Source organism: Taudactylus pleione, unplaced genomic scaffold (genome assembly GCF_031769625.1).
Source record: "Taudactylus pleione unplaced genomic scaffold, aTauple2 ptg000529l, whole genome shotgun sequence".
Taxonomy (NCBI): domain Eukaryota; kingdom Metazoa; phylum Chordata; class Amphibia; order Anura; family Myobatrachidae; genus Taudactylus; species Taudactylus pleione.
In genome coordinates, this window is record NW_028284931.1 from 158562 (window position 1) to 302740 (window position 144179).

Consider the following 144179-nt stretch of genomic DNA (forward strand, 5'->3'; position numbering starts at 1 on the left):
AATTATATCTCCAATAACAATACCAATAACAACTACTGTCTCTGAATCTACAACAGAAGTTACACCTTCAGCAACAGAAACAACGTCCTTAACAGAAACATCAACTACAACAGTTTTACCAACAACCAAAAACATTATAATAACAAAGTCTCTTACAACAAACGCACTAACTTCCACTGTTTCTGAAACTACCACAGCAAAAGTAACAACTTTAACAACAGATACAACTTCCACACCAGTAACAACATCAACTACAACAGATCTACACACAACCACAGACAGTTTAACATTAACTACTGAAACAATTGCATCTCAAACAACAAGCCCACTCAAAACTGCAGTCACAGAATCTACTAATGAATTGACAAGTTTAACAACAGCAACAGATATAATTACCACACAGGAAACAACAAGTCTACCGATAACATCCAACACCTTAGCAACAACAACAGAAACAACTACATCTCCAACAACAATACCAATAACAACTACTGTCTCTGAATCTAAAACAGAAGTTACAACTTCAGCAACAGATACAACTTCCACACCATTAACAACTTCAACTACAACAGATCTACCAACAACCGCAGACATAACATCAACAACTGAAACAACTGCATCTCAAACAGCAAGCCCACTGTCAACTACAATCTCAGAATCTACAACAGAATTGACAACTTTAACAAAAGCAACAGATTCTACTTCCACACCACAAACAACAGGTCTACCAATAACATCAAACACCTTAGCAACAATAACAGAAACAATTATATCTCCAACAGCAATACCAATAACAACTACTGTCTCTAAATCTACAACAGAAGTTACAACCTCAACAACAGAAACAACGTCCACACCAGAAACATCACCTACAACAGTTTTACCAAAAACCACAAACATTATAACATCAAAGTCTCTTACAACAAGCGCACTAACTTCCACTGTTTCTAAAACTACCACAGCAGAAGTAACAACTTTAAAAACAACAGATACAACTTCCACTCCAGTAACAACATCAACTACAACAGATCTACCAACACCCACAGACATTATAACATCAACAACTGAAACAACTTCATTTCAAACAACAAGCAAACTGACAACTACAATCTCAGACTCTACAACAGAATTGACAACTTTAACAACAGCAAATGATACAACTGCCACAAAAGAAACAAAAAGTCTGCCAATAACATCCAACACCTTAGCAGAAACAACAGAAACAACTACATCTCCAACAACAATAACAATTACTGTCTCTGAATATACAACAGAAGTAAAAAATTCAGCAACAGATAAAATTTCCACACCAGTAACAATTTCAACTACAAAAGATCTTCCAACAACCACAGACATTATAACATCAAGTAGTGAAACAACTGCATCTCAAACAGCAAGCCCACTGACAACTACAATCTCAGAATCTACAACAGAATTGACAAATTTAACAAAAGCAACAGATTCAACTACCACACATGAAACAACAAGTCTACCAATAACATCAAACACCCTAGCAACAATAACAGAAACAACTACATCTCCAACAATACCAAAAACATCTACTGTCTCTGAATCTACAACAGAAGTTACAACTTCACCAACAGATATAACTTCCAAACCAGTATCAATATCAACTACAACAGATCTACCAACAACCACAGACATTGTGAAATCAACAACTGATACTGCATCTCAAACAACAAGCCCACTGACAACTACAATCTCTGAATCTACAACAGAATGGACATCATTAAAATCAGCAACAGATATAACTACCACACAAGAAACAACAAGTCTACCAATAACATCCAACACCTTAGCAACAACAACAGAAACAACTGCATTTCCAAAAACAAAACCAATAACAACTACTGTCTCTGAAGCTACAACAGAAGATACAACTTCAGCAAAAGATACAACTTCAAGACTAGTAACAACTTCAACTACAACAGATCTACAAACAGCCACAAACATTATAACATCAACTGAAACAACTGCAACTCAAACAACAGTCCTACTGACAATGACAATCTCAGAATCTCCAACAGAATTCACAAATTTAACAAAAGCAACAGATACAACTACCACACCACATACACCAAGTCTACCAATAACATCAAACACCTTAGCAGCAACAAAAGAAACTATTATATCGCCAACAACAATACCAATAACAACTACTGTCTCTATATTTACATCAGAAGTTACAACTTCAGCAGCAGAAACAACGTCAACACCAGAAACATCAACTACAACAGTTTTACCAAAAACCACAAACATTATAATGTCAAAGTCTCTTACGACAAGTGCACTATCTTCCACTCTTTCTGAAACTACCACAGCAGAAGTAACAACTTTAACAACAACAGATACATCTTCCACACCTGTAACAACTTCAACTACAACACCAACAACCACAAACATTATAAGATCAACAACTGAAACAACTGCATATCAAACAACAAACCCACTGAATACTGCAATCTCAGAATCTATAACAGAATTGACAAGTTTCACAACAGCAACAGATATAACTACCACACAAGAAACAACAAGTCAACCAATAATATCCAACACCTTAGCAACAACAGAAACATCTACATCTCCAACAACAATATCAATAACAACTACTGTCTCTGAATCTACAACAGAAGTTACAACTTCAGAAACAGATACAACTTCCACACCAGTAACAACATCAGCTACAACAGATCTACCAACAACCACGTACATTGTAACATCAACAACTGAAACAACTGCATCTCAAACAACAAACCCACTGACAACTACAATCTTAGAATCTACAGCAGAATTGACAACTTTAACAAAAGCAACAGATATAACTACCACACCAAAAACAACAAGTCTACCAATAACATCAAACACCTTATCAACAACAACAGAAACAATTACATCTCCAACAACAACACCAATAACAACTACTGTCTCTGAATCTGCAACAGAAATTACAACTTCAGAAACAGAAGCAACGTCCACATCAGAAACATCAACTACAACAGTTTTACCAACAACCACAAACATTATAACTACAACGTCTCTCACAACAAGTGCTTTAACTTCCACTGTTTCTGAAATTACCACAGCAGAAATAACAACTTTAACAACAACAGATACAACTTCCACACCAGTAATAATATCAACTACAAAAGATCTACCAACAACCACAGACATTATAACATTAACAAGTGAAACAACTGCATCTCAAACAACAAGCTCACTGGCAACTACAATCTCAGAATCTACAACAGAATTGACATCTTTATCTACAGCAACAGATACAACTACCATACAAGAAACAACAAGTCTACCAATAACATCCAACACCTTAGCAACAACAACAGATACAACTATATCACCTACAACAATACCAATAACAACTACTATGTCTGAATCTACAACAGCAGTTACAACTTACACTCCAGTAGCAACATCAACTACCACAGATCTACCAACAACCACAGACATTATAACATCAACAACTGAAACAACTGCATCTCAAACAATAAGCTCACTGACAACTACAATCTCAGAATCTACAACAAGAGAATTGACAACATTAACAACAGCAAGAGATACAACCACCACATTAGAAACAAGTCTATCTATAACATCCAACCCTATAGCAACAACAACAGCAGCAACAACTACATATCCAACAACAATACCAATAACAACTACTGTCTCTGAATCTACAACAGAAGTTACAACATCAGCAATAGATACAACTTCCAAACTAAAAACATCAAATACAACAGTTCCACCAACAATCTCAGACATAATAACAACAACAACAGAATCAACTGCATCTCAAACAACAAGCCCACTAACAACTACAATCTCAGAATCTACAACGACAGAATTGAAAACTTTAACAGCAACAGATACATCCACCACATCAGAAAAAAGTCTATCAATAACATCCAACCCTATAGCAACAACAACAGCAGCAACAACTACATATTCAACAACAATACCAATAACAACTACTATCTCTGAATCTACAATAACAGAAGTTACAACATCAGCAATAGATACAACTTCCAAACTAGAAACATCAACTACAACAGTTCTACCAACAACCACAGACATTATAACATCAACAACTGAAACAACTGCATCTCAAACAAGAAGCCCACTAACAACTACAATCTCAGAATCTACAACAAAAGGAGTAAACATTTTATCAACAGCAGATACTACTATCCCACCAGAAACAACAGCAACAAAAAAGGACACCATTACAACAACTACATCTCTATCATCAAGCTCAAAATCAACTAAATTCTCAGAATCAACAACAGCAAAACCTACAACTTTAACAGCCATAGGTAAAACCACAAGCATACCAGGAACAAGTAAGTCCACATGCCTATTACGGAATACAAAATATAAGAATTTGCTTTATTTTAATTTCAGTTTTAAATAGTTTAAATAAATAGAAGTCAAATAAATGCCTTTCTCCAGCATCGAAATCTATGTACTTAAACAAGTAACAATGGGCCTGATTCAGTGATAGATGTATTGCTAATATTTACGCAGTTGGGCGAAGTTTTGCTATTAAGCAAAAGTCCAGGAATCCCTTACTAAGCACATGCCAACTCAAGTGTCTGATGGCATTTGCAATTGTGTACGGTTTGCGATCCCTGTATGTTTCAAGTTAGAGACTGGGAAGTGACCTAAAGTGATAACAAAAAGGGGCCATTTCATGGGCATGTTATGGGAGTGTCACGGGTGTGTCTGGGAGCGTTGGTACATTCCCAATCGCATATTCAACTCTTTAGAGCCCATGTTTATTTGGATTTGTGGAGATTAGCTAGGGTTGACCCCGCGGCTACTGCAAATGTTGATATTGTGACCAATGTTGCATCGATTTGGGAGTATTTACAATCTTCATTGCAAATGTATATACTACATATCCTGAAAATGGGCATCTAACAGCTCATACACTCCATTGCAGCATGGAAAATGTTTCAAATTAAATTGCATTTTTCTCTCGCTCACTCTCACTCTCTCATGATAAAGATGGCACACACTTCAGCACATACATCCAGAGTGGATAATAAAGCTTTAAATCTACTCTTACCAATGTCAGCAAGTATTGTCAGCAGCGTGTTCTTGTGTCAGTAACTACATTCAGGGGCAGAACTATGGCAGACAATGGAGGCGCCTGCCGCCAGGCTCCAGCTCTGAAAGGGCACCTCCTCCATTGTCCATAATATATTCACCAAACTTATGGCTGTAACTATGTACCCGGAGTGTACCATCACGGACGCCCAATACATGGCTCCCCTTCCCGGCACCTGAGAAGCCACCATACACTAGTGGAGAGCTCCATGTCAGACCATCAGCTGCTGCCTTTGTCTATCTACAGCCTGTCTGGATGCAAATTTCTACATTACAGTGTCAGTGGCTGTGATAGGGGGCACTAAATTTTAACTTTCCTCCGGGCATCTGGGATGAACTTACACCACTGACTACATTTCGATTACAGCAACGGAAGTTTTGTACAGTGTGCAACATGCATCTTTTCCCTGCAGCAATTCCAGCTATAGTAGTTATGGGTAGCCTCTAAAGATATATAGTAATATGACATACAACTTATAAGAACAATTTTTCCAAATCACAAAAAAAAACAAATGCAATACAAATGTTCATATACTGTACCGCTTAAAGCAATTCCATTTAGGAGTGAATTTAGTAGCAAAATAAGATAAAAAAAGTTGATGCTAAGTTTGCAGCTGAATTAAGAACTCCTATTCAAATGCTTGTTATAGAAGGAGAAATCTGATTTGCAATTAATTTTACTACTATTTTTCTTCCATTAAATGCAAACACGTCAGCTATAATACCAGAGTCTGAAAGTACCAAATTGCTTCCATCGGCATCATCATTAGTTACAACAAGGAAGACAACAGCTGCATCATCACCCTCTGCCACTGGAACATCACTATCATCAAACACACCGGGTAAGTTTGTGCTGATTTGTTTTACTCAGTGCTACAGTCTGCATGCTGTGCATCATCTGTGTAAAGAAATCCACCATATGGAAGACTGATCTACTATTTGTAACTCTTGTGCTGTATATGTATATTTTGTAGTCCTTCTTTATATTGAGTTGATTGCTGAAATATAAACAGGTTTATTTAAATGGAAAATATATACATGTACCATGTGGTATTATAAAGGGAAGAAAGGTCATTTGTAATGTTGATAGTGTGACATTGCTGCAGAATAGCTGTTTACTTTCTAACTTCTGACATCATGGTCCTATCTTTGTATCTTATTTGGAGTAGGATATAGATTGATATGCAGGCCTACAGTAGCCAGACAGAGATTTTGTAGATAGTTAAAACAGGCTAAAACATGACTGAATGGCGCTTATCAATCACAGGCTACTACTGCTAATATGCTGTCTTTTGGACAGTTTAAAGCTGGGTGCACAGCTATACAATCATCGGGCTGTTCATCCAATATCGAGAGAATGGGTGTTGGCTTTTAACGCTCCTGCAATGGTCGGGATCGGGAGTTCACATCTTATGTACGGTTTAATAAATATCTGTGCGACCTCCCGATCACATAGAAGCCCGTACACACTGTGCTATGTCTGCACAGTGTGTAAGCGGCTGACAGGGGGGTCACACTGGGGACAGACTGCATGGCTGATCGGGACAGTTTTACCTGATCAGTCTGCAATTGTAAAAGTGTATACCCAGCTTAAGTGCATTTGTAATGTTCCTTATTGACATATTGTATGTATTATATGATTACATAAAACAAAGTGAGGATTAAATGATGATTATTCTTGCATTAAAATAAATTTTCAATTAATCAAGGAGTTAAATCAATGTTATCGTAAGAATAACTTTAAGATACAATGAACACTTCATCTATATTAAAAAAAAAATCCAATACAAATACAGAAGGTTTAAACTAGAGATGTGCGTGGACCCCTGTGTTTTGGTTTTGGATCTGGATATATCTTCGTGTTTTTTTTTTTTTTGCAAAAACCACCCTGATGTGTTTTGGATTCAGATGAAATCGATTAAAAATCTATGAAATCGTGTAGCAAAAGTGAATTGAACCTTGACCTGGTTCCACTCTGAACCACTATTTTAGAAATCCTAGATAGCAAAGAGTTGATAATTGCTTTTACTTGGTGATTTGATCATAAACATAGACCAGAAATACGATACAACTAGAATTTTGGAAGCCACATTGTGAAGGTTTGAAGGGGCCCCGTAAGTTAGCTTCCCCCTCACTTACATGCTGGGTACAGACCACTCACCAGCATTACTCTGCACTTGCTGCTTAGAGAGGAAAGCACACAAATTTCCTCCACTCACAGCAGGAATGTTAGGTTTCAGTTCCCTTGTGGTGTAAGCAGTCATTGAGCTTAGGGGGCATGTAGAAATCAGGTAATTTGGCTTCAAGGGTTTTAAGTACACAAGCAAAACAATGAATGCATAACTACAAATCTAATCTCCACCTCTTAAAGATCATTACAATATCTTCCCCAGAACATTGTGTGCTTAATACTAGTCACTAGCTCACAGGGCCGTAGCTAGGGTAGTGCGGCCGGTGCCATCGCACAGGGCACCACAGGTCAGGGGACGCTGTTTGGGCCTGTCATATTTCTGTTTATTATCATTCTTGCTTGCAGCCTCCTCTTATTTTATCCCCAGCATCTCCTGGCCTCCCCTATCTCTTCCCTGGTCCTTCACCATGAGGCCAAGGCCCTTTTTTGGGTCCATTATGTCCCTTTGAAAAATGAGGGGGGCGCCAATGCTCTTTCTGGCACAGGGCACCAAAAAGTATAGTTACAGCTCTGCTAGCTCATATTCAGCACAGAGAGCCCTAATCCACACATACAGTACCTAATCAGATCTCCCCATCAGAAAAAGCTAACCTTTGATTCCTTGCACTAGGCACACCTAGCACACCTAACATGCTAACTCCTGAGCATTCCACAAAAACAACAGGGAGAGAATCTTGATATGAGGTTTGATGAGTTTAAAAGAATAGTGTTGTTGAAGGCTTTGTACATATAGACAGGCTGCTTAATTAATTTTGGGTTCTGAATGACACAGAGAAACCAGTGTAGGGATTGACATAATGGTGTGGTAGATGTGAAGCTGCAAGAATGGAATATCAGATTTGCAGCAGCTGTAAATGGATTGCAGCACTTGTACACTCCATGGATTGATGGAGCTCAAAGGGAAGGCTGAGATCAGCATTTGCGAGAGTAGCTGCGATCATGGCTACATTATCTTTAAATCAGGCCTATTATACTGACAAGTAAAAGAAATTGTACTGTACGTCATTTGATGTAAGCAATGTTAGTACTGTAGTGTATAGTTTTACACAATGGAACATAGATACCCAAAGTTAAGCCTAGATTTAAGGATAAATATTATTATTATTATTATTATTATTATTTATTTCTTTACTTGGTGTCATAAAGTGTCCATAGCATAGTACAATGAAAAATTACATTGAAACACAACCAATTCAATATAAAATGTACAAGCAGACCAATCAAAGCGATAAATTAAACATTGAAATAATAAGATGACAAAGTGAGTGACAGTATCACTCAATGGTCCAGCACTGTGGGAATGGCAAAAAGAAAGGATTATAGGCTTAGACTGTGAGTGGGAGTATCCTGGAGAAAGGGACAGTGCAGGGACAGAACAGAACATGACAGACAAAGGGATGATTGAAACAATAACGATCAAAGGATCTATGGGTCTGACTCGGCGTTGTACATTATTGTACAGAGCCTTTGTACGCACCTGCTGTGCAATAATATGCTAATACTGCTGGAGGCATCTTGTGTAAATAGATGCATCTTGCCAGTTTCTGTGATCTGCTGCTGCGTCCAAGGATGCAGACTTGTGTGAACATCGATCATCTGAGAAACCCTCAGTTTACTCAGGATGGCTGTGAAATACACACTTTTGGGGCCAGTGAAACTGCGTCAGAAGCTTCAGACACTGGCCTTGGCACGCATAGAAACTGAGGCTGATACGCCCTGAATTTCTGGCCATTGCCACCCCTTCCCTGCCTCTAAACAGCCGCAGCATGTCAATCATGTTGCAGCTTAGGGGGCACTGCGACCATTGTCACAGATGCTGATCAGCACATGCACTGTACAGATTGTGTTTGCATACAACTCTGAACCAAGCCCTATGAAAGCTTACTATTGACACTTCTATACACTGCTAAATGAATGTTTAACAAAAATAAACTTAAGAAAGCAAAATTTTAAATCTAAAACATTTTCTAACATAGATAAAATGTACTGCTAGGATATCCTGAAATTCAAAATATGCGGAGAATTTGGAGTTTACATGTCATAAACATGTAAACATTTGAAAAATAAATGAAGTTGAATGATATTAATTTTTAAAGCCTGATATTGTGACATTGGAAACATTTCAAATACTGTCAATTTAATCATTTATTCTGCATAAAAAGTATTTATAATTTGGATAACCACCGTGGACCATCAGGTAGAAAATACCACTGTTTTGATCCGTATTTTCAAGTTTGCGTGCTATTTTTTCTCATCTATCATTGAAGAACTGACCAGCTCGTCTCTGGATTCAGTGACAACATTTGGATTCTTCACAACATCTGCAGCAAGTACTACTGGATCCCCTGCAACAGCAACATCAAACACTTATGGAGGAGTAACAAGTTCAGCTGTACCAATAAATAAATATACAAACATAAGCCTACTATTAACAGAATCAGTTTCACAAGAAAGCACAATAAGTCCAAGTACAACTACTAACTTCAAAACAACATCATCAACCAGTACAAATGGAAATTTAAGTACAAGTGAATATAGTACAAGTAGATTAGTAACAGCAAGGCCGCAACTAGGGGGAGGGCTAAGGGTGCACGTGCACCGGGTGCCGGATCTGAGGGGGTGACGAGATGAAAGTCTCTCCAGACAAGGAAGCAGTGCAGTGTGCGCAGAACACAAACAGAGCGGCATGACGGCCGCTGCTGTGACCGGGATGATGAGCGCTCTGAGGACTGTTGGTGGCTCTGCCTCAGCAGCACGAAGGTGATGTGCGGGATGTGAGCGGGTGATGTGGGGCCTCGAACGCACCGGCAGCAGTGGCGTATCTAGAGTTTCTGCAGCCCCCGCAGTGGCTTGGGGGTGGCGCCGAATGAGGGCTGTGCTGGCCTCATTGAAGTGAGGAGAGAGCAGCACTATTGACTGTGCTGCCGCTGGAGTGACTGTCAGGCGGACCGCGGGAGCGTGGGATCCGGTGAATCACCGGCCGGGGATGATACAGGGCTGGATAGCGGCTGTGTGATCTATTCAGCGAGCACTGGGCTGCCATGAGGTGAGGACTGCGTGTGGCCTGCAGGGACAGGCAGGCGGTGCTGGGCTCAGTGAAAAGTCAGTGGGCTGCAGTGCTGGCACATGAAGGGAAAGAGAGGTGCCAGGTAGAGAAAGATGCGGGGTGGTAGGGATAAGACAGGAGAAGGGGGAGCGAGATGGCAAGAGGGCAGAAGAAAGGAGGGGAGAAAAAACTGCTTGGTACAAGCTAGTACCCACTGCCCTGGCAAGTGAAAGGTCCTCAAAACTAGTATAGTAATATTTTCTAAACAAGGTGCTTATAAGGTAGAAAATAACATGCTAAATATATAACATTAGGCTGGTCGGTGTTCCCTAAAGTTTTGCCCTAAATAATATGATTAGCGTTCACCTTTGTAAATTGCAATAAGTCGTTCCATTTCTCATGCAACCAAATGCATATCATACTGCTTAAAACTGTAGCTTCCTCAAACTTTACATTTTCATGGTGGATTCTTTATATCTCTGGTCGATATCATATCATGTTTGAGTGTGTATTAAAACTTGCTCCCTAAGACATTTTAAACATTATCACCTGAGAGGGTGGGTGGGGGGGCACTCCAAATTACTGTCTTGCCCCGGGTGACAAAAATCCTAGTTTCGGCTCTGGTAACAGACATATCAAGAAATACACTAACATCAGAACTAACAAGCAATCCACTTCCAACAGTTTCCACCAAAATAACCCAAATATCGTTGCATATCCCAGTCACATCTGTTGCACTAAGTGCTAGTTATAAAGTTACAAAACCTCCACCAACTGCATCGGGATCACACTTCAAGTCAAGTACACCTGCAGCAGAAACAAACACAACTACTAAATTAGGTACATCAGTACCCAGTATTTCTTCCATAATGACAAAATCTTCAAATACAAGTTCACAAGTAGCCACAGTCACTCCAACAATAGCTACATCAGTCACATCTACTGAACTGAAAACAACATTAGCAACAACTGCAAATATACCATCAAGCACACATCAACAATTAACAGAGTCAACAACAAGTATAAATGAACCAGTCTCAATGTCTGCAGCACAAATCACAAGTTCTACAACTGCACATTGTCACCAAACATCCCATATCAAACACCATCAATAACAGCAATCTCAACAAAACTCACAACATCTGTACCAACTGCAACTAAGTCACCCATAACAACACAATCAAGGACATTGTCAGCAGAAACAATAGCTAAATTAGGTACATCAGCACCCAGTACTATTCGGATGGGGACGCAATATTCAAGTACAAGTTCAGTAGTAGAAACAGTTGCTCTAACAACAACTGCATTAATAACAACTTCTGAATTAAACACATACGCAACAAGCACAATAGAACCAATAACTATGGTAGAATCAAGTACAAGCCAACAGCTACCAACAAGTACAACTGAACCATTTTCAACTGAAGCACCATCACCTGTTTCAACCACAGCATCAATAACAATTTTTGATTGTATGACATATTAGTGCATGCACTAATGATGAACTTAACATCATATATTGGGAACATTGGGGGATATTTTGATCACATATGGAGATATAGATCTACAGTGTTGACCAAAAATAAAATGGTGTTCTCATCTAGCAATATAACAGATGTATAAATTACCTGTGTAAGAAACGTGATGACAGTGTCAGAACTTCTGCTTTGTTATGTGGTTTGTGGTATGGTGTGCAGATTTGCCTTTAATAAATCACATTGTTTACAAGCTGCACATAACACTGCAATGCATAGTTTGGGATGTCAATTAGTGCTTTTGTAGCAGTGCAAGGTATAAACCAAATGACAGAGGAGCAGAAGACATGATTTTTAGATTCATTTGCATACCTAGGACTGTACAGTGCACTTTGCATGTGTGCCTTGAAAGTAAATACTAAGTAAAATATACAAATGTTAAATACAAATAAACAGAAAATACAGACAGTAAAATAATATTAGTCAACAGCAGGTATAGAAATAGAAATAGAGAAATAGAGTATAGAAATAGATTAATTAAGGGTGTGTCAAACTGATAGGTAGATAGATAGATAGATAGATAGAGAGACAACATTCTAGTTTTACTGAGTTGCTCAATAAGGAAGATAGTTTCCACCTCCTTCTGTTGTCACTCAAAGAGGTCCTTGAGCTACCCAGATATCATAGGGTTAGGGGGGGACTAATTTAGAACTACATGGCAACTGACTATAATGTCCATTCCCATAGGGTTTCTAAACATAACATCTACTCCAAATAAACTGCAAGGTAGCCTCATCACCTGATCTTTAGTACAGAACATGCAGTAAGATTAGGTGATGTGGCTAAAGATCCCATGCAGCGCTATGCAGGGGAGGTCGGCATATTGGGCGATTGGGCACCAGATCACCCAGTGTGTACAGACCGCCCGATATTTCAGCCCAACATCGCTGTGATTGTGGGTGGCATCGCTGGGTACACAATCGTTTAGTTTATACCTAGCTTTAGACATGCATATCTGATTCTCAGCTGCTGGATTTGTCCATGCTTTGAAGCAAAAATAATAACATTATAAAAATATGTTTCAACTATTTATCTGTTCTCTCTCATAATTTACTAGAAGGAATAGCAGCTATCTCCAGCAACTGTTATTTTAGCTAAATGCCTCAATTTAGATTTCCAACTATTACAGCTCTCTCCTGATTGGCAAGTATCCTTTGTAAAGATAACACAGACTTACCATGGCAAGTGATCATATTCCTAGCCAGAGCTGTGTTCACTAATCATGGTAATCTATTTTATTATGGGTTATTTTTTTAGTTAATATTAAACCTTATTGACATGTTTTGTTTTACATTAATGTGTCTATGATGATTCTAATAAGGTTGTCTTGCAGGTCATATATAAATTAATTCTATCAAAATTTATTTTTACTAATGTATATTTATAAACATGAGCACATTAAGGGGTCTATTTACTAAGCAGTGTTAGGACACAGAGTGAAAAGTGATAAGTTGCCAGACAATCAGCTCCCAACTGTTATCTCACAGGCTGTGTTTGAAAAATGACAGTTGGAAGCTGATTGTCTGGCAACTTATCACTTTTCACTCTGTCTCCTAACACTGCTTAGTAAATAGACCCTATATAACTAATAGCCAGACACAAACAGAAGAGCATGGAAAAAATGGTTTGGCTTTATTATGTATATTAAGAAAAGTAAACGCCAGATAACGTCATTTTTAGATATTAAAATGTGTTTACACTTGGATATTTATAGAGGTTAGGATGTGGTGTGTCTATGTTATATTCCTATGGGAAATCATAATGATATCTAATATTTCAAATACACATATAGCAAATGTTTTATTTTCTTCTCTAATAGCCAGTTGCTACACTCAGGTATGTCAATACTATTGATTTGAATGATTTCAACAATAAAGATTACTAATAATAGTGATGGCCAATATGGAGGTTTAAAAATATATAGTATATACAGTATATAGTAACTAATATGCACAGTATGTAGTACATGTTAACTATTGATGGATATGAATTTTTTGGGGGGAAGTTTTTGCTTTCCCTAAATTAGTGTATGTAACTGCGATGCTGCAAAATGCTAACATGATAATGTATTGTTTATACTGCTTACTAATCATCACTTTATTGTTACAGTAACCGAACCACCTATCCAACCAGTTACTGAAAAACCCATAAACCAGTCTCCAAGAAACACAACCACATTACACACAACATCGAGCTCCACAGGTGAGAAACCTCTATACAACAGTAACAGTATTTCTACTACTTTAGCACACAAGATGGACCTACCTAAAGTAAAAGGAAGCACAGGAGCAGGAGTCATTTTAATTTATCTTAGCATCAATGGCTTGTTTAATGGCAACAAGCCAGTGCTCCTACAACAAATCATGAAATTATAGAAACTCAGGCACTTCATAGCAATTGTGACACTGTTATAAAGGAATCCAAAGAATGTGTAAGATATGGAGGATTTATATAAGAAACCCTTATATGCCAGAGGACTAGTAATGTAAAAAGCTTGGAATTTGCCCATGACTAACATAAAGCTGCCTGCAGATGTTGGCATGGCTGGCATGGAATGAAATAATAAATTATAGGTAAAAATAGAGACACTCATTCTGTGTCACAATAAGTGATAATATATATTCTTTTTTTAAAAATGTAATCGTTAATACATGAGTCAAAATGACTCATTCATGTACACCTTTACCCACTACTTCATCTACGTCAGTTAGAACAGTTATATCAAGTGCATCTACATCAATGATATCAAGTTTACAAGTGCTAGTACATTTGTGGTTATAATAACAGATATGATTTATTTATTAACATTTGTTTATATAGCGACAGAATGTTCTGTAGCACTTTACAATGGGGAACAAGCATGGATGGTAATTAAACAAGATTCATTAGCGTCCTACACTGCAGGAAGTACTGCTAGTCAGCACTTGTAGTTTCATCAGTGACCCCACTGATAACAAATGCAAATGCAACAGCCACAATGAGAAAATAAAAAAGAAAAATCATAGTCATTACTACTTTCATTACAGTTTATTTATAAGGGCATTGTACATTGAAGGGATTGCGATACAAACAAGTTACATGAAAAAGAAGGCAAAGATGACACTGTTGCAAGGAGTTTACAATCTAAGAGATGGGTGAAGCACTTGATATATGAGGAAGCAGAATAATAATAATTGTCATGATTATACTTTATTTATATGGCACCACAAAGGGACCCCATAGTACATGAATAGAATCAGTGCAAACAAAACAAGAAAAATTGCAAAAATCTTACAGTACAAACCATTGCAAAACCTGAACTACTATCTATATAAACATTGCTGCACATGCGGTTTTTGTACAGCCAGATGCAGCATCAGCTAAAGCCAAAGGTTCTGCAGAGTTGTTGGCAGTTGGGAGATAATATAAGTTGATAATGATAATACAGTAGTTATAACTGTGATCATTTTCATCTCGAGGCAGTTGGCAGATACAAGTATTGTACCAGTTCCATGTTCTGACAGTGATGTCATAGATCTCTTGTAACGTTTAACATCTCTATGACAGTAACAGAACCACCCAGTATACCAGCTACTACAACCCCAGCAAATCAGTCTCCAGTAAATGCAACCACATTACAGACCACCATGCCCTCCACAGGTAAGTTCAGGTTATTTATCTTGTCTAAGAAATTATTAACTAACACAGAAAGAAATATGTGTACAGTTTACATGATACTGTATGTAACATAAGGTAAAAATGACTCTGTTGGAATGAGGTTACAATCTGAGAGAGGATGTAGTTAGTTTTCCGCCACATGAGATGATGGCAGTCAAAATACCGGGGCCTTAACCCGACTTGTAGGCAGAACACAGGCACTGGAAACCCGACATCAGTTGAGATGCCGATGCCAGAATCCCAACTACCGACATCCCAGACCATAAGTATAGCGGGTCTGGTTAGCTTCTAGCCTCAGTGGGTGGAGGGTTCGGTTTAGGCTCCATGGGTGGGTTAGGGTTAGGCTGCAGGAGGGGGAGGTTAGTTAGGCTGTGGGCAGGTGTGGTTAGGTTTAGGCACCACTGGGTGAAGGGTAAGGGTTCAGCACTAAAGGGAGAGGGTTAAATTTAGGCACTACCGGGGAGGTTTAGGGTTAAGATGTGGGGGCAGGGAGGGTTGGTTATGATGCAAGCAGAAAAATTACAGATAGGGAGTGAAGGGGTAGGGTTAGTATACTTACTGAGACCCTGTTGGGAATCACAGCATTGAAAAGCTGCTGTTGGTCTTTTGACAGGCAGCATCCTGACTGCAAGTCTTCTATACCCAACCATCTAAAAGATGGGTGAAGCACTTGATATATAATAAAGCAGAATAATAATAATTGTTATGATTATCCATTATTTATATGGTACCACAATTGGACCGCATAGTTCATGAATAGAATCAGTGCAAACAAAACAAGATAAAAATGCAAAAATCTTACAAACCATTGCAGAACCCGAACTACTATCTATATAAACATTGGTGCACATGCATTATTTATACAGCCAGATGCAGCGTCAGCTAAACCCAAAGGTTCCTCTGAGTTGTTGTCAGTTGGGAGATAATATAAGTTGACAATGATAATACAGTAATTGTAACTGTGATCATTTTCATCTCGAGGCAGTTGGCAGATACAAGTATTGTACCAGTTCCATGTTCTGACAGTGATGTCATAGATCTCTTGTAACTTTTTACATCTCTATGACAGTAACAGAACCACCCAGTATACCAGCTACTACAAGCCCAGCAAACCAGTCTCCAGTAAATGCAACCACATTACAGACCACCATGCTCTCCACAGGTAAGTTCAGGTTATTTATCTTGTCTAAGAAATTTTTAACTAACACAGAGCAAAAGTTTTACAGCACAAACCATTGCAGAACCTGATGCTGCTGTCGGTTTTTTGACGGCCGGCATTCCGACTGCCAGTCTTCCATACCCAACCATCTAAGAGATGGGTGAAGCACTTGATATATAAGGAAGCAGAATAATAATAATTGTCATGATTATACTTTATTTATATGGCACCACAAAGGGACCCCATAGTACATGAATAGAATCAGTGCAAACAAAACAAGAAAAATTTCAAAAATCTTACAGTACAAACCATTGCAAAACCTGAACTACTATCTACATAAATATTGCTGCACATGCGGTTTTTATCCAGCCAGATGCAGCGTCAGCTAAACCCAAAGGTACTGCAGAGTTGTTGGCAGTTGGGAGATAATATAAGTTGATAATGATAATACAATAATTGTAACTGTGATCATTTTCATCTCGAGGCAGTTGGCAGATACAAGTATTGTACCAGTTCCATGTTCTGACAGTGCTGTAATAGATCTCTCGTATCTTTTAATATCTCTATGATAGTAACAGAACCACCCAGTATACCAGCTACTACAACCCCAGCAAACCAGTCTCCAGTAAATGCAACCACATTACAGACCACCATGCCCTCCACAGGTATGTTCAGGTTATATATCTTGTCTAAGAAAATATTAACTAAAACAGAAAGAAATATGTGCACAGTTTAGATGATACTGTATGTAACATAAGGTAAAAATGATTTTGTTGGAATGAGGTTACAATCTGAGAGGGGATGTAGTTAGTTTACCGCTGCACGAGATGCCGGCGGTCAAAATACCGGGGCCTATACCCGACTCGCAGGCAGAACACCGGCACCGGAACCAAACATCAGTTGAGATGCTGATGCCAGAATCCCAACAACCGGCTTCCCAGAACGTAAGTATAGCGGGCCTGGTTAGCTTCTAGCCGCAGGGGATGGAGGATTAGGTTTAGGCACCATGGGTAGTTTAGGGTTACGCTGCAGGAGAGGGAGGTTAGTTAGGCTGCAGGCAGGTGTGGTTAGGTTTAGGCACCACTGGGGGTAGGGGTTAGGGTTAAGCACTAATGGCAGGGTTAAGTTTAGGCACTATCAGGGAGGTTTATGATTAAGGTACGGGGGTAGGTAGGGTTGGTTAAGATGCAGGCAGGAAGGATTAGGGATAAGAATCGAAGGGGGGAGGGTTAGTATACTTACTGAGTCCCTATTGGGATTCTCAGCATCGGGAAGCCGCTGTCGGTCTTTTGACAAGCAGCATCCTGAATGCCAGTCTTCCATACCCAACCATCTAAGAGATGGGTGAAGCACTTGACATATAAGGAAGCAGAATAATAATAATTGTCATGATTATCCATTATTTATATGGCACCACAAAGGGACCCCATAGTACATGAATAGAATCAGTGCAAACAAAACAAGAAAAAATTGCAAAAATCTTACAGTACAAACCATTGTAGCACCCGAACTACTATCTATATAAACATTGTTGCACATGCGGTTTTTATACAGCCAGATGCATCATCAACTAAACCCAAAAGTTCTGCAGAGTTGTTGGCAGTTGGGAGATAATATAAGTTGATAATGATAATACAGTAGTTGTAACTGTGATCATTTTCATCTTGAGGCAGTTGACAGATACAAGTATTGTACCAGTTCCATGTTCTGACAGTGATGTAATAGATCTCTTGTAACTTTTAACATCTCTATGACAGTAACAGAACCACCCAGTATACCAGCTACTACAACCCCAGCAAATCAGTCTCCAGTAAATGCAACCACATTACAGACCACCATGCCCTCCACAGGTAAGTTCAGGTTATTTATCTTGTCTAAGAAATTATTAACTAACACAGTAAAGAAATATGTGTACAGTTTACATGATACTGTATGTAACATAAGGTAAAAATTTCTCTGTTGGAATGAGGTTACAATCTGAGAGAGGATGTAGTTAGTTTTCCGCCACATGAGATGATGGCAGTCAAAATACCGGGGCCTTAACCCGACTTGTAGGCAGAACACAGGCACTGGAAACCCGACATCAGTTGAGATGCCGATGCCAGAATCCCAACTACCGGCATCCCAGAACGTAAGTATAGCGGGTCTGGTTAGCTTCTAGCCTCAGTGGGTGGAGGGTTCGGTTTAGGCTCCATGGGTGGGTTAGGGTTAGGCTGCAGGAGGGGGAGGTTAGTTAGGCTGTGGGCAGGTGTGGTTAGGTTTAGGCACCACTGGTGGGAAGGGTAAGGGTTCAGCACTAAGGGGAGAGGGTTAAATTTTGGCACTACCGGGGAGGTTTAGGGTTAAGATGTGGGGGCAGGGAGGGTTGGTTATGATGCAAGCAGAAAAATTACAGATAGGGAGTGAAGGGGAGGGTTAGTATACTTACTGAGACCCTGTTGGGATTCACAGCATTGGAAAGCTGCTGTTGGTCTTTTGACGGGCAGCATCCCGACTGCCAGTCTTCTATACCCAACCATCTAAAAGATGGGTGAGCACTTGATATATAATGAAGCAGAATAATAATAATTGTTATGATTATCCATTATTTATATGGTACCACAATTGGACCGCATAATTCATGAATAAAATCAGTGCAAACAAAACAAGATAAAAATGCAAAAATCTTACAAACCATTGCAGAAACCGAACTACTATCTATATAAACATTGGTGCACATGCATTATTTATACAGCCAGATGCAGCATCAACTAAACCCAAAGGTTCCTCAGAGTTGTTGTCAGTTGGGAGATAATATAAGTTGATAATGATAATACAGTAATTGTAACTATGATCATTTTTATCTCGAGGCAGTTGGCAGATACAAGTATTGTACCAGTTCCATGTTCTGACAGTGATGTCATAGATCTCTTGTACCAAACCATTGCAGAACCATAACTAATAGATATATAAACATTGCTGCACATGCGGTTTTTATACAGCCAGATGCAGCGATGTTGGCAGTTGGGAGATAATATAATTTGATAATGTTAATACCGTAATTGTAACTGTGATAATTTTAAGCTCGAAGCAGTTGGCAGATACAGGTATTGTGCTATTTCCTTGTTCTGGTAGTGCTGTCATAGATCACTTGTAACTTTTAACATCTCTATGACAGTAACAGAACCACCCAGTATACCAGCTACTACAACCCCAGCAAACCAGTCTCCAGTAAATGCAACCACTTTACAGACCACCATGCCCTCCACAGGTAAGTTGTCTAAGAAATTATTAACTAACACAGAAAGAAATATGTGTACAGTTTATATGATACATTATGTAACATAAGGTAAAAATGACTCTGTTGGAATGAGGTTACAACCTGAGAGGGGATGTAGTTAATTTACCGATGCACGATATGCCGGCGGTCAAAATACAGGGTTCTACACCTGACTCGCAGGCAGAACACTGGCACCGGAAACCCGACATTAGTGGAGATGCCGATGCCAGAATCCCAACAACCAGCTTCCTTTAACGTAAGTATTACGTGCCTGGTTAGCTTCTAGCCGCAGGGGGTGGAGGATTAGGCTTAGGCACCAACGATAGGTTAGGGTTAGGCTGCAGGAGGGGAAGGATAGTTAGGTTGCGGGCAGGGGTGGTTAAGTTTAGGCACCACTGGGGGGAGTTGTTAGGGTTAAGCACTAAGGGGTGAGGGTTAAATTTAGGTACTACCGTGGAGGTTTAAGGGTAAGGTACGGGTGCAGGTAGAGTTGGTTAAAATGCAGGCAGGAAGGATTAGGGATAGGAAGTGAAGGGGGAGGGTAAGTATACTTACTGAGTCCCTGTTGGGATTCTCAGCATCGGGAAGCCGCTGTCGGTCTTTGGACAGGCAGCATCACGACTGCCAGTCTTCCATACCCAACCCTCTAAGAGATGGGTGAAGCACTATATATATAAGGATGCAGAATAATAATAATTGTCATTATTATCCTTTATTTATATGGCACCAAAAAGGGACCCCATAGTATATGAATAGAATCAGTGCAAACAAAACAAGAAAAAAATGCAAAAGTCTTACAGTAACTTTTAACATCTCTACTACAGTAACAGAACCACCCAGTATACCAGCTACTACAACCCCAGCAAACCAGTCTCCAGTAAATACAACCACATTACAGACCACCATGCCCTCCACAGGTAAGTTCAGGTTATTTATCTTGTCTAAGAAATTATTAATGAAAACTGAAATAAAAATTTGTACAGTTTGTATAATAATGTATGTAACAAAATGTAAAGATACATTTGCTGGCATGAGATTACAATCTGAGACATGGGTGAGGCACTTGATATATAAGGAAGGAGAATAATATTAGTTGTTATGATTATCGTTTATTTATATTGCACCACAAGTGGACCGTATAGTACATAAACAGAATCAGTTCAAACAAAACAAGAAAAAAATTTAAGTCTTATAGTTCAAACCATTGTAGAACTTAAACTACTGCAGTAGCTATATAACCATTCCTGCACATGCGGTTTTTATACAGCCAGATGCAGAATCAGCTAAAACCAAAGGTTCTACAGAGTTGTTGGCAGTTGGGAGGTAATATAAGTTGATAATGATAATTCCGTAATTTTAAATGTGATAAGCAGTTATAAAATAATAGTATTGTACTAGTTCCTTCTACAGGCAGTGCTTTCATAGATCACTTGTAACTTTTAACATCTCTATAACAGTAACCGAACCACCAAATATACCCACTACTACCAACCCTGCAAACCAGTCTCTAGCAAATAATACCACATTACAGAGCACCCAGCCCTCCATAGGTAAGCCCAGGATATTTATCTTGTCTAAGAAATTATTAACTAAAACAGAAAGAAATATGTGTACAGTTTACATGATACTGTATGTAACATAAGGTAAAAATTACACTGTTGGAATGAGGTTACAATCTGAGAGGGGTTGTAGTTAGTTTACCGCAACACGGGATACACGGAATACCGGCGGTCAAAATACCGGGGCCTAAACACGACTCGCAGGTAGAACACCGGCACCGGATGCCTGACATCAGTTGAGATGCTGATGCCAGAATCCTGCCAGAATCCTGACAGCCGCCATCCTGAACATAAATATAGCGGGCCTTGTTAGCTTCTAGGCACAGGGTGTGGAAGGTTACGCTAAGGCACCATGTGTGGGTTAGACTTAGACTGCAATTGGGGGAGGTTAGTTAGGCTGCAGGCAGGGGTGTCTAAGTTTAGGCACCACCTGGGACAGTTAGGGTTAAGCACTAAAGGGGGAGGGTTAAGTTCAGGCACTAATGGGGAGGTTTAGGGTTAAGGTGCGGGGCAGGGAGGGTTGGTTAAGATGCAAGCTGGAAGGATTAGTAATAGGTAGTGAAGTAGGGAGGGTTAGTATACTTATTGAGACCCTGTTGGGATTTTTAGCATCTGGATGTAGCTGTCGGCATTATGATGGGTGGCATCCCGATTGCCATACTTCCATACCGAACCCTCTAAGAGATGGGTGAAGCAGTTGAAATATAAAGAAGCAGAATAATAATAATTGTCATGATTATCCTTTATTTATATGGCACCACAAATGTACAGCATAGTACATAAACATATTCAATGCAAACATAACAAGAAAAAAAATGCTAAAGTACAAACTATTGCACAACCTGAAGTACTAGCTATATTAACATTGCTGCACATGCGGATTTTATGCAGCCAGATGCAACGTTAGCTGAACCCAAAGGTTCTGCAGAGTTCTTGGCAGCTGGGAGATAATATAAGGTGATAATGATAATTATAAAGTAATTATAAGTGTGATAATTTTCATCTCAAGGCAGGTGGCAGATACAGGTATTGTGCTAGTTCCATTTTCTGACAGTGCTGTAATAGATCACTTATAATTTTTAACATCTCTATGACAGTAACAGAACCACCCATTATACCAGCTACTGCCAACCCAGCAAACCAGTCTCCAGTAAATGCAACCACATTACAGACCACCATGCCCTCCATAGGTAAGTTCAGGTTATTTATCTTGTCTAAGAAATTTTTAACTAACACAGAAAGAAATATGTGTACAGTTTACATGATACTGTATGTAACATAAGGTAAAAATGACTCTGTTGGAATGAGGTTACAATCTGAGAGGGGATGTAGTTAGTTTACCGCCGCATGAGATGCCGGCGGTCAAAATACTGAGGTGTAAACCCGACTCGCAGGCAGAACTCAGGCACCAGAATTCCAACATCAGTTGAGATGCTGATGCAAGAATCCCAACAACCGGCATCCAAGAACGTAAGTATAGCTGGCCTGGATAGCTTCTAGCCGCAGGGGGTGGAGGGTTAGTATTAGGCACCATGGGAGGGTTAGGGTTAGGCTGCAGGAGGGGGAAGTTAGTTAGGCTGCGGGCAGGGGTGGTTAGGTTTAGGCACCACTGGGGGAAGGTTTAGGGTTCAGCACTAAGGGGAGAGGGTTAAGTTTAGGTACTACTGGGGAGGTTGAGTGTTAAGATGCGTGGGCAGGGAGGGTTGGTTATGATGCAAGCAGAAAAAAATTACAGATAGGGAGTGAAGGGGGAGGGTTAGCATACTTACTGAGACCCTGTTGGGAATCTCAGCATCGGGAAGCCTCTGTCAGTCTTTTGACGGGCAGCATCCCGACTGCAGTCTACCATACCCAAACCACTAAGAGATGGGTGAAGCACTTGATATATAAGGGAGCAGAATAATAATAATTGTTATGGATATCCATTATTTATATGGCAAAACAATTGGACCGCATAGTTCATGAATAGAATCAGTGTAAAATAACAAGATAAAAATGCAAAAATCTTACAAACCATTGCAAAACCCGAACTACTATCTATATAAACATTGGTGCACATGCAGTTTTTATACAGCCAGATGCAGCGTCAGCTAAACCCAAAAGTTCCTCAGAGTTGTTGTCAGTTGGGAGATAATATAAGTTGATAATGATAATGCAGTAATTGTAACTATGATCATTTTCATCTCGAGGCAGTTGGCAGATACAAGTATTGTACCAGTTCCATGTTCTGACAGTGATGTAATAGATCTCTTGCAACTTTTAACATCTCTATGACAGTAACAGAACCACCCAGTATACCAGCTACTACAACCCCAGCAAATCAGTCTCCAGTAAATGCAACCACATTACAGACCACCATGCTCTCCACAGGTAAGTTCAGGTTATTTATCTTGTCTAACAAATTTTTAACTAATACAGAGCAAAAGTTTTACAGCACAAACCATTGCAGAACCTGATGCCACTGTCGGCTTTTTGATGGCCGGCATTCCGACTGCCAGTCTTCCATACCCAACCCTCTAAGAGATGGGTGAAGCACTTGATATATAAGGAAGCAGAATAATAATAATTGTCATGATTATACTTTATTTATATGGCACCACAATGGGACCCCATAGTACATGAATAGAATCAGTGCAAACAAAACAAGAAAAATTGCAAAAATCTTACAGTACAAACCATTGCAAAACCTGAACTATTACCTATATAAACATTGCTGCACATGCGGTTTTTGTACAGCCAGAAGCAGCGTCAGCTAAACCCAAACGTTCTGCAGAGTTGTTGGCAGTTGGGAGATAATATAAGTTGATAATGATAATACAGTAATTGTAACTGTGATCATTTTCATCTCGAGGCAGTTGGCAGATACAAGTATTGTACCAGTTCCATGTTCTGACAGTGATGTCATAGATCTCTTGTAACTTTTAACATCTCTATGACTAACAGAACCACCCAGTATACCAGCTACTACAACCCCAGCAAATCAGTCTCCTGTAAATGCAACCACATTACAGACCACCATGCCCTCCACAGGTAAGTTCAGGTTATTTATCTTGTCTAAGAAATTATTAACTAACACAGAAAGAAATATGTGTACAGTTTACATGATACTGTATGTAACATAAGGTAAAAATTACTCTGTTGGAATGAGGTTACAATCTGAGAGAGGATGTAGTTAGTTTTCCACCACATGAGATGATGGCTGTCAAAATACCGGGGCCTTAACCCGACTTGTAGGCAGAACACAGGCACTGGAAACCCGACATCAGTTGAGATGCCGATGCCAGAATCCCAACTACCGACATCCCAGACCGTAAGTATAGCGGGTCTGGTTAGCTTCTAGCCTCAGTGGGTGGAGGGTTCGGTTTTGGCTCCATGGGTGGGTTAGGGTTAGGCTGCAGGAGGGGGAGGTTAGTTAGGCTGTGGGCAGGTGTGGTTAGGTTTAGGCACCACTGGGGGGAAGGGTTAGGGTTTAGCACTAAGGGGACAGGTTTAAATTTAGGCACTACCGGGGAGGTTTAGGGTTAAGATGTGGGGGCAGGGAGGGTTGGTTATGATGCAAGCAGAAAAATTACAGATAGGGAGTGAAGGGGTAGGGTTAGTATACTTACTGAGACCCTGTTGGGATTCACAGCATTGAAAAGCTGCTGTTGGTCTTTTGACGGGCAGCATCCCGACTGCCAGTCTTCTATACCCAACCATCTAAGAGATGGGTGAAGCACTTGATATATAATGAAGCAGAATAATAATAATTGTTATGATTATCCATTATTTATATGGTATCACAATTGGACCGCATAGTTCATGAATAGAATCAGTGCAAACAAAACAAGATAAAAACGCAAAAATCTTACAAACCATTGCAAAACCCGAACTACTATCTATGTAAACATTGGTGCACATCCATTATTTATACAGCCAGATGCAGCGTCAGCTAAAGCCAAAGGTTCCTCAGAGTTGTTGTCAGTTGGGAGATAATATAAGTTGATAATGATAATACAGTAATTGTAACTATGATCATTTTCATCTCGAGGCAGTTGGCAGATACAAGTATTGTACCAGTTCCATGTTCTGACAGTGATGTCATAGATCTCTTGTAACTTTTAACATCTCTATGACAGTAACAGAACCACCCAGTATACCAGCTACTACAACCCCAGCAAACCAGTCTACAGTAAATGCAACCACATTACAGACCACCATGCTCTCCACAGGTAAGATCAGGTTATTTATCTTGTCTAAGAAATTTTTAACTAACACAGAGCAAAAGTTTTACAGCACAAACCATTGCAGAACCTGATGCCACTGTCGGTTTTTTGACGGCCGGCATTCCGACTGCCAGTATTCCATACCCAACCCTCTAAGAGATGGGTGAAGCACTTGATATATAAGGAAGCAGAATACTAATAATTGTCATGATTATACTTTATTTATATGGCACCACAAAGGGACCCCATAGTACATGAATAGAATCAGTGCAAACAAAACAAGAAAAAATTGCAAAAATCTTACAGTACAAACTATTGCAAAACCTGAACTACTATCTATATAAACATTGCTGCACATGCGGTTTTTATACAGCCAGATGCAGCGTCAGCTAAACCCAAAGGTTCTGCAGAGTTGTTGGCAGTTGGGGGAAAATATAAGTTGATAATGATAATACAGTAATTGTAACTGTGATCATTTTCGTCTCGAGGCAGTTGGCAGATACAAGTGTTGTACCAGTTCCATGTTCTGACAGTGATGTAATAGATCTCTTGTAACTTTTAACATCTCTATGACAGTAACAGAACCACCCAGTATACCAGCTACTGCCAACCCAGCAAACCAGTCTCAAGTAAATGCAACCACATTACAGACCACCATGCCCTCCACAGGTAAGTTGTCTAAGAAATTATTAACTAACACAGAAAGAAATATGTGTACAGTTTATATGATACATTATGTAACATAAGGTAAAAATTACTCTGTTGGAATGAGGTTACAACCTGAGAGGGGATGTAGTTAATTTACCGCCGCACGAGATGCCGGCGGTCAAAATACCGGGTTCTACACCTGATTCGCAGGCAGAACAGTGGCACCGGAAACCCGACATTAGTTGAGATGCCGATGCCAGAATCCCAACAACCAGCATCCCATAACATAAGTATTACGTGCCTGGTTAGCTTCTAGCCGCAGGGGGTGGAGGATTAGGCTTAGGCACCAACGATAGGTTAGGGTTAGGCTGCAGGAGGGGAAGGTTAGTTAGGTTGCGGGCAGGGGTGGTTAAGTTTAGGCACCAATGGGGGGAGGGGTTAGGGTTAAGCACTAAGGGGTGAGGGTTAAATTTAGGTACTACCGTGGAGGTTTAAGGATAAGGTACGGGTGCAGGTAGAGTTGGTTAAAATGCAGGCAGGAAGGATTAGGGATAGGAAGTGAAGGGGGAGGGTAAGTATACTTACTGAGTCCCTGTTGGGATTCTCAGCATCGGGAAGCCGCTGTCAGTCTTTTGACAGGCAGCATCACGACTGCCAGTCTTCCATACCCAACCCTCTAAGAGATGGGTGAAGCACTATATATATAAGGATGCAGAATAATAATAATTGTCATTATTATCCTTTATTTATATGGCACCAAAAAAGGGACCCCATAGTATATGAATAGAATAAGTGCAAACAAAACAAAAAAAAAATGCAAAAGTCTTACAGTAACTTTTAACATCTCTACTACGGTAACAGAACCACCCAGTATACCAGCTACTACAACCCCAGCAAACCAGTCTCCAGTAAATACAACCACATTACAGACCACCATGCCCTCCACAGGTAAGTTCAGGTTATTTATCTTGTCTAAGAAATTATTAAAGAAAACTGAAATAAAAATTTGTACAGTTTGTATAATAATGTATGTAACAAAATGTAAAGATACATTTGCTGGCATGAGATTACAATCTGAGACATGGGTGAGGCACTTGATATATAAGGAAGGAGAATAATATTAGTTGTTATGATTATCGTTTATTTATATTGCACCACAAGTGGACCGTATAGTACATAAACAGAATCAGTTCAAACAAAACAAGAAAAAAATGTAAGTCTTATAGTTCAAACCATTGTAGAACTTAAACTACTACAGTAGCTATATAACCATTCCTGCACATGCGGTTTTTATACAGCCAGATGCAGAATCAGCTAAAACCAAAGGTTCTACAGAGTTGTTGGCAGTTGGGAGGTAATATAAGTTGATAATGATAATTCCGTAATTTTAAATGTGATAAGCAGTTATAAAATAATAGTATTGTACTAGTTCCTTCTACAGGCAGTGCTTTCATAGATCACTTGTAACTTTTAACATCTCTATAACAGTAACCGAACCACCAAATATACCCACTACTACCAACCCTGCAAACCAGTCTCTAGCAAATAATACCACAATACAGAGCACCCAGCCCTCCATAGGTAAGCCCAGGATATTTATCTTGTCTAAGAAATTATTAACTAAAACAGAAAGAAATAAGTGTACAGTTTACATGATACTGTATGTAACATAAGGTAAAAATTACACTGTTGGAATGAGGTTACAATCTGAGAGGGGTTGTAGTTAGTTTACCGCAACACGGGATACACGGAATACCGGCGGTCAAAATACCGGGGCCTAAACACGACTCGCAGGTAGAACACCGGCACCGGATGCCTGACATCAGTTGAGATGCTGATGCCAGAATCCTGCGAGAATCCTGACAGCCGCCATCCTGAACATAAATATAGCGGGCCTTGTTAGCTTCTAGGCGCAGGGTGTGGAGGGTTACGCTAAGGCACCATGTGTGGGTTAGAATTAGACTGCAATTGGGGGAGGTTAGTTAGGCTGCAGGCAGGGGTGTCTAAGTTTAGGCACCACCTGGAGCAGTTAGGGTTAAGCACTAAAGGGGGAGGGTTAAGTTCAGGCACTAATGGGGAGGTTTAGGGTTAAGGTGCGGGGCAGGGAGGGTTGGTTAAGATGCAAGCAGGAAGGATTAGTAATAGGTAGTGAAGTAGGGAGGGTTAGTATACTTATTGAGACCCTGTCGGGATTTTTAGCATCTGGATGTAGCTGTCGGCATTATGATGGGTGAAGCAGTTGAAATATAAAGAAGCAGAATAATAATAATTGTCATGATTATCCTTTATTTATATGGCACCACAAATGTACAGCATAGTACATAAACATATTCAATGGAAACATAACTAGAAAAAAAATGCTAAAGTACAAACTATTGCACAACCTGAAGTACTAGCTATATTAACATTGCTGCACATGCGGTTTTTATGCAGCCAGATGCAACGTTAGCTGAACCCAAAGGTTCTGCAGAGTTCTTGGCAGCTGGGAGATAATATAAGGTGATAATGATAATTATAAAGTAATTATAAGTGTGATAATTTTCATCTCAAGGCAGGTGGCAGATACAGGTATTGTGCTAGTTCCATGTTCTGACAGTGCTGTAATAGATCACTTATAATTTTTAACATCTCTATGACAGTAACAGAACCACCCATTATACCAACTACTGCCAACCCAGCAAACCAGTCTCCAGTAAATGCAACCACATTACAGACCACCATGCCCTCCACAGGTAAGTTCAGGTTATTTATCTTGTCTAAGAAATTATTAACTAACACAGAAAGAAATATGTGTACAGTTTACATGATACTGTATGTAACATAAGGTAAAAATGACTCTGTTGGAATGAGGTTACAATCTGAGAGGGGATGTAGTTAGTTTACCGCCGCATGAGATGCCGGCGGTCAAAATACCGGGGTGTAAACCCGACTCGCAGGCAGAACTCTGGTACCAGAATTCCAATATCAGTTGAGATGCTGATGCCAGAATCCCAACAACCGGCATCCCAGAACGTAAGTATAGCTGGCCTGGTTAGCTTCTAGCCACAGGGGGTAGAGGGTTAGGTTTAGGCACCATGGGTGGGTTAGGGTTATGCTGCAGGAGGGGGAAGTTAGTTAGGCTGCGGGCAGGGGTGGTTAGGTTTAGGCACCACTGGGGGGAAGGTTTAGGGTTCAGCACTAAGGGGAGAGGGTTAAGTTTAGGTACTACTGGGGAGGTTGAGTGTTAAGATGCGTGGGCAGGGAGGGTTGGTTATGATGCAAGCAGAAAAAAATTACAGATAGGGAGTGAAGGGGGAGGGTTAGTATACTTACTGAGACCCTGTTGGGAATCTCAGCATCGGGAAGCCTCTGTCAGTCTTTTGACGGGCAGCATCCCGACTGCAGTCTACCATACCCAAACCACTAAGAGTTGGGTGAAGCACTTGATATATAAGGGAGCAGAATAATAATAATTGTTATGGATATCCATTATTTATATGGCAAAACAATTGGACCGCATAGTTCATGAATAGAATCAGTGTAAAATAACAAGATAAAAATGCAAAAATCTTACAAACCATTGCAGAACCCGAACTACTATCTATATAAACATTGGTGCACATGCAGTTTTTATACAGCCAGATGCAGCGTCAGCTAAACCCAAAAGTTCCTCAGAGTTGTTGTCAGTTGGGAGATAATATAAGTTGATAATGATAATACAGTAATTGTAACTATGATCATTTTCATCTCGAGGCAGTTGGCAGATACAAGTATTGTACCAGTTCCATGTTCTGACAGTGATGTCATAGATTTCTTGTAACTTTTAACATCTCTATGACAGTAACAGAACCACCCAGTATACCAGCTACTACAACCCCAGCAAATCAGTCTCCAGTAAATGCAACCACATTACAGAGCACCATGTCCTCCACAGGTAAGTTCAGGTTATTTATCTTGTCTAAGAAATTATTAACTAACACAGTAGGGAAATTGCAGGAAAAATTGCTCCCGCACCATTTTCCCAGTGTCCTGTGCGGGATGCCGGCGGTCAAAATTCCGGGGCCTAAACATGACCAGCAGGCAGAACACCGGCACCGGAATCCCGACATCAGTTGAGATGCCGATGCCAGAATCCTGACAACCGCCATCCCGAACATAAGTATAGCGGGCCTTGTTAGCTTCTAGCCACAGGGGGTGGAGGGTTAGGTTTAGGCACCATGTGTGGGTTAGAATAAGAGTGCAATTTGGGGAGGTTAGTTAGGCTGCAGGCAGGGGTGTCTAAGTTTAGGCACCACCTGGGGCAGTTAGGGTTAAGCACTAAAGGGGGAGGGTTAAGTTCAGGCACTAATGGGGAGGTTTAGGGTTAAGGTACGGGGGCATGTAGGGTTGGTTAAGATGAAGACAGGAAGGATTAGGGATAGGGAGAGAACGGGGGAGGGTTAGTATACTTATTGAGACCCTGTTGGGATTTTTAGCATCTGGATGTAGCTGTCGGCATTATGATGGGTGGCATCCCGATTGCCAGTCTTCCATACCCAACCCTCTAAGAGATGGGTGAAGCAGTTGAAATATAAAGAAGCAGAATAATAATAATTGTCATGATTATCCTTTATTTATATGGCACCACAAATGTACAGCATAGTACATAAACATATTCAATGCAAACATAACAAGAAAAAAAATGCTAAAGTACAAACTATTGCACAACCTGAAGTACTAGCTATATTAACATTGCTGCACATGCGGTTTTTATGCAGCCAGATGCAACGTTAGCTGAACCCAAAGGTTCTGCAGAGTTCTTGGCAGCTGGGAGATAATATAAGGTGATAATGATAATTATAAAGTAATTATAAGTGTGATAATTTTCATCTCAAGGCAGGTGGCAGATACAGGTATTGTGCTAGTTCCATGTTCTGACAGTGCTGTAATAGGTCACTTATAATTTTTAACATCTCTATGACAGTAACAGAACCACCCATTATACCAGCTACTGCCAACCCAGCAAACCAGTCTCCAGTAAATGCAACCACATTACAGACCACCATGCCCTCCACAGGTAAATTCAGGTTATTTATCTTGTCTAAGAAATTATTAACTAACACAGAAAGAAATATGTGTACAGTTTACATGATACTGTATGAAACATAAGGTAAAAATGACTCTGTTGGAATGAGGTTACAATCTGAGAGGGGATGTAGTTAGTTTACCGCCGCATGAGATGCCGGCGGTCAAAATACCGGGGTGTAAACCCGACTCGCAGGCAGAACTCTGGTACCAGAATTCCAATATCAGTTGAGATGCTGATGCCAGAATCCCAACAACCGGCATCCCAGAACGTAAGTATAGCTGGCCTGGTTAGCTTCTAGCCACAGGGGGTAGAAGGTTAGGTTTAGGCACCATGGGTGGGTTAGGGTTATGCTGCAGGAGGGGGAAGTTAGTTAGGCTGCGGGCAGGGGTGGTTAGGTTTAGGCACCACTGGGGGGAAGGTTTAGGGTTCAGCACTAAGGGGAGAGGGTTAAGTTTAGGTACTACTGGGGAGGTTGAGTGTTAAGATGCGTGGGCAGGGAGGGTTGGTTATGATGCAAGCAGAAAAAAATTACAGATAGGGAGTGAAGGGGGAGGGTTAGTATACTTACTGAGACCCTGTAGGGAATCTCAGCATTGGGAAGCCTCTGTCAGTCTTTTGACGGGCAGCATCCCGACTGCAGTCTACCATACCCAAACCACTAAGAGATGGGTGAAGCACTTGATATATAAGGGAGCAGAATAATAATAATTGTTATGGATATCCATTATTTATATGGCAAAACAATTGGACCGCATAGTTCATGAATAGATTCAGTGTAAAATAACAAGATAAAAATGCAAAAATCTTACAAACCATTGCAGAACCCGAACTACTATCTATATAAACATTGGTGCACATGCAGTTTTTATACAGCCAGATGCAGCGTCAGCTAAACCCAAAAGTTCCTCAGAGTTGTTGTCAGTTGGGAGATAATATAAGTTGATAATGATAATACAGTAATTGTAACTATGATCATTTTCATCTCGAGGCAGTTGGCAGATACAAGTATTGTACCAGTTCCATGTTCTGACAGTGATGTCATAGATTTCTTGTAACTTTTAACATCTCTATGACAGTAACAGAACCACCCAGTATACCAGCTACTACAACCCCAGTAAATCAGTCTCCAGTAAATGCAACCACATTACAGAGCACCATGTCCTCCACAGGTAAGTTCAGGTTATTTATCTTGTCTAAGAAATTATTAACTAACACAGTAGGGAAATTGCAGGAAAAATTGCTCCCGCACCATTTTCCCAGTGTCCTGTGCGGGATGCCGGCGGTCAAAAATACGGGGCCTAAACATGACCTGCAGGCAGAACACCGGCACCGGAATCCCGACATCAGTTGAGATGCCGATGCCAGAATCCTGACAACCGCCATCCCGAACATAAGTATAGCGGGCCTTGTTAGCTTCTAGCCACAGGGGGTGGAGGGTTAGGTTTAGGCACTATGTGTGGGTTAGAATAAGAGTGCAATTTGGGGAGGTTAGTTACTCTGTGGGCAGGGCTGTTTAAGTTCAGACACCACCTGGGGGTTTAGGGTTAAGCACTAAAGGGGGAGGGTTAAGTTTAGGCACTAATGGGGAGGTTTAGGGTTAACGTGCGGGGGCATGTAGGGTTGGTTAAGATGAAGACAGGAAGGATTAGGGATAGGGAGAGAACGGGGGAGGGTTAGTATACTTACTGAGACCCTGTTGGGATTTTCAGCCTCTGAAAGCAGCTGTCGGGATTATGATGGGTGGCATCCCAACTGCCAGTCTTCCATACCCAACACTCTAAGAGATGGGTGAAGCAGTTGAAATATAAAGAAGCAGAATAATAATAATTGTCATGATTATCCTTTATTTATATGGCACCACAAAGGTACAGCATAGTACATAAACATATTCAGTGCAAACATAACAAGAAAAAATGCTAAAGTCTTATAGTACAAACCAGTGGCGGGCTGGGCCGGGGGGCAGGGTGCCTTGTGCCCCCTGGGCCGCAGCGACATGCGGGCCGTGGGCAGTCTGTGTCTCTGTGACACAGGCTGCACCGTGTGTGTAGCGCTGACAGGATGGAGTTCAGTAAGGCTACACTGACTAACACACAGCCACCGGCTCTGGAAGCTGTGTGTTTGTGTCAGACTCTCATTAGCTGCTGCTGCGCCCACTGCAGGAGCCGCTCCATCTTCCGGCTCCCGCAGTGGGTAATGGGAGAGGAGCCATGACGTCATGATGTCTCTACCATAATGCAGAGCAGCCTGGCTGGACAGACGGAGGAGCGGATGGCGGGGATGCAGGTAAGTGTTTTTTTAATTACGTGTGTACTAGGGGGGGGCTGGCACTACAAGGACGGGACTACTACTGGGGGCACTACAAGGGGAGGGGACTACACTACTAGGGGCACTACAAGGGGGGGACTACAACTACTGGGGATTACTACTACTGGGGGCACTACAAGGGGGGGTGTATTACTACTGGGGGCACTACAAGGGGGGACTACTACTACTGGGGGCACTACAACGGGGGTACTACTACTACTGGGGACTACTACTACTGTGGTCACTACAAGGAGGGGAACTACTGCTCAGGGCACTACAAGGGGAGGGGACTACTACTACTGGGGGCACTACAAGGGGGGGACTACTACTAACTACTACTAGGGGCACTACATGGGGAAGGGACAACTACTAGGGGCACTGCATATGGGGGAGGGGACTACTACTAGGGGCACTACATAGGGGGAGGGGACTACCACTGGGGGCACTGCATCAAGGGACGACTGCTGGGGGCTCTATATAAAGGGCAACACTGGGGTACTGCATAGGGGGAGACTACAACTGGGGCCACTATTTAAGGGGCACTGCATAAGGGTAACCACTATTGGGGGCACTGCATGGGGGGTGGACTGCTACTGCGGGTACAATATAAGGGGCATAGGGGTACCACTATTGGGGCACTATATAAGGGGCTTACTACTGGGGGCACAAGGGGCACTGCACAGGGGGGGACAAATACTGGGGGCACTATATAAGGGGCTTACTACTGGGGGCACAAGGGGCACTGCACAAGGGGGACCACTACTGGAGGCACTGTATAAGGGGCACTGCATAGGGGGGATCACTACTGGGTGCACTACTGGAGGCCTGCATAACGGGGTCCTGTCCTGGGGCACATGGGCACTATGAGAGGGGGCTGCCCCTAATCTTTGTTTTTACTTTACATTAATCCACATGGACCTGCCTACTCCCTGGAACACTTGAGGGGGGTGCGCCATAGCACGCACGTTCTTCGGGCACCCTGGCTACACGCTAGTCCTCTGCCAGGGCCGACTGCATGCATTTGCCCCCCAGGCTAAAAGTTGCCAGCCAGCTCCTTGTACAAACTATTGCACAACCTGAAGTACTAGCTATATTAACATTACTGCACATGCGCTTTTTATACAGCCAGATGCAACGTCAGCTAAACACAAAGGTTCTGCAGAGTTCTTGGCAGCTATGAGATAATACAAGTTTCTAATGATAAATCTAAAGTAGTTATAACTGTGATCATTTTCATCTCGAGGCAGTTGGCAGATACAGGTATTGTGCTAGTTCCATGTTCTGACAGTGCTGTCATAGATCACTTATAATTTTTAACATCTCTATGACAGTAACAGAACCACCCAGTATACCAGCTACTGCCAACCCAGCAAACCAGTCTCAAGTAAATGCAACCACATTACAGACCACCATGCCCTCCACAGGTAAGATCAGGTTATTTATCTTGTCTAATAAATTATTAACTAACACAGAAAGAAATATGTGTACAGTTTACATGATGCTGTATGTAACATAAGGTAAAAATGACTCTGTTGGAATGAGGTTACAATCTGACAGGGGATGTAGTTAGTTTACACTACAGACACACGGGATGCTGGCAGTCAAAATACCGGGGCCTAAACCTGACTCGCAGGCAGAACACCGGCACCAGAATCCCGACATCAGTTGAGATGCCGATGCCAGAATCCCGACAGCCGGAATTCTGAATGTAAATATAGCGAGCCTGGTTACCTTCTAGCCACAGGGGGTGGAGGGTTAGGTTTAGGTACCATGGGTGGGTTAGGGTTAGGCTGCAGGAGGGGGAGGTTAGTTAGGCTGCGGGCAGGGGTGGTTAGGTTTAGGCACTGTCTGGGGGGAGGTGTTAGGGTTAATCACTAATGGGGAGGGTTAAGTTTAGGCACTGACAGGTTTAGGATTAAGATGCGGGGGCAGGGAAAGTTTACTATGATGCAAGCAGAAAAAATTAGGGATAGGGAGTTAAGGGGGAGGATCAGTATACTTACTGAGCCCCTGTTGGGATTCTCTGCATCGGGAAGCCGCTGTCGGTCTTTTGACAGGCAGCATCCCGACTGCCAGTCTTCCATACCTAACCCTCTAAGAGATGGGATAATAATAATTGTCATGATTATCCTTTATTTATATGGAACCACAAGAGGATTCCATAGTAAATGAATAGAATCAGTGCAAACAAAACAAGAAAAAATGCAAAAATTTTACAGTACAAACCATTGCAAAATCCAAACTACTATCTATATAAACATTGCTGCACATGCGGTTTTTATACAGCCAGATGCAGCATCAGCTAAACCCAAATGTTCTGCAGAGTTGTTGGCAGTTGGGAGATAATATAAGTTGATAATGATAATAAAGTAATTGTAACTATGATCATTTTCATCTCGAGGCAGTTGGCAGATACAAGTATTGTACCAGTTCCATGTTCTAACAGTGTTGTCATAGATCTCATGTAACTTTTAACATCTCTGTGACAGTAACAGAACCACCCAGCAGGCCCGCTGAGAGCCGAGGCGGGCTCGGGTAATAGGGGGCGTGGCCTAATAGCGGGAGGCGTGGCCACGCCCCCTTCCCGGAAAAAAAAAAGAATTGCAGATTTGCGCTCTGGGCCCTATCAGCCCTGCTCATAGCCAGGGGGGTGCGATCAGTGTGATCGCTCCCCCCCACAGGCATAGGAGACTGCTGTGGCACGAGTTTGTATAATACTGTATCTAAAAAAATACCTTGTTGGAATGTGATTACAATCTGAGAGATGGGTGAAGCACTTGCTATATAAGGAAGCAGAATAATAATAATTGTCATGATTATCCTTTATTTATATGGCACCACAAAGGGACCCCATAGTACATGAATAGAATAAGTGCAAACAAAACAAGAAAAAATTGCAAAAATCTTACAGTACAAACCATTGCAGAACCCGAACTACTATCTATATAAACATTGCTGCACATGCGGTTTTTATACAGCCAGATGCAGCATCAGCTAAACCCAAAGGTTCTGCAGAGTTCTTGGCAGTTGGGAGATAATATAAGTTGATAATGTAATTGTAAATGTGATCATTTTCGACTCAAGGCAGTTATTTCCAGCTTCTAACAGTGCTGTTATAGATCTCTTGTAACTTTTAACATCTCTATGACAGAACCACCCAGAATACCAGCTGCTACAATCCCAGCAAACCAGTCTCCAGTAAATACAACCACATCACAGACCAGCATGCCCTCCATAGGTAGATCAAGGTTATTTATTTTGTCTAAGTAATTATTAAAGAAAACAGAATGAAATATGTGTACAGTTTGCATAATACTGTATGTAATATAAGGTAAAGATGAACTTGTTGGAATGAGATTACAATCTAAAAGATGGGTGAAGCACTTGATATATAAGGAAGTAGAATAATAATAATTGTTATGATATGATTATCCTTTATTTACTGAATATGGCACCATAACGGGACCTCATAGTACATGAATAGAATCAGTGCAAACAAAACAAGAAAAGAGTGCAAAAGTCTTATAGTACAAACTATTGCACAAGCTAAACTACTAGCTATATAAACCTTTATGGGAAGCAGCCGGGAAGCCGATGGATGGAATCCCAACCGGCTGCTTCCCCACTGTTAAATGACCGGCAGCAAAATCCCGACACCTGTCACTTTCCCTATGCCGGGATCCGACACTCGGCTTACTGATCAAAGGTAAGCCGGGCGCCGGGCGCGGACAGCCACCGGGATGAGGGTTAGGTTTAGGGTTCCCGGGGAGGAATTAGGGTAGGCACCCCCCTGTGAGGTTAGGTTTAGGCTAGGAGGGGTTAGGGTTAAGCACCCCTGGTGGGGAGGATAGGTTTAGACACCCTGCCGGGGGACTTATGTGTAAGCGGCAGGGAAGGGGAGGTTAGGTTTAGGCACTTAGGGAGGGGATTAGGGTTAGAAACTTGGGGGGAGGTTAGGGTTAGGTACCCCTAAGGGAGGGATAGGTTTAGGTGGTAGAATAGGTTAGTCAATACTTACCTCTCTACTATCGGGATTTTCAATGCTGCAGGGATGCCGCTGTCGGGATTTGAACTGCCAGCCATGCCACATATACTGCACATGCGGTTTTTATACAGCCAGATGCAGCGTCAGCTTAACCCAAATGTTCTGCAGAGTTGTTGACATTTGGGAAATAATATAAGTTGATAATGATAATAGAAGTAATTGTAATTGTGATCATTTTCGGCTTGAGGCAGTTGGCAGATACAGGCAGAGGCTTATCTATAATGGTTGCAGGGTGTGCATGCAAACATAGGCCCTCATTCAGAGCCGTACGCTCTGAGCAGAGCGCACGCTCTGAATGAGGGCCGGCCTCCATGAAAATGGAGCGTCCTTCTGGACGCTCGTATAGCTGTGGGTCACCACCCACAGGCTATACGAGCGTGCATTTTGATGGCCGCGATGGTCGAGACCATCGCGACCATCAAATTTGCGAGCCGGAGCCTACGGTTGAGGTTTTCAACCGCAAGCTCCGGAGTGATTTTGGCTCTATTAGAGCCAAAATCACTCCCACTGACATCACTAGTGATGTAAGGGGGCGGCTTCTGACGGGAGGCGTTCCCGTTGGAACGCCCCCGTCAGGGAGGCACGCCCCCGGCACGCCTACCAAAGGGGGCGTGCTGTCAATCAACATTGACAGCACGTCCCCTTTGATCGGACACAACGAGTAAAGGACTTTCCTTCGCTCGTCGCGTCTGGCGCATGTGCACGACGGAGCTCCCTCCGTCGTGCGCATGCTCAGTCCAGAACATCGACCCACTTGCGAGCGGACCGCCGCTCGCGAGTGGGTCTGAATCAGGCCCATGGTTCCCTGGGTCCAGGGGGGCACAAACCACTCACACTGCACCCATAATTTCTAATACTTAACTCTCCAAAATCACACATCAGCTGACGAGGTGCTACACAAAACACCTGGAAAATTGCTGCCACTTCCATTTTCAAGGCGTTGTGCGCATGCGCAGTAGGGAAATTGCCGGAAATATTGCTCCTGCACCATTTTCGCAGTGTCCTATGCATGCGCAGTAGACTCCGGGCACAGACTAGTGCCTGGATTCTACTGAAAATGTCAGTGCACCGCAGCTGCCGGAGAGAGCAGAGGGGGCCCCAGACGGTGAGTGAACACGGGCCCCATCCTCTCTTAATATGCCCCTGGATATAGGTTTTGTACCAGTTCCATGTTCTGACAGTGATGTCAAAAATCACTTATAACTTTTAACATCTCTGTGACAGTAACAGAACCACCCAGTATACCAGCTACTACAACCCCAGCAAACCAGTCTCCAGTAAATACAACCACATTACAGACCACCATGCCCTCCACAGGTAAGTTCAGGTTATTTATCTTGTCTAAGAAATTGTTATAGAAATCAGAAAGATAAATTTGTACAGTTTGCATAATACTGTATATAACATAAGGTAAAGGTGAATTTGTTGGCATGACATTACAACTTGAGAGATGGGTGAAGCACTTGATATATAAGGAAGCAGAATAATAATAATTGTTATGATTATCCTTTATTTATATGGCACCACAAGGGGAATGCATAGTATATAAACAGAATCAGTGCAAACAAAATAAGAAAAAAATGCAAAAGTCTTACAGTACAAACCATTGCAGAAACTGAACTTCTATAGTAGCTATATAACCATTCCTGCACATGCTGTTTCTTTACAGCCAGATGCAGAATCAGCTGATCTCTGAGTTCTGCAGAGTTGTTGGCAGTTGGGAGATAATATAAGTTGATAATGATATTACCGTAATTGTAACTTTGATCATTTTCGGCTCGAGGCAGTTGTAAAATAATAGTATTGTACAAGTTACATGTACAGGCAGTGCTTTCATAGATCACTTGTAACTTTTAACATCTCTATGACAGTAACCGAACCACCCATTATACCAGCTACTACAACCCCAGCAATCCAGTCTCCAGTAAATACAACCACATTACAGACCACCCAGCCCTCCATAGGTAAGTTCATGTTATTTATCTTGTCTAAGTAATTATTAACTAAAACATAAACAAATACATGTACAGTCTACATGATACCGTACGTAACATAAGGTAAAAATGACACTGTTGGAATGAGGTTACAACCTAAGAGGGGATGTAGTTAGTTTACCGCCGCACGGGATGCCGGTGGTCAAAATACCGGGGCCTAAACCCAACCCGCAGGCAGAACAACGGCACCAGAATCCCGACATCAGTTGAGATGACGATGCCAGAATCCTGACAGCCGCCATTCCGAACATAAGTATAGCGGGCCTTGTTAGCTTCTAGCCGCAGGGAATTCTAATGTCTTACAGTACAAACCATTGCAGTACAGTACATCTCTGTTACAGTAACAGAACCACCCATTATACCAGCTACTGCCATCCCAGCAAACAAGTCACTAGTAAATACAACCACATTACAGACCACCATGCCCTCCACAGGTAAGTCCAGGTTATTTATCTTGTCTAAGAAATTATTAACTGAAATAGAAAGAAATATGTTACAATTTGCATAATACATATTAAATGGAAAGTATAGATGACCCTGTTGGAATGAGATTACAATCTAAGAGGGCATGTAGTTAGGTTACAGCCACACGGGATGCCCGCGGTTGAATTCCCAGTGCCGGAGTCCATACCTGCAGGCTGATTACCAGCGCTGGAATCTGGAGGTCAGTTGAGATGCCAATGACAGCATTCCAACAGCCGGCATCCCAAACTTATATATAGCGGTCTGGGTTATCTTCTAGCTGTGGGGGGGGTGGAGGGTTATGTTTAGTTACCATGGGGGAGTTAGGGATACACTGCAGGAGTGGGAGGATAGTTAAACTGTGAGATGGGGGGATTAGGTTTAGGCACAACTGGAGGGGGGGTTAGGGTTAAGCACTAAGGGGGAGGGTTAGTTTTAGGCACTAAGAGGGAGGGTTAGGTTTAGGCTCTAAAATTGAGGGTTAGGGTGCAGTGTCTGGGAGGATTAGGGTTAGGATGCAGGAAGGAAGAAATAGGGTTAGGGGCAAAGGGGGGAGGGTTAGTATACTTACTTAGCCCCTGTTGAGAGTCATAGCATCGGGTTGCCGCTGTCGGTCTTTTGACGGCCGGCACCCTGACTGCCAGTCTTCCATACCCATCCCTCTAAGACAGGGATGGGGAATCTCAGGCCTGGGGGCTGTATAAGGCCCCCGGAATCATTTGGTCTGGTCCTCTGAGCTTTTTCCTGCTAGCCTCATCTGGCTAGCAGGGTGCCTAGGCTGTCACCCTGCAGTCAGATCCTATGCAGCAGTGTCACTGGGAACGTCCTTAGGATGCTTCAGCCAGTCACGCCACTGCCCTTATAGCTCCCCGGAACATCCTCATGATGCACTGGGCATTGCTGTAATCACCGGCAATTGTAGCCCCGCCCACGTGTGATGTCATTCGGAGGGGCGTGGCCTGCACAAGCCCTGCAATAATGTTATATATATCAAAATGGCCCTCGCCAGAAAAAAGGTTCCCCACCCCTGCTCTAAGAGATTGGTAAAGCATTAGATATATAAGGAAGCAGAATAATAATAATTGTTATGATTATCCTTTAATTATATGGCACCAGAAGGGTACTGCATAGTACATGAATAGAATCAGTGCAAACAAAATAAGAAAACAATGCAAAAGTATTTTTGTTCAAACCATTGCAAAACCTGAACTAATAGCTATATTAACATTGCTGCACATGCGGTTTATATACAGCCAGATGCAGCATCAGCTGAATCCAAAGGTTCTGCAGAGTTGTTGGCAGTTGGGAGATAATATAATTTGATAATGATAATACAGTAATTGTAAATGTGATCATTTTCGGCTCGAGGCAGTTGGCAGATACAGGTAATATGCTAGTTCCATGTTCTGACAGTGATGTAATAGATCTCTTGTAACTTTTAACATCTTTTTGACAGTAACAGAACCACCCATTAAACCAGTTACTGCCAACCCAGCAAACGAGTCTCCAGTAAATACAACCACATTACAGACCACCATGCCCTCCACAGGTAAGTTCAGGTTATTTATCTTGTCTAAGAAATTATTAACTAAAACAGAAAGAAATATGTGTACAGTTTGCATAATACTATATTATTATTATTATCCTTTATTTATATGGCGCCACAAAGGTTCCGCAGCGCCTTACACAGTACATAAATGAGCACACAAGAAAAACAGTTATTAGCTGTACAATACAAGGCAGGACAAGGACATGGTTTATAGACATAGCTGCATAACACAAGCAGCAGGGCTTCAGCAACCAAGTGTTAGGTGCTGTTGTGGGGAGTTAGGAGTATATTATACTATACGTACAGGGAGGAGAAGCACATGAGGGACAAGGGCCCTGCTCGTGAGAGCTTACATTCTAAAGGGGAGGGGCAGACAGACAGGCATGACACAGATGGGGTAGATAGTGAGGAAGGAGCATGGAGCAGTGGTATAGGATATGTGCTGCGGAATGTGTGTGTACAAGATAACCTGATGTTATGTCAAAATTAAGTCCTTTATTCATCTATCTCTATGTCAACAAATAGATTTTGATTATGTGTTATTTGCATGAGAGATGTACAAAATAAAGTTGTAGCACCTTAATTATTGTGTGTTACATTGTAGCATCTAAATACAGTACATCCAGATAAAAATCCAGCTATTATGGGACTGTCCTGCCATCCTAATACAGTAGTGACTACTTTAATCCCAGCTGCTGGGTGCTATGCCATGCTCCTATCAGTGGGTGCATCTCACATGCTAGACCCACCCACAAATGGGAGCAGCCATGCCCAACATGTTGTTGTCCCACAGGTTGTTGTTGTGCCTGGGCCCAGAATTTATCTTGGCAGCCCTGGAGGTGACAGGCAGAACCAGGAAGGCATAGGGCTTAGTGGTGGGGTAACAAGACCAGGGAGAGCGGGAGGTGGCTGAGAGTGGAGGGACAGTAATGGCGGGGAAAGGAGCAGAGGGGTGGAAGGCAGAGTGATGAGAGAAAAAAGGGGGAACGACAAGTGGAGGAGACAAGAGGGGGAAGATAGAGATGGATAAAGCAGAGGATTATGTGGGCACTGAATATTCGGGGTGTATGAAGTAAGCGTGTTCATGCTGTGGACGAGGTAATAAGTGAGATGAAAACTGGAGTTAAATGTTCAGAAATAGAGGTAAAAGAACAGTGCTGCTAATGTATTAGTGCAGCTACAAAAGTGATATATAAAGAGAGGTGTGTGAGTAGTGGGTGCAGGAATTAGTTTTTAAAAGAATGATTAAGGTGAACATATGTGACGCAAAGGAAAAAGGCAATACAAACGAGATTTTCTGTAGTATGAGGGGTAAAATTACAATGTACAGAGACCATCCAGTCAGAAATTTTATGAACAACAAAGATCAATCAATAGGAGCAGCACGCAGATAGGGGGGGTACTTGCAATGTCCAAGCAGTGAGTGCAGTAAGGAGAGTCCTAGGTATTCATACAACGGCAGATGATGATTTTGGAAACTCACATAAATATGTTGCTTGATGTCGGTCAGAAGGTGTTCTGGCTTTGAGGCTTTGTCCCGTCCACTCCTTTCTTATTGGCTTCTATATGTAAAAAAGGCAAAGATGACCTTGTTGGAAATGGAATAGGATTACAATCTTAGAGATGGATGAAGCACTTTTGTTATGGTTATCCTTTATTTATATGGCAACACAAGGGACCGCATAGTATATGAATAAAATCAGCGTAAACAAAACAAGAAAACATTGCAAAAGTATTTTTGTTCAAACCATTTCAGAACCTGAACTACTATCTATATAAACATTGCTGCACATGCGGTTTTTATACAGCCAGATGCAGCGTCAGCTAAACCCAAAGGTTCTGCAGAGTTGTTGGCAGTTGGGAGATAATATAATTTGATAATGATAATACAGTAATTGTAACTGTGATCATTTTCGGCTCGAGGCAGTTGGCAGATACAAGTATTGTACCAGTTCCATGTTCTGACAGTGATGTCATAGATCTCTTGTAACTTGTAACATCTCTTTGACAGTAACAGAACCACCCATTATACCAGCTACTACAACCCCAGCAAACCAGTCTCCAGTAAATACAACCACATTACAGACCACCATGCCCTCTATTGGTAAGACCAGGTTATTTATTTTGTCTAAGAAGTTATTACTATAACTAAAACTAAAGTTGTGGAGAATTAAATATGTTTACAGTTTGCATAATATGTGTTTTTATGGAAAAAATATATTCTATTGGATTGTTACCTGCAAGTTTTTTTTTTAAATTCTTAACATCTTTATGAAGATGTTAAGAATAATCCTGACAATTCAGGTTAAATGGAACAAAAGCATCCATTATAGGCCCCTTGTGACATACTATTTTATCAATTAAACAGCAGCCAAGGTTAGAATGAGACGGTCTAAGAGGAGCCAAAGTGTACAGCACTGCAAATAATACACAGGAAATGCATTGTTAAAACAGAACATGTATTTTCTGACATTTATATACCAATGTAGTCGTTATCAGGGCCACCTGATAGAGATTATCATTATCAAGGCCACCTGGAGATCTTTCAGCCCAGTACTGGGAGATTTGGTCTGTCATGTGAGGGCAAGATCTTGCCCAATTGTAAATATTTGGGCCAGCTTCATGTCCTGCACTGCTGGCTGTTTAGTATGGCTGCTCTCCTCAGCAGCCCGGCCCATGGACTGACTCAAGTACTTTGCATCTGCCCCCCTCTCTCAGTATTCATGGACCTTATTTGAATTATTGTTGGCACAGAAAATGTAATAGGTCGCCTGAATATAGAAATATGTAATAAGTTACTGAAGCTAAGTGCATTCACCACAGTAGTTGTTGGCAAGTAGACATGAGATTACAGGGGTCCAAAATCCCCTCAGTAGATCACACTTACTGTGTAAAATATGAAACAATCTGTTGCACTTTAATTTTTAGAACTGCACATGTGTTTCCACCAATATCTGTGTTGAATAGAAGTCATATATGCAGGTGCTTAGCACTTTTTGATATATCCCAATTAAATGCAGTGCATTCATAGGGGAAAGGCTTTGGGGTATGATTACTAAACCTCTGTTTTGGCGGTTTTGCCACTGGATATAAAGCAACATTTTTTACAAAGTAATAAATGTCATGTATTGCCTTTAACATTTTTTTTCATTTTACATCCTGTAAAAATGGAAGAAAAAAACATCATAAAAATGGTCATGTTGTAAACCAACGATTACGAAATATACTCCAGTGACTCATTATTCTTTGCCAAAATAAAAGCCAGGCAAATTATTTTATTTTATTTATTTTCTGTAACTAATGTAGACTTGTTTTGACACTTGCACAACAGCATTTATGAAATTGCAAGTTTACATATCTTAACAGTAACTGAAGAAGCTGTTAAACCAGTCACTGTTGAAGCAATCTAGTCCCAACTAAACATAACCACATTTCTGGCAACTCCAAGCACTGCAAATTGTAGCATGGATAATATAGACCAAAGTATTATATTTCAGGATGGACATTTTATAACAAAATTATAAAAAAATATCAGTATTTAAAATAAACAAAGGGACTGATTCAGGTGATTTACAATTGATCTCAAGACCAAAGATGACCTATACAATGTTTCCAGGGTTTCTACGTCCTGTTTGTGACCAGGCAATAGGACATTTGTTATGTGGTAGGAGCGGCAGCTCAGAATGTACAAGACATAAGAATTGCTGTAAGGCACACAACACCACCCTTGCTTTGAGCAAGTAAAAACACTGTGTCATACAAAGTCAGGAATGTAAATTGTGTTGTGTGCTAAAAATAAAAACTTTTTTTTACATTTTGACTTATGAGATCTAGATGGTGATTGACAATAAGGGGTAAATTTACTAAAGTGAGAGTTTTAGAAGAGAGTTTTAAAAGTGATGTTGCCCATAGCAACCAATCAGATTCTACTTAACAAATAAATAGCACCTTCTAGAAGATAATAGCTAGAATCTGATTGGTTGCTATGGGCAACATCACTTTTAAAACTCTAAAAAAACTCATTTTAGTAAATTTACCCCTAACATCTTGCATCGGCGTGAATGCATACATTGTACTGAAAAAGTAGCATATTGTACACCCTACTCTAAATGAGCCCCCCCAAAATTAACAATCAGTGCTACTGATACAGAGCTGGAAACAACCTAGCAACGTTCCAGTCACTAAAATACTAGGCACCAGTTTCACTGTGCTGGCCTCTGTTGTTGGTATGGCAGTTTTCACTTTCCTTTCTAATGGCGTAACTAGCATTTGTAGGAAAGCAAAATATTTTTGAACCTCATTATAGACTACAAAACTTCACAGGTGTCTTTAAATAAACATACTCATATCAGCAATAAAGTCATATTAACCCATGCTTGCCGGATCGGTATGAATTACCGCCGTCCCAAGGTAAGTATTAACTAACCTAACCTCCCCCCCTAACCCTAACTCTCCTTAGGGGTGCCTAACCTTCCCCCCAGTGCCTAACCCTAATCCCCCATCTAAGTGCCTAAACCTAACCCCCCCTTCCCTGCCACCTAAACCTAAGTCCCCCAGGGGGGTGCCTAACCCTAAGTCCCCCCCGGGAGCCCTAAACCTAACCCTCCCCCCCGTGGTTGTCTGCAGCGGCGCCTGGCATCACTTCGATCGGGATGTCGGGCGCCGGTCTCCCGGCGTCGGTAAAATGACAGGCGTCTAGATTTAGACGCCTGTCATTTAACCCTCGCCGGGATCAGCAGTCGGGAAGCTGGCTGTCGGGATTATGTCCGCCGGCTTCCCGACTGCATACCTGCTTGCCTACTTTTGAAAAAGCATTTCAGGGAGATTGTGAAAACAACATCTATGAGCGTGGCGGTAAAGAGGACGTGTACTGCTACATCTGAGGCATGCCATAAAATTGATTTACATCCATATGTATATGAGCCCCAAAGCAGTGAGTAAGAACTATTTGTTCATGAAGACACACTGATACATTTCAGAAAATGCATGTAGCCATAGGGATCATTGTGCCTTGTAACCAATGCAGGGAAATCGTAAAAATGATCCAATTTCAATGTATATATCTCTGGTTTTTTTTAATATAACAGCTTCATAATCGGGGTAAGGTGCAATCAGGGAGATTGCTGGAGTCTTCAGGGAGACAGGGAGATTGCTACTATTTCAGGGAGTCTCCTTGACAATAAGGGAAAGTTGGCAAGTATGTATTAACCCAGGGGCAGTTTAAGATAGGAGGGGGCCTGTATACAGCCTCCGTGTAGGCCCTCTTCTCTCTGGTAGTGCAGCAGACTCTGGCTTTGTGCTAGAGTGTACTGTACATGTGCAGGTCTCTGGGAACATGATGTCTGTGCTATATTCCTGGAGAAACCTCTACTGCATATGCGCAAATCATCAGGAAAATGGCCAGCACCATTTTCCCAATGATATCTGTCTGCAGCACCAGCTGACATGAGACTCCGGAGAGTTAAGTAGAATTATATGGGTGTAGGGTGTGTGGTGGACTCAGGGGCCGTGTGCACCGCATGTCCTGCACCCATAGATACGCCAATGTATTAACCCCTTTAAACATTGGAAACGGTGTATAATAATATATTTGCGACATTTACCAGCATTTAAAATAAGAGCTACCATAGTGCATCTTTCAATGATGCAGTAACTAAATTACTCAGAAATAACACTGCATCAGTGTTAAAATGGACAGGAAAACAAAGATCCTGAAAATGTTTGTCAGTACTGATTGACAAATGAATAGCTTTAATTAAGTAGGCAGCACATACATTCCATGATAAAGTAAATACAGGGTATATTATACAGTATATGTATGAAATATTAGTCCTAATAAACCCCTTTTCAATTGTTCCTTTAGCTACTGTGCTGACAACAGAGACTGCAGTGCTGGTGGACTTCACTGTCAACTTGACTTTATTGAATGTGGTTTATAACCCCCAATTTGAAGATCAATCCACAGAACTCTACCGCATCATGTCAGCTATCCTAATATCTCGGGTAAGATACGACTGATATGAATATTATTTGGTTCATGTGTTATTTATTTATTTTGCATCAATCTATACAATTATTGCATAGTTATATTTATGAGATTTATTTGCTATTGCCTCAACAGATTGACCTAGTATTTCAAAACACCAGCATAAGTGCTGCATTTAAAGGTTGCAGAGATCTCTCATTCAGGTATTGTCTTAGACTAAATTCACATTTATTTTAATGCTAAGAATATAATTTTAGTCCTCTGACAATTGCTTACTAAGTATGAAATATTGTGAGGGGGATATAATAGCCTGTTTATAACATGTTAAGTTGTAAATGTAAAATTATCAAGTTGTAACACATAACACATTAATTATATGATAATAAAGTGTATGGCACAATGCTTATCTGGTGTTAAATGAACACAGTTTGAACTATTATTATACTGTATTTATGGCGCCACAAGGGGTCTGAAGTGCCTTACAAAGTACATAAAAGAACAATATGAACAAAAGAAGATAAAGTGACTTACAGTATAAAACATTGCAGGACATGGACATGGTTTCCAAACATTGCTGCATCAGCAGTCATAAAACCCAAATAAGTAGCAGGGCGGCACAGCCCAAAGATTTGGTGCCATTATAGGCAGTGGGGATAAGATGATGGTATAATGAAGGAATCTCATGGAAAGCTTGTGAAAGTTTGTGAAAGATCAAACAATTATCAATCTATTAATTCAAATATAATCTGCCATTCGTTGCTACCCTACACAAGTATATTGTTTTTTAACATGATAATTTCCAATCTTATGGATTTTTTTAGTTGGGACAAACTGCATCAATGGATGAATTGTTTTTAATTTGAAACAAATAAACATACAAACATGTTTTAACACTAAGGGGTATATTTATTAAAGTATGGGTTTATAGAAGTGGAGATGTTGCCAGATAAATGATAAGTAGAATCTGATTGGTTGCTAGGGGCAACAACTCCACTTCTAAAAACCTGCACTTTAAATATACCCCTAAGCATTTATGCAAGTAATATTATTATAACCTTGTGATGTTGGAACATCTCATTGTTTCACCTTATTCACATATGCATGCATATGACTATATTTGTAGGCATGGAAATGTGTCCGACTCTTTCAGCATTGACTTGGTGTGCTCATACGTAAACAACACAGTTGGGCAGAAGTTCAACCGGCAGGTTGTTTATAAAGAGTTCAGCGTCATCACAAATGGCATCAAAAATCTGGATAAATATCATCTGGATAGTTCCAGTCTCTATATTGATGGTAATATGATTTTTCATACATGCAAAGGACATAAAGAAATATACATGTAACAAAATGATGTAAAAGTCGGGTAACATGTTGTAGTAGCAAAGACCAATCAGATCTTGGCTTTTTTCAGGTTACAACGAGCCACAACCATCAACAAGTAAGTAAACATTTATTATTACTCTGAAATAATAAAATGTGGATATGATGCTTGGAATAATTTATATATGTATTCTTCTTAATCCATTGCAGCCTCCAGGCCCTCAACAGTATCACCTATAACTGCGTATCTGCCAAACTCCTTTGTTACTGTGAACTTCACTTTGACCAACCTGAAATACAGTGATGAGTTTCTTGACCCAAACTCGACCAGAACCAATAGCACAAAGCTTATTATGGCTACTCTGGTATGCAATCTAGTATCAGTTATGAATCAATATTAAATTGTGATCCAATATTGTAGTGGGTTTCTTTATTTTGTGTGCTTTTAGCATATATACTGCTGTATTATATGGGTGTTTAGAAAATCTTGGATAACTGAGTTCCAGTAACTTCCGGATTATATTATTGATCCATTGGTGATAGTTACTGTACAGTAAATAAATAAATGTTGAGTGTCATAGAAACATATGAAGTAAACTATTCTTCAAATGAAAAATGTTTCTTTTCAGTTGAATGCAATGATGAAGAACACCAGTCTGAAATCTTCTTTCTCATTATGCCAAATAGTCAGGTAAGGGATACAGTTTATGTTCTTTGCTGTTTTATATTATACATTTTACAGTTTTTTTGATAGTTAACACATTAATGATGTAACATTTACTTTTGAGGATGAAAACTGTTTTATCTATAAGCTAGTCTGGAGATTGTTTATTAGTCTAGGCTTTCATTACATTTAAATATACATATTATGGAAAAGATCACCACATTTAGAGGTCTGTTCATTAACAATTTATACAAAAGCAGATGAAAATTAACATTTTTACCTACTTTTATATAAATTAAGTATTGGAGCCATTCATTATACAGTAAAGGTAAAGCAGGAGAGATCACTGATATACCTTTCAGCCCCGATCTGGCCCGCTGTCCCCATATACTAGTATTAGGACCTAAATTCATCAATCTTCGAAAATAGTACATTTACGGAGCTTGACTGTGGGAGCATTCGCCATTTTCAGATGGTGTTTGTTCCCATACCCTGCTCCTTCCCAATGAGAAGCAGTCCTGGATTTCAAAGAGAGATTCATTCGGATCCCTCTGCGACTGCCAGACTCTGCAGTGGTAACTTTTACTGCTACTACTAGCAGTAGCGGTGAAGGTATTCACAGGGACAGTTGATCTTTGAATCAGCTGTTTCCACGCTGGAGCAATGTTGAATTGCTCAGGCGCTCGCGACGAGACAGAGTGTTAATTAACGGGGGCTGCACGGACTCCGAAAATTAACACAATGAATAGGTCCCATAGATAAATATTCAATTGCATTTTATTAAAGTGAGAATCTGAGTTCTTTGCAATACTCCAATTTGCCACTCATCTGTGAATCTATTAAATACATATACAGTTCTATTACAACCAGAATAATATGTCTCCATCCTTATGACATTTCCTATCATAACCATTTTATCTCTTATTAATACTGACCTTACTGATGAATCTAGTGTTGAACTAGTGATATATAGGCAATGCACACCATTCAGCTGCTTGCTCCCAGCATGCTTGAAAATCCCTTCAACAAGTCTAAATTACAGCCAGCACTTCAGCTCCTTAAAAATATATTATAGTATAATAAATTATGTTTGATAGCACATTATAGTATAATCAAAAAAATGTGAGTCACATCCATCAGATTGTTTCAATGGCACAAAAATGAGCGAGGTATAGTGCATGTGCTCAATCATCATTTGTTACGATTGCGCAGAGAGTATGAAAGTAAAGATAATGACCTCTAATGGATGGGGTTGTTATGACGGTTCGGCACAGCATATATTATTCTGGAGAACCCATTTAAACTGGAAAAAAGTTTACAAAAATATTAGTAGAAAGTGATATGTGCTTTTATTACTGTATGTTACTCATTTCTAATTAACATGGTAAAGATTCTTATGTTTGCTCGACAGTTTGGCAAACAGTGACGGTAACACCAAAGTTGACGCTGTCTGCAGCTACAACAACAAATCAACAACTCCGTCATTTGATTCAATTAAATTTTACCAAGAGCTGAAAAATCAAACTTATAATGTCACTAAGTTGGGAATTTACACACTGGATCCAAACAGCCTTTACGTCAATGGTAATTAGTCTTATTATTATGTTGCACAGTACTGCATAAACAGAGGATATTATTCAGGAATATCAGTATTTCTTTTTATTATCCAGCATAGATGGGCATAAAAAATGGTTATTTTCCTTTTTAAACTTCAAATAAAGATAATAATTATTGTTCTCACCTGTTCTATACTCGTTCTTTGTAGAGATTTTGCTCCTGCTTTGTTTCACAAAAGTCTGGCTAACAATTTGTTCTATAATGTATTACAGTAGATGACTGAGTGAGAAACAAAGTTAGAAGATCACCACAAAACAATAACTTTTTATGTTGTCTACCTAATTTACGTTTTGTGTTGAAAAATATCTTTCATAAATTAGGATGTTACGTCTGTGGAAAATAGTGAATATTCCAGTAACCTATGGACTGAGAAATGGAAAGTCAGAAATTTGTTATCGTTAGGCTCAAATTTATATTTTTCTTTCTTTTTATTAAGGATACAATGAAAAACTGCCAATTACACCAACCACAAGTGAGTTCACATTAATGAAAATGATTTGCAGTTTATTTTTTATTATTATTTGCGTTTTTTATGGTACAAAAAAAAGTGACATAATACTATAAAATATGTATATTATTAAAACTGCTACAGAATAGAAAACAAAAGATTTGGACACATTATTTTAGTAATTTAGATTTTTGTTTTCCATTATAAAATTATAAGTACAATACTTCATTTTTATTTATTTGCATTTCAGGTCCAATCTCAACCACATCAATAACAACAATCAACACCTTGACTCTGAATTTCACAATAACTAATCTCCCATATACTTCAGATATGGGTACACCATACTCCTCCACATTCAATAGCACTCAGCTCATCATAGATACTTTGGTAAGTGTAATAAAGCTTTGTGCAAGCTCATTTTATGGTATAACATCAGTACATTATTGCTGTGAAACCCTGAGTGCTAATGTTAAGTTTTTATTTACATTAGTTCTGGTACCATATGCCATAGTATGTGAATACACCCAAACCAAATAACCTGAAGTCACAGTACACAGGATATATTTTCTTATATGTGAAATATTAATCAACAGTTTAGCAAAGTGTGTGCCTAAAATAAGTTGTTACATTTCAGTACCTGGATACATATGAAGAACACATGAGCAATACATCGTCTAAATTAAAATAATATAGATTAGTTAGTGCCTTTTATATTACTTGTTATTACTCGTTTTGTTAGAAATGTGTTACTAAAAACTATAAATATTCATCTTTTTCAGCTGGACACTGTGGTAAATAAAACCAGCCTGAAGGACACTTCTTACTATTGTAAAGTTGTGAGATTGATGTAAGACATTTACTTCTCTAGTGTGCAATTACATTTCCATATAATTTAATTTAGCCACTACTAGTAAAATAAATACAAATAAAATTAACTTATATTCTGTGTATGTCAATTGTGAGAACTTCAGAGGTTAAATTGATGAAGGCTATTCAGTTATAAATAATTGAACATCCAAATTGGATAATTAATGATATTGTTGCCATTTTATTCTAGGTTGGCCAATTCCAAAGACACTAAAGTTGATGCCATATGCACATACACCAACAACTCAGCACTGCCCCCATTTGATACAGTGACCTACTACAAGGAGCTGAAAAGCCAGACAAACAACTCCACCAAACTGGGGATCTATAACCTGGATCCAAATAGTGTTTATGTCAATGGTAAGGTCAAAGTTTCACTTCCCACAGTGTCTCATTGCCTAAATCATATTTTGACCTTTACGTTTGGTATTTGGCAGAATAAAGTGTTTTGTGTTAGAAAACATCTGAACTAATTTAAAATAATGATATTTAAGTGAAAAATAGTGGATAGACCCTTAGACTATTACCTGCGCCATGGAAAGGCCACAAGTGCTATTAGTTTGGCTTACATTATCATTTGTCTTTCATTTTTTGTCAAGGATACAACGAGAAGCAGTCAATTACACCAACCCCAAGTAAGTCATATCAATGAAACTGATTTGTAGTTTATTGGTTTTGGTACAAACAAAAAGTGACACCTTAAAACATAATGGAGAGTTATTAAAAATATGTTTAGATGTTTTCTATTGTAGTAGATATGTACAGTACAGTAATTTATTGTGACTTATTTGCATTTCAGGTCCAAGCCCAACCACACCAATAACAACAATCAACACCTTGACCTTGAATTTCACAATAACTAATCTCCCATACACGTCAGATATGGGGACACCATACACCTCCACATTCAATAGTACTCAGATCATCATAGATACTTTGGTAAGTGTAATAGATTGTGGGCAAGCTCATCTTATGGTATAACATCAATACATTATTGCTGTGAAACCATGAGTGCTAACATATATCTTATATAATGTTTGAAATACGGAACACACTCATTTCATCCTGAGCAGCAGTTACATAATCTATTAGTTGTGCCCAACAGTAACGTTACGTTTTTATTTACATTAGTCCTGGTTCCATATGCCATAGTATGTGAATACATCCAAACCAAATAACCTGAAAGTCACAGTACACAGGATATATTTTCTTATATATGAAATATTAAACAACAGTGTGTGCCTAAAATAAGTTGTTACATTTCAGTACCTGGATACATATGAAGAACACATGAGCAATACATCATCTAAGTTAAAATAATATAGATTAGTTAGTGCCTTTTATATTACTTGTTATTACTCGTTTTGTTAGAAATGTGTTACTAAAAACTATAAATATTCATCTTTTTCAGCTGGACACTGTGGTAAATAAAACCAGCCTGAAGGACACTTCTTACCATTGTAAAGTTGTGAGATTGACGTAAGACATTTGCTTCTCTAGTGTGCAATTTAATTTCCATATTATTTAATTTAGCCACTACTAGTAAAATAAATACAAATAAAATTAACTTGTATTCTGTGTATGTCAATTGTGAGAACTTCAGAGGTTAAATTGATGAAGACTATTCAGTTATAAATAGTTGAACATCCGAATTGGATAATAAATGATATTGTTGCCATTGTGTTCTAGGTTGGCCAATTCCAAAGACACTAAAGTTGATGCCATATGCACATACACCAACAACTCAGCACTGCCCCCATTTGATACAGTGACCTACTACAAGGAGCTGAAAAGCCAGACAAACAACTCCACCAAACTGGGGATCTATAACCTGGATCCAAATAGTGTTTATGTCAATGGTAAGGTCAAAGTTTCACTTCCCACAGTGTCTCATTGCCTAAATCATATATTGACCTTTACAGTTGGTATTTGGCAGAATAAAGTGTTTTGTGTTAGAAAACATCTCAACTAATTTAAAATAATGATATTTAAGTGAAAAATAGTGGGTAGACCTGTAGACTATGACCTGCGCCATGGAAAGGCCACAAAGACTACTAGTTTGGCTTACATTATCATTTATCTTTCTTTTTTTGTCAAGGATACAACGAGAAGCTGTCAATTACACCAACCCCAAGTAAGTCATATCAATGAAACTGATATGTAGATTATTGGTTTTGGTACAAACAAAAAGTGACACCTTAAAACATAATGGAGAGTTCTTAAAAATATGTTTAGATGTTTTCTATTGTAGCAGATATGTACAGTACAGTAATTTATTGTGACTTATTTGCATTTCAGGTCCAAGCCCAACCACACCAATAACAACAATCAACACCTTGACCTTGAATTTCTCAATAACTAATCTCCCATACAAGTCAGATATGGGGACACCATACACCTCCACATTCAATAGTACTCAGCTCATTATAGATACTTTGGTAAGTGTAATAGATTGTGGGCAAGCTCATCTTATGGTATAACATCAATACATTATTACTGTGAAACCCTGAGTGCTAACATATATCTTATATCATTTTTGAAATACGGAACACCCTCATTTCATCCTGAGCAGCAGTTACATAATCTATTGGTTGTGCCCAACAGTAACGTTACGTTTTTATTTACATTAGTCCTGGTTCCATATGCCATAGTATGTGAATACATCCAAACCAAATAACCTGAAAGTCAAAGTACACAGGATATATTTTCTTATATGTGAAATATTAATCAACAGTTTAGCAAAGTGTGTGCCTAAAATAAGTTGTTACATTTCAGTACCTGGATACATATGAAGAACACATGAGCAATACATCGTCTAAATTAAAATAATATAGATTAGTTAGTGCCTTTTATATTACTTGTTATTACTCGTTTTGTTAGAAATGTGTTACTAAAAACTATAAATATTCATCTTTTTCAGCTGGACACTGTGGTAAATAAAACCAGCCTGAAGGACACTTCTTACTATTGTAAAGTTGTGAGATTGATGTAAGACATTTACTTCTCTAGTGTGCAATTACATTTCCATATAATTTAATTTAGCCACTACTAGTAAAATAAATACAAATAAAATTAACTTATATTCTGTGTATGTCAATTGTGAGAACTTCAGAGGTTAAATTGATGAAGGCTATTCAGTTATAAATAATTGAACATCCAAATTGGATAATTAATGATATTGTTGCCATTTTATTCTAGGTTGGCCAATTCCAAAGACACTAAAGTTGATGCCATATGCACATACACCAACAACTCAGCACTGCCCCCATTTGATACAGTGACCTACTACAAGGAGCTGAAAAGCCAGACAAACAACTCCACCAAACTGGGGATCTATAACCTGGATCCAAATAGTGTTTATGTCAATGGTAAGGTCAAAGTTTCACTTCCCACAGTGTCTCATTGCCTAAATCATATTTTGACCTTTACGTTTGGTATTTGGCAGAATAAAGTGTTTTGTGTTAGAAAACATCTGAACTAATTTAAAATAATGATATTTAAGTGAAAAATAGTGGATAGACCCTTAGACTATTACCTGCGCCATGGAAAGGCCACAAGTGCTATTAGTTTGGCTTACATTATCATTTGTCTTTCATTTTTTGTCAAGGATACAACGAGAAGCAGTCAATTACACCAACCCCAAGTAAGTCATATCAATGAAACTGATTTGTAGTTTATTGGTTTTGGTACAAACAAAAAGTGACACCTTAAAACATAATGGAGAGTTATTAAAAATATGTTTAGATGTTTTCTATTGTAGTAGATATGTACAGTACAGTAATTTATTGTGACTTATTTGCATTTCAGGTCCAAGCCCAACCACACCAATAACAACAATCAACACCTTGACCTTGAATTTCACAATAACTAATCTCCCATACACGTCAGATATGGGGACACCATACACCTCCACATTCAATAGTACTCAGATCATCATAGATACTTTGGTAAGTGTAATAGATTGTGGGCAAGCTCATCTTATGGTATAACATCAATACATTATTGCTGTGAAACCATGAGTGCTAACATATATCTTATATAATGTTTGAAATACGGAACACACTCATTTCATCCTGAGCAGCAGTTACATAATCTATTAGTTGTGCCCAACAGTAACGTTACGTTTTTATTTACATTAGTCCTGGTTCCATATGCCATAGTATGTGAATACATCCAAACCAAATAACCTGAAAGTCACAGTACACAGGATATATTTTCTTATATATGAAATATTAAACAACAGTGTGTGCCTAAAATAAGTTGTTACATTTCAGTACCTGGATACATATGAAGAACACATGAGCAATACATCATCTAAGTTAAAATAATATAGATTAGTTAGTGCCTTTTATATTACTTGTTATTACTCGTTTTGTTAGAAATGTGTTACTAAAAACTATAAATATTCATCTTTTTCAGCTGGACACTGTGGTAAATAAAACCAGCCTGAAGGACACTTCTTACCATTGTAAAGTTGTGAGATTGACGTAAGACATTTGCTTCTCTAGTGTGCAATTTAATTTCCATATTATTTAATTTAGCCACTACTAGTAAAATAAATACAAATAAAATTAACTTGTATTCTGTGTATGTCAATTGTGAGAACTTCAGAGGTTAAATTGATGAAGACTATTCAGTTATAAATAGTTGAACATCCGAATTGGATAATAAATGATATTGTTGCCATTGTGTTCTAGGTTGGCCAATTCCAAAGACACTAAAGTTGATGCCATATGCACATACACCAACAACTCAGCACTGCCCCCATTTGATACAGTGACCTACTACAAGGAGCTGAAAAGCCAGACAAACAACTCCACCAAACTGGGGATCTATAACCTGGATCCAAATAGTGTTTATGTCAATGGTAAGGTCAAAGTTTCACTTCCCACAGTGTCTCATTGCCTAAATCATATATTGACCTTTACAGTTGGTATTTGGCAGAATAAAGTGTTTTGTGTTAGAAAACATCTCAACTAATTTAAAATAATGATATTTAAGTGAAAAATAGTGGGTAGACCTGTAGACTATGACCTGCGCCATGGAAAGGCCACAAAGACTACTAGTTTGGCTTACATTATCATTTATCTTTCTTTTTTTGTCAAGGATACAACGAGAAGCTGTCAATTACACCAACCCCAAGTAAGTCATATCAATGAAACTGATATGTAGATTATTGGTTTTGGTACAAACAAAAAGTGACACCTTAAAACATAATGGAGAGTTCTTAAAAATATGTTGAGATGTTTTCTATTGTAGCAGATATGTACAGTACAGTAATTTATTGTGACTTATTTGCATTTCAGGTCCAAGCCCAACCACACCAATAACAACAATCAACACCTTGACCTTGAATTTCTCAATAACTAATCTCCCATACAAGTCAGATATGGGGACACCATACACCTCCACATTCAATAGTACTCAGCTCATTATAGATACTTTGGTAAGTGTAATAGATTGTGGGCAAGCTCATCTTATGGTATAACATCAATACATTATTACTGTGAAACCCTGAGTGCTAACATATATCTTATATCATTTTTGAAATACGGAACACCCTCATTTCATCCTGAGCAGCAGTTACATAATCTATTGGTTGTGCCCAACAGTAACGTTACGTTTTTATTTACATTAGTCCTGGTTCCATATGCCATAGTATGTGAATACATCCAAACCAAATAACCTGAAAGTCAAAGTACACAGGATATATTTTCTTATATATGAAATATTAAACAACAGTTTAGCAAAGTGTGTGCCTAAAATAAGTTGTTACATTCAGTACCTGGATACATATGAAGAATACATGAGCAATACATCGTCTAAATTAAAATAATATAGATTAGTTAGTGCCTTTTATATTACTTGTTATTACTCCTTTTGTTAGAGTTGTGTTACTAAAAACTCTAAATACTCATATTTTTCAGCTGGACACTGTGGTAAATAAAACCAGCCTGAAGGACACTTCTTACCACTGTAAAGTTGTGAGATTGACGTAAGACATTTACTTCTCTAGTGTGCAATTTCATTTCCATATTATTTAATTTATCCACTACTAGTAAAATATATACAATTCAAATTTGTTCTGTGTATGTCATTTGTGAGAACTTCAGAGGTTAAATTGATGAAGGCTATTTAGTTATAAATAATTGAACATCAGAATTGGATAGTTTATGAAATTGTTGGCATTGTGTTCTAGGTTGGCCAATTCCAAAGACACTAAAGTTGATGCCATATGCACATACACGAACAACTCGGCACTGCCCCCATTTGATACAGTGACCTACTACAAGGAGCTGAAAAGCCAGACAAACAACTCCACCAAACTGGGGATCTATAACCTGGATCCAAATAGTGTTTATGTCAATGGTAAGGTCAAAGTTTCACCTCCCACAGTGTCTCTTTGTCTAAATCATATCTTTCCCTTTACAGTTTGTGTTTGGCAGAATGAAGTGTTTTGTGTTAGAAAACATCTCAACTAATTTAAAATACTGTTATTTAAGTGAAAAATAGTGGATAGATCTGTAGACTACGAGCTGCGCTATGGAAAGGCCACAAGTGCTATTAGTTTGGCTTACATTTTCATTTGTCTTTCTTTTTTTGTCAAGGATACAATGAGAAGTTGTCAATTACACCAACCCCAAGTAAGTTCATATTAATGAAACTGATTTGTAGTTTATTGGTTTTGGTACAAACAAAAAGTGACACATTAAAACATAATGGAGAGTTATTATAAAGACTTTTAGATGTTTTTTATTGTAGTAGATATGTACAGTACTGTAATTTATTTTTACTTATTTACATTTCAGGTCCAAGCCCAACCACACCAACAACAACAATCAACACCTTGACCCTGAATTTCACAATAACTAATCTCCCATACACTTCAGATATGGGGACACCATACACCTCCACATTCAATAGTACTCAGCTCATCATAAGTACTTTGGTAAGTGTAATAGATTGTGGGCAAGATGATATGTTATGACATCAATACATTATTGTTGTTGTGAACCCTAAATACTAACTTCTCATATCTTGTGTCATTACTGTGATATGGAACACACTCAATTTATCCTTAGCCCCAGATTGCATAATCTATTAGTTGTGTCCATGATAATGTTAAGTTTTCATTTTTTTTGTCCCAGAATGTAGTCAAAAGGTTGACAACGACAATGCCTCCAATCATATTGCCGACACCACAATGTCAACAGTTATGATTTTGACATTATCAAAATGCCATCAGGCAATGTGTCTACATGCTCACAATACCGACATGTGAAATTTCCACATTGACAGAGTGTTGACATTTGAGTTAGGCTATGTGCGGGAGGGTTATGGATAGGTTACAGGGGGAAAGGATAGGGTTAGGCTATGGGTGGGAGGGTTAGGGTTAGCATTAAGTTGCGGGGGTTGAGGTTAGGGTTATGCACTAGAGGGAGGGTTATGGGTAGGGATTGTGGTTAGGTATAGCAGAAAAATACTTACCCAGGTGCCGAAGGTCTGCACTGGAAGTGATGGTCACATGACCGCCAGCATGCAAAGGCTGCTCTGGAGCTGCTGCAGCCATCGGGAGCATATAAGTCACTGCTGGACCACCAGGAACGATATGTTGACATTCTAACATGTTGATAGTCTACCATGGTCTACATGGTGAATGCTGACATGTCAATGTTGAAGTTATGACTGTCAACATATCATACCACACCCCTTTAGCCCGGTTACATATGTTATGTGAATACACTCAAACTAAATAACCTGAAATACACAGTACACATGGTATCTTTTCCTATATATGAAGTATTAAACAACCATTAAGCAAAGTGCATACCAAAATAAAGTGTTACATTTTAATAACTGAAGAAGTGAAGAATAAATATGTGATCCATAAATCTTCTAAATTAACATTAGTTAGTACTTTAAAAATGTATGTTTATTACCCATTTTATTAGATATTTGTGACTAAAAACTATAAATACTTGTCTTTTTCAGCTGGACACTGTGGTAAATAAAACAAGTCTGAAGGACACTTCTTCCCACTGTAAAGTTGTGAGACTAACGTAAGACATATTTACTATAATACAGTAGTCTGCAATTTCTGTTCTATATAAATTTATATACTAGTAATAAAAAAATAGTTAAAAAAGTAACTTATTCTCCGTGCAAATCATTGTCTGAACTTTAGAGTTTCGATTAAAATAAGTTTACTGAGTTCTAATTATTTCAACATCAGTATTGGATAGTTTATGATATTGTTGGCATTGTGTTCTAGGTTGGCCAATTCCAAAGACACTAAAGTTGATGCCATATGCACATACACCAACAAGTCAGCACTGCCCTCATTTGATACAGTGACATATTACAAGGAGTTGAAAAGCCAGACAAACAACTCCACCAAACTGGGGATCTATAATCTGGATACAAATAGTGTTTATGTCAATGGTAAGGTCAAGGATTCATCTACCCTTTACAATTTTGTTTTTGTTATTAAATGGCTTTATATTAGAAAACATCACAAATAATTTAAGATGATATAAAGTCTATTAAAAATAGTAGATATTTCTGTAAACAATGTACTGATCTATGGAAATGCAGCAAGTGATTATTGTTTGGCTCACCTTTTGAATTGTTTTTCTTTTATCAAGGATACAACGAGAAACTGTTAATTACACCAACAAGTAAGTTCACATCAATGAAATTTATGTTATTTATTGTTATTTAAATTGACATTGACCAGATAACAAAAAATATTGGCAAGCTGTTTAGTTGTTTTTCTAAGTTGACCTTTTGTTTTTTATTAAGTACAGTAGATTTTTTTTGTTATAATCTACTTTATTTTATGTTTCATTGTTTGCATTTCAGGTACAATTCCAACCACACCAATAACAACAGTCAGCACCTTGACCCTGAATTTGACAGTAACTAATCTCCCATACACTGCAGATATGGGGACACCAAACACCTCCACATTCAATAGCACTCAACTCATCATGAATACCTTGGTGAGTGCAGTTGATTACTAGGTCTTTTTTTTTAATTATGCATTTTATTTAAACACAATTAGACATACAGCATTATGTATTATAACACGAGCATGTGCTTTTCCTTCCCTTACTATTACCCTCGGTGCCTAACTCTTAACTTCTGCCACTGTTCTACTTATTTGAGGGTTATGACCACTGTTGCAGTAATGTTCATATACAACGTACTTGTTCTGCATTGTCTTGTACTGTAAGTCACTGTTCTCTTGTACAGCTCAATTGTTTATGTACTTTGCAAGGCACTGTGGAATCCTTGGGGCACCATAGAAATAAAGGATAATAATAATAATGATAATAATAATAATAATAATAATAATAATAATAATAATAATAATAATAATAATAATAATAATAATAAGGTGACAATAGCAAAATAGCAACAAAATAATGTGAACAGAATCAAACAAGTTCACTGTATAACTGATTGCAAATAACCATTGACTTGACCTTTAATTTGTGTACATGCACTTATAATAATGACAAGCATGGCTTATTATTACTGATATGAATATGGTCTGCTAAATAATACCCAGTAGTATAATGTAGGTAACTAAATAAAAATAATGAAAATTTGATTTTTCTTGCAAAAAGGTTAAGAGAACCCATCATTGTACAGAATATGTTTGTAACAACACAATTCACTCACATTCATGTTTAATTTTGAACTAATATATTATTTCCTGTAAAAATTGCTGTTTCTATAAAAGTAGATGTATAAGCAAATGTTATCTAAGTGCTATTTTAGTGGATTATTATGAATATTCTTCTCCCTTTTCAGTTGAACTCTGTGATGAAAAAAACCACGCTGAATACTTCCTCCCCAGCATGTCAAACGATCAGATTTATGTAAGAGATAACCATTGCGCTACAATTACTATAACATCTACAATTTATACAGCACATAAATATATTGTCAAAATTAGTAATTTTTTTACTTTATTTAATAAATCACAAGGATTACATTTTTCAAGGGTAATGCCAGTCAAAATACACTATAAGATTTCTATATAATCCACCTCCCAATAAGTAATAAACCATTTCACAGCTTGCTCAGTCAGTAGCATTTCCACAGCAAGTGTTAAGTACTGACTCAATGAATTTATAGAAACTCTACATTTTGAATACAGTATACATAATTAAATAAACAAGTAAAATGTAGAAAAAATAATTTTTGCTAAACAATTAATGATCAAAGCAGCATTTTCACAATTCAATTACTCTCTATACTACAGCAATGTTTATATATTTAAATTGTATCTTATATTCAAGATTTTCTTTTCTGAATTATTTTAAAGGTTGACAAATTCTAAAGACACTAAAGTTGATGCCATATGCACATACACCAGCCAGTTGGCATCTCCCCCATTGGATCCAGTGGCTTTCTACAGAGAGATGAAAAACCAAACAAGCAATGTCACCAAGTTAGGGATTTACAATTTGGATCCAAACAGCCTTTATGTCAATGGTAATCTGAAAATCAGACTTTAAATACAATAATTTCAAATACAGTTGCAAAACCCATTTAATAGTATATTTACCAGGTTTGCTTTTTTCAAGTGGCTATTCTTCTTTTTGTTTTGTTTTTTCAGGATATAATGAAAAGGCACCACCCATACCGACTACTTGTAAGTATTTACAGTAACAAACAGCTAAATCAATATTTTTGTTTTGGTGTCGCAATATATAAAAGATTGCCTTACTAGAGCACACTTTCTGAACCTATGGGTTGGGACTTAAAACATAGGTCACCTTACAATATAGTGCAGGTACCCATAATTGTTTATTTGCAACTTAGTTGTGAGCTACCAAGTAATAAACATATTATTCATCATGTATTGATTGCATTTTTGAACAATATACAGTACTTAATCACAACATACTGTATGTGTATAATATAGAAAAATGGGTTAAGAACATTTTCACTACAGTACAGTATTTATACCTATCCTTTGCATCTTCTAGATTTTTCTACAGGTTCAGGTATTTGTGTATTTAATGTTTAACTGACAAGCTCTGCTTGTCGCATTACTGAGTATTCACTAATTTTATGTAGAGAGACAGTGCATTGTGATATTCATTTATCTTTTTATTTGTTTTATTCAAATGTGTCATCAGCTGGTCCAGTCATGAATAGTTTCACCTTGAACTTCACAATGACCAACTTAAAATACACTTCAGATCTTGGTGTCCAGAACGCCTTGAAATTCAACAGCACTGCAACAATTATAACTACCCTGGTGAGTTTGTTTGTCCATTAATTCTTATATCTGCTACTTTCTTCTATTTCCCAGGTAATTCCATCCAGTTTTATCATTAATCAATATGAAAGTAATACAAACATGGTCAACTACTGTATGAAAAGGGACTATGGGGCCTATTTATAATTGGAGGCCGTATGGCCTCCGATGATTTAGTATTGAACTCGTTGCAAGGGATACTTAAGTATCCAACTCGCAGCGGGGTATAGATTACACCGGAGCAATTCATTATTGCCCTGGTGAGGGGACAGCTGCTCCGAAAAGCAGCTGTCCCCTCAGATTAGTATCGCAGCTACAGAAGAAGCTGTGTTACTTAACTCCTCCCCGTTGGCCCGGCTACGCATTTGTGAGAAAACTCTGAAATCTTTTAGTTTTCGGAGTATGCTGAATATCAGTGGGTCCTATCGGACCCCCGATGATGAATGGCCAGGTAAGTAAAATATGCGGAAACTAGTGTTTCCGCATGGTTACCAGGCCATTTATCAATGATGAATAGGCCCCTATGCCAGGTCACCACAGCCCACCCACACTCTACCCTGTCCCCTCTCCATCCCATCCTCTCCCTGCCATACTTGCCGGTTCCCCTGTCCTTAGATTGGAAACACAAACAGAAAGCAAGTGAAGAACAGATATAGATATAGCATTAAGATAAAGCAGGCTGACGAGAGAGGGCCTCACAATTATCTCTGGGGCCTGCTGGAAGTTAGCTATCTCAGTACAGTATACGGGTGAATTTCCATGATATGCTTTCTGCCTATGTTATCTTTTCAACAGTACTGTAGTACAAAAAAAGCAATTAGGAGCATAACATTGGCTATTTGTAATGTGTATTCTGTTTGGTAATACTAATTATCTCCTTTAGCTGTCAAGCCTTATCAAGAATACAAGTCTGGGGTCCTCTTACAATGGCTGCCAAATAATTTTATTTCGGTAAGAGATGCCAACTAAGTTGTTTGCCTATCAGAATCTATAGCATCTTATAACATCTATAGCATCTTATCTTATCTTATGTTATGCTTGGCATTAGACTTATACTATATATCACTTAGCAGAGGTTCCCAAAACATCACCATTACAGTCCAGGTTTTAAGAAAATCCATGCTTGAGTCCAGATGGTTAAATCAAATTGACTGAGCTACTAATTAATTCACCTTGATAAAACCTGGACTGTAATGGCAGAGTTTGGGAACCTCTGACTAAGAGTGTGTGGACTGTGTATACTAATTACTGTCAGTTATAGAGATATCAATGTTTAGTAGAGTAAAAAAATAAATAATAATACAACAGATAGATGTTTTACCATTCAAATAAATATTATATATTGTCACTTCGGCCTCTGTAGAGAATCAATAGAACTATGTGTCCTGCACATCAACATCCACACTGCCAAGAATAGCATTCTCCATTCACACTGTCAGTAAGGTTGGAGGAATGAGCACACTGTAATTATTTAATAACTGTATACTTAAAATTATAGCATAGTACAGTATGTAGATTATATGTAGTTTATTAAAGCTGTACAAGAAAAAAATGTTATCCACATACTTTACTGTTTAATCTTTTTCTTAGCTCAGCAAACAGTGTAAGTGACACCAAAGTTGATGCTGTCTGCACCTACACTAATAACTCTGCATCTAATGGATTTGACCGAGTTACATATTTCAAAGAGTTGGCCAGCAAAACAAATGGTGTAACCCATCTCGGCATGTATTCCCTAGACCCAGGCAGTCTCTATGTTAATGGTAAGATATAAATTGTGAATTCTATTTGTTAAAGTATAAGGGAGGGGGAAGGGGAATGATATGAACAAGGGAACAGGAAAAGAAACAGTACTCTGGGATAGGGCACACTCAAAGCCTTTACAGTACCAAGTTGGAGTTAAATGGTTAAAAATTAACTTTTAATAGAAATAGTTAAAAAAAAAGTAGCACTATGATAAAAAGATAACCGGAACAAGATTCACATATATGGTATGTGCAGTCAAAGGTCAAATATATAAATCAACAGTAGTCCTCCAAACAATTTGCAATATAATGTTTACTAATAAACAACTGGAGGAGAAAATTAAAGATGTGAGGCAAGAACCTCAAAACAAATTGTAAAAAGACAGATACAGGTGTGAGTGTGATAGACTTTGAAGTGTATTCACTAATAAAGATGAGAGATGTTATGTGGTGATGCAAAGTTTTTGAAAAAATCAAAGAAATACTAACAAAAAGAAAAATTATAGAGTGTTAAATAGTGGACCCACAGACCTCTCACATGTTTATACATATATGCAGAATACAATAGGATAATGGTAACCATGGAAATTATTAAAACATTTTTATATTAGCATGAAGGGATTATTTCATAGATAATGTACAGTTGTATAATTGGTCACCAGGGTAAAGCTGGGTACACATTAGCCAATGTGTACCTAGCGCTATATCGCCGGCGACGGGACCCAGCACGCGGCAAGTGCATACACACTTGCTGATGCCGTGTCTGATGGGGGGAGGGACATGTCATGCTGCATTCTGCAGCATGACCTCATTAGCAATATACCCCATTGGCCCTGCAGCAGGGAGCGCGCATATCATGGGTACACACTAGACGGTGTACCTGATATGTCGCTCCGATCTACAGGACTGGACGACATATCGTCAAGTGTGTATCCTCCTTAAGTGAAACAGTAAAATGCAATCAGATGAAGGTCACAACCTGGGAAACAATAAAGCAAAAAGCAGGTCCCCACAAGTGAGGAACAGCACAATGTAATCTGATAACGGTCACACTCTGGGAAACAAAAATGGCATTTCATAGTGACATATAAATTCAATATCATAGGTGATTCACATATGATGATTCCCTGCAGATAGAAAAATTTAGAGGAAAAGATAGAGTCTGTGCATTTAAGATGGTTGTAATCTGCTGTCTATCATTTCACATGAAGCAATGAACAGGGGATGAGAGTTATGCTGGGTACACACTGACAGATACATTGGCCAATCAATTGATCGGCCAATGTATCTGCTTCCCATCAGCCAGTGTGTACCCACGATATGTCAGTGAACGTCACAGTTCACCAACATATCGCATTGGCTGTGCTGCATAGCCGATCGACAGATATGTCTTGACAGACCGCCCGTACACACACAGCGGCAGCCGCGAGGAGGGGGACGGGACAAGCCCCCGACATGCCCACCGGCCGCCGGGTCCCGAGAGCACAAGCAGATGATGGGCGTTCAGTGTGTATGAATGACCATCATCTGCAGATATATCTGGAGATCACTCGATCTGCAGATATATCTGTCAGTTGTGTACCCACCTTTACAACACCACAAGCACAGTAGAAAGAAGATTAGGTAGTTCTCCCTGATATGTAACTATTTAAATCTAACTTGGTATATGCTTAGAGTGTGTCCCTATCCTGGAGTACTGGTTCTTTTCCTGTTCCTGACTAGTCTGTATAGCAAGCCACTGCTTGGTCAATAACATTTCTATACATGTAAAACTTGGGAAACAGTTGGGAAGCCGATGGACGGAATCCCGACCGCCGGCTTCCCGACTGTATAATCCCGGCAAGGATTAAATGACAGGCGTTGGGATTGTGACGGCCACGGACAGCCGCGGGGGGGTTAGGTTTAGGGTTCCCGGGGGGGGGGACTTAGGGATAGGCACCCCCCACCAGGAGGTTAGGTTTAGGCTTGGGGAAGGTGTGGTTAGGGTTAGGTATCCCCGGGTGGAGGTTAGGGTAGGCACCCCCCCGCGGGACTTAGGTTCAGGCGGTGGGGAAGGGGGGTTAGGTTTAGGCACTTAGAGGGGGGATTAGGGTTAGGCACTTAGGGGGGAGGTTAGGGTTAGGCACCCCTAAGGGAGGATTAGGGTTAGGGGGTAGAATAGGTTAGTGAATACTTACCTTGGGACGATCGGCATTTTCATCCTTGTTGGGCTGCCGCTGTCGGGATTTGAACCGCCGGCCTTGGTAAATCATACTGAATCCGTAAAACTTATAGTGCATTTTTTACGTTTAAAGGCTTCTGAATATATTTGATTAATGATTTATGTACATATGTAAAGTTGTATACTATTAAATCATTTATTTTGTTGTTAATATTACAGTAACCAACAAAATTTGTAAAGGAAAAAAAAATCTCCAGCTATCTTAAATCTTGAGTAACAGGTTCAGCAGGTTTATATGAGACAAAAGGTGTGAAGCATATAACACATAGTGGGAGGTGGTACATTTCCTACACACTGCTATGGTGGTCCGCATGTCTGAATAACATCCATGCATCTGTAACTGTATGTTATGCAAGATAATCTATTCAATTATTTTCTTACTATTTTTCAGAATACAATGAAAAGAATTCACCAACTACAGCAATAAGTAAGTTACATTAGTTTCCTCAACTTTTCTTCATATTTAATGCCTCAGACAAATGAGCTTAGAAAAAGTCTAATTAAAACATTGTTAGTCATCTGAAAGTGAATATATCTTATTTTGTTTACCATAGCTATAGCGCCACAAACAAGTGTCAGCTTCAACTTGAGCTTCATTCTGACAAATCTTCAGTTCACCACAGACCTTGCAAGTAAAAACACAACAAAATTCAACAGCACCCAAGACATTATCTATGCTTTGGTGAGTCATTAGTTGTTATCACATTTCATATATTTGTGAAACTCCTTTACATTCCTTAAGTAGTTATTTATCTTTCCACATATCTCGTTATATTTTGTTTGTAACCTTTCCCATAAGTCTTTCGTCTATAATCCTGGTTTCATATTTGTGCAATTGCTGTTTTAGCTTTGAGTCTCGGTATGAAATGCACAAGGGGAGTCAGCGTTGACTCACAATGTTATCACCAATTTAAGTATGCTTCATAATGTAATTTTGTTCTCAACCACACAGCTGAATCCTCTCATGAAGAACACCAGTATAGGAAGTTCATATTCTGGGTGTGAAAGCATTAGCTTCAGGTAGGTTTTAATTTGTTAAGTGCTATATTACTAGTCTATATTATACACCATATTCCATGATATACTAAACATATCAGTCGTTTTGTGGCAGACTCTAACTATGATCTTCCAATTTGATGTACAGCTCAGCAGACAGTGTAGGACACACTAAAGTTGACGCCATCTGCAAATATGTCAGTAATTCCAGTTCTTCAACATTTAATAAAGTGACTTTATACAAGGAGATAAGCAATCGGACAAGCAGCATTACCAAACTAGGAATATATACTATGGATCCTAGCAGTCTATTTGTTAATGGTAAGAGTTCATTGAAGAACATTATATAATTGTACAGTAGCTGATTAACAAAGCACATTACAAAACACCAGTATGATTTTATTGGATTGCTCTAAACTAGAGGCTTATTACACTTTTTATAAATAAGATTTAGCCACTCACTTATATGGTTGTGGTTCCACTTCTGGAACACCCATTACATACCCCAAATGGACTTTGGCATCCACAAAAGAGAATCTGATTTGCAGAGCATGCCCTCATGACAACACTTGCATTTCAATAGAAATATTTGCTGTGCTGGGACTTTAAAATGTAATCACATCAGTGGGCAGAAACAGTGATTGATGGGTCTAACATTTCAGTCCAGTAATGCCTACTATGTAAATTAGGAAACCCCCTCCCCTTGTGGAGGCCAAAATCTATCAGTGGTCCTCTGGCAAAGATATAGGTTCTTAGAGGGAAAAACCTCACTACATCATGTACAGAGTAGGTGGTAAAATCCCTTTTATATTACTTTATTACATATGCCATTATCTTCGAACAAATAATTATGCCCTTTAAAATACATTTCATTGGGATACTTCTATTTAACAATAATTCTTCGGTTATAACTAGAGCAATGTGAGCCGTACCTTCACACAGAGCGCAGGACTCTTTGGGCAGCACGCTGCCCCACGGACCCTGCATCTGGCTAGCAGGGTGCCTGGAACATCCATTGGATGCTCCAGATATGCAACTGGCAGCCTGTACAGCACACTGGAACATCCTGAGGAAGCTCCGGTGGTGCTGATGTCCATACTGCCACTGGCAGCCCCACCTCCACAACATGACATCACGATGTCTTGTGGTTGGGGGCATAGCTGGCACAGGGTACCGTGAAGCCCTGCTACGGCTCTGCATTCACTGACATAATCATTTGCAAAAAATGTTTTACCTCCTTATACAGCACTGTGGAGAGAGCGCAACAGAAATCAATTTATTAATATTTTTTTTTACTTGTCTTGTCTGATTTGCAGTGTAAGTTATAGAAACCATAGTGTGCTGTCAGTGGTAAAAGAAAAACAATCTGAAATCTATATCGGCATCTATTATCCGGAAACTTCCCTTGTCAGTCATATCACAAAGTGCCTCTCACTACGGTTATTGTTATAGTGTTAGAAATACTGTTACAAGAAAAAAGAAGTGGGATGAGAGTTGGGAATACTAGGGGTTGTGTGGATGAAGATTAGGTGATTTTAAAATGTGCCTTAGTGATAGTCCTCCAGACTGCCAAAAAACCTTCTCTTCTTTAAAACTGTTCATCCCAAGAATTCTGGAAAATAGATTACACACTTGCACTGTTTTTTTTATAGTGTATACATATGATTCAATCTCTGGTTGTAGAATTGATTAGAATTTATGAAACATCAAAAAATACTGTTTAGGATATATATATTTATTTTTGCAAAACTTAAATGTCTTTCTTGTTTTTCTCTTTTTTTCCCCACAGGATACAATGAAGCAGCAAGTAAGTAGCAGCTATAATCTATCAAAGACATATTCTTCTCGACATTTCCCATCAATGTTTTTTCACAAACACTGCAAATGCCTAGTTGGATTTAATTGTTACATGAATTTGATATTTTATTTTATTTTTATCTTTAGCTGTGGAGCCCCCCATTCAGGTGGTTACTAGAACCCCAGTAGAATCAACCAGTTATGAAGACATCACCCTTAACTTCACAATCACTAACCTGATTTACACATCTGACCTTGGGATAAAAAACTCTGCAAAGTACAACACCACTGCTGAAAATGTCCTTTACTTGGTAAGTACCCACATGGAGCTAATATAATTTTTTAATGACTTTAAAAGACTTGGGGGGGGGATGTACTAAGCCTTGGAGAGATAACGTGGAGAGAGATAAAATACCATCGAATCAGCTTCTTAAGGTGGGTACACATTAGAGGTTATGTCGCCCTATCCAGCGATCGGGCTGTAATATCATCCACATTAGCAAATGTGTACCCACTATGTCAGACCCTGTGCATGTATGCTCAATCTTTCAAGTTGATGAATTACCCCATGCTACTAGATGTGGATGTTGAACAACATAATGTGCGGTTGTTCACCAGATCATGTGGTGTGTACAGACCACACAATATGTCATTCGTCGCATCGTGGGTTGGCTGAGTACACATGTTCTGTAATGTGTACCCAGCTTTACAGTCACTTTACAAGCTGTGTTTGAAAAATGACAGTGAAGCTTGGAAAAAATTTGTAAAACTAGTTACTTTAGGAAGCAAAGCTGAACATAGTATGTCTTTTGCAGAGTATATCTTCCATCATTTCTTGCTGCACATGTTCAGTAACTGAGCATGGGCAAGTATAGGTGATGCAGAATTATATGCATTTCAGTGATATCTTCATTTGGGAATAAGTCAGTGTAACTAGAATGTAACGTGTTGTTCTTATGTAGGAATTGTACAGTGAGGGCGTGCCAATGCAACTGCAACATTGGACAGAAGTGTAAATACCCATGATTCCAGACGTATCTTTTGCACAAAGTACAGGCTGGTGCAAATGCACCCTAATTGTAATGATGGTAATCAAACTATGGTACAATTAGGGTGCTGTCTTGTTGCAAATATGGGTACTACTCTGCGTAGAGACAAATATACGCATTCATTATCATGAACACAATGAGGGAGCAATTATGACCAATATGAGTAGAGCTCTTCATCAGGACCTTGATCTCTGCTGTTTGGAGTGAGCAAACACAGTGACATGTTTGAGCTATTCAGCAGCTTTCTCTCTTTTTTTAGGTGAACAATTTAATGAAAAATAGCACAGTCAGCAGCAAATTAATTGGCTGTAATGTGGATGGCTTTGCGTGAGTATCTGACAGTAAGGGATAAATTGTAAATAATAATAATATGTGATGCCCCTAAAAGTGATTTTGAAATCAGAATTGTTTTAAAATTGCTGCAATTGTAGTCCTGTATACATTACAGAGTACCTTGCATGTACCTTTAGTTTCTTAAACACTCCTGACACTTCTCTCTTCTTTCTTTTTTGCATCAAAAGCCTACAGCTTTCTTATATATTTTGAAAGATAACATTTATGTACTCTGCAAAATTTATATATGGTTATGGCAGAGTGTTTCCTACTATATGCATTTTGAATTCTCCAAAATGCAGTATTGCCTTATATACAGAATAGTAAACTTGTTAATTTTGGTATTGACACATGCCATTATTATCTTGTGTGTTTACCAGCAATTTTATACCTCTGAATCTAAAATATTTACATAGGTAATAGTAATTTTATTTTCAAAATAGTTTTAACAAATTGTTATATTGGATAAATCCATGTCTTTATAACAGAAATAATCTGAATAAATTAACAACTTTGTTCATGGCTTTATTGAATACATGGCTGTATTGTGAATAAAGTATATTAACCTTTGGATTAAGTACCTGGCAACTTCTCCCTTAGCAGCCAGCAGAGGTTTATTGTGCGGTCAGTGAGCTTTCAGAGCCAAACCACAGGATTTACTATTCTGCGGTTTAGAGATTGAAATCTGAAACCAAAGTTGTATAGCGGTTTGTAAACCTCTAAACCACATGTGGCACAGACCAAACCGGACGTGAAACATCTGTTTTTACTTTGCTATATGGCTATATATGGAAACCCTGGTCAAGTATATTGTGCCAAAATGTAGTGCAAGCACTTGTGGCACTACATGTATCAACATGTACTGACAACCTATAAGTTATTATAAGTGCCAGTATGCACATGGGTGCCAATGCATACTTGCACTTGTAGTGCCTTGTGTGCGCTACAAGTTTTGCCCCCATTCTATTATTCATAATTATTGATTCTGTCTTAATTATAAAGGTTACCCTCATTTTAAAAGTAAAGATTACCCACATCCTAATGATAATCGTGAATGCTCCAGTAATAATAAAATAGTAGATTACCCAATTTTAATAACAAACTGGATCGTCCATGTACTGTATTATTAAAATAGATGACCTATGTTTTAACAATAATCCACTGATAACAAAATTAATAATGTTTCCATCTTAATACAATTGACTTTTGCCCCCATAAAGATGTATCGAATGGTTTCCTCATAATTAAAAGGTGTATATATATATATATATATATATAAAACTGTTGCCATAATTTGTGGTGCTGTTAAATAAGCTTGCTACATTTTATATCCAACAGATCTGTTGCAACCGGCACCAAGGTGAACTCCATTTGCAGAATCAAAAAGGTTGTAAATCAACCACCATTTGATAAAGTGGCCTTTTACAATGAATTTTCAGACATCACTTCAAGTATTACTAAGCTGGGAATTTATAAGTTGGACAAAAACAGTCTTTATGTTAATGGTAAGGCTATGTTCATCTGGAAAGACAAATCTCAATTACATACTATAAACATAATGTACCACATTTACAAAGTGCAAAGTGGCCAAAGCCCAAAAATCCACTATTTGCCCAATTCCCTTCAAAGCACAATAAAAGGAATTGGGAAAAGTGATGGTGTTTTATTAGTAAAGTACAGATCACACACACTGGTTTGCATAGTTTTCAAAAGGTTAACCCAGCGCATTTCATAAATGAGATACAGTGTTTTATACAAGTGACAAATGAATGTACAGAAAATTTTCTAAAATATTTTATCCTGGTTTTTTTTTAGGTTACAATAAGGCTACCGCTACAACAAGTAAGTTATTGTACTTCTACTGTACTCTATGAATCATACTTAGGCTATTGTGGATAGCTGGGGATGAAACTTAAAAAAAGATGTAAATAAATCTCTATCTCTATCATATCAGTTTGACTATTTGTTGTCTTTTGTCTCTCAATCATTTCTTCACTTACAAACGTCATTTCTGACCTTTCCCTATACTTATAACATTTTTCAACATAAAGTAAGCGCATTTATAAGTTTTCATTCACTGTGTCATCTTGACAGCTGAGATAACAATATACTGAAATACTTACTTAAAACTGTCCTGAACTCTATTTCCCTTGTGTTGTTAAATTTGCACGGTCTAATCTGTAGATGTTTTTAGTAGATTTTACTAATATGTATCATGCAGAAGTTAGCTTATATATTGTGCAAAAACTAAGATGCAAATCCATTTCACTAAGCTACAAAGTAGCAGCTACAAAACAAGCTGTGTGTCTCATTTCTGCTAATTTAAAGAGGGTTAAAGCATCACTGTTTTGCCGTACACTGGAATAGAAACAGACCACAGATACTGTACCTTGATCTTTATACACTGAGTGGTTACCCAGCAGATAACCAAAATAATCTATACTGAATAAGGACAAAGCCACACATTTAAGATGGATTCCTTACTTGGTAGAAATTATATGAATGCTCATTGTTTTTCTGTTGTTTTTCTTAGCTACACCCAAAACCATGACAACAATTCAGATGTTTGGGCTAAAGAGTTTCTTCATTAATTTCACCATAACCAACCTTCAATATAACAGCACCCTAGCAAACAAGAGCTCTAACCACTACACAAATACCAAAAGTCGTCTTGACCAGCTGGTAAGTGGAGTTGTTGCTGAGCATTAAATTAAAGAATATGACAGAAAATGTGATGGATTTATTTTTGTGAATTACCTCAAAAACAACACTAAAAAGTGATCTAGTAAATAAATGTATGCTTAAATATATCAAAATGCTATCACTCATTGACCAGTTTCTCCTGGGACAAAAGTAAGCATGGAAGTGCTATAATAGAAGCTGTGTGCAATTTGCTTAACCAAACTTCTGTAATTTTAGTCCTGAAACTAAAATACAGCTCAAGTACATACACCTTTAAATCATGATACTGCACTTCTGTCAATTTAAACTTAACATAGGCACAAGGAGCTAATATGGCAAATTTTAGATAGCTTATCAATCTTTAGTTTGTTTACTTATTCACGTTTCTTCTATATATGGTTGTGTGCTTGTGCCTTACAACAGGTTGAAAGTACAGGTGCGGGATCAAAAAACACCAATATAAAATTATTTAATAGGATGTTGAGCCACCAAATGGGGCCAGTGTGACCTAAATACCATGTCATACATTTAACCAAGTTCTAGAATTATGCAGGAGGAATGCACCAGCGTTATTCCACAAGAAAGTCAGGCAAATTTTTCTGTTGATGGAAAAGTCTCTCTTTGGAGCCATTCCAAAGTATTTCATAAATGCTCAAATGGGATAGGATCACGGGTCAAGAAGACAATGTTGAATGGATAATATCACTGTAATGCTCATTAAGCCAATGGGTGATCATACATGCTCTGTGGATTGTCACCTTGGATACTACCCTCCCAATAGGAATGAAATGTTGCAATCTGAAGCATTGATTGGCATTAACCTTGCCTAGGGTGTGATTATATGCACACCATGCCAGAAAATGTAAACCGCAGCACAACCAGAACACTTCACTGTTAGAAACAAGAACTCTGGTTGGTCGACTTTTTAGGTTGGTGCCAAATGTGCACTCATTGAAAACATGATAAAGAATGGTTTACCTGACGATATCACTTTACGCTATTGTGTTTTGCTAGTTGTAATAAGTAGTTTATGCACTGTAACACTTTAATGCTAATATTTTTCACTCCGAGTTCCATGCTGACATTACCTTACACAATGTTGCTCATGAAATAGGAACAAGTACATCTGTCCTGGTTACTGAAGCGCAAATAAAACGTACCCAGACAATCACCCCTCTGTTAAAGTTATTGAGGTCTCTTCTTGCAGACATAATACCCATAATTATAGTCAACCATTGCTGTCCATAATTTTTATACATGCCTCTGACTATGCCATGGTGATATTTGCTTAATTATCACATAAGCCACACCTGTGGAATCTCTTGCTATCAATATGTTTTTGCCCCTCGTGCATTCAGGTGTTTCCATTTTTTCTCCACTAGCTGTACCAAGACCATTGTTAATGAAAGCAGTCTCCTCTGCTAAAATGTAACAGTGTTTCCCATAACCAGGAAATGTATTGCTGTCATGACTTTATTGTCTGCTTTAACTAAAGGAATGTGTGTGTGTTTTTTCATTGTTACTCAGTTGAATTATGGTTTCAAGAAAAACTCAATAACAAAGAACAACTTCATAAGCTGTGCCATTACTGAATTTCGGTATGTATTCTTTAGCCACACATCTGCGGAATAAGTAAATAAAACACAACCTTCGGTTAAGTCTATTAAAGCTTAGCCAGATCAAAAGTTCATCAGCCAGCAAATCTAATAAAATAAGAAAACATAAGCACATTTATACATGTTCCTGTGAACACACCCAATGACATTATTACCTGTGTATAAATAAATGCATTCTTTATGTCCTAAAGAAATCATAAAACTGTATTACTGTCAACAAGACCTCAAATATATTTTATTGCATAAAGACATAACTGTCAATACCTTAGGGAATTGTTGAAGTTATTAGATATATAAAAGAGAGTATATATCTTTTCTCATAGGTCAACTCCCCACAGTGTGGATGCCACTGCAGAATCTGTCTGCACCTTTAATGTGAACCTAATGGCCAGAGACTTCACAGACAATGATGTCAAACAGTTTTTCTATGACATAAGTCAAAATGGCACCGTGTTGGGCAACTTTACGTTGTTACACTCAAGCATCCATGTTAACAGTAAGTGTTTTTTCTTAAACAACAATAATATATTAGTACTTAGTCTGGTATGACAAAGTAAAGATGGAAGCTTATTTTTCTTCTCTTTTATGTGATACCATTACCAGGTTAGCAGATTTGGGCCTAATGCTGCTAATGGGCCCAGCAATAGGGAAGCATTCAAGGAAGTGCATGCCATGATTTCAGGCTGTCACCAGCTCTTTATCAAGCTCACTGAGCATATTTAGCAAATGTATGTTCTCAGCTTAGAACTATGAAAATGTAAGGCAGCCATCAATTGGGTCAATGGACCATATAAAATCAGTTGATGTACATCAGATTATACCCACAAGTAAAATAACTTCTCTAATAAACAAAGCTCAAAATGTCCATGTCTATGATAAAGAGGTCTTCAGATAACATTTACTTTCTCAAGATTAGAAATACAAATTGCAAATGGCTCACTGACTACGATATGAGAACATGTATGTGTTGCTAGTAAATGCTAAAAGTTTCTCATGTTACAGTTTACAGAACAGATGAGTTAACAACTGTGAGTAACAGCATTAGCACAACAGCCAGTGTCACCACAGTAACTGTCCCTTCTGCAAAGTTGCTCGGCTTTGCCATCAATTTCACCATCAGCAACAATTCTGTGCCTGCTGACCCCGAGAAGAGGAAAATACTAGAGGAACAGATATTGACAAAGGTAACGATCTGCAATACTTTTATTTTGTTGTTTAGTTCCAAAGGTAGTTATTTACTACTGTACGTTTCATGAAAATCAATACTGAACCGTCAAATATTCAACTGTACAATATGCTTGCCTAGAGATGACTGTATATCCTTGGTGCTAAGCATTTCAAACGTATTTGCAGTAAATAGCTGGATATAGTTAACAACACTACGGCAATAAGTGTACATCACCGATTCAATTTGCTATTATGTGTTTACTGAAAGCTATGGCTTTCATATGTGATACTTCCATCAGAGTAATCTGCAAGTTGTGGCTACAGTACAGAATATAGCTGCTGTCCAACTAAAAATACAACCTGCCAACTAATGTGATAATCGTGATTCGTTTACAATGTTTTTTATGTTTTTACAATGAATACATCTGTCTTATAACTGAATGCAACTTCTTTATAATTGGTCTGTGTGGCCCTTTTATAAACTATCATACTGACTCAAACATTTCCAAAATGTGAGGTGCTGTATTACTATAGTACAGTATATCTCCATGTTGCATAGCAACACATCTGATTGCTACACAAAATATATCTGCTTATATTATATAGGATCTGCCTTTTCATTAATTATGCAACTAAATATATTATAAACTATTTATGAATACTTGTAAAAGTCACTATAACTTTTAAATATTGTCTCTTATTTATAGATGAATGCGTTATATGGGAACAGTACGCTGGGCAAAAAGTTTAAATACTGCCTGCTAGCAGCAGTAAGGTACAGTATGTTGTAAAGCAAAGTTCAGTGGGATAATAGAGAGGGTGGATGCAGCATATTTACAGGATAAAGCCCTGAAGGAAAGTAGAATGTTTAAAAGTAAAATCTATTTTAACTGTGTAAGGCTTTAAGATATTGCTTGCTCTGATAAGATAAAGCTGCAGGGGGTAGAACTAGCTATAAATAAAACATGGGAGTACTGTAGGTGTTTTATTGTTAGTTCTATCAGGGGATCCAATAGCAAAGGGGGCTGGTACAAAGCCATAGCAGTATTTATAGTCCTACCCAGAGCAGTACAATCTACTTTGGGCAGTAATATATAATCATCCAATGCTGCAGGCCTCCAAATGCACAGTTTGTAAAGAGAAGGGATAAAAAACAGGGGCAGAAGGGATAAAAAACTGCATTGGCCTACAGCAGCCAGGCTGTGCAGATGCACTCCATGACCATGTAAGAAGAGTTCTAGGAGCCACCAAAGCACAAAAAACCTTGGTTAAGATAAATAAATGGTCATTTACACAATGCAGTACATAATGCTTACTTGTGTGTATAGACATGTTTGCTGCTGTATTTCTGAATATAATGTGGCTATGTATGCTTGATAGAAGGTGCCAGCCTAATATACTACAGCCTTGGCCTACATGTATAGCAGTGATAAGTATTCATGAGTTGAATGTTATGTGCTGTACTACAGTAGTTAAACATTGAAATTAGACTTCCACTTTGGTTTTAATAGTGATGTTAGATTTTTTTAAAACTGCATGACAGTCACATAGCTTATTTATAACTTTTTACAGAGTTATTCACTATAATTTGTAAAGGAAAAAAGGGAAAATAATAAATAGTTCATGTATTATTAGCCCCCACTCACAATCCTTCTACTGTATGTTTTCAACTTTAGGAATGGATCTATTATAGCATCATGTAATTGCTACTTTGAAGATGACCCCATTGTATATAAGCAGAGTGTGGAGAATGAATTTTACAGTGGGACAACCAATGGGAAACTGCTGGGATCAACATTTCCCTTAAAGGAAGTTTCTGTTACAGGTAAGGAACATATGATATCTAATGTTTTATACGGACATTTTTCTCTTTAAAAAATGTAAAAGATGTCCACCCAATTAAAATCTGATTATATTCCTCAATTATTGATAAAAAGACTTTGTAAATCACTGGTAAAACCTTTTCTGCTGACTTTGAGTTGAAACGCAACTTTTGAATTGAGAAGCATCTATACACTACTGTGGGGTAACTTTTGTGGGGAGCTGCAACATTATTCCAGAGAGATAAAGTGGAGAAGTTGCCCAAAGCAACCAATCAGCTTCTAACAGTCATCTCATAGACTGTGCTAGATAAATGACAGAAGCTGATTGGTTGCTTCGGGCAACTTCACCACTTTATCACTCTCCGAGGCTTGATACATCTCCTGCATAAAAATGTTTTTATTCATAGACAAGAAGGCTATAGACATAGTGCATCACACTGTTTAATGGCGTATATATATATATATATATATATATACAGTGTTGGACTGGGGCATAAAGGGCCCACAAGGTGAATGCAGTAGTAGGGGCCCATGCTTACAGGGTGTGGCCAGCCACCACAGTTGGCTAATCATTAGGCAAATATTGACTTAGTTTCTATAGGAGAAAGCGAAGAACCAATGTTTTTCAGTGGTCCTGCTCCACAAGATAACTGATCCTCCAATAGAGTAACAGTGTACAATTCAGTGCACAGTCTAAAACATGACCCTTAGAGGAGGGGGTGGGGCCCTCAGGTAGTAGGGCCCACCGGGGATTTCCCCTGTACCCCTGTGGGCCAGTCCGACCCTGTATATATATATATATATATATATATATATACATTTTCTCCAACTTTTGTAGAGATTAAGGATCAGGGCTACTCATTCTCTGATATCGCTGTCCCCATATACTAGTATGGGGATCTAAATTCATCAAGCTCCGAAAATATATTTTCGGAGCTTGACGGCGTGAGCATTCGCCATCATCAGATGACGTTTGCTCCTGCACCCTGCTCTTTCCCTATAATCCTGGATTATTTCAGATCCCTCCACCCCTGACCGGGTCTATTTGCACCTGTGTGAAGTACTGTTCATGCATACGCACTAGCACTGACTAACTATAGAAGTAGCAGTTAAAGAGGTTGCAGAGATAGCTAATTTTTGGATCAGCTATCTCTGCACCAGAGCAATGTTGAATTGCTCCGGTGAATATGTATCCACCACGACTTGGATACTTAATTATCGGGGGTCGCCCAGCCCCCGATAATTAACATAATGAATGGACCCCTTAGTCCTTTACTGATGAGCTATCCAAACATTTAGTCTTCCCCTAGTAGCAGAATTATAGAATTATAGATTGTAAGCTTGCGATCAGGGCCCTCTTACCCTTATGTATGTCTTTTATGTATGTATGTATGTCTTTTACAACCTAGTATAATATTAATGTTGATTCAAATTGTAAAGCGCGACGGAATTTGCTGCGCTATATAAGAAACTGTTAATAAATAAATAATAAATAAAGAATGCTGTATGTGAGTGTGCTTTGGCAGTTTCTGTTTTTATTACTATTTTAATTAAGGAAAACTGTTTTGCATTTATACTTTCTGTATGTCTGTATGAAAATTTCTCATAAGTGTTTAAGTGTGGTGCATAAATTTGGAAGCTCTCCAGCTGCATAATTAAAATAAAAATCTAATTTTACAGATGCTAAAGCACTTTGTTCATATATCATGTTTTAATGTATTCATCTATTTATACTGCAAAATAATAACACAAAATGAACTTGAATTCTTTATTCATCTATATCACAGAATTATCCAGAGATACTGACTTACCATTTTGGGCCATCATTCTGATTTGTCTGGCTGTTATTTTTGCCTTAGTATTGCTCTTCCTGTTAATCTTTTTGGTAAGTGAATTTGAATTCATAATCATTAAATTTAAACGTTCACAGAACTGTGATCTATTTATCTATTTGACATACTATCTACTTTTGTATGGAATTATTTTTAGACTGCCAGAAACACTGCATTTTATTATAATTATTTTTTGCAGTCTCGCTGTCTCTATTTTTTTAATAATTTATTTAGAAAAATTAGGTTGCTTATAAAACACCAGTTGTTCCAGATAACTACATATGTTTTGCATTCACTGACAGGTATTGATTTAATAATGACCATTGAATATGTTAGATATATGCCTCAGTACTGTATTTCAGAAAAAAATCATAAGGGTGCTACTCCATCCTTCCCGCCTCATAAATCAGTAGCGCTGCTTCAGTCAGTAGCTACAAGATATAAAGTATGACAACAGAATTTCACATATTGTACCTTCACTAGATTTCTTTTAACTCTTTTAATTATGCATTTGCTCTTCACTTACAGCAGCCTTAGAAATGAGTGACAGTTTGTCAAATCCTTACATTGCATGACCCTTTGATTTCTAGTGCTGTTGCATTCCTTTGCCTTGTTCTGTACTGCTCCACCCCAACAACAATATCATGTTTTGGGATTAGACCAACCATAAATACCAATCCTTTTAAACATACGTAAGCACTGCAAAGGTGACAACATGTTTTGTAAATATGAAAGCTACATTTCCATAAAAAAATTATTCTGGGCTTTAAAGCCTGACATTGTACATAGGGTATGTTTGTCTTCTACTAAAGTCACACCCAACATTTTCTGTTTTTAGATCAATCACAGTGCTGAAGTCTATGTCTAAACATTTGTGTATATATTAACAAGTCAAGTCCGCAAGATCATTCAATTAATTAATTTCTGTTTCTTTCACAGCTTATGTTTTGCTTAAGAAAAAGAAAAGGCTCGTATCAAGTTCAACAGAGCATTTATGGAACCTACTTTCCACATATGGACTTGAGAAAGTTATACTGAGAAGCACACATACTGTACTTAGATACCACTGAAAAATATTCCAGAATTAGCTCATGTCATTGTACATTGGACACAACAAAGATATTATGCTTATTTGCACATGCAAGATGCATGAGTGGATAGTAATGGACTATGTTATCAGATGACGATAATATGAGAAAGACTTTGCTAGATTAAACTCAGGACCTTGAGACGTGAACATGCAACTTTCCCAAACATCAGGTCCGCTGGCCGGCCTGACGAAGACAATTAGTCAGTTGTTTTTAGAAATAATTGCACTATTACATTTTCTAACAACATGTTATTACATATAATATTAAGTATGCTATAAGTAAAAAAGGATATATTAAAAATGGTATAAATACCTCATATATTTATGCTTCTCAGTTTGACGTTTCCCTGCCTTCTATAAACCAAAAACTGATCATAATTTTTCGTCACATTTGCCTAATTTAAAATTGTACATCTAGTTTATAATACTCAAGTTCTATCAGCGTGTAGCCATTGTTGCATATATTCTTGATTATTGCATTCCTGTCCCTTGCTGCTCATAAACTAAATAAAGTCTTTAAACCCCAGTCAAACCTTTAATTTACATCTTCTGGCTTTGCACTTTCCAATACTGTATACTTTTTTGCAGGATCGCTCAATCTTCCGTTGTCTAATTCCCTTATTTCGCACTACTTTTCCCCATATTTTACCCAACAGCATTCCCAGATAAAGTACAGTATTTTGTGCCTTAGTTTCACAATACAATATAGTTGCTCATGTTTTAGTAATTCAAAAGTTCAGAGATACAGTACATAAAATTAACAGAATTATGTTTTCTCAAATTAGGATAATTTTAGTTTTTTTTTTAATCACGTATTTATTTTATCATGGCAAATCCACCATGTCAAGACCACTTACATGCTAGAACAAATTTTTAACACAATAAACCATGGTGGTTAATTTTAATTCACCTGCTGTTGTTTTTCCTTATTCTACCTTTATACTTGATTTGGGGCTTGACTGTTCATAAAATGTGTATTTTTGTATCAAAGTATATGTTTACATGTATATTATTTATATGAAAATTGCAACCTTTGTGCAAGAATGAAATGAATGTGCATATGTAAAAATATAACAGTACCTATTGCATTAAATTATTACTTAAAACAATCTTTGTCTTCGTTAATACTGTCAGACTTTTAAATTCTAATTGGGAATGAGTGGGTTTGGATTTCCGAAATCCAAACCCCCCCGAGTCCGACTCGGGCTTTCCCACCAGACTCGGTTCCTGGAATGAGGCAAAATGTCATCATCCCGCTGTTGGATTCTCGTGGGTTTTGGATTCTATAAAAGTCACGCCATCGCCGCCATTTTTCATTCCGGCTGTGGAGCGTGCATGCAGAGGGAGGGAGCTGGGAGCTGTTAGCTACTACTGTGTTGTGTGATAATAAATAATACTTATATATACATTACATATTGGGCTGGCTGGCTACTGTGAAGAGGGATGGATCTGTTGCTGATGCTGGCTGGCTACTGTTATCCATATACATAGGGGCTGGCTGGCTACTGTTGTCCATATACTGTAGGGGCTGGCTGTTGTCCTGTCCATAGGGGCTGGCTGGCTGTAGTACTGTGTTCAGGGGGTGTTTGTCCTTCAGGGGTGCTCTCTTCACCTACCACCAGTGTAAAAAAAATATATATTTTTTTCTGTGTGCATGCCATGTTAGCCACACCTGTCATTGGCATAGGTAGGTTTGCAGGGGTGCTATGCTCTTGTCAAGGGGCTGCAGCCCAAAAATAAAATAATTTTTACAGGGGCTGCCCTGTGTGGTGTAGGTAGGGGTACATTGCCCTTCATCAAGCTACAGGGGCTGTCCTGTGTGGTGTATGCTGCCCTTCATCAAACTAATTTTTACAGGGGTTGTCCTGTGTGGTGTACACTGCCCTTCATCATCAAACTAATTTTTACAGGGGCTGTCCTGTGTGGCGTACACTGCCCTTCATCATCAAACTAATTTTTATAGGGGTTGTCTTGTGTGATGTATGCTGCCCTTCATCATCAATAATTTTTACAGGGGCTGTCCTGTGGGTTTTACGATGCCCTTCATCAAATGACTATTCAGGGTGGTCAATCTGTTGCAATCAGACCACTACATTTGGCCACCATGCTCGATCCTAGGTTTAAAGCCTATATGGTGTCTCTCTTTCCTGGCGGACACAAGCCTGCAGAGGTGCAAAGACCTGCTGGTGAAAACACTGTCAGCTGAATCGGAACGTGACACGTCAACTGCTCCTTCTTCATTTTCTCCACAACTGGGGCTGCCAGGAAACAACTTAGATACCCTAAGCAACCCGCTGGTGGTGATGCAGGGCAGGCAGGACCAAGTTTTGACATCTGGTCCATACTGAAGGACCTTCCAACAATTTCTGACATGTCTACTGTCACTGCATATGATGCTGCCCCCATTGAAAGAATAGTGGAGGACTACATTGATGACAGCATCTAAGTAGGCATATCAGACAGTCTGTACCTGTACTTGCAGGAAACAGAGGCAATTTGGAGGCCCCTGTACAAACTGGCTCAATTTTACCAAAGTTGCCCCCTCTCCTGTGTACTCCAAAAGAGTTTTTAGTGCAGCCGGGAACCTTGTCAGCGAAAGTCGTACCTTTTCAGCAAAATGTGGAGAAGATGTTGTTCATCAAAATGAATTATCAATTCTTCCAGGAAGAACGTCCTCCAGAAAGTACAGAGGGACCTGTGGTGGTGGATTCCAGCGGGAATGAATTAATACTCTGTGAGGATGAGGATGTACACAACACTGAAGAGGGTGAGGAATCGGTGAATGAGGATGAGGACAACATATTGTCTCTGTAGAGAGAGTTTGTGCAGGGATAGATTAATTGCCAGCATGTTTTGTGGGGGCCCAAACGACACTGTCGCTGAAATGATTGGTTTGTTATGTCCTATGCATGTCCTGTTTATACAACATGGGTGGGTGAGAGGGCCCAAGGACAATTCCATCTTGCACCTCTTTTTTTTCTTTGCATTATGTTCTCTTTGGAGCCTAGTTTTTCAAACTGCCATCCTGTCTGCCACTGCAGTGTCACTTCTAGATAGGCCAAGTGTTTGTGCCGCCCACTTGTGTCACTTAGTAAAGTCAATTAGCTACCTCGGTGCAACCTTTTGGCCTAAAAACAATATTGTGAGGTGTGGGGTGTTCAGAATACAGTGTAAATTAGTGGAAATGAATGTTATTGAGATTAATAAAAGCGTAGGAACAAAAAAAAAAATTCTGTGATTTTAGCTGATTTTATGCTTTTTTCCCAAAAAATACAGATCCAAAATCAAAACACAAAACACAAAACCTGGAAGGGGAGTTTTGGCAAAACCAATCCAGATCCAAAACATGAAGCAGATCCAGATCCATAACACAAAACACAAAAAGTAGCCGGTGCACACCCCTAATATATATATATATATATATATATATCTATATATATATATATATATATATATATATATATATAGGTATATACAGTATATGTAGGTATATGTATACATATATATATATATATATATATAATATACATATACCTACATATACATATGCACTGTATATATATCTATATATATATATATATATATGTATATATGCATATATACACACATATACATATACATACATACATAAATACATACATACATACATACATACATGTTGAGTTTTCCATATCCAAAATGCTCGGACCAGGAGCATTTTGGATATGTTTTTTTTCAGTATTTACAATACGTGGGGGTCCGGCTTGCATTGCGGGAGTTCAGTGGCATCCATGGCAGGGTGTGGGGGTCCAGTGGCATCCGTGGCAGGGTGTGAAGTGGTCCAGCAGGGGTGTGGGACCATCAATGGTTTGCAAATCGATATTAAGGAAATATCGGTGGCTGTGGCCTCAAACAATCAATGGTTTCTATAGATAGTTGAACATATCGGATAAAATTGCAATTTTTATGGAATACAGTGTTTTAAAAAAAGATTTTTTTAAATAAAATTGTGTTGGATACGTTTTAAAAAGATGTTCTTGACCTAATTCAGTAATAAAAAAACGACAATTTCTGAGCGGTTTTCGGAATTTTTTTTTTCAGTTAAGAGGTTAATTTGACATGTAATTTTTGGGTTAAAAAAGTGAAAAGTGCAGGAAAATAGGTTAATTAATGTGAACAGGTATATGGGAGTGCTAAATGAGTGGGACAGGTGTTTTAAATAGAGATGTGTGCTGACCCTCGTGTTTTGGTTTTGGATCTGTATCTCCTCTGATTTTGGAATGGATTGGTTTTGCCAAAACCGCCCTTCCGTGTTTTATTTTTTGGTTCTGGTTTTGGATCTGTATTTGTTCTACAAAAACATAAGAACAGCTAAATTCACATAATTTGGGCCTGTTTTTGTTCCTAAAGTATTTTTAACCTCAATAACATTTATTTCCACTCATTTCCAGTCCATTTTGACCACCTCACAGCTCATAATATAGATTTTTTTTCATCTAGTCAAGGGCCAAAAGGTTGCATCCAGCTAGCTGGCTGACTAAGCTAAGCATCAGGAGTGGGTGGCACTAACATGTGACAGTTCAACTTTGAACATGGCACAGAGTGGCATTGCAGTGGTAGACAGGATGGTAGGTTAATAAACTATACGAGCCCTAGGAAGAATGTTTTCCTTAACTAGGTCAGAGGCCCGACGGAGTTGGAATGTTTATGGACTGAAGACAGGGAAAGGACAGAAGTAAAGATTAGTTTTTAACTTATTTAATTTAATATTTTGATTTTTAAATAAAAATATGAGGGAAGATCAATCTAGGATCAAGTTCTTCAGTTGCTAAAAGACATCTTTGATCGGGAGGAGGTTTTTAATTTTTTTATACATCTAATAGAAATGAGGTGGCCTTGCTTGTGGAGGTGCTGCTAGAACATACTGTAAACAGATGTTTACTTTGTACTCAGGGAGGTTGTTAGGGATAATGGGACCAAGACTTGCTGTTTACATCAGAGGAAAGCTGCCTATAGTTACAGTCAGGTGCATAAATATTGGGACATTGACAGAATTGTCATATTTTGGCCTCTATTCACCACCACAATGGCTTTGAAATGAAACAAACAAGATGTGCTTTAACTGCAGACTTTCATATTTAATTTGAGGGTAATTACGTACATGTAGGAATTACAACGGTTTCTTTATGTGCCTCCCACTTTTTAAGGGGCCAAAAGTAATGGGACAAACTAAACAATCCTAAATCTAATTTTCACTTTTTAATACTTTGTTGCAAATCCTTTGCAGGCAATTACAGCCTAAAGTCTGGAACGCATAGACATCACCAGACGCTGGGTTTTATCCCTGGTGATGCTCTGCCAGGCCTCTACTGCAAATGTCTTCAGTTCCTGCTTGTTCTTGGGGCATTTTCCCTTTAGTTTTGTCTTCATCAAGTGAAATGCATGCTCAATCGGATTCAGGTCAGGGGATTGACTTGGCCATTGCATAACATTCCACTTTTTAGCCTTAAAAAAACTCTTTGGTTGCTTTTGCAGTATGCTTCGGGTCATTGTCCATCTGCACTGTGAAGCGCCGTCCAATGAGTTCTGAAGCATTTGACTGAATATGAGCATATAATTATAATATTGCCCGAAATACTTCAGAATTCATTCTGCTGCTATTGTCAGCAGTCACATCATCAATAAATACAAGGGAACCAGTTCCATTGGCAGCCATACATGCCAACGTCAAGACACTACCGCCACCATGCTTCACTGATGAGGTGGTATGTTTTGGATCATGAGCAGTTCCTTTCCTTCTCCATACTCTTCTCTTCCCATCACTCTGGTACAAGTTGATCTTTGTCTCGTCTGTCCATAGGATGTTGTTCCTGAACTGTAATGGCTTTTTTAGATGTTGTTTGGCAAACTCTAATCCGGTCTTCCTGTTTTTGTGGCTCACCAATGGTTTACATCTTGTGGTGAACCCTCTATATTCACTCTTGTGAAGTCTTCTCTTGATTGTTGATTTTGACACATATACAGCTACCTGCTGGAGAGTGTTCTTGATTTGTGTTGTGAAGGGGTTTTTCTTCACCAGGGAAATAATTCTTCTGTCATCCACCACAGTTGTTTTCCGTGGTCTTCCAGGTCTTTTGGTGTTGCTGAGCTCTACGGTGCGTTCTTTCTTTTTAAGAATGTTCCAAACAGTTGATTTGGCCACAACTAATGTTTTTGCTATCTCTCTGATGGCTTTGTTTTGATTTTTCAGCCTAATGATGGCTTGCTTCATTGATAGTGACAGCTCTTTGGATCTCATATTGAGAGTCGACAGCAATTGATTCTAAATGCAAATGTCACACCTAGAATCAACTCCAGACCTTTTACCTGCTTAATTGATAATTAAATAATGAGGGAATAGCCCACACCTGTCCATGAAATAGCTTTTGAGTTGATAGTCCCATTACTTTTGGCCCCTTAAAAAGTGGGAGGCACATATAGAAATCGTTGTAATTCATACACCGTTCACCTGATTTGGATGTAATTACCCTCAAATTAAATCTGAAAGTCTGCAGTTAAAGCACATTTTGTTTGTTTCATTTCAAAGCCATTGTGGTGGTGAATAGAGGCCAAAATATGACAATTCTGTCAATGTCCCAATATTTGTGAACCTGACTGTATCTGGCTGAATTAGAACTCTGTGATGTTTGCTGGGCCTACTGGAAGTTATTATTTGTTGACAACAACAGGTGGCATGCTTCAGGTTACCTCAGCATGCTTTACGCACTGTATGTACCATGTAAATATATTTGTATGTGACCAATATACACAACTAATTTTTGTATTAAAAAATGTATTTGCACTTTATTGCACACATCCTGGCAGGAAGATGCTCTGTGCTGCTGCTCATATTTGCCCACCCCATCTATGTGGTGGTTCAGAATTTTCTTTGAAACAAAATGAAAGGGGCAGGAGATGCTGTCTGTAGTCATTACAATTTCTGGACATTCATAAACCATAAAATTAAAAATGACAGTCTGGAATGTACATAATGCAAACAAAAGAGGTGCAAGATGGAATTGTCCTTGGGCCCTCCAACCCACCCTTATGTTGTATATATGAAACAGGAGATTCACAGTTTAACAAACCAATCACTTCAGTGACAGGTACTGCCACTTGTAGCTGAAATGATTGGTTTGTTTGGACCCCCCACAAAACAAGCTGCCAATGCACAGTGGACATTGGTGGCAATGATCCCATACACAAACTGCCTTTACAACATAGATAAGATCAGATGTCATCATCGTTATCAGTGTGTACATCCTCTTCGTCACACAATATTAATTTGTCCCTGCTGGAATCCACCATTACATATGCTTCTGTATTTTTTTTAACTTAATTGCTGGTAAAGATCTTCCTCATGGAATTTGTAATTAATTTTGATGAACATCATTTTTTCCACATTTTGGGGAAGTAATCCCCTACGCCAATCACTGGCAAGGTTCCCGGTGGGCAACTTAAGTTAAGCAAAGCCAATTTGTGTAAGGGACTCCAAATTGCCTCTTTTTCCTGCCAGTAGTGAAACGGACTGTGTGGCATGCCTATTTGGATGCTATCCCTAAAATAATCATCCACCATTTTCTGAATGGTGACCATATCAGACAAAGTCACAGTAGACATGTCACTCATTGTAGGCAGTTCTTTCAGACCCTACCAGATGTCATTAGTTTTTGCTGACTGATCTACTTCACCATCAGCAGTGGGTCTCTTAGGAAAATTTTGTTTTTTTCCTGGCAGCCGCAGAAACTGAAGGAGGAGATGCTGCCGTGTCATGTGCCACTTGAGCTGAAAATTTTTTCACCAACAACTCTTTGCATCTTTTCAGATTCATGTCTGTCAGAAAGAAAGACACAAGGTATGACTTAAACCTAGGATCAAGTCTGGTCGCCAAAATATAGTGATATAATTTCAAGAGATTAATGGCCCTTGGATCCTGGCGAAGCAAATGAAGGGCTTGATCTACAAGTCCGACATACTTAACGGAATCACTACATTTCAGTTCCTTCTTCAGTTTCTCCAGCTGCTTTTGCAAAAGTCTGATTAGGGGAATGACCGGACCTGACTTAAGCTGGCAGTGTCTGAACTAACTTCACATGTGGAAAGTTCAAAGGGTTTGAGAACCTTGCATAACATGGAAATTATTCTCCACTGCACTTGACTAAGGTGCATTCCTGCTCCTCTCCCTATGTCATAGGCTGTAGTGTAGCCTTGGATGGCCTTTTGCTGCTCCTCCATCCGCTGAAGCATATAGAGGGTAGAATTCCACCTAGTTAATAGCTCTTGATTCAGCTGATAGCAGAGCAAATTTAACAGTTCTTGCTGGTTCTGCAATCTTCATCACGCAGTTGCTGTATGTCGAAAATTTCCAGAATTCTTTTGGGCCACTAAGAGCATCTCCTGCACTCCCGACATTTTTAAAAAAATGTTGCACCACCAAATTAATTGTGTGAGCAAAACATGGGATGTGTTCAAATTGTAATGCTCGCAGAATATTGCTGGAATTGTCAGAAATCCCAAATCCCGAGGAGAGTCCAAATAGGGTAAACCATTTTGCAATGATTTCCCTGAGTTTTTTTAAGAGGTTCTCAGTGGTATGCCTCTTAGTGAAACCGGTGATACACAGAGTAGCCTGCCTCTGAATGAGCTGGCATTTGTTAGATGCTGCTGCTGGTTGCACTGTTGGAGGCAATACACCTACCCAGTGGGCTGTCACAGTCATGTAATCTTTAGTTTGCCCTGTCCCACTTGTCCACATATCTGTGGTAAGTGGACAGTGGGCACAATGGCATTTTTAGAGGACATTAAGGTTTTTTCAATGTCCCTGTACAGCTTGGGAATTGCTATTCTATAGAGGATCAAGAAGGGACATGGTAGCGTGAACCCAGGACCACTATTAACTGTGTAAAACCCACTGCATTAATTGTGGATACTGGACGCATATCTAATAACAGCATAGCTGTTATGGTGTCAGTAATCCACTGTGCAACTGGGTGTCTGCTGTCAAACTTGTTCACCATTGCAAATAATTTTTTGACAGTCAATTGTTTTTTTAAACTAAAAGTAGTCTTCTTCATGGTCCCCTTCTGGGATCAATATCCACTCACAGCAGCAGCAACAACAGGCATACCACTCAAGGATCCTTCTGAGGAACCACGGATATGAGAGGAGTCAGTCATTCTTATGAAATTGGATGCAAGAATATTTCTGAGGATGTTGATAATGATGCAGGTGTTGGTGGTGGAGATTTCAGGTGCTTGGATCCAGATAGGAGCAGCTAGATGACACTGGACTGATTGTTGTTAAATTTATTTTTAGCCAAAGTTTCTGAATTTTAAAAACCCTTTTCAATTTGATGAATGCACTGCAAGTGATGTAATAGGTAGGAGGTTCCTATATGCTTAAGGTCCTTACCTCTACTCACTGTTACTTGGGAATGGTTACAAATGGCTTGGCAAAGGTTGTCCAGATTTGGGTGGAAATATTTTCACACATGAGAAGTGGATTATTTGGTCCTTTGCCCAGCCATAACAATAATGGGATTTTTCCCACCATGGGCAACAACTGTTGCCTGATTTACAGTTTTACACAAACATCTTAGACATCAACATTCTCATCATCATCAACATCCTCATCATCCTTGTTGTTATCCCCAACTACATAAATATCCTCCTCATCCTCCTCGTGCAATTCCACAGAAGCATCCTTGATTTCTACGTCAGCATGTTGACTTGTGCTGCTCATTCCCACTGTCAAAGTCAAATAATTGGATATGATCACGCTACAATTATTATCTGACGATATAGTCATCTATGGTCTCATGATGTATTACTAGGACGCTACTTTGTGTCAGTGCAATTCGATGTGCTAAATTGCATATTCACAACACACATACGCTGATGCACGTAATGCACACACACACACATATATATATATATATATATATATATACACGGACACTCATATGCACATACTTACACATGGACGCTCATCTGTATATATTCACATACATACCGACACATATTTGCTGTTCCAATACACAGATGCACATATGCGAATGCATACATATGGAATGGTTCCCACACATTATAGTTAATAATCAGAGTTATTAAAGGTATTTTTAGCTAATAATTATGATGTGACATGTACTTAAATGAGATCTAAGTTTCAGAATATAGTGGACATGTCATGTTTGGTATCATACTAAATTCCTGTTTATTTACAGACATTCGTTTCTATTGGCAAAGGAGTCGCATCATGCGTCTGTTAGTTATATATGATAGGGAGTAATTGAATAGAATGTTATTACTAGTATGCAGTGTTGTAGCCAGTTTTAACCAATTGTTCGGTGGGAAACTACACAATGTGACCGTTGGAGGATTGAGACATACCCCTGATGATACCATATGAACTGACCAATGACCAGATTGACCAGAGGCAAGAACCAATAAGAACCTGTCAATTTGTCTCTATGTTAACTCTGAAACCTGTAAGGTATATAAGCTGTGTGCTGACCTCAGTGTACGGGTATCTTCTTGTGAGCACAGACGTCTGTATTGATGACTGTATACTGGGACCAGTGCGCATGCGTATGTATCAGCTGTTACTTTATTATTGCTTTTTACTCTAATTGTTAAATCTTACATCGTGTTACCCCTTTATACATAAATAAGTTTTTGTGCTTTGGAACCGCATGATTGGACTGGAAAGCAATTCTTTCTTAAGCGACTTGCAGCGCTATATAGCGACTTATAGGTATTCATACCACATTTGCAGAGGCCACACAAATGGTGGAAGGAGGATCCTCTTCAAGTACAGTATTAGAAAGGTCAGGCTCACACATGGCAACCGCAGACACACTAGGAACTCTTCTCGGGGATCTGTGACTTTTTGGAGCACAGAGTTGGTTCCGGTGTCTTACTCGTCTTAACAATTTTAATTCTATTTATACGTCTACTACAAGCAGAAGGGCTTAACTTATCACAACTAGAACCAACAGTCATAAATAAAGGTCAAGGCTTTATCCTTTCCTTGCCACTTCATGTAATGAATGACATATTGACAATTTTTGGTTTCTCTAAAGCTAACAAACCTTTAGATTTTTTTTCTTTAACAGGGTAAGTTGACTTTTTACATGGCCTGACTTAAGCCCTGGTGCATCAGCCTTCAAAGATGACGTTAACGGCCTTGCATTGTCATCATGACTGCTGCCGGCAGCTACGAGACTGGTATGTGGTTCCTGCTCTCCTGTCATGTGACTGTCCTCCATACTCACTGTGGTCTCACAGCAGTGTCACCAAGCAATTATAGTGCAGCTAACTTGCGGCTTACGCACATAACCACTCAAAAAACAACTATTTTTAAAACTGGAGAAGAGCACCCCTGAACGAGGCAGCAGCCCCTTGATAAATGACACAGGCAGCACCCCTGCGCAGCTACATTGATGATAAGTGTAGCTAATGCACACACACAGGAAAAAAAAAATATTTTATTAAATTTTGAGGGTTTTTTACACTGGAGGAGAGCACCATATATATAGACAACAACGCAGCCCTTATGGAGAACAACAGCAGCCAGCCCCTGTGGACAACAGCACCCAGTCCCTATGGACAACAGCAAGCCCCTATAGACAACAGAAGCAGGCCCCTACGAAAACAGCAGCCAGGTTCTATGCACAGCAACAGCACAGCTGTTATGGACAACAACAGCACAGCCCCTCCCTAGCTTCCTCTTCACTCTCCACAGCTGGAATGAAAATGGCAGTGAGCGCGGGAACCTTTAAAGGATCTAAAACCCTGTGAGAATCCGACAGCAGGAGAATGATGTTTTGCCTCGCTCTGAGATCCATCTCCAGCGGGAAAACCCGAGCTGGACTCTGACCTCATCTCGGATCTGTAAGTTCAGGTGGGCCCGGTTCTCAGGACTCACTCATCTCTAGTTTTAAAGAGTGCAGGTGGGTGTTAGAGGTGTATTTAGAATGTTTTTTTTAAAAGTGTCTTTAAATTAAACAAATATACTATAGGCATTTTTATGCACCCACAATTTAAAAACAACATTTCCTACAGTATATCAGCTTTGCTTTTTGTTGGGGTAAAAGCAGATTTCCCCATTTTTGACAATACCAAGAAAAAAGTATCACACAAATGCCGCATCATGACTTTTGTAATAGTACTGCGCGATAAACGCTAATGCACATAGCCATGATAACACTGATAAGTGGCAAAAACTTGCGAAGGGTACAATAACTTAATGTGCAAAATATAGCGGCTAATTGAATTCCCCCCATAGTCCTCTTTTCCCTTAATAGCTAACACTCATGATTAATATTAGCCAGAATTAAATCTAAATAAAGCAGTATTCAGGAGAAAAATGGAAAGGTTATAAGCAATGAAAGGAATGTTGTAAAGTCATAGATGGTTGATGTTCTGATGAGATGTTTTCATAGTGCACATCTAGACAGTTTTTCACCTCTCGGCCTGATTCAGAGTTGTACGATATTGCACAGCTGCCTCAACAATATGCTAATGGAACAGGATGTATCTCGTGTAAATAGACACCTCCTGATGTTTTCTATGATCTGTTCAGTTATCTCAGGATGCCCGTGAAATTAATGCTTTTGGGCCAGTGTGGATGCGACACCCCCCCATTTTTTGGGGCGCTGGCCATCGCCGAACCTTTACCACCATCAAAAGGCCGCAGCAATATTTGACAGGGGGTACTGCGCAGTACAGTCCTGCGCATGTGCCATTCGGCAATCATCAGAGTTATACATAAACCATCAGCTTTATATCCAACTCTGAATCAGGCCCTTATTCTTTGTGAAGCTGTGCCTTAGTAGCTGAGAGTAGGGGGTATATTTACTAAAGTGAGGGTTTTCAGAAGTGGAGATGTTGCCCATAGCTATTAGCAACCAATCAGATTCTAGATATTATCTTCTATAAGGTGCTAGATAATTGTTAAGTAGAATCTGATTGGCTGCTATGGGCAACATCTCCAATTCTAAAAACCCACAGACATGAACCTTGATGTGTGCTAGATGAACCATCCAAACACATGATGGCACATAACTAAGGCATTTGATTGTGCACATTGACTACGTTTCTTTAAATAGGTCCACAAAGTTGAGAAGCGACAGTGCTTTTATTATATTTTAAATGATGTAATTTAAATATATTTAAATTCCTTTAAAGGTAAATGCCTGCAAAACTGTGTTATATACTGTTATAGTTCAAATGTCGGTTAGAACACCTTTATTAAATAGATTTCATTTTAAAGAAAATATTTTATGGCAATTATGCATAGAAAATATTCAGCTGTATTTTGTCTTTACTTGTTAGATTTTTTTTTTAAATATTTTTTTTATTCATGTCATATATATTTTTTTATTTTTTTAAATGAACTCTTCTTTACAACCAAGAACAAAGCTAAGAATTTGTTTGCCTTCCAAACCTATCTTGTTTTCTACTTTACTACAATGAATTTAATAGAATTGTCTCTGGCTTAAAAGGCAAAAGGCAGAATATACACATTAGTATTGTGATTGATGTCATGCAACTGAGTTACAATAAAAAAACAAAGGTTCTAAAGAAATGTCATCTTTCTGAATGTTTTCCCATAAGAACAACCAAATTATATACATTTTCATATATGCACCTGGTCTGTTATCAAAATAGAAATGCTGATTAAATAAACTAATTTTATCACAACGGCTTTGCTTAGATCAAGGGCAAGATGAATGCTTTATTGTTTTATGCCCCAAGCTGGTAAACTGCCATTAGGAACTTTCTGTCTGTGAGACATTCAGCTGTGTATTATCAGTAATCCCTCTTTTACATCTGAATGCCGGGTCGCACCCGGGATTATGTTCACGCGCCCATCACATGATGAGCCTGTGCTTGGCAAAGAATCATCTCATCTCCAAGATTCGGCTCTTCCTATGCAGTGAATGGGTTACCTGGGTTACCCTTCACACTGCATCACGAGAAGAGTTGAAAACACGTTCAACTTTCTTGTGACCAGGGTTGAAATGTCAGGTCGCTCGACAGGCTTAATTCAACCTGACCCTTTCACACTGCACAGTGAACAGGGTTGTTGTGCGTTCACATGCAATAACCTAGGTTATTGCTGCAAGTGTAAAAGAGGTATTAGAGGTGTAAGCTTTATAACCCTTTACTGTGAATTTTCAATTAATTTGTAACACAGGTTGAGTTTCCCATATTTGGAGTTCCAAAAAACAAAATGCTCTAAAAACTGAAAGTTTTTGAGTGCCAACATGACACATGTCAGTGACCTCATGCATTTAGTACCCTACTTGTTGACCTTGCCGTACTCTCTATGAGCTGTCCGATGCTCATCAGGTATCTCACCAGCAGCACACAAGAGACAGTCCCTCTGCAGTCTCCTTGTGGCACTTGCCGCCATCTTGGATTCCTACAACTAAGATGTCACAGGGACCTGTGGTTTCAGAAGATATCACTACAATTAAAATCAGTACAGCAGTATGCTAGCCCGGAAACAGGAGCACCAGACTCATTGCTGAGACCAGAAATTGGGAACTTGGGACCTATGTGCTTGGAACCCACATACTGATACACAGAACTGTTAAAGGACCTGAGTCTCAGCACTAACCCCAGCTACCAAAACCTGAAACAGGAAACCCACTTACAGCCAATGGTAATGCTAATAGATACCAGTTGTAGGGGTACTTTTGACAGAAAAGCACTGTAAATGTAATAGGGCTGGAGCGTAGGTAGCATTGAGAGTAATTACTGAGCACAGCTTGAACAAACAGGCACCAGGAGCGCTAAAGGAATTCAGGAACAGAGCAGTAGTATGGAAGCCCAGAGCTTGGAAATCTACATCAGAGAAGTGAGTTGTTCTGGCAATGTTCTGGAGTCCAGGGCTGCTTTACATAAGGGTGTCTCAGTGTCCATTGACAGGCTGAGTCATGTGAGAACTGTCTTTGGAATCTGGTTGGGCTGGGCCGGTCACCTGATGCAATCCAGAATCTCCTTCAACACATACTTATCACAATGCACAGCCTGAATTTTCAATGAATCCAGTTGGGAGTGAAGAAGCGATTCAACATTAATGGTTTTAAAAGAGAAACATGGAAAGAATTTGGTACCTTGAGGTAACTTGTATGCCACAGGGCTGATGACTTGAGAGACAGAGGCCCTGATTCTGAATCAGGGCAGGACAGTTTTTTTTTACCGGCCTCCAGGCCACTTGCTAAGCTGTGGGTGACCAACCACAGCTTTTAGCGGGCGGCCTGGCGATGGTCGCGATTATCGTGACCATCGGACTTGCAACGAAACCCTTGTGGTAGGGTCTCATCCATCGCAAGCCACAGGGAAATTCCTGCTCTAAAAGAGCAGGAAGTTTACTACTGACATCACCCACAAATGGCAGGCGTTCCTTCAGGAATGCCTCCGTTTGTCCAGCCACCCCCTCTGCACGCCTGCAAAATGGGGTGAGCTGTCAATCACAATCGACAGCCGCCCCATCTTGTAGTGAGTCCCGCAGCGAGTGAAAATTCACTCACTACAGGGCTCGCGCACTGCCCAGCCCTCGACCCGCTTGCGAGTGCTATGCGCTCGCAAGCAGGTCTGAATCAGGGCCAGAGACTGGTCTGATAAAGCGTGGAGTGAACTTCATTGATGGAACTCGAATACATAAATTGTGAGTGGATAACCACACTCTGTCACCTGGCTTGAGACTGGGAACAACCAGTTGTTTCTTATTGGCTTGAAGTTTGTATCTCTGAGATGCTTGAAGTAAGGACTTTTGTACCTGATGCCAGTTTCCTGCAAAGCTGCTGGTAATTGGGTGAAGATTGGAACTCTGGAGAAAAGACCATAAACTATATAAAACAGAGTAGAAGCTGAAAATTCATTGTGTGCAAACTCTGCCCAGGGAAGAAGAGATAGCCAATCATCCTGGGAGGTGTATTTAAAGAGAATAGTCTCTAGATTATGGTTGACTCTCTCACTTTGCCCATTGGATTGAGGATGGTAAGTCACAGAGAATTTCAAATGAATCTGGAGATCTTGATACAGAGACCACCAGAATTTGGTAACAAATTAAACTCCTCTGCCTGAGACGAACTCCTCAGGACACTCATGCTGCCAGATAGCAAACACAATAATGGAGGAGTGTTCAGATACACTGTAGATGGCAAAATGATGTGCGAACAACTTGTAGATGACACCAATGGACATATAGAAGGGCTAATTTGTCTTTTGTACCTGATGCCAGTTTCCTGCAAAGTTTTTTAGGTACCAAAGCTGCTGGTAATTGGGTGAAGATCGGAACTCTGGAGTAAAGACCCTAAATTATATAAAACAGTGTAGAAGCTGAGGATTCTTTGTGTGCAAACTCTGCCCAAGGTAGAAGAAACAGCCAATCATCCTGGGAGGAGGTGCTGTATAATCAGAGAATTATCTTTAGTTTATTGTTGACTCTCTTACTGTGCCCATTGGATTGAGGATGCTAAGTTGCAGAAAAGTTCAAATGACACAGAGACCGCCAGAATTTGGTGACAAATTAAACTCCTCTGTCTGAGACGAACTCCTCAGTACACCCATAGATTTGGAAAATTGTCTTTGAGGAAATGTTGAGCCAATTTAGGTGCTGAAGGAAGACCTCATAGAGGTACAAAATGTGCCATTTAAGAGAATCGGTCAACAACCCAATTATGTTAAAACCATCAGAAACAGGTAACTTAGAAATAAAATCTATAGAGATATGGGTTCAAGGCTTGTTGGGCAAAGGCAGAGGTAAAAGTTGTCCAGCCGATGCCTGTGGAGAACTTTGTGGTGGGCGCATTTGGAACATGCAGCAACAAACTGTTGTACATCCTGTAAAAGTGTAGGCCACCAATAGCTTCTCATGATAAATGATTGAGTATTGTGAATGCCAGTGTGACCTGCGAATCTGGAACAATGTGCTCAATGGAGAAGTTTATTATGTAACCCTTCAGAGACTAAAGTTATCCCTTGGGGAGGAGTGTCATTTGACCTGGTGAAAGCAATACTCAATGGATTGATATTAGGCCATGGCTTAGTGACGGTGGAGCCCTCACCTTGTAACATGGAGTGTGACAGAGTATCAGCCTTGCCATGTTTTGAGCCAGGACAACATGTGACATTGACCTAGAAAAGAATAGTGGTCATTGGACCTGACGTGGATTCATGCACTTTGCACTTTTGAGATAGATTATGTTCTTGTGATTAGTATATATTGCAACCATGTAACAAGCTCCCTCTAGCAAATATCTCCATTCTTCAAGGGCTAATTTAATGGAAGAAGTTATTTGTCCCCAATGGCATAATTAATTTTTGCAGGCAAAAATTTCTAAGAGAAAAAACACAGGGGTTCTACTGCTTATTGTCAGACTTCTGTGAAAGAACCATCCCTACCACTACTGATGATGCATCTACCTCCAGACCGAATGTACGAGTAATATCAGGTTGTTGAGGAATGGGTGCAGAAATAAAAGCTTGCTTCAAACACTGGAAAGCAAAATGGGCTTCTACTGTCCTTTGAGTGAGATTAGCTCAATTCAATTGAGGCCAGTGAGTGGAGCTAGCATAGTAGAACAGTCCCGAATAAACTTGCTGTAGTAGTTTGATGAGCATAAAAATATCTGGAGTGCTTTTAATGTAAACAATTGGGGCCAATCAAAAATTGCTTGTACTTTATCAGGATCCATTTGGAGACCCTGAAATGCATTGCTCAGTCTGAATAGCATTACAAGGTACTCAAAGTGATAATCTCTGGTGTTAAAAGCTTGTATTTCATTCATCACCTTGTCTTATGCGAATCAATGCCAGGGTCCATTGCACTACAAAGAGGACAGAGTAGTCTGCACATGGGTCTCCTCTTCTTGGAAACTGCTCCTGTCTCTGAGTGCTGACAATCGGTACACATGCGCTGTGTGACTGCATTTGACTTAGAATTAGGCCCTTTATGTTAGTCATGGCTACAGTAGGTATATTGTGCTATGGGTGTTCCTCCAATAGTGAGAAAATTAAAAGTAGGGTCACAAAACCAAACATTAGCTGGTGCCCCCAATATTCAAACTGACTAAAAAAGTATTACTCCAATACAAGCATTAGATTTAGCTAGTAAAATATAATGGACAATTGTTATATTCTAGCGTTTTGGACCAGAGACCAGGGGCACAGACTAAATCTTAATTCCATTATAATTTTCTTTAACACTCATTTTGCTGGCTGTGTGTTATTTATACTGGGAACTCACTAATAAGGAACAAGAGACAAGTAAATTATTTAGTTAGACAGGTGAGGTTTGATTTATATCCATTCTTGGGTGGTGTTCTTGTAAAAATACTTGTCTCTGTCTGGAATAACAAGCAGATCATACCGGTGTCAACTTACTGTATTCAACAAAAAAATATTCTGACATGATTAATGTACTTATTTCAAATACCAACACTATGCATTCCTTCTACAAAAAAACTAAATAAAAAAATACAAAGTGAAATTTCTAAATTTGTTTGCTTGAGTAAGAAACCAAAGGTTCAATCCAAAATCACACAATAACTTGTATGTAGGGGAGCCAACAAATATTCAAAAGTACCACATGAACACTCATTTACTACAATCAGTGCTAATCTATTACACACTCGTCTATGAGTTGATATTGAAGTAGGTCTATTGAAAATGTTATCTCTATATGCCTTGTTTGTGCTAGCCACAAGTGATAGACCATCCCACAATGAAATTCACCAACAATGTGATTATCACTTAAAATATGTGATCACGCCACAAAAATTTACAATTTATTAGCTTGTGAGCAGGGATCTCTTACCTCTTGGTCTGTCTGTCTGTCTGTCTGTTATTACCCAGTCTTAATGTATTACTGTGTTGATATAAACCTTTTTTCCAGAGTTTAAAACCATACAAAAATGATCTGATCATCCGAAAAATGTCTTCTATCAATATCTTCACTTCTACAATTAAAAAAAAACATGTGACAGTACATATTACTCTTTTGTAAGAGTAAAAAGCATAATCTCAATGCTTTACAAACTGATAATTGTTCATAATCAACCTCAGAAAGATGGACACTAGCTCAGATGGGAGGAGAACATGTGGAGCTATGGGCAAGAATTAGATATAAGGTCATTATTATTCTCACTATTTAAAGAAACATATTTAAACGATTTTATAGGTGTTATTTGGTCCACAATAGATACACATTAAGGGTGAAATAGATCAACTTTATAAAAGCTAGAAGAGCAGTTACTGTTCAGATATGTTGACACTTCTTCAATAAGCTATAACAAATGTCCCTAAACACTATCATATCTCATTACCCATATCCTAAATGATGGAAATGTACTGATTGCTCCACACTGGAAGTAGTTGTATCCTGGAAATGTCAGAATAAAATACTTTCTAGAATCATTGTCTCAATGCTTTACAAACTGGTAATTGTTAATTTCCAACCTCAGAAAGATGGGAGAGAATAAGCATGTTGGAGTTTAAATCCCTAAAATGTGTGGGGATGCTCCTAGTTCTGCAAGGGTTTCATTCTGAGTCTGTGTTTGTTGTAGGTGGGTTTGTAGGCTGGGTTAACCTATGGCTGGTTATTGGGGTCCATTTTGTGGATCTGTGCACTCATCCTCCCTTAGTTTGGGTGTTGTGGTGTCTGCTTTTGTGGAGGGAAATAATGGTAGCAGTCACTATCTGTCTTTTAGAGCTTGAGTTCCTCTCCCAGCCAATACATGGGTTAGGCTGATTCAACCCTACAGGTGGGCCTTTTTTGTATCATTGGTTTGGGAGGTGGATACCTTGATTTGGGGTGATAGGTTGGCAATTGGCTTCCCATCAAGGTGGAGGAGGAGTTTTGCAGATGGTGATATTACTTAGTGGGCCATTTTTTCTTTACCACCATAGCTTATCTATTCTCTCTCTTTTCCATACTAATAGTTACTGTATTATAAATAAAGCTGACCTTCTCTTTTCCCCATATATACAGTATGCCTCTGTGTTCTTTTTTGCTATTATTAAGATTCAGTGTCGAGTAATGCAGGATCCAGATGATAGGGCTTTTAAGACATGAGCTTAGATGGGGAAGACGTGTGATTCCCTAGCCCCAGAGAAATGGGCAAGGATTAGGAGGGGACAAAGAGTGTCAATTTATGTTTCAAAATGAAAAGAAACACACTTAAACTGTTTGATACAGAAAGTGGTGTTTGTAGTAGAAGTAGATCACTTTTATAGAGGATTTGAGAGGAGTTACCACATGTCCACTCTTCCCCCTTCTTTACCACTCTATACCATAGGACCCCAAACAACTATGTTTGTTCATTTACCATATCCTTAATGGTGGAAATGCACTGACTTATCCACACTGGAAGTAGTCATACCCTCCATCTATATTTATTATTATTATTATTTATATGGCAACACAAATGTTCCACTTGCAAAGCACATAAACAAATAAGTGACCAGTGACTTACAGTACAATAAAATACAATGCAGGACAAGGACATGGATAATATACATTGCTACATTAATGACCATAACACCCAAATAAGCTACAGAACATAAGCAACCTAGTGTTAGGTGCCCTAGTGGGGAGTAAGGAGTAGATGAAAGTAAAGTAAAGAAGAGGGAAGGGGACCCTGCTTGTAAGAGCTTACAATCTAAAGGGGAGGGGCAGAGAAACAGGTGTGACACAGATGGGGTAGACAGGGAGGAAAGAGCATGTAGCAGCAAGTTAGGATGAAAGCTGGAAGGCTTTGATGAAGTAGTGGGTCTTGAGAGCCCATATAAAGGATTGCAGAGAGGTGGAGAGTCTGATGGGGAAAGAGAGAGAGTTCCAAAGGTGGGGAGCAGCATGGGCAAAATTTTGGAGGTGGGAGTGGGAGGAAGTAATCAGTTGGCAGGAGAGGTGGCGTGTATTTGTTAAATGAAGAGGGCAGACAGGAAAGTGAAGGGAGATGAGGTTAGAGATGTAAATTGGAGAGGGCTTTGCAAGCGAGTGTAAGAACCTTGAATTGGTTTCCAAAGGGAAATGGGAGACAGTGGAGGGCTTGTAGGATAGGGAAGGCAGATGTAGAATGTTTGGAGAGGAAGCTGAGCCCAGCAGCAGCATTGAGGACATACTGGAGAGGAGAGATGGGATTTGGAGTGGCCAGATAGGAGGAGATTACAGTAGTCCACAGTGTTGAAAGCAGCAGAGAAGTCGAGGAGAATGAGCAGAGAGTAGTCACCATTAGATTTGGCAGCAAGGAGTTCATTGCTAACTTTTGTGAGGGCAGTGTCAGTGGAGTGGAGAGAATGGAAGCCAGACTGAAAAGGGTCAAGGAAGGAGTGGGAGGAAAGAAAGGTTGGTAGACAGTGTTAGGACCAAGGGTAGGTTTTTTTAAGAATGGAGGAGACAAGGGCATGTTTGAAAGCAGAAGGGACAGTGCAGATGAGAGGGAGAGTTAAGGAGGTGGGCAAGATGGGAACAGGCACAAGTAGAAAGGTAGCAGAGGAGACGGGAATGGATGAGGTCAAGGGGGAAGGTGGATGGGGGGGTGGACCGGATGAGGGCCATGACATTCTCTCCAGATACAGGGGAAAAGGATGTCAGAGCTGGTCAAGTGGATGGGGAGGGGTGATCTGGGAAAGGAGGGGGTGGAGTGGTGGTGTACTGGTAGGATATGATGTCCTGCCATATGTATTCAATTTTAGATGTAAAGTAGGTATCAAAGTCAAGGGCAAAGAACATGGAGGGGAGGCAAGGAGAGGGTGGGCAGCGGAGTGAATTGAAGGTGGCAAAGAGACACTGGGAGTTTGAGGACTGGGAGGAAATGAGGTTCTTGAAATATGACTGTTTAGAGAGAGAAAGTGCAGCACTGTAGGATGAGAGCATAAAGTTGAAATTGAGAAAGTCTGCTTTGGAACATGATCTTTTCCACTGTCGCTCGGTGGTGGGTTCAAGAACACTTTTGCAGGTATCTGATGCATTTGAAATGCCAAGGTTGCGGTGTTCATCTGCATGGGTGAGTAGTGATCGCCGGAGCAACAGAGTCAAGAGCAGAAGTAAAGGAAGCATTGAATAGGGTAATTGCTTGTTCAGGGCAGGAAAGAGAGAGGATAGGGGAGAGAAGTGAGTCAAGAAGAGAGGAAAAAGAAATGGTGTCAATAGCCTTAATGTTACACTAAGTGATAGTGGTCTTAGGAGGTAGACGAGGGGAAGGAGAATGGGATAAGTTAAAAGAGAGAAGGTGATTGTCAGAGTGGGGGAATGGGGAAATGGAGTAATCAGAAATATCACAATGGTGAGTGAAAATCAGATCAAGCGAATGTCCACTCACATGGGAGGTGAGGAGGTCCATTGGAAGAGATCAAATGAAGATGTGAGGATAAGGAGTTTGGAGGAGGATTTTGTGGGGATATCAACTGGAATATTAAAGCCACCTAGGGTAATGGAAGGAAGGTCTGCGGAGAGAAAGTGAGTGAACCAGGAAGCAAAGTTGTCAAGGAATTTGGAGGGAGGGCCAGAGGCACTGTAAATGACAGTTACTTGAAATTGTACTGGTTGGAATAGGCATATAGCATAAATCTCAAATGTAGAGATTGCAAGGGATGGTTCAGAGGGTATGAATTGGTAAGAATAACCTGGGGATAGGACTCCAAGACCACCACCATGACAACCCGTGGGCCGAGAGGTATGAGAGAAGGTGAGGCCCCCAGAGGAGCGAGCTGAAGGAGAAGTGGTGTCAGCGGGTGAAATTCAGGTTTCAGTAATGGCTAGGAGATACAAGGAGTTGCAGGTGAAAAGGTCATGGGTGGGAACCGGTTTATTACAGACTGATCAGACATTTCAAAGGGCACAGGATAGAGGGACAGTAATTGTGGGAGAGATGTGAATGAGTTTTTCAGGGTTGCTTTAACAAGGAGGTGAGATTAATTTTGGGGACTGAGATGATTACAGTGGAGAGATTGTGTGGGCACCAGTGCTAGGAAGGGAACCTGAAGGAGGTTGGCAGGGAGGGAGTTTAACGAGATGTGGATGGAGGAGGGGTGAGGTGACAGGAAAAGGAAAATATTAAAAATAAATAATACATTAAAAATGTTCAGCATACATTAAATTTTAATAATTCACAAATTCTAACATTCTAACTTTTTGCCTTGTGTCCAGTCTTTTTGCTAACTGTCCCTTCCTTCCCATCCTGTCTGTAACTCTAATTATAAGTGAGCAGCAGACTAACTTTCATCTATTCCTATTGCATGCAAATTGTATCTATTATTATTTAATTTCTTTTGTAATTTAGGGGTAGATGTACTTAGCCTTGGAAGGAGATAAAGTGTTGAGAGATAAAGTATCAAACAATCTGCTTTTGACAGTCATTTTTCAAACACAGCCTCTACAATGACAGTACAGAGCTAAACATTTTTACTTCTGGTGTAGCTTAGTTTATATAGGGTTCTTTTTGATGGGATCATGTGCCTGTAGGTAGTGTATGACCTGTTACAAGAATATTACACAATATGAATTGACTTAGGGGAGAATGCTTTTCATAGAATTGTTTTATACAATTCAAAAACAGGAAAAACCTGTCTGCATTTCAGTCTCCTCATTTAATTCACAGACACATGAATCTGTATACAACACAGCATGTTTATGACTCATGGGAAAATGGTTAAACTGTGTGTGAAGGTCAACTAACTGTGTGGGGGAACATGCTGTGGCACAAAGAACTTAAATCATCTTATTCACACATAGTATTAATAAAAATGTCAGTTACACACCCCTATATTTCATAGATGACTGCTTATTCACCCAGAATAGCGGTTATTAGTTGGGTGACATAAATAAGAAGAGCGATAGAAGTGCCTACTATTAGTGTAGTAGTTTAGTTAATTGCATCCATAAAGTGCTTGTGCATATTATATTGTGTGTACCAATCATAAAATGTATAAAAACAATAAAAGATTTCTTTAGATTCTTCTTACCCTTGCTTCAGATTTTGGGGAAACTCACATCCACCATATCCACTGTAGGAAAAACAAAGGGAGACATGGGTGGAACATGTGGAGAAGTGAGATAAACTCCATAAACGTGCACAAAGTGGTAGTCCCTGTTGATGTATCATAATGATTGTGGTGAGCAAATCTGTCCTAGGCTATAATATCTAAGCAATCATCCTGGGCAGCCAAAATGTACATTCCAAAGAAACACATAGGGGTCTATTTATGAAAGCTTGGAGAGAGAAAAAATTGTGAGAGATAAAGTATCAACCAATCTCCTTATAACTTAAAATTTTCAAACACAGCCTGTTAAGTGACAATTAGGAGCTGATTGGTTGGTACTTTATCTCTCTCCAAGCTTTCATGACTAGCCACCTTATTATCCACAGTCTGTCTATTGAATCAAGGATGATAGGATGATTTAAAATTAATCTTAATTAAGATTAATTTGCAAAGCTTTATATAATGCCCTCCAACATTTTGCCACAAACTGAACTCCTCATTCAAATACAGGGGTCTATTTACCATGGCTTTGAAGGATTTAAAGTGAGCAGAGATAAAGTACCAATCAATTAGATCCTAACTTCCATGCCACCGGCGGTGTTTGAAAAATGACAGTTAGGAGCTACTTGGTTAGCACTCTCTTTTCAAAACCTGCATAGACAAATACACAAAATTCTTAATGAAGAGTTTCACTAAGGAGGAGATTCTTAGAGAAAGCCTAACAGTGGGATGTTATGAGTCATTTTAGAAAATCAGTACATAACCTCCCAGATAGTATTGCATTTTGTGCAAAAAGGGAAAGTCATAATTTACGAACAAAGGCCCTCATTCAGAGCCACTCGCTAGCGGCAGTACGCTCGTTCCGAGCGAAGTTCGCACATCTGCGCATGCGTACGGATCGTTATACGCATGCGCGAACCAGTCAGTGCGGCCGAAATTCATGTGCTCGCAATATAGCGAATGCCTGCTATTTTGAGTGACAGAATGAGGCGTATGTGGGTGGTAACAGGGGATGGTGCTTGAAAATGGGGAGTGGAGATCCGAACGCAGGCGTGCTTAAAGGTCAAAACGGGCGTTTTATGGGTGTGCATATTTAAAACAGCAGCGTCATTGACCACGTCACTGGGTTATTTTATAGCCAGAACTGCTCGCAAGATTGTGGTAGCAAAAACCAACCACAAGAATAGCGAGCAGTTCATACGCTGTACGATGTACTCGATTAATCTAATAAATAGCGGACATGACGTATGGTGCGAGCGGCCAGGGGGCGTTTTTAACAAATAACCGAGCGTATGTTTTGCTCGCTCATTTAGACTTAAAGGTGTGAACAGACTGCAATTTGCGAACGGATCATTTGAATAGCCACCCTTTGTTTTTGAATGAACGACCGCAAATTGCGAACGGCTCTGAATCAGGCCCAAAGATGACATTTTGACAGTGAAAGGTGACATCTTGCCTCGTTTGACAAAACCAAACTGCTCATCTCTAGTAATTAGTAGGTTCCATTTCCTCAGTGCATGCAAAGGATCAAGAGAGAGCATTTGTTTTCAGATTCTTGAAATCTATCATTTATGACATTTTGGAAGGCATCAGGAGCATAATAAAAACCAACAGGCATAACAAAACACTTTAATTTAATTTTATTAATTTTCAGTACTTTATTAATAATAATTTTACTCCAGGATTACCATATTAACAATAGAAAATGTAGTAAAGGTGCCTATAACCAGCTGCTGATTTAAAATATTTTTAATTCAATCAATATCATATATAAAAATATAAAACAAAGGTGGAAAATCGTTCCTTTAAATAGAAATAAATACTAACAACAACCAATGCATATACTCTTTAAAATAGCATTGATTTCTAGTAAATTAATATGCAATGATTATGGTAGCAGAGCACAGTTAATTCAGATAGTTCATCCTTAAGCAGAAGATTTTAGTGGCAGCAGTATAGTTGTTAATTATGCAGAATGATTTCCAATAGCACAGTTCAGCAGTTTGTTAATAAGCCAATATGTTAATAAGCCAGCAGGTGGTGAATAGAAGCAAGGCTCAATGAAGAGGTTACTAAAATGCACGCAAATTAGTAAATTCCTCTACTTGGTATGAGGGATGATATTTCCAAGAGTCCGTACCTCTGCTTTTATGTGTATTAGGCAAATGTTATGGCCTCTTATAATTAGAGAGCCAAACTCTGCGCTGAACAATAGGCTGTATTCTGGACTGAGTACTGCTAGCCCGACTCTCCAGCTGCTCACCTGGCCTATGGTCGCACCGAGTCTCAGTGCAAAGGGACCTCCGCTCCTGTGGCACGGTCCCTTCCCAGGTCCTGGGCGAGGGGGTGTGGGTGATGGTCCACCGCTATGCACGTGCTGCTAGCCACCGGATGTTGGTTCACAGGCTTCCTGTTTCCGCATTTCACCTGCATGTCACTGACAGCTGACCCCGCTGATGCATTTCTCCACCCACAAACACAGCGGTTTCTTCTAGTAAAGCACCACCTGGTGTCTTACTATACTGGTCTCTTCATATACACTAGTGTGATCAAAGTCAAATGCTCCAAATGGGATAACTGCTGTGCAGCAACGATATTCCACAGTATGTACCAACTAGTGATCCATCTGTATATGGGTAGGAGACTGTCCTGCTCCAGGCAGGCTGAAACTGAACTGACCTGAAGAGATAAAAAGTTCCGGAGTTGTATCCAGTCCATGAGGGATGAAGACTGAAGAAAGGTCTGCCGGCAAATAAGGATGCGTGATTCAGCCGTATAGGTTTGAATGAGCATCCCCTCGATGTCCTCTGTGATCGACGCATTTCGCTTGTTCACAGGCTTCAGGTCATTTACTTGTTAACCCACCCATCACTTACCAATAGGGATTGTCAGGCGCAGACCATATGCATATGTTTACATATGCTATTTCTGTATTCATGTATTAGAAGATTAAGGGATTTCACCAACATCTATATATTAAGCCCCTTTGCAATGAGTGCCCAGTACACTGCTTTTGCATCAACTTCCAATATGGAACATAAGGAAACATATGTTTTCATTAACCAAGAGGTCTGGGGGATTTGGAGTATGTATGCAGTTAAAAGCAGGGCAGGAAGGGTTGATTGGTAGTAAATTTAATTAATTTTTTTGATTCTGAAGCAAATTTATGAGGGAGGAGGGGAGATCATGGGTGAACAATATGTTGCATGTTTTGCCCACAAAATCAATAAAATCAACTTGGTGGTTCACAATATTTTATTAAATTTAGAAGGGCATGCAGGAGATGCTGTCTTTGGCCATAAACATTTCTGGACATTTTTGGCATTCAGCAACCACATGTCAAAGATTGCAGCAGCAGTGGCAGTTCAACTTCCAACATGGCACACCAGGAAACAAATGTTTTTATTATTCAAGAGGCCTTAGGGAGTTGGAGTATGTATGCAGTTGAAGGCATGGAAAGGAAGATTTGATTAAGAGTAAATTTAAATTAATTTTTTGAATCTGAATAAAATTTATGAGGGAGGAGGGGAGGGGAGGAGGGGAGGCATTTATAAAATAAAAATTTACTCATTCACATCAGTCCTTGCCCCAGAATAATCCTTGATTGCTATGCCTGCTGCTGCTGGGAGTGGATTTTCATCACATAAGGGGAACGGGAAAACTTTTAGTAGTGCTTTCCAAAACAATTGACTGCTAAACAATCCTTTGCAAGGGGGAGCAAGTATGATAGCAGTCACCCAGTTGCATAGCAGATCACTGATGCCATAACATCTATGCTGTTATTAGATGTGCATACAATATCTGCCAATAATGCAGTGGGTTTTAGACAGTTAATTGAGGTCCTGTGTCCCCGCTACCAAATCCCATCAAGATTCAGCTTCACTAGAAAAGCAATTCCCAAACTGTACAGGGACATTAAAAAATATTTATTAGTGGACTCCAGAATTCCGTTTTACCCACTGTGATGCAGATGAGTCAACACAAAACACAAAAACTTTTTGCAGATGCAGATGACATAACAGGGAGGAGATTCCTAGATGGTTAAGGTTCTTACCTCTACTTACTCTCTCTTTACAAAGGGTACAGATGACTTGACAATTGTTGTCCAGATTTGGGTAGAAATAATTCCACACATAAGAAGTGGATTTTTTTTGTCTTGTGCCCAGGCATGACAATTGGATTTACCTTATCATGGGAAATAACTGTTTCTTCCACTGGTGCCTGATTTACACAACAACATCCTTATTAGCATCAGCTACACAAATATCCTGCTCATCCTGGTGCACTTCCACAGAAGCATCCTCAATTTCTATGTCAGCATGTTCACTTGTGCTTACATCATTATAATAGGCAGAACCACCAGTCATAAATAAAGGCCAAGGCCTTAGCCTTTCCTGCCAATTCATGTGGTGAAAGGCATATTGCCAATTTTATGTCTTTCTGCAGCTAACTTTCCCTTTGATGTTTTTTTATTTACCACTGTAAAATATTGGTTCTTGATATTAGATGCTTTAAGCCCTGTATGCCATTGGGTATTGGCTTTAGTAGATGATGTAGATGGACTAGTATTGTCATGACTGGTGGCACTGGCAGCAGCTCCAGCACTAGTATGTGGTTCCTGCCCTCCTCTCAACTGATCGTTCTCCATATCAACAAACACGAATAAAGTGGGGTACAGCACACACATCAATTTGTACCAATTTGAAATATTACACTGTGGAATCAATGACCTACAGTATCACAACATTTTTTAAGACTAAGAAAAGAAAAACACACTGTGCTGCCACTTAGTGTCACAAGACTATTTATGAATAAGAATAACAAACTGCGATACCACTTATGTTGTCACAATATTATTTATGAATAAAAAAATAATAACACACTGTACTGCCACTTACAATGTCACAATATTTTTTTTATGAATAAGAAAATAATAACACAATGCACTGCCACTTACAGTGTCACAAGATTATTTATGAATAAGACAAACACACTGCGCTGCCACTTACATTTCACAAGATTATTTATAAATAAGAATAACACACTGTGCTGACACTTACAGTGTCACAAGATTAGTCATGAATAATAATAACACACTGTGCTACCACTTACAGCATCATAATATTTTTTATGAACAAGAAAAGAATAACACACTGCGCTGCCACTTACAGTGATGTCATTACGTTTTATATATAATGCATGTTATTTAGCACTTTATTGTGGTCTTGTAGTCAGAGTGTAGACTAATCATTTATTCACGATTGAGGAAAGAAGTGAAAATTTGCATCTTTATATTGCTAATTTTGTGTTATTAAATTGTAAAACTTTGAATATTACTGTACACTGCAGTTCCAGTTACAATGTTAGAAGACTTTTTATAAATAAGAAAAGAAGAACACAATGCACTACCACTTAGTGTCACAAGATTGTTTTATGAATATTAAAAGAATAACACTGCACTGCCACTTACAGTGATGTCATTATGTTTTATATATAATGCATGTTATTTAGCACTTTCTTGTGGTCTTGAAGTCGCCGTATAGACCAATCAATTATTCACGATTGAGTAAAAAAGTGAAAAGTTGAATGTTAACTGCGCTACCACTTACAGTGTCACAAGATTGTTTATGAGTAAAAACAGGATTTTGGTACTTACCGATAAATCCCTTTCTCCGATTCCACAGGGGACACTGGAGTTCAAGACAGTGGGGTATAGACGGTGGTAGAGTAGAGCCTGGCACTTTAAAAAAATCTAGAAGTGTGACTGGCTCCTCCCCCTCTATGCCCCATCAGCCCCAGTTTAAGAACTGAGCCCGAGAGGAGACGGAGGACAACAGGAAAACAAGGAGAAGGAGAAGACCACAGAACGGAACAAGACCGACTGAAGGACAACAGAGGAAACCACTGCAGGGAATTATGCAGTCACACAACCATAGAAGGAACCAAACAACTGGCAGGTACGCAGCGCTGGGCGGGCATCCAGTGTCCCCTGTGGAATCGGAGAAAGGGATTTATCGGTAAGTACCAAAATCCTGTTTTCTCCTTCATCCACTAGGGGACACTGGAGTTCAAGACAGTGGGGACGTCCCAAAGCCAACCTCCTGGGTGGGAAGCGCGGAGAACATGCCGACCCTTTGGCCAACAGAAACAGGGACCGCCAAGAACCAGAGGTTCAACGGAAGGCAAGAGCGGAGGATCAAGTGTAGTGAGCCAGGAGACAATCAGAACTCCAAGCGGAACAGACACAGAAATTTCACAACTTACAGCGTAAATAGAATGGAATAAGTGGTTAGCGAGAAAACACCCTCAGGTGAGAAGCATCAGAACACTGTAAACTCAGCTGAAAACAGACCAAGCCAGACTATTGGGAGCAGAGAGCTCCAACCAGAATCCATGTGAGAAGGGCAGTAACCCGAGAACAAAATTCGAGAAAAACCGTACCAGATTCGGAAACAGGAAACTGCAGCTGTCGCAGATAGTAGAAAACCAGCACTGTTGGACATAATCATATAGATACAAGTATAACGATACCAGTCTACAGAAACAGTGCTGATCCTGTCCACAGACTCCTAACAAAGAGTTTGCAGGGAGGTAAAAGTCAAGGCCGAACAGTCACCATCAACCATTCTGGAGGTCCAACTACTACAAAGTTGTAAACCAGCAGAAGGAAAAGACCATAGAAGTCTCCCATGAGTGGAGATCACACTGGGGATGAAGCAGAGGCAGCATCTAGAGGATTGAGATTACAATACCTTCAGAGGGTCAGACAGCAGAACCCCACTCCGAAAACAGAGTAGAAAACAGCGACTGAACACCTGCAGCTGAAAAGAAAATCACAGCCACAAACTCCAAAACAACAGACAATTCCCAACATGATAGAAGTGCGTAGTCAGTACCAACTGCTGGCCTGAGCATATTCTGAAACACACAGGATACCCTAGCAGTTAAAGAGCACGTATGCAACAGCCACCCAGGGAGAGCTACCAATATAGGGAAGCATTCCATACAGCAAGGCTAGAGCACTAGGACAACCCTGAAAGTACCAGTCAGGTACCAGTCAACAGATTCTAGTAGAATAGTGTCACTAATCTCACTGTTAAAACTATGCACCAGGGAAACTCTAAAATGTAGAGCCAACTGATTAACAGAGCGAATGGCTGCTAGGACCACCACTAGGGTGCATAAGGGAGAATAACGGCTATGCCATGTCAGGTTGGGCATTAGTGGGGTAGGCCCGCTTACCTATGAGCGTCCAAAAGCCCTCTGGACGCTATGTAGAATGTCACTGACCTTTTCCATCTCACAGCAACCTGCCCCATCAGGTATAGGGAGTAGCTTCAGTGGGCTAAGACCCTATGCTCTACAGCACGGACTTCAGCCTGGAGATGTTGAGGTAGAAAACACTGTATAAACTAGCAAAATGTTAGTGGAGACAAGAAGGTTGTACAACAGTACTCTGCACCTGAGCTGGTTATATTAGGGATGTGTATCCATATAGAAACTTTTCATAAAACAGAAAACGGTCTGTTCGTGTAAGTATCAGTACATTAACACTTATAATGGTGAAGTGTGTATTACGCCCACAAATCTAATACAATCCAGGCCTGACCCTGCCTATATCAGCGGGTGGCCCTAGGCCTTCATTTAATTTAACAATTGAAGCCCTGAGGATGGAATAGAACCTGGATGCTCTATGTACAGATAGAGTGTACCTAGGGGCCCTTTAGACACTCATGTATTGAGATATGTGACAAGACAATAATATGGAGTCTATACGGAGAAGGGTACCTGTACCTAGACAGTGCGTTCGTTATCCCCAGAAAAGAAGGGATATATCTGTAGTGATAACCCCAATAGGGTTAAAAACCAGGTTTTTCCAATTATTAGAAAATATTTATACCAGGAATGGGAATATATCAGTATATATACACACATACACACAGACAACATAGTTGCATGAGAAGGCAATCTCTTTGAAAGGAAGAGTAGTGCCCACACAGCAAGTTTACTTGTCAGACTCCTGCACGGGGAGATTAGCATGCCATATCTATACATGTCCTGCCTCAGGAGATCAGCATGCTACATATATATATATATATATATATATACACACACATATACACACATATATATATGCACATACACACATACATACACATATATATATATATATATATACATATATACATACACATACATACATACACACACATACATACACAAATATCCCGCCTTCTTAGTGTCTTATAAGTTTGCTACCAAGTGCAAAGTTGAAAATAATCATAGATCACCCTAAAGGGGGGCGTCATAGATAGGGACTGACAAGAACAGAACTATAACCCCAGGAGGATTAAAGTACATATGATATATATATATATATATATATATATATATACACACACACATGTACATACAAGAAGGCCCCAGTCATGTATAGGGTTCATAATAGAAGCAATGCCTTAGGGAATTGCGACTATCATTATGTAAGCTGCAGAACTTGACTCTAGTCTATAGAGCCACCATTAATATATATATATGGATAAAGCTGACAGCTATTGGTAATCCCAGGCGGCTTCCCATGGAATATAGGTATATACCCACATACAAAACCTTAGGGACAGATGGTGTAAAGCGGAGTTATTGTATTAACTACCGCATCAGGAGAGTCCAGCCTCCAATCGCAGAACCTCTCTTTTAAACTATGCTATGTACCAGACATAAAACTGATAACAGATCCTACCTCTACCTTTATGGTAAGGATAAGAAGCGATAGATATTTATCTCCAAACATGCATACCTACATACAAGATTAGTAGGTGACGATAATATTTTGAAAATAGAACATGAGCAATAGTAGAGCTATGGAAGGAATTGAGCCACAAGACAAAATTCACTCCAGACATGAATATATTTTAAAGCAGGGCTTAGTATAAAATACAAATACATACATACATACATACATACATGTGGCTTACCTCCATGCAGGGGAACTGCTCATGTGCCGCCTGTGGTCGTCATTCTGCTACGGCATAGGAAGCAGGATATTTTAGCAGCGTGCTATCCCAGACTATCCTGGGACCCTTCTGTTACTGGTTACTTCCTTTAAAAGCGGGAATCAAAAAGACAACCTCCATGCTGTGAGGCAGTAATGCCAACCCCCACACCGCAGTAACTAACTTCCTCTTGTATGTGCTGCTGAATGAGCACCTAAAATAGAATCTATATAGATGCACATATGCATACCTTCTAAGGTAAACACAGAAGGCTGGTGAGAACTAGAAGTTTTTAAAGACCAGCCTATAAGTTAGTATATGTGCTGCCACATATATGCATGGGAAGAGTACTGCCCCTCTATAAGGTGAGCCATAACCTGGGTATGGGACGCAATAATCTGCTAACCCTGGGTTAAGGGTATGCTATAACCATAAATTCTGGCAGCAGCACCAGAACAGTGACTAAGGTGAGCCAATGTAAAACAATGTTCATTTAGGCAGGGTAGCTAGTGCACCCTGAGGAAGCCTTCACAAGCAATTAGATTAAGCTATGCACCCTTTGTACAGAACCAAGGGGAAGCCTGACAGGGGGTAATACCAGTCATTTACTTTCATAACCGCATTGTGCGGTGTTAAGCAAAAAGGGTATTGGGCTAGTACCCATACTGCTAGCAACCAGCTATCTACTATAGCTAGCACTACTCCTGTCAAACAGTGACAGGCATCCCCTACCTTTTGCGCTTCAGCATTCCCAGCGTAGGAGGGGGAGGGTGACGCGTAGGAGACCCACGCTAATAATCCCTGCTGTTGGGGCAGCCCGAAAGAGGGAAAACGGGAGGCGGCTGCTGGAGTGTGGGAGGAAACTGGAGTACCCGTAGGAAACCCACGCAAGTACAGGGAGAATATACAAACTCCACACAGTTAGGGCCATAGCGGGAACTGAACCCATAACCTCAGTGCTGTGAGGCAGTAACGCTACCATTACACTTAATGTGCTTTCCCTCATGCAGGCGGCTGTCTGCACAGCACTCCGTCCGGGTGCCTCTTCGCGGGGGGACTAATGCAGAGAATGTATGCGCTGCTGCGCTAACAGGAAAACACCCCCAAAAGCAGGCTGCTACACGTTAGTGGAGGAAGCCATGCCGCCGCTGAAGTACTAAGTGCCCGTCCGGGGGCTGTGGGATGACACCTCTCCGTTTGTCAGCCCAGCCACTAAAAAGCATAGGGTCGCAGCGTCTCCTCCTTTGTACATTAGAGGAGAGCAGCTGGTTAGTTATAACATTAAAGCCCTGCTATAGAGCTAATCTATATGCTGAAGCGAGCACTGATAGAACCGCGCTGCTCTCAGATGAGGGAGAGCACGGGCCAGACCATAGATGGCGCCGCTAACATGCATGACTCGCCCTTTCCATAATACCGGCGTGCGCACTGTAAGGCTCCCACTTATTTATAAGTGGGAGCCCTTGTTCTCAACAAGAGCAGCCTACTCTGCGCAGGGGCCAAGGACCGCGCTGCTTGTCAGCGCTGCACTGCCTCCTGTAGAGGGACTCGTCTGGTTTCCGAAGCCGGCACCTTACACTGCTTGTGGCAGATGGCGGGACCTCGCCTGTCAGCGTTGTTTTCTTAATGAGCAGCAGTGCGGCGTCTGTCATTACTGTGTGATCTACTCACCCAGCATTACAACTCCTATATAGAGGAGGGAAAAGCAGTTGTCCTCAGTGACCGCCGCGGCATCACCGCGCTTTTGATGTAGCAGGGGCCGCGCTCCATCCCCTCCTTCAATTAAGAGGATGATGGCTAGGAATAAGCCAGAGACCCTGATGCTGACTGTTGAGTGCAGCGGCGGGTCTCGTCAGCAGCTCCGACACCACCACGTGGCAGTTTGGAAGGAGCTGTGTATGACAAGCGCGCAACACGCACTGTCCCTAAGCCCAGCATTTTGGCCCACCGCTCCAGCTAGTCAGGAGTGGTGGGATATACTTACAAACTGCTGCGGCCGGGTTGCTGGGCTGGGGGGCAAATGAGGAAACCCGGACACAAACCGGTTTCAGTTGTGTCGGGTCCTCATGGAGTCCGATGACTCTGTTTAAAGTCCCCCCTCAGGGTCACCGGACACAGGCTGCGGTAGCCGTGTGGTGCCCTCCCGGTGGCTCCCACGTAGCAGGCAGACTGCCACAGTAAACAGTCTGCCTGTCCTCAATGCTTTAAATAAAAAGCTCTAAAAAAAAAATAAAATAAAATAAATTATACTCAAAAAAGGCTGGAGACAGCCTGATGTGCTTCCGGCTCTCTCGGGCACATTCTAAAAACTGGGGCTGATGGGGCATAGAGGGGGAGGAGCCAGTCACACTTCTAGATTTTTTTAAAGTGCCAGGCTCTACTCTACCACCGTCTATACCCCACTGTCTTGAACTCCAGTGTCCCCTAGTGGATGAAGGAGAAACACTGCGCTACCACTTACAGTGTCACAATATATTTTATGAATAAGAATAACACAACGCGCTATCACTTATAATGTCACAATACGTAGACAATAAACTGCGGTCTGGCCGGCAGTGTCACTAAACAATAATAGCACAACTAAGTTGCTAACGCACACAAATAAAAAAGCACTTTTATTTTTTTTTTAAACTGGGGAAGAGCACCCCTGATTGATAGAGCACTCCCCCTGGTCAACACAGCAACCCCTTTATGGACTGTAGCCCTAGCTTGATGGACAGGACAACAACATAGCAGCAGCCACAGTTAATTGACAAGGCAAGTGACACAGCAGCTGCAGCACCCACTGAAGGAAGCCCCCTTTATATACTGCAGCCTAAGCCCCTTTATGGACAACACAGCAGAAGCCTTCAGCCCAAGACCCCGACTGGACACACACACTGAGTGACTGACAGCTTCTCTCTCCACAGCCTGAGTGAAAATGGCACTGATAGCGGGGTAATTTATATAATCCAAAACCTGCGAGAATCCAACAGCAGGAGGATGATGTTTTGCCTCGTTTTGAGATCCGAGTCATGCAGGAAACCTTGAGCCACATTCAGATCTTGGGCCGGATCTCAAAGTTCGGGTGGGTCCGGTTCTCGGAGAACCGGACACACTCATTTCTAATTAGTAGTAGTATGTTTCCACTATATTACATTTATATGTACCACTACACTTCCACATTAGACTCGTCTGTAGATGAGTAATATGTGCCAACTCCATCCCAAATGTGCTGAAGGATAGAAGGTGACTGCCACACGTGGTGGGCTGAGAGGTGGAGGAGAAGGAGATGTGAAAGATAGGAGAAGAAGTAAGAGAAAGAGCAGAAAAGGAGAATGAAAATGCAGAATTGTGTAGAAATGGTAAGAACAAGGGGAGGAGAGTAACAGGAAGTGAGTCAAGCAGACCACTAGGGAGGTGAGGGAATAAACAACCTGCCCAGACTGAATGTTCATCCTAAGCTGACAGACAGTGAGCTGAGCCAGTCAGGATATGGAGCTGATTTCATTTGAAACAAGCAGGCCATTTAATAGTGTGGGTGATAAACCATCAGGAAAAACTCAAATGCCAGGCACACTACAGACCTGGGTCCAGACTCTCTTATCCCCAAGCCAGCATTTAAGTGTGCATGCATATTGAGTCCATAACTGAAAGGGATGACTCAGGGGCTTGTGTGCACTACACATATTGCATTCATGGTGTACACATCATGCAAACCATAAGCAGTATTTTGGCTGGATTTAACATCATATATTGCTGGTGGCAGACTGTGCAATATATATTTGGCATGTTATATTTATGCTGCTGGGTTAACCCAATCAATTTATAAAATGTAAACCTATATTACCTTTTGAACATACATGGCCAATAGATTTTTGTTAGTAGACTGGCCAGTGTTGATTTAGCTGGAGACATGTTGGGTGGGATGAAAATATGTATTATATTTGTATAAATTAACATTCTGATTGATCATGTGCCAGATCTCAGGCAGTAATCTCTCTAGAATTACATAAAACAAAAATATTGCTACAAGTACACAACATATGGCAAAACAAATTCGAGGAATAAAAGAATTCATGGTGGTAAAATTAGAAAGTGCTGGGGGTAAGGTACACTACTAAAGAATAATGAGTCTTTAAACTTTTAAAAGTAGCATGTACTGAAAATGAATTATGGGAATATAAGATGTGTAGCAAAATATGTAAAAAACAAATCAGGTAAGTAAAGATTATAACTAAAGAACAGACTGCTAAAGATTGGAAAGCTAATCGTAAAACATTCCCAAGACTTTAAACAGCTTTTCTCTTTTGTATATATAAAGGAAAGAGAAAAAAAAGGAAAGAGGTTGTATAGCAATAGTCCATGCACACCTGTAAACACCAGAGGAGTTGTACTGTATGTCAGGGTTCGGCCTAGGATCAGCCATTACTCACCCTAGCACCGGCTTACTCTGACTCATCATGCAGTCAGACATCAGGTGCGGTGGCGGGTGACATGCTGAGGATTTTACCTTAGGTACTTTTGGACTTCCATGTGTGGCTCCGTGTCTTGGTTTCCGCGGTTGCCGTCATGGGCGCCACCATGTTAGTCTTTCTCAACTGACTTGTCCCTTAACCAAAGGTAGCGTAGTCTCGGTCGCTGATTCTGATCTCCAATGGACTACTACTGTAGGGTATATAAATGGGCTCTGGACATCAGGAAGTTGCCCGTGCAACATTGTCACTACTGGTGAATGCTTGTTGTCATTCTGTTCCTGGTTCCTGTTCTTCACTCCCGAGTTATTCCTAGATCATCTCATTGCCATCATTTGGTGCTTCTGGATTTGCACATTGTGTACTCAGTACATACCATTGAGTAAAACTTCCGAACTACCCTTTAGTGCATTCGGATTTGCACATTGTTTGCTCAGTACACAGCACTGAGTACAACTCCGAAACCATCCTCCATTGTGTCGGGATTCACACATTGTGTACTCACTACTCACCACTAACTACAATTCCTGAACCATCCTCTGGTGCATCTGGATTCGCACATTTTGTACTCAGTACACACCATTGAGTACAACTTCTGAACTACCCTCCAGTGCATCTGGATTCGCACTTCATGTACTCTGTACATGCCTATTGTGTATAACCACTGAATCACTTTCTATACCATTGATGCACCAGTATCCACATTCCATGCAGTCAGCACAACTACCACCCTCCTCCAGTGCCAAGAGAGTATCCTACTCATCATTGAACCTTCCTTCTTGCCATTCTGTACCAATACTGGAAGCAACCCCATTGTGCCAGCTATGTACCAAAGGGTATATAATAAGTATTAGTGTCAGGACTGTGACTATTTCAATATGTAAAGATAAACTACATTTGCCAAAGTTCCATTGTGGTCGTTGGAGGAGCTACTGTATCCTGGTTGCTGGCGTTCTCCACATACAGGGGATAGAGAGTTAAAATGATCGTCTGTCTCAAAGGTGTTGTCAGGTTGTGGGATTTCTGATTGCTTTTATTTCAAACCTGATTCCATTTGGGTCACATGTTCTGAACTTCCTATGGATCACAAACCTCTAGTACAAAGCCTGTTACTAACTGTGTCTCAGTGTCTGTGCAATGTTACTTTCAGGTCTTTCTTGGACTCCTGCCAAATCCCTGCTGTGCCAGTGGTTTGCTGTGGACTTGCTATATCTGTAACCGTGTTCCAGTTAAACTCCTGATACTGGTTACCAGCCGCACTACAGAGCTCAGCACAATTCCTTCCTCGACCCAGGACCACAGCTTTCAACCCCTCACTAGGGAATTCCTTGGAGCCGAGCGTGACACTGTAGGTGGTAAACGCAACAGCCGAAAGAGCACTGCAATACTATTTGTTAATTTCATCCAGATAAATGTTGTTACTGCGCCTTGAATATGTTTTAGTAAATGTGAGTTATTGGCATAGCTTAACGCAAATAGTTCAAACCTATGTTTGGAATATTATTGGGGATACACAGTAGTATACATTTCACAGAACAAGAAACATATATGTAAGTAAAACATTTTATGAAAGTTTAGGAATCCCAAATAAATTTTATTTTCTATATTACCCTCAAGTTTCAAGGAAAGTAGAATGGTTAAATTGAGTTTTAAGCAATAAAATGGCCAAAAAATATGCAGAAACAGGGTTGACATAGCTTTTTGTGTACAGACCGCGGCAGATTTAGAGGTTAGGTCATCCCTAGGCACAATAGTAATGGCTGCTCCTCTCTGCCCAATTTTATTATTTACATTGTTTGGATATAAGCCCTCATTTGATGATTGCCAATTTATTATAATAACAAAAATGTAATAAACTATGGCATTTTGTTTTATTTATGTATACATCTTTAATAAGTAGGACAGCTTATAGGGGCAGTCTGTGTATGCCCTCTATTCTAGATGGAATACTGTATGGTACTGTAGAGTGGAAACATTTTGTAGTAACTGGTAAATTTCGGACTGACAGTACTAAAACAAGTATCCAAGTGCTGCTCCCCAAAATGTGGACCCAACTGGCCCCTCATGTGCCAGATGGAAAATTTACCATTGTGTACAGACCTTTCTGTCTAAGTGGTTAATTTTACAATAATATAAATTATACTGTGCTATTGTAACTATAAAGTGCTATATTACTAAAATTGCTGAATTTTCTGGCAATTTATGACTACATAGATTACATGCATTGAATGATGTATGAATGCATACACTTAATAAATAGCTCATTAGTGTTCATTCAAAATCACAATATTAATATCAGCACTATATAGCTGTAGTATATATTTTCATATGAAAGTGATAATTTGTTAATTGATTGGGACTAGAGATGAACGAGTCCGGTTCTCAGAGAATCGGACCCACCCGAACTTTCAGATCTAAGGTGATAACCGAGCTAGGCTTGGGTTCTCCAGCATGCCTCAGATCCAAAAATGAGGCAAAACGTGTTATCCTCCCACTGTCAGATTCTCGCGGGATTTGGATTATATAAAGGTCCCCGTGATCGGCGCCATTTTCACTCTGGCTGTAGATGGAGAAGCTAGCAGACGTAGTCAGTCACTCTCAGTCACTCAGTGTGTGTGTGTCCAGTCGGGGTCTTGGCCGGAAGGCTGCTGCTGTGTTGTCCATAAAGTGTCAGCGCAGTGTGTTATTCTTATTCATAAATAATTAATCTTGTGACAATAAGTGTTAGCACAGTGTGTTTTTCTTATTCATAAATAATTAATCTTGTGACACTAAGTGTTAGCGCAGTGTGTTATTCTTATTCATAAATAATTAATCTTGTGACAATAAGTGTTAGCGCAGTGTGTTTTTCTTATTCATAAATAATTAAACTTGTGACACTGTAAGTGGTAATGCAGTATGTTATTCTTATTCATAAATAATGAATCTTGTGACACTAAGGCCCGTATTCAATTTGGAGCGAAAAGCCGGAATCGGCGAAAAAGTTTTGCCGATGACGTCATTTTGCTAGGTGGAAAAGTATCGCCGTATTCAATTTGAAAGACTTTCTGCCTAGGTGATAAGTCAATGCAATGTAATAGGCGAAAAAGTTTCGCCTATGAATAGCAGGCGGAAAAAAGTGCAGAATTGGGGTTTTGGGGTGTAACATTGTGGGAACCCCCATGCAGCCTTCAAACAGTCCCCCAAAGGTAAACTGCATCAACATTTTTTTAAAAACACTTAAGAACACCCCAAAAAATCACTTTCAATTTGGGGGCAAAAAAATTATAATTGGGGGACAAAGGTAAAAACTAGTGAAGTAGACTCCAAGGGGGTCCCCAAGTATGCCCCTTTTGTCCTTTTCATTGCAGGTGATTGCGGCAGGTGGATTTTTCATGATTTTTTAAACTTAAATTTAGCAACTTTAAAATATGCTGGCCCCCATTTTCAAGTACCCCAAATTTGCTGAGATAAGCTATTTTCTGCAAAAAAACCTCCTGAATACTATTCTTCGCCACTTATACAAAACGCTATTTAGCAGCTTTTGAGCCCGTTTAAAAACACCAAATACCTTCAGCAAGCCAAATCGGGATAACCATAGCTAACCCCCATGTCAGAGCATCTTTTGGGGGGTGAGGTAGATAATAGTATGCTGCGCTGTGTATATGTAAGCAGCTCAGTGTAGTTCGATTTAGACACGGTAATAGGATGACTGAGCGCTAAGTACTATTGTTAGTTAATTCCTATTCCTGATCTATGTTAAAAATAGTAAATAAAAATAAAAAAACCTTTTAAAAATGTTTTTTTTCCTTTTTCCCCCTTCTTTTCTGTAAAATAAATAATTAAATTAATGAAAACAGGTATGCACCAGCAAGACAAGCAGGGAGGGGAAGAGGGTATTAGGATAGGTAAAAAGAGAGACTCCAATGTTTAAAACTCTTTTAAAAACAATGTTAGAGCAGGAGATGAAATGATATTCAATGTCCAGATGATTAGGAGGGATCGAGATAATTTAGCTACTGTCCCTGACTGCCCCTACCTGTGGGTTACTCTGGGACTCTTGCAGCATGCGATCTTCTCCTCCTTTGCTGTCCAGAAAACTCTGCGGGGATCCAAATAGAGCATGCCACAGCGGCTGGTGATGACGTCACTTGCCGGCGGCTTGCTGCTCTCTTGGTGCTGCTTAGAGTTGCACACTGCTCTGCTCTGTCTTCCAACATTTCACGTCCTTCAAGACGCTTTGTCAAGGATATTTTCTTAATGAATTGGTGTTATTTAAATAGCAAACTTTATTGAAATTAAAAATGGTGGCCGGAACAGGAAGTGACCTATATTTGGTGGTAACCATGTGTTCCTATTAGTCACATCATTAAGGTCTCTTAGAAATGAATAGGCTAGAATAGAAAACTAGGGAATGAAGGATAAAAGGGGGGGAGAAGAATGGGAATAAAAACTGGCTTGACTTTTAACATATATATATATATATATATATATATATATATATATATATATATATGATTATAAAAATATAAAATAAATAAAAAAATAAAAAGTAAAAAATCAAATAAAAAATTAATAAATAAATAAAAATAATAAAAGGTTTAAAAATTATAAGATTTGTTGTGTGTGTATTACATGATTATAAAAAAGCTTTGAGCTCAATATCAATATTTAGTCCTTGCGGTTCTGAGGTTTTCATTTGGTAGATCCATCTTGTTTCATTACGATTTAAAGTTGTTACCAAATCTTCTCCTCTCCAATTAGGCGTGATTTTTTGGACTCCTATGAATTTCAGACCGGAGATGTCTTTATTATGCTTCTCTGCAAAATGGACCGATACACTATGAGTTTGGAGTCCTCTTTTGATGTTGTAGAGATGCTCTGCCACCCAAACTCAGGGATGAAAATCCACTGCCAGCAGCAGCAGCAGGCATAGCAAACACGGATTCTCAAGAAAGACACAATGTAAGACTTAAACCTTAAATCTTAAATCTTGCATTTGCTCTGTTTGGCTAGTCCACATATCTGTGGTTAAGTGGACAGTGGGTACAATTAAGTTGTTTTGATGTCCCTGTACAGGTTGTGAAATGCAATTCTAGTATAGTTGAATGTTTGCAAAGGATTGTTTAACAGTCAATTGTTTTTGAAAGCACTACTAGTAGTCTTCCTGATACCCTTCTGGGGTGAAAATCCACTCCCAGCAGCAGCAGGCATGGCATTCAAGGATTCTTCTGGGTCAAGGACTGATGTGAATGAGTATAATATTTTTTGTAAATGCCTCCCCTCCTCCCTCATAAATTTGCTTCAGAATCAAAAAATGAAATTACATTTACTACCAATCAAACCTTCCTGTCCCTGCCTTCAACTACATACATACTCCAACTCCCTCAGGCCTCTTGAATAAAAAAACATTTGCTTTCTGATGTGCCATGTTGGAAGTAGAACTGCCATGTGTTTGTGCCGCCCACTGCTGCCGCTTAGCTTAGTCAGCCAGCTAACTTGGTGCAAGTTTTGGGCCTAAACTGGATGAAAGCAATATTGTGAGCTGTGAGGTGGTCAAAATTTACTGTTATTGAGGTTAATAATACTACAGGAACTAAAAAAAAAAAATTATGTGATTTTACCAAATTTTTTTAATTAAAAAAAAAAAAAAACAAGTTCCAAAACACAAGGAGATACAGATCAAAATGCAAAACCAAAACACGGGGGTTGGCACACATAACTAATTGGGACTATTTTTTACAAATTTCAGTGAACCTATAGATTGTAAGCTTGCAAGTAGGACTCTCTTACCTTTATGTCTGTCTGTTACTTACTACCCAGTTTTGTTCCATTATTGTTGTTTTCAGTTTTGCTCAATTACTATAGTTTCCAATTGTAAAGGGTAACAGAATATGCTGCGCTGCAGAAGAAACTGTTAATGAATAAATAAAATAAACCTGTCAGTGCGTAAATAATGCCAACATTCATATATGAAGTCATACTTGCCAACTCCCCCTCATTGTCAGGGAGATTCCCTAAACTACTGGCAATCTCCCTATCTCCCTGAAGAGTCTAGGGGGTAAAATTACTAAAATTACTTCTTAACCGAGTTTGGTTGAGTATTTGTATTATAAAACTCTCTTTTGCTTTACCGAAACGTTTGTGAGTTTACACTTTAACAACTCGCAAATTTACTAAGAAGTAAGTTTAGCTGAAAGTGAGTTTTCCGATGGTGAAGCAGATCGAGATTTATCCCACTATTTGCGAGTTTAGATGAGATTACTCACCTGAGATTGCAGTATTTTCTCTCTGCCAAACTCACCTGAGCAAACAGCCTGCACATATCGGTGAGATATGTGTAAGCTGCTTGTGTGTTGTATTTGTAAAAAATGGGATACATTTTTTTTTTTAAATAATGTAGGGTTCCCTACCAAAAGCCTAACCAGCCCTGGACTTGTACATAAAATTATGGGAAACAAAACAAATAAGGGTTCCACCATAATTTTGGTACCAGCATCAGGCTGCAGGGCCTGTCCTGGTGTTAATTATAGGGGGAAAAAATGCGTAGGGGTCCCCCTATAATTAAACCAGCACTGGACCCAAAATGACCAGGATATAATGCCACAGCCCAGAGACTCTATTACCAGGTCTACAGGGTCAAAAGCATTGTCACCCCAAGTTGCTCAGGCAAAGCCAGGGATCTCAGGGGAGGTGGGGACCCCCCAAATAGGGTTCCCCCTTCTCCCAAAATCCTAGGTTTGGTCTGAAGCCCAGGGATCTTCCCCTCACCCCAGAGCAAGTTAGCGCTGTAGGTGGTCACACACATACAGGGCTAACCTTAATGGTGCCATTTTTTTTTTGCAAAGACCCACACGGATGCTATGGAGACCAGCATTATGGAGGAGGTGAGTATAGGATCTTTATTGGAGGTACTCCTTAAGGGTTTCTAAATTAGACAAGGGGACATGATCACCTGGCAGCAGGTAAGTATTTGTGAGTGGGTAGGTTTGTAATAATCTTTTACTTGTCACAGTGTGTGTTGTGTCATGATTTAAATATTTATTTTACAGTGGAGGTACGGGTGCCGGCCACCTGCTGGCACTTGTAGTTCCACAAGTGTAAAAGGGCAGGCATGCTGGCACCTATACTTCCACTATAAAATGCAATAGTTTACTTTGATTTTCCTCTTTATTAACCCCGTACCCACAGCCATGGGAAAAGCCCTGGGCTTAAGACCAAGCCTGAGGTTTCAGGAGAGGGGCAACCCCTTTTTTGGGGGTCCCCATCTCCCTTGAGATCCCCAGCTTGGCCTGAGTGACTTGGGGTGATAATATTTTTGCCCTGGTAATAGGGTCTGCAGGCTGTGGCATTACACCCCAGTCATTTTGGGTCCAGTGCTGGTTTCAATTATAGGGGGACCCCTACGCATCTTTCTTCCCCATATAATTAAAACCAGGACTGGCCCTGCAGCCTGGTGCTGCTACCTAAATTACAGTGGAACCCTACTCTTTTTGTTCCTCGTAATTTTAGGAACCAGGACTGGCTGACCAGTCCGGGGCTGGTTAAGCTTTTGGGGGGGCCCTATGACATTTTTTTTTATACAAGCACTTAACATTATTTATACAGGCAGAAACATACACAAATCACACTGATCTGTGTATGTTTCTGCCAAACTCGTAGCTCAGGAGATGAGTGTTTAAAACTTCAATTTATCAGTGAGTTTGCTACAATCTCACACGAGATTGCAAACTCGATGCTTAGTAAATTTGCGAGTTCATCTAAAGTACTTCTTAATTTGGCCGATGTTTAGTTTTTTCGAGTTTGCAATCTCACATGAGTTTTAACAGTGAAAAGAGAAGACTCACTTCAAAACTCAGTCGAGTGTGTCTTTAGTAAATTTGCGAGATAAAAAACATGTCTAAACTCATGTGAGATTGCAAAGTCACCCAATCTCACCCAAACTCGATTCTTAGTAAATTTACCCCTAGCAATCTCCCTGATTGCACCTTACCCCAATTATGAAGTTGTTATATTAATAAAAAACAGAAATATATACATTCAAATGGGATCATTAGTATAATTTCCCTGCATTGGTTATAATGCACAATGATCCCTATGGCTACATGTATTTTCTGATAAGTATCTGTGTGTTCTCATCAATAAGTAACTAACTGCTTTGAAATATTTACATTTGGATGTTAGTCAATTTTATGGAACACCTCTCAGATGTAGCAGTACACACCCACTTTACCGCCGTGCTCATAGGTGTTGTTTTCACAATCTCCCTGAAATGCTTTTTCAAAAGTAGGCAAGCATGTATGAAGTTTACACCATCTCTCTGATTGCAATGAACAGCATATTTGTTACAATATATTATCATTTTGGACCACTGGGATATGTGCTTTTTCTTCAACATTAGTTTTTTTTACTAAACTTTCACAATATACAGACAAAAGGGAACAAATACAAAATAGAGAAAGAAAGGAAGGAAAGAAGCCCATAGGCAGGGGTAAACCATAAAGAATACAGCAAGATGGTCAGACGAAGAACAAGGTAGCAGGAAATCAGAATAATGATAATAAGTCTGTTAAAATTCAAATAAAATATCAAACACATTTCTGAATTGTGCTTTAATGTTTATTTTTTGTAATGTTTATAAAATTTTGATTATCAATCTAATATAGAGTTTCCAAAACTCTGCCATTAAAGTCCACGTTGTAAGGATAACCATGCTATAGCCCAGATGGTTACATCAAATTGACTGAGGTACTAATTAAGTCTCCTGTGCTTAAGCATTGGATAGCCTTAAAACATGTACTGCAATGGCGGAGTTTGGGAACTCTGCTCTAATATATTTTGCATTTAAATTTTTTCAGTCATATGAATTAATGTATATATAATAAAATTATTTAACTGAATAAATTCACATTAATAGCAACCTTGAGTGCCCTCCTTTTGTTTTGGTCTCTCTCTTAAAATACATTTTTTTAGTTGTGATTTGAAAAAGACTAGAACTAAACTGAATGACAGAGATTTCAAATTATAATATCTGGATGATTACCATTGCTGGAAGTAACATTTGGATAACATATAAATATATATATATATATATATATATATATACATATATATACATATATATATATATATTTATATATATATATACATACATATACATATATGTATTTATGTAAAACTTTTCTGAGTATTAGGAACATTGGTCATGAAATGAAGTGGGAAGGGGAAGAGGGCAAATTCACCGCACTGATCCTGAATAGATCTAAGTAGACCAAATATAATGAAAATGCTATAACCACCTCTGATATAAATTATGGTATTGTAGTACCTTTAGTAATACAGGGTGGCAGTGCTACCTAGAGTAAAAGTTAGGGTTTAGAAAAAAAGGGGTATCAGTTTGTGAAGAACTTCAACCTGAGAACTCTATTGGGGTGCACACTGAAAGCTAAAATTCTATAAATTAAAACATAACTTTTATTAATATTTTTAACAAATCAGTAAAAAAGGACTTACACAGATATGAAGAGATCTTACAGAAGACGTGAAAAGAGTGGATGGAAATATCTTGGTTATAATAACCCAGATGGGATAGGTGAAATATAGAAAAAACAAATAATGGACAATACAAAATGAAACATGTAGTAATATAATAAAAAACACCAGGTCAAGAGATGTTGGTTGTATTCAATAAATAGTAGGGTAACAATGTAGTGTAGTGATGCCCAGCTAGAATCGCAACAGAAGGAATAAATAAAATAGTAAAGTATCAGATTCAAAACTAGGCTCTGCTGCTCCTTTCACACTTCAAAAAGTGGAGAAAGAGGAGTCAGAGATCTGCTAGTAATGTAACCCCTTAGAAAATTAGTCAACAGTGGTCCTAGTCACCAACCAAATTACTACTGTTTGTTGTTATACCCAATGGTATTGGACAACAAATGAGTGAATTTATAGGTAGGTATAAGGGCCACTGGGAAAATATATGGTACTGTGAAAATGTAACCTGGGATCAGCCAAGAAAAAATGTATCTCAGATGTAAATAATCACATTCTAAATATATCACAGTCACATTGCGTAAAAATGCTATAGTGACAGAATATGATGATAAACATCCTAATAAGCGGTTGATGTAGGTTACAGAAAAGTAGGTACTAAAGATTCTGTGACCAGGCTCTGCTGCTCAGTCTCATGCACAATTGCAGAGGAGGAGGAGTGAGAGATCTGCTGGTGTAGTAGTCCCGAGAAAAAACAGTTAAGAAAAGGTTCTCGTCATCAACCACAATTATTGCTATTCAGTTGTCATACCAACAGGCCTGGTATGAAAACCAAGTAAAAATATAACCCTGAAGTCTGTTACCATAGGTAAGGCATATATATAAATAGGAGTAATAGTAACACATTGAATATTGAAATAAACCTCTGCTCTGATGGTGTCACTAGGGCGTATCTAGGATATCACTGCAGTATGGTCAATTATAAGAAAACAAATCACAGAGATAAATCAAGAAAGTATACCTCAACCATAAGTACAATGTTTAAACCTAGTGTCAGAGTTCAGCCGGGGATCGGCCATCCCTTACCGTCCCGCCAGCTTCCTCTGACTTCCCGGGCAGTCGGGCGGCTCGTGCGGCGATGTGGGAGGTGCTGAGCATTCTCCCTGATGCTGTGTCCTGGGCGGCCAGGTGCACGGGGATCGGAGTCCCTGTCATGGGTGCCGCCATGACACTTCCTGCTCTGACTGCTTTTCCTCCCCTGACAGTCTGGCCGGTCAGCTGACGCTGTGGACCAATCAGTGGGCTTCCAGGGGTATATTTCCTGGAAGGTAGTTGCCTGAACAACCATTGTCACTGCTAGTGTTACTAGTGGTCTCTCGTTCCAGGTTGCCTTGCTTCCAGTAATCTATTCCTGTGTACAGCTATATCGTCCATCTCACCAGTGCTTTACCACCTCAGCCTGGGTGCAGCTATATCATTCATCTCATCAGTGCTTTACCATCTCAGCCTGTGAACAGCTGCATCATTCATCTCATCAGTGCTTTACCATCTCAGCCTGTGTACAGCTATATCATTCATCTCACCAGTGCTTTACCACCTCAGCCTGTGTGCAGCTATATCATTCATCTCACCAGTGCTTTACCACCTCAGCCTGTGTGCAGCTATATCATTTATCTCACCAGTGCTTTACCACCTCAGCCTGTGTGCAGCTACATTGTCAGTGCGTTATCACCTCGCCTGTGTGCAGTATACCTCTATTCCACCAGTGCATTACCACCACCACCTGTGTGCAGTATACTATCCATTTCACCAGTGCTTTACCATCACAGCCTGTGTAGTTATACGTACCCACCTCTCCAGCATCATAATCTCTGGCTGGCTCCAGTACCACTACCCACATCATTACTGGACTCTGTGGTCTCTACCTATGTGTTACAGTATTGCACTGTGGTGCACTCTTTCTGACCGGCAACCCGGTAGAGTGTGTCCGCAGTGCACACTTCCTTGTACCTCAAGTACAGTGTCCCTACGTGCCCCTTACTGGCACGTAGGGACCACTCTTTGGCCCTTTGGGCCACGAGTGTTCATTTCTCCTTTTTCCCACAGGCTTTGGTCACCTAGTCAAAGGACCACGACCTGCTTACGAGGTGCAGCTCAAGCCCATATCCCAATTGGTGGGGTCACTGGCGAACACCATCTCGTAGGTTAGATTCCGCACCCTTGACTAGGTCTCGCCAACGACCAAGACCCGTGGATGGGGATGTCGTACATTCAGGCCCCTCGCCTCCATTTCCTCCCTCAGCCTCTGGCCTCAGCTTCCAGAAAACCGCCTCCCAGCGTGACAGTTTGTTCAGGCCCAATGGAAACTACGGGCTCCCCAGGTACTGGTAATCTCCAGGAGCTAGCGGCTCGCATGGATAATCAATAGGCGGCACAGCAACATGTGGCCCAGTACCTACAGGAATTATCTGATCAGCTCCTGTCTATTCAGAACACTCTGGCTACTATGTCTCATGCTCCACCTTCTGTCGCTCCTATGGTTTCTCCAATATTACCTTCCGGGTTCGTTCCTCAAAAATCCCGTTTGCACTTGGCTACTCCCGAGAGGTTCGATGGTATGCCTCAACAATGTTGTGGTTTCATAAACCAGTGTGAGATCCAGTTCGAATGCCTACCTCAGAATTTCCCTACCTCACGGTCTAAGGTGGCCTATGTAATATTGTTAATAACCGGGGAAGCTCTGGATTGGGTCTCCCCCTTGTGGGAATGAGCAGATCCACTCATATCTAGATATGAAGAGTTTGTGGCAGCTTTCAAAAGGATCTTTGATGAACCCGGGAGATCCATCTCTGCTTCTTCAGATTTGTTTGGCGTTCATCAGGGTACCCGGTCCGTCGGGCAATATGTGGTACAATTTCAAACCCTGGCGTCCGAACTAAAATGGAACGAGGAAGCACTGAAAGCAGCCTTCCTACATGGCTTATCTGAGAGGATGAAGGATGAATTGGCATCTAGGGATTTACCTCCCGCCTTCTCGGATGTTATATCCCTCTGTATAAAGATTGACCTTTGCCATAGAGAGCGGTGGGGAAATAGGGGGCATGGTGATCGTCCTCGGGATCGCCCATACTTGGGAGGTAATGCCCCTCCTTCCTTCCTTAGCAGTGAGGAGCCGATGCAAATTAACAGATCCCGGTTAAGTACTGCCGAATGGAACCGGTGTTTTCCAAACAAGTTGTGCTTATAATGTGCTGCTCCGGAGCACATATTAAGGAACTGTCCTGTATTGGCGGGAAACGCGAAACCCTAATTGATGTTGGGAGCATGCAATTGGGGGTTATTTCAGACTCCTCCCAAATAAATGACAGTTTATTGCCTGTGTCGCTTTGCTACCGGTCCAGGACAAGGATGGTTAAAGCCCTTGTGGATTCTGGAGCTGCCGGCAGTTTCATTTCTAAGTCACTGGTTCAGACCCTAGGCATTCCGGTGGTTCCATTGCCAAACAGGTTACTGCTCTCAGGTGTAGATGGCAAAACCTTGTTAGGAAGATCTATTTCCTCTAAAACCCTGCCAGTGTTCCTCCAGATTGGATGTCTGCATCAGGAGACAATTTAATTTTTTGTTCTTCCCGACTCAGCCTATGAAATAGTTTTAGGCCTCCCCTGGCTACAAAAGCACAACCCTACGTTTGAGTGGTCCAGTATGCAGATTTTATCGTGGGGTCCAAGTTGTTTCCATGGATGTCTCGTCCAGGTACTCCCTGTCCGCACTAATACAGTGTCCTCCAGTGGAAATATAAGCTTCCCCCGTCTGACAAGCCCAAGTGTTCTTATGTTCCCAGTCTACCAGCAGCTTATCAAGATTTTGCCGATGTATTCTGCGAACAGGCTGCGGATAAACTTCCACCTCATCATTCCTGGGACTGTGGTATTGAGCTCCTGCCTGGGAAGAACCCTCCTCGGGGTCGATCCTACCCATTATCAGTTCCTGAAACAGCCGCTATGGCGGCATATATAAAAGAAAATCTAGCTATGGGGTTTATCCGGCCCTCCACTTCTCCAGCAGGGGCAGGGTTTTTTTTTGTTAGCAAGAAAGACGGCGGGCTTCAGCCTTGTATTGACTACCGTGGTCTCAACCAGATTACTGTAAAGAATCGATATCCCCTGCCTCTGATTCCGGAGCTTTTTGATAAAGTTTGCGGGGCCTCTTTGTTCACCAAACTTGATCTGCGGGGTGCGTATAATTTAATTCGTATTAAAGCTGGAGATGAGTGGAAGACCGCTTTTAACACCAGAGACGGCCACTTCGAATATCTCGTAATGCCCTTCGGACTCTGCAACGCCCCAGCGATATTTCAAGGTTACGTGAACGAGATTTTCCGCGATGTTCTCTACAGTTTTGTTATAGTCTATTTGGATGATATTCTAATTTTTTCCAAGAATTTGCAGGATCATCGCCAGCATGTCCGCGAAGTCTTGTCCCGCCTCCGGAAGCATCACCTTTATGGAAAAATATCCAAGTGCCTTTTCGAACAAACCGCAGTACCCTTCCTAGTGCACATAATTTCTGGAAAGACCCTCCAGATGGATCCGGAGAAGTTAAAAGCCATTTCTGACTGTCCGTCACCCAAATCCTTGAAGGCTACTCAATGCTTCTTGAGTTTTTCAAATTATTACCGGCGGTTTATACCAAATTTCTCTACACTGGTGCCACCTATCACAAATCTCACAAAGAAGGGGGCCAATCCCATTCGCTGGCCAGATACTGCCATCCAAGCCTTCCAAAAATTAAAAGAAGCCTACTCCACTGCACCTATCCTGTGCCAACCCCAATTGGACAAACCATTCACAGTTGAGGTAGATGCTTCTTCAGTAGGGGTAGGGGCAGTGCTGTCTCAAATCTCAAGTGATGGAAAGTACCATCCCTGTGGGTATTTTTCTTATAAGTTTTCCATTGCCGAAAAGAACTACGGAATTGGTGACCAGGAACTACTAACTATGCGGTTAGCGTTAATGGAATGGAATGGCGGCATTTGTTGGAAGGAGCCAACTTTCCAGTTACCGTGATCACGGATCATAAAAACTTAATCTACCTCCAAACAGCTCACTGTCTAAATGCTAGACAGGCCCATTGGTCCTTGTTCTTTTCAAGTTTTAATTTAAAACTTCAATTTCGTCCTGGCAGTCTAAACAGAAAAGCTGACGCTCTCTCACGGTCTTTCCTGTCCAGCACTCAGGAAGAAGATCATCAACGTTCCCAACCAATTTTAGATCCTGTAGTCTTCGCCTCTACTCAGATTTTGACTCCTCCCCCAGGGAAAATTTTTGTGACCCCAGAACTACGGGGAAAATTACTAACTTGGGCTCATAGCTCTCTGTTTTCTGGCCATTCTGGCATCCTCAAGACTTACGAGTTTCTTCAGCATTCCTATTGGTGGCCCACAATGAAAGGGGATATTTGAGAATGTATTCTTTCATGTGTATAATGCGCTCAGCATAAGACTCCTCGCAAGAAGGCAGCAGGTCTCCTGCGACCCCTGTCCATTCCTAATATGCCTTGGACCCATATATCCATGGATTTCATCTCTGAACTACCATGCTCCCAAGGATACAATACCATATGGGTAGTGGTGGATCGCTTTTCTAAGATGGCACACTTTATTCCATTAATGGGTCTCCCTTCTGCTCCGCAGTTGGCAAGATTCTTTATTAAGGAAATATTTAGGTTGCATGGACTTCCTAAAGAGATCATTTCCGACCCCAGAGTTCAATTTGTAGCTAAATTTTGGAGAGCCTTATGTAGCACTTTTTTTTCTTCAGCCTACCATCCACAAACTAATGGGCAAACCGAAAGAGTTAACCAAGAGCTGGAGACTTTCATAAGACTCTTCGTTTCCTCCTCACAAGATAACTGGCTGGATCTATTACATTGGTCAGAATTTTCACATAACTTCAAATATCACACTTCCTCCAAAGCCACTCCTTTTTTTACGGTGTTTGGGAGACATCCTCGAGTCCCAGATTTTCAAAATTTGCCTACTGTAGAGGTTCCAGCAGTTTCTAAATTGGTGGAGTCCTTCACGACCATTTGGAAGAGGGTTAATTCTCTGAAGCAGTCGTCTAAGAACTACAAAATATTTGCAGATATACGACGTGTCGCTGTCCCACTGCTGAGAGTTGGAGATAAAGTCTGGGTATCCTCCAGGAACATCCGTTTGGGAGTACCTAGTATGAAGCTTGCTCCTCGCTTCATTGGTCCTTACCGTGTTCACAAGGTCATCAACCCGGTCGCGTATAAGTTGGAGCTCCCTCCTCAACTAAGAATATCCAATACCTTTCATATTTCTTTACTGCGTCCTCTAGTGCTGAATCATTTTCAAATTTCTGCTCCCAAGTTACCTCAAGTGCAAACTTCTAAAGGTACAGAGTTCGAGGTAGGGAGGATTTTGGACTCTCGATTTACCCAATCTAACAAACTCCAATATCTCATTGACTGGAAAGGGTACGGTCTGGAAGAAAGGGCATGGATCAGGGCCACAGATGTTCACGCGCCTCAAATGGTTCGAGCCTTCCATACCAGATTTTCTGGTAAACCTGGTGGGTGTCTGGTGTCCACCCTGAAAAGGGGGGGTACTGTCAGAGTTCAGCCGGGGATCGGCCATCCCTTACCGTCCCGCCGGCTTCCTCTGACTTCCCGGGCAGTCGGGCGGCTCGTGCGGCAACGTGGGAGGTGCTGAGCATTCTCCCTGATGCTGTGTCCTGGGCGGCCTGGTGCACGGGGATCGGAGTCCTTGTCATGGGCACTGCCATGACACTTCCTGCTCTGACTGCTTTTCCTCCCCTGACAGTCTGGCTGGTCAGCTGACGCTGTGGACCAATCAGTGGGCTTCCAGGGGTATATTTCCGGCTCCAGTGTATCAGGTAGTTGCCTGAACAACCATTGTCACTGCTAGTGTTACTAGTGGTCTCTCGTTCCAGGTTCCCTTGCTTCCAGTGATCTATTCCTGTGTACAGCTATATCGTCCATCTCACCAGTGCTTTACCATCTCAGCCTGTGAGCAGCTGTATCATTCATCTCATCAGTGCTTTACCATCTCAGCCTGTGTACAGCTATATCATTCATCTCACCAGTGCTTTACCACCTCAGCCTGTGTGCAGCTATATCATTCATCTCACCAGTGCTTTACCACCTCAGCCTGTGTGCAGCTATATCATTTATCTCACCAGTGCTTTACCACCTCAGCCTGTGTGCAACTATATTGTCAGTGCGTTATCACCTCGACTGTGTGCAGTATACCTCTATTCCACCAGTGCGTTACCACCGCCACCTGTGTGCAGTATACTATCCATTTCACCAGTGCTTTACCATCACAGCCTGTGTAGTTATACGTACCCACCTCTGCAGCGTCATAATCTCTGGCTGGCTCCAGTAACACTACCCACCTCATTACTGGACTCTGTGGTCTCTACCTATGTGTTACAGTATTGCACCGTGGTGCACTCTTTCTGACCGGCAACCCGGTAGAGTGTGTCCGCAGTGCACACTTCCTTGTACCTCAAGTACAGTGTCCCTAAGTGCCCCTTACTGGCACAGCCCCTTTGGGCCACGAGTGTTCGTTTCTCATTTTTCCCGCAGGCTTTGGTCACCTAGTCAAAGGACCACGACCTGCTTACAAGGTGCAGCTCAAGCCCATATCCCGATTGGTGGGGTCACTGGTGAACACCATCTTGTGGGTTAGATTCCGCACCTTTGACTAGGTCTCGCCAACGACCAAGACCCGTGGATGCAGAGGTCGTACATTCAGGCCCCTCGCCTCCGTTTCCTCCCGCAGCCTCTGGCCTCAGCTTCCAGAAAACCGCCTCCCAGCGTGACACCTAGTATAATTACAACTGCAGATAAAAATATCTTATGGTATAACAAACTTCTCACTGGTTGTAAATGATAGGATCTCATCACCAATCCGTTAAAGGTGAAAATAGAGGAAAATAATGCATAGTTCAAAATTATGTGAATATGACAACATCCCTTGCCACATCGTTTATGAACATGAAAGTCAAAAATAAATGCTCTGACCCCAAATAATATCCAAATCAGTGGAGATTCATACACCATCTGGTGTCAACCAAAATAAGCCAGAAAAGAAATATAGTAGTTAGCTAGAAAGTTAGTATAAATGCAATATAAATTACATCACAAATTGCTGGCAATGTATGGCAATTAGCTTTTCACATAAATTAATTTGTGTCATATTCAAAGGAAGCATGTAAATATTTTGGCAATGATAGAGTAAATCCTGGTTGTCAAAGAGCTATGGTAGTTAGATGGTAAATAAATAATAAACCAGGTGGATTTCATCACATATAGCTAACAGTGAATGGCAATCTCTATTCAAATTATGTCAAACTTTGTTATACCTGAGATATCATATAATAAACTGGCAGTGAGAGGGTAAATCCTGAACATTGGGAACATTGGGAACATTGGGCCTGATTCTGAGATGTACAAAAACCGAATGACGGGAGGACTGGGCATGCGCAAGACCCATTCTGCCCTTGTGCAGAACACATCCTGCAAGATCGTTCACAGTGTCACCAAAGCCGCAGCATGATTGACATGCTGTAACTGTTTGGGGGCAGGGAGGTAGTGACGATGGGGGAAAATTACGGGGGTTGTTGTCACCCCATTTTGTAGGCTTGCCAGGGCCATTGTCTTCCAGCCCATATTTTCTGGCCCCAAGTGAGCAGTTCCATGGCCAATCTGAATAAGCTGAATCTTACTGAGAAGGGTGATGACTACTGTCATCATGACCGATCCTTGTGACGATGATCCAGTGCTGCATATTTGGAAGCCGCACTTGGTTCTGCCATGCTTTTGTCATAAGACACCTCCACCAGCAGTAGCATATGTTAGTTTCACTGCTGGTTCCAAAGATACAGCAGCTATGCTACTTGCATCCATCTCTGAATCAGGCCCATTATAAGGATTTCATGGTGACAGCTGAGAAGTCCTTATTTTAATAAAAAAAAAAAATTACAGTAGATCTTCTGAAGGAATCTTTGTTATGTACAAGTTCTACAGTATTGCAGTCATACATTTTTATTATTTTTAATGCCTGTATAACGTGTCTGCCCACTTACTTATACCCTGCAGATGTGCTTCTGCAGAGCGAGCTAATTCTTACATTTTTATTTCTTCATTTTACTCTCTTGAAGTTAACACATGAGCAAAGTAAAAAAAACATACTAAAATATTTGATATTTACATTCCAGAAGCGTTAGGCATAATTGTAATCCTTGCCTAGAGCACAACCAAATTGGTAGACCTGCACAAATTATATTTAAATAAACTAAAATTGAGCTGTACAGATATGAACTTCAATAGGGTGTTGTTAAGGTAATATTTCAGTGAGAATCATTTGAACATCCAAATACACTGTATGCAGTGCACCTTACTTACACTTTCTATCCTCTATTGTTTGCCTGAAATTATTATTGATAAATTAAATTATTATTTTTTCTAGGATGAGTAAGACATAAAGCACACATTGTTTACACCGACTTTGCAACAAGCATATAGCATATAGTTTAATTAGTTAACTTCCATTGTTGCCAGCACGATACATGTACAAAAGGGATGGTATGGGATGCCGGTGTTCAGGATCCTGGCGGTCAGAATCCTGACAACGGCATCCAGACTTGGTTACCATCCCGACAGCTAGAGGTAAGTATACCTAAAATAGGGCCTCATTTACTAATGAGTTTTATCACCAAAACGAGTGATAAAGTTCACTGTGTATAATAAATGGTGCTCCAGCCAAGCAGCTCCCAACTGTCAACTGTTAGAAAAATGACAGTTGGGAGCTGATTGGCTGGAGCACCATTTATCATACACAGTGAAATTTATCACTCGTTTTGGTGATAAAACTCGTTAGTAAATGGGGGTCTTAACTTCTAACCCTACCCTAACACTAACCCGGTGCCTAAAACTAACCTCCCTCCCAGTGAAAAAACCTAACCCTCCCCATTAGTGCCTAACCCTAACCCTCTCCCTAGTGCCTAGCCCTAGCCCCTAACCCTCCCCCCAGCCCTGCTACTTATCTTCAGGATTCTGGAGGTCAGAATGCCAGTGCTGGTATTCCGATAAGTGTCAGGATTCCAGCATCGGCATTCTGACCACCGGAATTCCTGCTGTCGGGATATTGAATCTATCCCGTACAAAAGGGTCCCTGAAAATAAATAAAAGTGTGATATAATTTGCAGTAAAGGGTGTGGGATGTTATGTCTACATTCAGAATATCAACATGGCTGTTAAGTCGACATGATCATAATGTAGAAATTGTGCAAGTCGACCATTGGCATGTCAACATAGAAAACCATTATGTTGTCATGCCAACGAGCGATTTGCACAATTTCAACATTATGCCCAAGTCAACATTACTTCTGTCGAGATTTTAAGTCTTGACATGTTCACTGTCAACATTTTGACCATGCCAACATTCTGAATGTTGACATTCAGACCATATCTACATCAACATAATGACTACATATCTGCAGCAAATGCTAAACCATGCAACGCTATATCATACAGGGGCGGAAAGGGCCCGGGGGTAGGGTGCCATCAGCACTAGGGCCGCTGCTGCACTGCTGTCGGGTTGCCGCATGCAGGAGGGAATAGGGTTTTTTCCGGTCCAGTTATCGGATGAGTACCAATGACTGGACTGTAGTATGATTCTTCTGTCCTCCTCCACACAGCCACCGGCGCCGCTGCGGAGGAGTTACTGTGGTCTTGCGAGATGATGACATCATCACGCGAGTCTATCTCACAAGCTCCTGGACTGGGTCACAATAGCAGTGCTGGAAGCTATCTAGCTGGGCTGAGACTGACATGACCTCCCCATGTATGTGTGACCAGAGCCTTATATATGCATGTGTGTATATATGTATATATATATAAGTATATGTGTATATATATATATATATATATATATATATATTGTGATAGAAGCACCGGAGAAGTAAGGGATGGTGTGTATTTGTGTCCCAGATTACTTACTGTAATATGTGTTTTAAACCCCAGGTTGAAACAGATCTGAGAATGGGTCCTGGGGGTGTGGATGTGAGAAAGAAGGGAGTGCTCCATCCACAGGGCCGTTTCAGGTGTTAGGCCTTACAGCCTGTGAGCAGGCTAATTAGGGATTACACTTGGAAGTGGTTCAATATAGCTGTGTAATACTTTTAATGCAGTGTCTCACACACCCTGGGGAGAACAGACACTGACATTTTGTTCTTAGACACTGTGACATTGGTATGTACTATGTTTGTGGTAAGGCAGTAGGCCCTGCCACATCTAGAGAGGGAGTTACCTGTCTAGTTAGAGCCCAGATGGGTTAGGGTTTATTTTTATGTTTTGTTTGTTTGATTATCAGTGTCAATAAAAACTGGTGCCGACCAGCTTGCACAAAAAACCATGACTAGTGCTGTTTCCTGGCTGCTGTGTGTAAGGAGGTGTCCATTTACCCCAGGAGAGCGACCCCTGCCCTGATCATATCACAATATATATATATATATATATATATATATATATATAGTTCCAAAGTTCAGCACTTAAATAGATCCATATTCACAACAGCAGGGTGCACATCAGCTGTATGTCCAAAATCCAGGTGTTCACAAGCATAAATATATTGGAAAGGATGGCACTCACCAGTAAATGCAGCTTATTTTAATATTCAGGTCCAAATAGCAAGTACAGGTCCCAAGCATGCTTGGGACCTGCACTTGCTTTTTTGATACATGATTATGAGGCTGTGCTGCTTGAAAAAGGTCCATTGGAGGACCGAAATGCTGCTTTGTATGTGAGCTTGTAATGACCTTAATATTAAAATAAGCTGCATTAACTGGTGAATGCCATCCTTTCTGATATATATATATATATATATATATATATACACAGTGTATATATATATATATATATATATAGTAATGAAAAATTGGGTGGCACTCGCAGCTGTACAGAGGATCAATCAATCAGAGGTCCCGTTCTCCTCCCATTGATTGATCCCCTGTACAGCTGCGAGTGCCACCCAATTTTTTCATTACTATTTGCATTCTTCCACAAGGGAAGGCACCCAGCACTTTGTTGTTTACATTCAAGCCAGAGTGCCGAGTATTCCATGTTCTATATATATATATATCGTGTACCAAATTATTTGCCCATGCAGGCTCAGCTATATTTTCAAAACAGAATGTATGTTTAAAGAAAGAATGGCTGTCCATCGTTCAGCCATTCGCAATGCGTTGAAGTGTGGTACCAGCGAACAGCCAGTATCCACACATTTTAGTGAAGCATAACATAGCCTGGCTTCTTTGAAATATAGGATGATCGACCATATTCCTCCTCTAATGTTGCATGCACATGGTCAGATATGTCAGATGAACGATTTGAACGATTGATTGATTTTTGCCTGTATTAAAATTAATGGAATCGTCCAAATCTGACTGCAAACACATCAGATGTCAGATATCGTTATCTGACAAACGGGAACGTGCATCATTCATCGTACATCTGAAAAACATGTCAGATATGTCAGATATTCCTTCAGATATGAACGATTGAATGATTTTTAAAATCATTATAGTATAGATCTGGAGGAAAATCTGACCATGTTTATGCACCATAAGACGGGGAGGTGATAGGTCTAAGGTCCTGTTACAGTGCGAGTCCAGGTGGATATCGAGGCTTGATACCATCTATCCTTGGGGTCTAAATGATCAATTAGGTCTGTCATGTTTTCTATAAAGTAGATGTCTCTTATAATGTGGATATTTGAGATTTTTTGAGGTCAGCCAGGTGCCTTATGACTTATATCAGCTTTGATACTTTTTTAGGACAATTATAATATAGACAGCTACAAATTAACCATTAATAGATCTGTTACATGTTGAAAATGCTTGATGCATTATATTCCATTTTGAAGATGGTAACTGCTTGATTTCCTGCTACTGTAATAAATTATAATGATTTTGCTTGTATTAGGGTTATTTTCTAATCTTTTATTATCATTTTTTTGTTTAGTTTATGATTTTGGTGTGGGGCCATGTGAACAAGTCATCTGCCAGGCATATCCTGCTCTGTTGATGTCATTGACCTGCGCAGCTGGCTGGGGGCGCAGTCCCGTGCTTGCAGACACTATCCTCATTGTCTGTGATGTCCATATATAAGTGGTAAGTGTTTTGTGTACACATTATTCTGTTGACAGTGTGAAATAAAGATACACTGAAGTGTTAATATCCTAGATGCTGCATTGAAAATCTGTGCCACGAGTGCCGTACCTGCCGTGAAGTTATGTCATCTTCAGACTGTGAGGGCACCGGGCTGCTTATCAGTTGGTTGCTGTGAGTGCCGGACCTACTGATATTGTATATATTTATATATATATATATATATATATATACTGTATATAATGTAGTTATATATATATATACATACACTGTATATATATATATATATGTATATATATATACTGTATATAATGTAGTTATATATATATATATATATATATATATATATACATACACTGTATATCTATATATATATATATATATATATATACATACACACAGCATATATATATGTATATATATATATATTTATCATAAATGCCTACCCTCCCAGTTTTCGCGGGAGGCTCTTGATTTTCGGGTGACCCTCCGCACCCCCAGAAGGGTAGGCACTTCTTCCACATTCTGCCAACTCCTAGTGAAGTGGGCAGAATGTTAGCGGGGATCGGCGGTTCTGAGCGTTGGGGCAGAATTGCGTCAGTTAGCCCCACCCCCTAGTTGAAATATGCACAATCGTGGTGAATTCCCGTGAGGGGCATGGCTTAATGGGGCAATTCCCACAAGGGTGTGGGTTTAACAACACGATCGAGCCAGTCCCGCCCCCAACTCTGCCTACCTGCTTCACCTCCCTGGGCATCTCCTGGGGAGCAATATTAAATAGTCGGCAAGTATGATATATATAATATGTAGATATAGGTATTTTTTTATATGTATATAATGATATACATATAGTGTGTTTATATATACACTACTGTTCAAAAGCTTAGGGTCACCCAGACAATTTTGTGTTTTACATGAAAACTGACTTTTATTTATTAAATGTGTTGCAAAATGAATAGAACGTATAGTCAAGACATTGGCAAGGTTAGAAATAATGATTTTTATTTTAAATAATAATTTTGTCCTTCAAACTTTGCTTTCGTCAAAAAATGCTCCTTTTGCATCAATTACAGCATTGCAGACCTTTGGCATTCTAGCTGTTAATTTGTTGAGATAATAAGAAATTTCACCCACGCTTCCTGAAGCACCTCCCACAAGTTGGATTGGCTTGATGGGCACTTCTTGTGTACCATACGGTCAAGCTGCTCCCACAACAGCTCAGTGGGGTTGAGATCTTGTGTCTGCGCTGGCCACTCCATTACAGACAGAATACCAGCTGCCTGCTTCTTCCCTAAATAGTTCTTGCATAATTGGAGGTGTGCATTGGGTCATTGTCCTGTTGGAGGTGAAAATTGGCTCCAATCAAGCGCTGTCCACAGGGTATGGCATGGCATTGCAAAACGGAGTGATAGCCTTCCTTATTCAAAATCCCATTTACCTTGTACAAATCTCCCACTTTATCAGCACCAAAGCAGCCCCAGACCATCACATTACCTCCACCATGCTTGACAGATGGCGTCAGGCATTCTTCCAGCATCTTTTCACTTGTTCTGCATCTCACAATTGATGCACAAACTTTGATTCATCTGTCCATAACACTTTTTTCCAAACTTCATCTGTCCAATATCTGTGTTCTTTTGCCCATATTAATCTTTTCCTTTTATTGGCCAGTCTCAGATATGGCT

At 39.8% G+C, this 144179-nt stretch overlaps 2 protein-coding genes across 2 annotated transcripts; both read left to right on the forward strand.

Moving 5' to 3' along the window:
• Positions 1 to 26412: 26412 nt before the first annotated feature.
• On the forward strand, positions 26413 to 33243 carry LOC148501176 (uncharacterized). The gene is made up of 8 exons (XM_088450822.1): positions 26413 to 26425; positions 27266 to 27352; positions 27893 to 27985; positions 29044 to 29136; positions 30225 to 30317; positions 31347 to 31439; positions 32528 to 32620; positions 33161 to 33243. The coding sequence occupies exons 1-8, from the start codon at positions 26413 to 26415 to the stop codon at positions 33241 to 33243; spliced, it is 648 nt and encodes a 215-aa protein (XP_088306948.1).
• A 1824-nt stretch (positions 33244 to 35067) lies between these two features.
• Positions 35068 to 83451, forward strand: LOC148501177 (mucin-16-like). Its single transcript, XM_088450824.1, has 62 exons — positions 35068 to 35179; positions 36907 to 36993; positions 39025 to 39117; positions 39672 to 39764; positions 41713 to 41805; positions 43817 to 43909; positions 47669 to 47808; positions 47927 to 47994; positions 48915 to 49087; positions 49206 to 49232; positions 49325 to 49479; positions 49744 to 49805; positions 51190 to 51362; positions 51832 to 51867; positions 52094 to 52233; positions 52626 to 52693; positions 52904 to 53073; positions 53313 to 53348; positions 53513 to 53652; positions 54125 to 54192; positions 54403 to 54572; positions 54812 to 54847; positions 55012 to 55151; positions 55634 to 55701; positions 55912 to 56081; positions 56321 to 56356; positions 56521 to 56660; positions 57133 to 57200; positions 57411 to 57580; positions 57820 to 57855; positions 58020 to 58159; positions 58641 to 58708; positions 58913 to 59082; positions 59322 to 59357; positions 59523 to 59662; positions 60706 to 60773; positions 60986 to 61155; positions 61359 to 61391; positions 61576 to 61715; positions 62533 to 62600; positions 63050 to 63219; positions 63344 to 63379; positions 63870 to 63991; positions 64875 to 64942; positions 65582 to 65754; positions 68349 to 68384; positions 68512 to 68639; positions 68910 to 68977; positions 69102 to 69274; positions 70743 to 70760; positions 70898 to 71061; positions 72059 to 72126; positions 73471 to 73637; positions 73948 to 73974; positions 74666 to 74814; positions 76342 to 76412; positions 76754 to 76926; positions 77433 to 77614; positions 78305 to 78372; positions 79274 to 79422; positions 81208 to 81305; positions 82192 to 83451. Exons 1-62 carry the CDS (start codon positions 35080 to 35082, stop codon positions 82288 to 82290), a joined length of 6489 nt encoding a protein of 2162 aa, XP_088306950.1. The 5' UTR covers positions 35068 to 35079; the 3' UTR covers positions 82291 to 83451.
• The last annotated feature ends 60728 nt before the right edge of the window (positions 83452 to 144179 follow it).

Excerpts from the sequence above, each read along its gene's own strand:
- LOC148501176 (XM_088450822.1), top strand. Across the intron at positions 30,318-31,346 it reads GAGCACCATGTCCTCCACAG|TAACAGAACCACCCATTATA; the intron begins GTAAGTTCAGGT and ends TCTCTATGACAG. Across the intron at positions 31,440-32,527 it reads GACCACCATGCCCTCCACAG|TAACAGAACCACCCAGTATA; the intron begins GTAAATTCAGGT and ends TCTCTATGACAG.
- LOC148501177 (XM_088450824.1), top strand. The coding sequence starts at position 35,080 with ATGACAGTAACAGAACCACCCAGTATACCAGCTACTGCCAACCCAGCA. Across the intron at positions 54,573-54,811 it reads AAATAGTGTTTATGTCAATG|GATACAACGAGAAGCTGTCA; the intron begins GTAAGGTCAAAG and ends TTTTTTGTCAAG. Across the intron at positions 54,848-55,011 it reads GTCAATTACACCAACCCCAA|GTCCAAGCCCAACCACACCA; the intron begins GTAAGTCATATC and ends TTTGCATTTCAG.